The following is a 131,493-nucleotide window of genomic DNA, read 5'->3' on the forward strand; positions in this document are numbered from 1 at the left end:
CTTGGTAACAATTGATGGATTTGTCAGCCACAAAGTCACAATCGGAGTTGAATAAAATTCCAGAGTTCTGTCAAGCATCAGGGCTCACGCTCATTGCCTACCCTGATTGGCGTATCTCCACTTCCCAGCCGGGCGGAATCTTATCAGCTCCCTTTGGTGACACATGGACGGCAGTTGTATCCATGTAAGGGTCTGCACTCCCACCACAGGTTATAATAAGCCTTACAAGATAACATGGGCTACGTATAAAACCCACCCCGGCATCAAGCCTTTGCCGGGAGTCCACGCGGGATCACACAGACATGGTAAGTTAGGAATTCAGAAAAAGACAAGATTCAGTCATGATTTTAATGTTATGGATGATGTAGGCAAGCAAGAAAGCGTCCAATAAGAGACAGAGAGGAGCGCAGAAGTCTTGCTCCAATGTCTTCTCCATGTTTGAGCAGTCCCAGATACAAGAGTTCAAGGAGGTAAGGCATTCAACAAAGAGAACGCATCAGGAGGATTCCGTTGTTGTTTTCTGTTGTAGGCGTTTGGCTGCATCGACCAGGACAGAGATGGTGTGATTAAGAAACAAGACCTGAAGGAGACTTATGCACAATTGGGTAGGTTTTGCTTCAATACTTGTATTTCACAAATGTTCTAAATTTCCATCCATCCATCATCCATCCATCCATCCATCCATCCATCCATCCATCCAACCGTCCGTCCGTCCGTCCGTCCGTCCGTCCGTCCGTCCGTCCGTCCGTCCGTCCGTCCGTCCGTCCGTCCGTCCATCCATCCATCCATCCATCCATCCATCCATCCATCCATCCATCCATCCATCCATCCATCCATCCATCCATTTTCATGACCGCTTATTCCTCACAAGGGTGCGAACGTTCTAAACTTACAACAACAAAAATGCACTCAAACTACCACCACCACAAGCAACATTAACATGCAGCATAGCTAGCAGTCTTAAGATTAAAAAAAAAATAGACAAAGATTTTATAGCACAAAACCAAACAAACAAACAAACAAACAAACAAACAAACAAACAAACAAACAAACAAACAAACAAACAAAGACCCTTAAAACTGCTGGGTCAAGAATAACTCAATTTTGGGTAAATAAATAAATAAATAAATAAATAAATAAATAATTAAGTAAATGCGAAAACGCTGTTTTGGGGTTATTTTACCTGAAAATCGATGGTTTTGTTAAAAAACAAAAAACAAAAAAAAAAAACAGAAAGATTGGTCAAATTGAACCAAGCAGAGGGTTGGTCCAATTTTTTTTATTTATTTATTTTTTCTTATCAAAATGTGATTATTTTTGACCCAGTATCTTTAAGGGTGTACACTGCACTACTTACTATAACAAGTGTTTATGTTATTATTATTATTTATTTATTTTTTACTGAGAAAATGAACTGGCTCATTAAAAAGAAATTATATCAAGCTATTTTTTTAATGATTTGTGTCCACTTTTTCTATAAAGCTGCTGAATGCAGCAAATTTAACTTCCAATTGCTACTGCCGCCTGTGGCCGAAAAATGAAACTGCACACTCCCTTCTTCACGTACACAATGCGCACAAGATGTCACATCTGCACACAGAGATCGGGAAATTCCAACCCTAATCAATTCTGTAAACGATTGGTCAGAGGCCACAAGAATAGCTAAAGTGTTAATCTACTAATTAGAAGATGTCTGTCATAAATGGTCACATTAAAAGGCTCTAAAAATATTTTTGGGCAAATTGTTACATATAAAGCAGCTTTTGTAAAACACACAGTGCATAGCAAAAATCCAAACTAGAAATTTAATGAAAAAGACATTGTAGACGTTACAAAAAAACAAACAAACAGCAACATTGATTTTATTTGATTTTTTTCCCCCTAAATTCAGAAACTAATTGCAATAATTATATTTGCTATTTCAATGTATTATGGGCGCATGAATAATTGGGGTTAGGGGTCGTCTCCACGTGACCACTAAACAGCGCAGATCAAGACTATAGTGCACTATTGTGCCACAGGGAATGAGTTTCTTTGATTGAACATGATTGTATAAGTCAACTCTGACCAGTTCTGCAACTATTTGTTATTTGAACGTGTTTGTATGCGTCAGGAAAGCTCAACGTGAAGGAAGAGGAGCTGGATGAGATGTTGAATGAGGGCAAGGGACCAATCAATTTCACTGTCTTTTTGTCCCTGTTTGGTGAGAAACTCAACGGTGAGAACTGAATTTGGCAAGTTGAATCATTTCAACGATGCCAGATTGTGATTTTTTTAGAGTTTTGTCTGCAGGGACGGATCCAGAAGACACCATCCTCGCTGCCTTTAAGCTCTTTGATCCCAACGCGACAGGTTTTGTCAACAAAGAAGAGTAAGTTCTGACATTGAACTGACTCAACATGTCTACTTTGAATTCAAGTTCTTTTCTCATTCGTTACTTTCTCCATCTGGTGCAGATTTCGACGACTATTGCTGAACCAGGCGGATAAATTCACCCCAGAGGAGGTCGGCTCACGTTCTTTCAACCTTCTAAATATCTATTCACACTGTGACCCTTTAGTCATGTTGTTTCTGGCTTGACTTTAAAGGTAGATCAGGCCTTTGCGTTGGCTCCCATCGACCCAACAGGGAACATCGACTACAAGTCCCTCTGCTACATCATCACACACGGGGACGAGAAGGAAGAGTCCTGAATGAGACTCACTGTTTGGAACAACGTATGAAATAGCTGGAATAAATACTGTTACTATGTACTGTCCATGGCTGTTCACAATCGGGTCAGTCTTTTCCTTAGTACAGGAAGTCATTGTGATTTTTCAGTAAGGATTCAAATAACTTTGTCACACCAGCACGCAAAGACATCCCAGATATCGCTCAAAAAGTCCACAAATGGGACCTATAAAATAAAACAGGATAAAATATGAACTGGAATTAGGATCTTGTTATGGCAACATAGAAATCAAATTAAACAACAACAAAATAATAATGATGATGATGATGATGATGATGATGATGATGATGATGATGATGATAATAATAATAATAATAATAATAATAATAATAATAATAATAATAATAATAATAATAATAATATATTTTTGTTCTATAGAGTAAGAAAGAAATAGCCCAAAGAAAGAAATATACCAACAGGCAAATAAAAGTTAAATAAATTTCCAATTAAAAAAATTTATTTGAATTGGCTTTTGTTATCCATATTCATGGATTTTTTTTTTTTTATTGGATGGTATCTTATGGTAAATGACGCTTCATTTATATATAGCACATAGGGAAAAAAAACAAACAGGTACGTTTGTGTAGTTTTTTTTTTAAATAATGTATAAATAAATAAATAAATATTATATATATATATATATATATATATATATATATATATATATATATTAGGGGTGTGAATTGCCTAGTACCTGACGATTCGATTCGTATCACGATTCACAGGTCACGATTCGATTCGATACCGATTAATCCCGATACGAATTTATAAGTCGATTGTTGTGATTTTTTTTCATTAAAATTTAGAAAATACTAATCAGTAAGCTTGTAGAGAGTAAGATTTATATGAAAATGTATTATTTATTTATCTGAAATTTCAGTCTTATAGAGGTTGTAATCTGTTTCATGTTTGAACAGCATTAAAATAAAATATTAAGGCTTAATGTTCCGTTCATATAACATTCTTCCATGCTCAAGGTGTGAATCCTAACCCGAAGTCAGACGTTTTGTTGAATATTTTTCCATTAAAAATGGAAATTTAAAAATCGATTCACACACACACACAAAAAAAAAAAAAAAAGGCAATGATGATAAGACTACCGAATGAACAATTCTGAGCTCTTAAAAAAAATAAAAAATAAAAATCGATTTTATATATATATATATATATATATATATATATATATATATATATATATATATATATATACATTTATATATTTACAGTATATATATATATATATATATATATATATATATATATTTATATATTTACAGTATATATATATATATATACATATATGAACTTAAGCAAAATTTATTCTGCCATTTTAAAAAGCCTCTGTAAATTTGCTAAAATAATAATGAATAAATAAAAGGAAATGGGGGTATATTAAATTTAATCACCTAGACAGAAAGTATAGTCAAGTAATCTTGTCCAAAAACACATTTTATAAAAATAATTATTCTTTGCTAAAATAATAATAAATAAAATTGTGTTATATTAAATTTAATCACCTAGATAGAAAGTTTAGTCAAGTAATCTTGTCCAAAAACATTCTACAAAATATTTTTTTTTCATAAAGTATAATGCATAGGACAGTACATACAGGCCAGCAAAAAAAAAAAGGCTTTATTACTGTTATCTATTTAGTGTCATTTCTTCCATCCCTGTTGGAGATGTTGGTCACCATGACAACACACATATTTGGCCCATCCTCATTTTCATTCTGTATAACAGATCCCATTCTACAGACGTCCCCAAAGTCACCCCAATTCCACTGCCAAGGCCCCTTAAAAGCGCCCCTGCCCGTTGCCATGGATACGCCAACAAACCCCTCACATGAACTCAAAAAGCCCATTTATTTGTTGCTCACTCAGGGGGAAAAAAAAAAAAAAAAAGAACACAGGCGGCGTTTGAAATTCTACACCACAAAAAATGGACCGCTGCTGGTCTGCATCCAAATGAGCGTAAGTCCAATTCCCACGTGTTCAGTGTGCAGGTCCCGCGGGTCGAGATGCCGATTGCATCTGGAGCGTCGGGTCGAGTGGACGTGGGCTCGCCGGATGGAGCGAGGACGGCGGCCAAGTATGACAGGAACTGCGACTCGTATCTGCAACGGTGGGAAGGTTCCTGTCAACTTGTATTGAATTGATAGTTTCCGATTCTTGGACAATTTAGTCTTCGATGAACCTATTAGCATGCATGTTTATTTTATATGGAAGGGGCATCCATCATCATAACACCAGTCATTGTTATTATCATTACATTACAGGTATCTGGAAAAGAAGAAGAAAAACAAAAGCAACTTAACAGAGGTAAGGGATGCCTTCCAGTAAAAGCTATTTTTTTCTTCAAAGATAATACTTAACTGCTGCCGTTTCAGGACACTGAAGGCAGTGCCGATCATTCAAGTGCGTGCTCTTCTGTCAGATCAACATGCATCTTACCCAACATTCTACCCGACGTGACTTCATTTGGTTTTCAGGTCACGACAGTGAAGAACAACACAAGACGGACGACATAGAGGACAAAATACGCAGCCAAGCACCCGTTGCACTTGCACTTTCACTTGCACAGCCGACCAAAAAGTCCCACTTTTGTGTTGTACTTTAAACGCCTCACAACTTGTGTCCATCACAGTTATTGTAAAGTTGGGTGCCATTTACGTATTTACGTGCCATACAATTTTGTTTCAGCTTTGCATGAGTCCATGTGTGACGTCAAATACGAGCTTTTTAGAAATGGCATGATTTCCTGGTGCCACATTAAAACGGGTGTATGATCTATGTATATTGCATTGTTTTGCTGTGTGTACATTTTTGTTCCCCATCCTTTTTCTTGAGCGCATGTGCAACATGTAAACTCCACACAGGAAAGCTAGAACTGATTGTTGAACCGAGAACTTTAGAGTTACTAACCATTAGGGCACCGTGCTGCTAAATTTATGTCATGTTAAGGGAATAAATCTCGGCCAATTGCAGCATGGAGACATTTGTAAACTGTATAAAAAAAAAACTAAAAAAAAACTAAAATGTGTCACCAGGAATCCGGTGTTTGCATCCAACAGCTTCTCTGTATTCAATCTGTTACATTCAACATCACGTCAATCAAGATTATAGCAATATCAAAATAGCAGCAACACATTCGCTATTCGTCTCCTCAAAGTTCACTATTGCACTTGTGCGAGACGCAGATTGTGAAAGCGGGTCCATCCAGCCCGTTGGTGAGGAAACGAGTTTCAAGTAAAGCAGCCGTCCAGTCCCGGCGCCGTCTTCTCAGTCGCTGTTACCGCTGCTGTCGTCGCCCACCACCATGTTGCTGTACTGCTTCTGCTGCTCCTCCTTGAACGACTCCTTCACCTTCGCTCGCTTCAGGCCTCCGTCCCTGTCAAGATTTTTTTCCTTAGATTACCCCATCGAGTAATCTCATTTAAAAATGTTTGGCGTCATTTAGAAAACAAAATGTGCATAAGCGACACAGGTATTATTGTTGTCCACTTGGGGTCGCCATTTTCAACAAATGACATATTTAACGTTCTTTGCTGCTGAATAGAAACACCAAATACAAGTTGGATCTTACCACTGCAGGTCCACGAGTCCTCCCTGGTGAGCGATGGCTGACTTGACTCTGTTGGCAAACTGAACGGCATCTTCCCCAACCTGCATGCCAGTTTGGAATCAATGTCTCAGTCTAATGCCATGTGTGTTGGGGTGTGTGTGTGCGTGCATGCGTGTGTGTGACACGCAGCAACACGTTGCACAGACCTGTTGATGCATGGCGGGTAGATACCAAACATTGCAGACGAGAGCCCAGCTGGTCATCATCCTCAGCAGGTAGCTCACCATACTGTACTTGGAACTATTCCAGAAGGCATCTCCAAACTTGGGGTCATACTGGGGGAAACAAAAAGAAAAAGATGGAAATGGGAAAATAAGTGCATAAGATAATTACATTATTATAGTAACAACAAAGCAAAATATATATAAACACTGTAAAAATCCATTTTTTTTTAATTATGTAGAAACAAATATAAAAATGGAACATGAAATAAAAAACCTGAAATCAAATACAAACAATACAAAGAAAATGTATGCATTGTATATAAATATATCTAGAAACAAAACATTAAGAAAACAAGTCAATGTGGAAACGTAATTTTTTTATATATAGAAAGACTGTATAAAAACAAAAACAAAACAAATGAAATCTAAAAATATGTAATTGCATAATTATATTAAAAAAACTAAGCAAAATATAATTAAACAAATTAGATAAAGAAAAATGAAAATACCTCAAGTCAAATAACAATAGTAATTTTGTGTGTGCAATCATACATAAAAAGAATAAATAAATATATAAACAGAATTACAGAGTATATCTAAAAATATATAAATATTAATAGAAAAAATAGCGACAAACATAATCAAAATAATATAATTAAATATGTATAAATATGTACAAACAAAATAAATATACAAAATAAAAATGCAACTAAATACGTATAACGTATTTATATAGCAAGAAATACATAAAAACCTAGAAATGTACAGAAAACAATAAAATACTGAATAAATAGGGATGTGCGAGTACTGATGCCAGGTATTGGTATCGGGCCGATACCCTGCCTTATGTCAAGGTATCAGTACTTGCAACAGCAGGCGATACCAGTAACAGTTGCCCTCTTGTGGCTGTTTTAAGTTAACTAGAAATTAGAAATGACAAGAATAGACAATTGCCATTAAATTTATTGGCAAGCTTTATGTATCAAAAGCATGAGTCGTACTGGTAATTTGTATTGGTGACTACTCAAGAGTTGAGTACTCGGACTGTTATCGGGCTGAACAATAATTAGTATCGAACATCCCGAGAAATAAAGTACGATGATGAATTCTTATGACCTGAAAACAGAAGTACAAAAGGAGTGTGTGAGTGGAATACCTTTATGGCAACGGGGTAAATTGTGGCTCCAATTTCAAAACTCCCCTTCTTGAACATCATGACCGACGTGTTGTTGACGCACGTTCCTATGGACACCAAACATCAACGGCACCCAAAAATGAGACAGGAGCGAATGTGTATGCGTGTGGTCCAAAACCACATCATGTACTCTTGTGCCCGTCATCACACAGAGATGAAATAACAACCTTCGCTGACACCACCGAGACAAACATCACACCGGTGTTTCAACTTGCCTTCTGGAAATATCAATATGGGGAGCTTTGTCTTGTCATTCACGTGATCTTTCAACCTGAAAGCAAACACAAAACGTTCATGGAAACCACTGCCAGTTACATCTCAGGAAAATATTTTTAAAACTAGTTCTGTTTTTAAGTATTTTTACTTTCTGCAAATAAATGCCATTATTCTCAAAGTGTGGTACGAGTACCACTAGGCTCCCACTAGTGGTACGCGACTCAATGACTGCTCAAGTAGACTTTAGTCGCATCTAACTTATAGGTTCGCTACATGCACATTTAATATTTAACAAGTGTTTCTTTTAAAGTTTTGGGTCAAAAGTAGGTCAATGAAGTCATTTTACTCTCAGACAAAGCGATGACAAGCACAGAAGGTCAAATATGCGCAACTGACCTCTTGGTCACCAGATGGCGATCTTTCATCTCGGCTCGTTCGAACCACACGTGAGGACAGGATCGTACCATGGCCCGCTGGATCACCCCCATGAGACCTCCGTGCACCTGGCCCACCTAACACACATGGTTTGATTTTCAAACTTAAAATGTTACATATGACTCCTAGAGCAAATGGGTTGCGAGCTAGCTTCAGGCTCAAGCTAGCATTGTGTGCTAATGTCAGTTTATTAGCTTATAACTGTGTTGCTGTTATGTGTTAACATGAAGGGATTTTTTTTGGCCAGGCGGCAAGTGCAATGTGTTGTAAATGTAGCATTTTAGACATATTGCTGCTCCCCATGAGATACTTTGCTTTTGTAGCATTAGCAGCATGTTTACAATACATTTGGGTGACATACAAACACAAACAAATCCTACTTTATCATTTTGGCCATTGCTCTTAAAAAAAAAAAAATCACACCATTAAATCATATTTTTGCTTTACTTCTATGATAAGTTAAGGCCATTCTATTTTCTTAAAACAGTATTTTGTCAAAATTATGTGTTAACTTTGAGACGTATTAATTGCATTTGTTAAATGAGTCCAATACTTTTTCTTGCTAACAAAAGCTTGACTAAAAGTATCACATATGAATGACTAATGTGTGACAAAACTAATAAGCATTTTTGACCAAAAGACTGAAACTAAGATGGCTGCCAAAACACACACAGACTCTACAATCAAACTGCAGAGACATTTTGTGCTCTGTCATCCAAAACAGAAGCACACAAGTACTGCCTTTCCATAACATTCGAAAAACGTGCATCAGGTTCATTTAAGATTCTAAATTGTCCATAAATGTGAATGTGGAGTTCAAACCTAAAAAGAAAAAGCTCTATAGAATATGGCTGGATGGATGGATGAAGGATGGACGTATCCAAAGATGGACGGACAGATGGATGTGTATTCCCCGTCCTACCATGGCATAGCAGGCGTCATTGCAGAGTATCACGATGTCAATGGGGGAAGTGTGATTGGCCACACAGATGCCTCCTTTTTGGGGTATATTTTCCCTGATGTTCCAAAAGGAGAGCGTGTAAGTAAGACAAATAAAAGAACCCATTTGCATCATTTTGTCTCGGTCTGGCTCGCCTGTTGTGATAGCGGATGGCGGCGGACAGGCCTCGGGCACAGATCCTGTAGCACATGACGTGCACCCACTCGCTGAGCCAGAACTTCATCCTGACGACAAACACGGAGTCTTGAAAACCGCAGTGGTCAACTTGAAAAAGTCAACTGGAGTGTGGTTTGTGGCTACCTCCAGTTGGGGAGCAGCCCCACTGCAGATGTCCCGATGACCAGCCAGGTGAGACCAATGCAGGCCAGAGTTATCCTGAGGAGAGACGTTTTCAGTATTTAGCAACATAAACACAGACTACCTATGGAAGAGTTGTTATATGCTAGTGAATATGCTTCCCATCCCACTAAGGACTGCCTAAGTTCCCCCAGGTTTACAAATAATTTCAAACTCCAACCAAAGAGACACATTTAAGAAAACAAAAACAAAATCATGTATGTGTACCTGAGAGGTGCGAGAATGCAGTATCGGACAAAAATGCCAAGTCCATAGACGAGAGTCAGCCTCAAGCTGATGTACTGGAAGTCATTGTTTGTGCGGGTCAGAAGGTTCCAAGAGACCAGCTCTTCTGAAGTGAACCGCTGGGTCACCTTCAATCCAAAATTGAATTCAAAATTGAACTATAAGTGCTACTAAATGATATAAAATAAGGTCATGTGTCGTACCTCGTCCTCCACAATGCTCTCAACTCCTCTGCGGGTGAAATAGAAACAGTCGCTAAGCGTAAAATCGCCGCCCACTGAAGGTTTGGGGCGACTTCGTCTTAGTTCCTCCAACTCTTTCTCCATGGAGCCATCTTCCCTCTGGATAAGAGCTGACACACACACAAACATGCAAAACGCATGACATAAGACATTTGCAGACCGCCCAGATTTCAGTGTCATGTCGACCCAACATATCGTGCATGTGGTGAGCAAATGTGATGGTCCACTTAAAAGAGTTCATCACAACAGTTGATCTGCTTTCAACTGATAGCACAGAGGGCAAAATCCACGATTACAGATAACGGCATATATTCAAATATCCAATCACAGTTGCACAAATGTACAATTACTGGTGCATTACTACCTCTTAAGCACACATGCTTTTTTTTATTGACTGAAGCCTGGATTATGTAATGATAAATGTAACAGTGACACATTTTGCAAACACTGACTGGATGCTGACTTAGCTTGTTTATTTCGTTATAAGGGGGTGGGGAACCTAAAACATGCAGGCCAGAAACTGAGCTGCCATGCAGGTCTAAAAAGTAACAAACACTTTAAGAAGACCACTTTTGTGAGAAATAGATTTGACATAAAAATATGACTTGATTCTTGTATTTTAAAATCTGAAAAATGTATAACTTCTTTCCTCGCAATATTTTAGATATAACTTCAAACTTGAGGTGCTATTTTAGTTTTCTTTTCAGCGTGGCCCGAATACTCCTCCACATTGGAAGATTTGAAATTAGCCCTGATTAGAAAATGGTTCCCCCAAATCTTACTGCGAAGGCTCTACCACACCACGCATATAACGGCACTGAGCAACAGCATCTTGTGGGATAGCTCCCTCAGCAACTTGACCCTGTGGCCAGTCATAAACGCACACGGCAAGAAAACACATTCATTGCTACATCTTGTTTTTTTTGTGGTCTTTCGTTGCAGCATGCTTTGCCTGGTTTGAACTGCATGAGGAAATGACACGTTGCAGCATGTCTGTCACTACACTTACATATTTCACAATAGAGCTATCTATCTATCTATCTATCTATCTATCTATCCATCCATCTAGAACATCTGTAGTCCAAATACCAGGTTTATGTGATATTTGTGGGGGGGGGGGCGACTAAGATACACAATTTCAACACTTTTCAACCATTAATGTGACCTATAACCTGTGCAACTCAATTGATTCATTTCCCCAAGAAGGGACGTAAACATGCGCAAGAAGTGGAAACTGGTTACTACTTAATACTCCGAGTTATAAGAGGATGTGAACATTTATGCAACCACATCATAAAGTTGTTAATTTTTACTGCTCCTCTCCGAAAGATATTTATACATTTTCAGTACAATTGTACACCTTATATCTTTCTTTTTTTTTTCTTTTTTAACATCGGAAATAACATGTGAAAAGGGGTGTGTACACTTTTTATATGCGTCATTTGTACGTACCACTGGATGCAGAGGTTTTTAGTGTACGTTCTTCTGTGCTTGCCTTCTGTAACTTCAATGTGGCCCACTAATAGAAGAAAACAAATATTATTAATATGAAGTTTTTATTCAATCCATCCATTTTATTTCGTCTATATAATTTATAGTCCTCATCAAGTTTGTGGGTAAAGTGGAACCTATTCAAGCTAACAATGGGCAAAAGATGGGCTCCACCCTGGACTGGTCATCAGCCAATCAAGGGGCATGTAGAAAAACAACTATTCACACTCACATTCACAATTAACGTGCAGGTTTTTGAAAACAGCCCATGCAAACTCCACAGAGGAAAACTGGAGCCTGCATTTGAAGTAGTGTACCTCCAGTGTTTTGACCAGGATGTCCATGTAGGTCTCAGAGATGCCCAGCGAAAATCCAAACATGGCAGGAATCATGATGAGGCTGATGATGAGGCACAGCCAGATCCTCCCAGCCCAAACCACCACAGCCCAGAAGTCCTCCATCTCCAATTTTCCTTTTTATAGGCTGTCAGAAATAATCACACTCAATGTCAGTGATTCCCATCCACCATCACACAATTTTCACTTCATTGGTCAGAAAATTATTATTTATTTTCGACAAATAAAGCGTCATTGTTCATCTATCTATGCAAGCGATTTATAGAGGCGGGCAGAACAATGAAATGCTCTTCCACTAGCTGGAAGAAGGTAAATAAAACTGTTTAGAATATTATTATTATTCTATCTGTGTCTTGAAGTAATTTTCCGTTTTTTTTGTTTTTTTTTACTTAGTGTGAGTACTTTTGCCACCTCTACATGACAGCGTCATTCATTCAGTGTAGACCAGCAAAAAAGGGGCGGGGTGTAATTACAGAATTAAATACAAATCAACTTTTTATATTCACGACGGATAAAAACAGAATTTTTATGAATAAAACCTCTGCCTCGTCTTTTTATTTTTAACTTCTGCCTTAATGTACCACTGAATTTTAATTTTGGTCACGAAAAGGTGCACTTGGGAAATCAAATAGGTCATTTTTAAGGTGGTGCTTGGTTTAAAAAAAAAAAAAAAAAAAAAAGCAGACGAAGCTTTTGTGACATTTTGGTGGTGTGATTTTTCCAATGTTAAATGTCGGTTCAACAAAAGTTTGGATTAGGAAACACTGCTCTTTCCACTTAAATCACAACTTGTGCTGTTCTGTACTCGATCGAGACAGCTTCGTTCCAAGACAAGCCGTGCAATCACTTTTAAACCAGCAAAACACGCAAGCTTTCTCCAAACAATTTGTTAATATATTGCACAGGCACCATATTTGCATTGTTTCCTACCTCGGCTTGTGCCCTGTGGTAAAAAGCGTCATTATTTCGGAAAGGTGCAGTTGCTCGGCTCGGCTTGCTTGGCCCACTCAAGAAGACAAGACTGCACCACACGCTAAGCGCACTAGCCACGCCTACTTCACGAACTTGTGTACCAAAGTTCAACGAGTTGCGTTCAAGGGCGTCAGCAGCGCCTCGACTGATGTTTTATTGGTGTTTCAAAAAACATCTAAATAAAACTCATTTATTAGGACCAAGCCGAGATATCACCCCAGAATGAAACTTGTATTGTTTTATCTAAATGTTTTGGGGGTCTGTTTATTTGTAAGACCCGATACTTCTAATCATCTTTAACGCCAAAGTTAAATATAAAAATTCAGATTTTTGGGAGCACATGATTTTCAATTAAAACAACCTTATATAAACAATCTAAAACGATAGAAATGAAGATAAAATGAATGGCAGCGAAAAGTACAGGGAATAGACATTCTTGTTTAATTTTGTCAAACAATAATACAGAATAATACTAGGCTACATGAGATTTAGAACCAAAAAACAGAAATGCTCAACTAGAAACGTTGTTTATAAAGCACTTTAACAACAACCCCAGCTGTAACAAAGTGCGCTGCACATAAGATCAGATCAACAAAGCATAATAAATAAAATATAATAATATATTGTGGAGATAGTTAACTGCCGGGACGAGGAGACGAAGGCGAATCATGTCACTTTTCTCTCAACTCATAAACCGACTTGTAAAAAAACGAAACAAAAAAAACCCCGACTTGTTTTCATAGAAAGTAACAAGTTACTGCAACTACTCCAACCTTTTGACATCTATTATCATTACTTTGAACCAATAAGTCATACTCCCACTGCTTCCTTAATTAAAAGCACAAGTCCCTGGTGACAGTCTATCCCATGTGAATAATAATAATAATAATAATAATAATAATAATAATAATAATAATAATAATAATAATACAAGTAAATATGAATATTTTTTTTCTAATTTAAAATATACAACAAGAGCTCCCTTCACAATGGCATTTGATATACAGTTTTGTTTTATTCCCTGTAGTTGCACACGCCGCGGACGTCAACATTACTCGATGCAGTGGCTTATGGGAAACAACTCTGTACGTCTATGACGCCGCCATTTAGGAGCGGTATTTGTGGCGGTTTGTCTTCAGTGTCACTACAGTATTTCTGAACAAAATAACGGTATGCCTCAGTACTGTGCTGCGTTGAAATGCGTGAACAGGCGTTCGGCGGAGACAAAAGCCAAGGGAATCACATTCCATAAGTGAGTAAGCAAGTACGTGCACTGTTGAGCGCAGAGCAACTCGAAGAATGTGACTTGACTTGTCAAATTACTGAAGTCTGTACGCATGTGCAAAGTGAGTTAACGCTAGTATCCCTGTAGACTTTGTTTTCGTTTACAGTGTGCGGTGTTTTTTATTTTTATTTTTTTACTAATAACTATTTAAAAACAAACAAACAAAAAACACAGCCATATTACACTTATGCAGTGTTTTTTCCTAATAGCTGTTTAAAATCAAACAAACAAAAAACACTCAGATTACAGTATGCCGTGTTGTTTTCCTAATAACTGTTCAAAAACAAGCAAACAAAAAAAAAACACCCAGATTACATTGGAAGTTCCAACACGGTTACCGTTGTCAGATGGACCACTGTTTGCGGAAATACGTAATGAAGATAAAGCGGAAGTAAACTACGTCAAAACCGGCGCCATCTTTCCCCGGGCAAAACGGGCTTAATCAACGCGAACGTGGTTATTTCAGCAGCGTGGATTTCCTAACAAATACCGAATAACGCTTTTACAAACCTGACTCAATGGATGGACTGAAACGAAAATGCCCGACTCGTGTGCAGCATGGGGATGTACAAATCGTCGCACAGCGCAAAGCAAATCTCAGGGAATTACCTTCCACAGGTGAGACTGACCGAACGAGCCATCACGCTCAAATATGAAGCAGAAAATAGCGTGTCACTCACGTTAGAATACCAATCGCTGAACAGCGAAAAGCGGTGCTTTATAAGCACTTAATTTGTCATATTTGCAGGTTTCCAAAAGAGAAGACATTGAGGAGGCACTGGGAAGCGGCATCAAGGATGAAAGGTTTCTCCGCCACCAGGTCATCAGTCCTGTGCAGCGAACACTTCAAACCAGAGGACATTGACGCCACGGGCCAGACTGTCAGGATTCGGGAAGGAGCCAGACCGTCTGTCTTCAGCTTTAATTCTCGTTTCCAAAAAGTGGGTCTTGAAGAGTTTAGACTTGGTGGGAATTTATAATAATCGATGGACATTCTTGACTTTTATGTTGCTTGGAATATTTGCACAGGTGTGCTCTTGTGGTGGTGGAACGGATTGTGTACTGCAGAGCTGATGTTTGATAGCAGGCTAGCCATTATATTTTTCTAGGTTCTGTCGCCGGATTCCAACCAAACATTTAATACATAGGCCAGACCTATCAGTGAAAACATGTCTTCCACAAAAGTGATGATTGAAGTTTGTCTACTAGTTGACAGCCAGCTCACATGTTCTGAGTTTTTTTTGTTTTTTGTTTTTGAAGGAAATGGAAAAAAGGTTTTTGCCAATGTTATAGTTCAAATCAGCTGCAGTAAATTACTTTCTGTCTATTACTATAGCACCGATTGTTTACAAATATGAAACAGACGTTTTACGACCTGCATTTTTTTTTTTTTAAATCTCCTCATCAGCAAGTGTTTACTAGAAGAACACAAACCTCCAAGAAAGCCCGAGAGTCAGTGGCATCTGTTGCTTCCAAAGATGTGCCACTGATTAAATCACCACCGGCATCGGTGCCTCCTCCTGATGTAAGTACGATATTTTTTAAACACAAACACATGGTTGAAATGCTAGCGAGCATCATATGACAGTCACGCTCGACGTCTGTGTCATTGGCTTTACCCGCTTTCTGAAGCACATCTCATTTACATGCATAAGTGTGAAAATCTTTATGAGGCAATACTGCACATAACATCAGTGATGGAACGTAATTTGTTCTTTGATGGTTTGTTTGAGCTTTGAGTAGAGCCTGGTGATATGGCTTTAAAATAAAATCTTACATTTTTTCCCCATAAAATTCCGATTTACCATTTAAAAAAACAAACAAACAAAAACACAACGGTAGATCCAAATTTCTGTGGAAACAGAGGCACATTTCCAAAAGGAAATATGTCATTTTCAAATGTGCATCTATCTACCTGTTGTGAAGTACTTGAAAGCAGCTTAAGTTACCTTTTCACTAGTGTAAATTTCAAACGCAGGCCTGAGAAGCCTGTTCTGCTTTATTTCAAATTTCAAAATACAATTTGTACTGAAACGTAGGCCTGACATGTTTGGCCAGTTTACTGGATTTTTAGGTAAGTTCTTGGTGTTCTTTGTATTTAAATGTGAACTGTTAGATGTGTTTAAAAAGCACATTTTATTTGTGTTTTTGTGAGTACATTTATTAATAATGTTAATGCATTGTAGTTCATCTAGGATCAAAACGGTGTAATTTATGGTATTGACAGATATTTTGTTAATGGAAACACAGTAAAATTGTACTGTATTTGCAAAACTACAAATAAATGTGAAAAGGAAATGAGGTCCAGTCCTTTGTCCCGAGAGATCCCTTGCAACCGGACCCCTCCGAATTTTGATTGAAGATTGCTATTCTAGGACCACTGCTATGCACTGCCTGCGTCGCTCCCCGATCTAAAGGCCCGACTGATGGCGGCCTTAGCGAGGGTGGAGAGTCTGGAGCACGAGCTGAGGAACATGAAGGACAGAGAACGTCGAGCCAAGAACACAGTGTTTGGTCTTTTGGAGGATTTGAGGGACAAGAACATCATCAACGAAGAGCTCAGAGAGAAGCTGGATTCATACTCGGGTGAAGTGACAAATGATGGTGTTTTTTCCATCTTTTGTTTGGCCTCCTAGAATGGATTTGGTCACTGCACATTTCAAGTGACACACATGCAAAATGGCTGTGTTTGAATTCCAGGTCTTCCAGTTCACCTGCTGTCCAAACAGAGCAACGACTACACTAAAGACCAGCGGGACTTTGCCCTCACTCTCCACTTACATGATCCAAAAGCTTACAACTATCTGAGAAAGTCTCTCCATCTCCAATTACCACACCCGCACACTCTTCAAAGGTATTTAAAGTCCACTTTGAGAAACTCCTTTAAATAAATAAATATAAAATAGGAACTTTTCCTTTGCCAAAAAAAGGTGGATGAGCTCTGGAGATTTCAAGCCTGGACAGGATTCAATATCGGAAAGACGTTCCAAAAAAGAGGCTGAGGATGAATGTGAGACCGCTGTTAACCCAGAGACCGACATTCTGCACAACCCTCTTGCTCAAAATATAATAGTATGTCTAAAAGATGCTCCCCTATCACAAAACCGCACAGAAGTATCATAAACTTGCAGTGTTTTATTTTGTTTTTGTTTACAAGATGGACCTCTAAAATGTACATAGACTGTTAATAAGATTATAAATGTTAAGTGCAGTTTCTTATTTGTTGGATTTTTGTACCACTTAATTAAAGTGAATCTTTATTTTTAAGAACTCATGCCTTAGCGTTTGCTTTTGAACACATTTTCAGGTGGTTACAAATGTAAAAAACAAAACTAAAGCCGTAAAAGTCAAATTCCTAAAAGCTTGTGCCAGTTGAAGTTCAACCAATTTGGTGTTTCCTGCCACTTAACTCATTCATTCACTCTCAGCCGTTTTCATTGAACACCCTTCGCTCCAACTGTTTTACTGGATTTTGACTGATTTTGCCAGGTCCACAGAATATTCTGTCCTATTGATATAAAAGCAAAGAACCTAACCAAAAGAAAGATTAGAGTCTCTTCTTTCATCAGGAAAAAAAGTATATTTGTATCTAGGGGTGTGAATTGCCTCGTACCTGACGATTCGATTCGTATCACGATTCACAGGTCACGATTCGATTCGATACCGATTAATCCCGATACGAATTTATAAGTCGATTGTTGCGATTTTTTTTCATTCAAATTTAGAAAATACAAATCAGTAAGCTTGTAGAGTGTAAGATTTATATGAAAATGTATTATTTATTTATCTGAAATTTCAGTCTTATAGAGGTTGTAATCTGTTTCATGTTTAAACAGCATTAAAATAAAATATTAAGGCTTAATGTTCCGTTCATATAACATTCTTCCATGCTTAAGGTGTGAATCCTAAAAAAAAAAAAAAAAAAAAAAAATCGATTTTGCCTATTATTGAATCGATTCGAGAATCGCGCGATGTAGTATCGCGATATATCGCCGAATCGATTTTTTTTTTAACACCCCTATTTGTATCTGTTTCTGTTTTGCAGTAATTAGCATCAGAATACAGCTAAGTTTCATCATTATTCACAAATCAGTTTGAAACATTGGGAAAAAGAGCTTGTTGCAACAGGGCTGATCTCTTTACTCTGCTGCCACCTGTTGGCCGTTTTTTTGTAATAACTACCACTGCTTTAAGCGATGTCTTAATGTCAGAATCTGTTATCAAAGCCTTGTGTATGCGCTAGCATTAAAAAACAAACAAACGTATAAATACGTTTTTTGGGAGTGCAGGACAAAGTATTAAAAAAAAAACATTTATACGAATGCCATTCTGCAAATATACTGGAATACACTGTATAGAGTCGCTGCAAACTACAACCATTTTAATAACCATACTATCGAATTAATACCTCGTTAACAGCTTTTAAACTGAGCATTATTGCCTTTTGTAAAGACAATGCGATTGTGCAGCTGTACCTATTGTTGCGGCCCATGAGCTTGCCTCATCATTCGAAGGCCTTGCCTCAGGAAGTGCTGACCTCGATCATGAAATGGCCCAAAGCACCCAGACGTGTTACTCACCACAAAACAGGGTTGATGAGGAATGCGGTCGCAAGCTCCTTGCGGAGGGGGCGAAAGCCTCTCTGTCCCACCTAAGACGAACAAAAGCTCCCGATTATTTTCCAGGTTCAGACATTTCACAGTCTGCTGCACATTACTGTAACAGGGGGCTTTGTGGGGGGCCGTTTGAGTAATGTCTGTAGGAGTGATAGAGTTGTTCAATAAGAATATTTCAAAGCACTGTTTATTATTGAGGGTTGTAGTTTGAAGTGGTGCAACTACACTGTATCATTGACTCATTTTACATCTGATTATGTCGAGCTTATTGGATGTTATTGCTCTTGTTGAGTGCTGGATTTGTTGTTTGTCATTGTTTATGGGGAGGAAGGAAGAGGTCAAGAGATGAAGTCAAGAAGGTTTGTATTTGTAATTTACAATCGGCGATGCTGCCCCAACACTTTACTTCAGCACCCTAAGCTGCTTTGTTACAGAAAATAAGCAACAATCCCACTTTCATTAGTTTCCCCTCAGATGAAACACCACAGCAAGTGGAATGAGCAAACATTAGTCAAGAAATGCAGTTCATCCCCAAATAAACTTAAATGTTGCATGTGTTTGTGCTGAATTTATCTGTTGTTTGACATTTCCTTGGGGGAAGATGCAGTTTATGCTTTCATATTGTCAGAAATAAGATATGGGGGAACAGTAGAGGTCCATTTATGTCCTGGGTACGATCTATATACTCATGGTGCATATTATTGGACCTCAATATTTATTTATTTTATTTTTTTTTAAATACATTTTCCATGATAATTAGTAATGAAATGATGAAAGAGTTGTCACCTCAAGTAAAGGTACAGGGTGCAAAGTGCACTTATTTTGACTTATTCTTGTGTATTTATTAGTTTTGAAATCATTTTAAATTAATTAAATAATACAATACATGAATAATACAATGATATTAAAAGCCAAAATCAGACACAGTCATAGACGATTTAAAAATAAGAATGTATAAAATATAAAACAACCCAAGCTGTCTACAAAATAAAAACATTCCATTTTATTTAATTAAAAATTATCCTTTTTTGTTTGTTTTTTTCTTTCTACTACTTTTTCTGGGTAATTTCAAAACATCACGAAAAGCCTACTAGAACATCTGATCTTAATTTGGGATTAGGTACTTTAAGTGCTGGCATGTGTGTGCTGACTCCCATTTAACATGAGTTTGAATGTGATTGGTAAACTGAGCAGTCGACTTATATTGACTTAATTTTGTGTATTTGTTAGTTTTTTTTATTTTTTATAATTTTTAATTAAATAATACAATACAGGGCACGGTAGTCGAGTGGTTAGCACGTCCGCTTCCCAGTTCTGAGGTCTCCGGTTCGAGTCCAGGCTCGGACCTTCCTGGGTGGAGTTTGCATGTTCTCCCCGTGCCCGCGTGGGTCTTCTCCGGGTACTCCGGTCTCCTGCCACATTCCAACGACATGATGGCAGGTTAATTGGGCGCTCTGAATTGTCCCTAGGTGTGTGTGTGTGAATGTGGATGGTTGTTCGTCTCTGTGTGCCCTGCGATTGGTTGGCAACCAGTCCAGGGTGTCCCCCGCCTACTGCCCAGAGCCAGCTGAGATAGGCGCCAGCAGCCCCCGCGACCCTTGTGAGGAATAAGCGGTCAAGAAAATGGATGGATGGATAATACAATACATAAATAATACAATATTAAAATCCAAAATCATACACATAGACTATATAAAAATAGTAAGAATAATGTTTATGTATAAAATAAACAACCCAAGCTGTCTTCAAAATCAAAACATCCCATTTTATTTAATTATAAATATTCCGTTTTTTTCTTTCTACTACTTTTTTCTGGGTAATTTCAAAACGTCACGAAAAGCCTACTAGAACGTCTGAACTTAATTTGGAGTTAGGTACTTTAAATGCTGGCAGGTGTGTGCTGACTCTAGTTTAACATGAGTTTGAATGTGATTGGTTAACTGTGAACACAGCCACGTCAGTAAAAAGGGTGTGAACATTTGTGCAACCACATTATTTCAGTTGGTTATTTTTACTTCCATGGTTTAACACTGACATATGGATAAGTGATGCATTATTTGGTGCTAATTTATTATTATTATTAATTGAGTGAATGGGTGTGCAGCTGTAAAAGTAGTGCTAGCAATAAGCGTCATGCTGCGTAGCTGTGAGTTTGAGGATCATACATCTGCAAGTTGAGGCAGGGTTGGACTTGGAGCCCATGAACCAGATGGAGCCTGTTGCTCCATCTCCACATTGCTCCTCCGAGAAGGAAAGCAGACACCGGCTCTAGTAGAAGAACACTCCTCCGTCCCTCCCTCTCTCCCTCCCTCCTCACCAGAGCCTCAGCTTTCTCCTTCCCCGTGCAGCCTCGCTGGGTTCCCCCGATGAGGCAGGACGCACTCCTCCTCCTGAGAACGTCCTTGTCATGAGACAGTCAGTATAGCCGCCCCCGTGGACTGCTTTTTCCACAGCTTGGAGTTTGGTTCCATGAAATAATGCCATGGTTGCAAGAGTGCACGGTTCTTCTGCTTCTGCTTCTGCTGCTGCAGCACTTTGTTTTCTCCCTGGCAGGCGACCATGAAGACTTGAACTTCCATCTATTTGCAGGACAAGGTCAGTGTGCTGCTCATTCACACCTCAACTCAATATGCATTTAAGTAAGCCTGTGCTCAGTGAGCACTGACTGCCTGAGGGGCAGGGGAAGATGCTGCCCCACTAAATCCAGGTGTTTTGCCTTGAAGCTGTTTTTCATATTAATACAGAGTAGTGATTTAATCCTGCCCATTTGATGAAATAACACCTGAGGTAGTAGTCATTTCCTTCTGCTGTATTTGGAAGTCTAGAATGTTCTTCAAGGAGCTACCGGGTAACACTTCAAAACATAAACAACAAATATGTCTGACGACCACCATATCTTTACCAACTAGACTAAGTGCAAATTCTGGAGAAATTGCGTGGGAATGCTGAAAGCAAATTGAGAGATAAATTACGAAATTATAACCTCCTGGTTACTGGACAATGCGCTTTACCAACTGTGCCAGTGGGCGTGGAAAGTGATACTTAGAAAAAGATTAATGACTGTCCCATTGAAAATGAATGAGGGAAAAGTTGATATTAAATGTAATGTGGATATCAGACACTATATACCACGGGAGGCGTGAATTTTTGAAGCGAGTTGAAATTTGAGCAATGTAAATTGGAAGTACTATGTATTAGTTGTTAGGCGACAAAAAAGTGTGGAGAATAAAAATCACAATAACATATGTGTGAATCATTCCCACAATTAATTCAAAATCTATTGCGACATACCCACGTGTGTTAAAACCAATAAATGCAAAAATACAGTAAGTAACCGTATTGTTATAGCACTGTATCTTGTATTTGCCAGACTAGAATACAGTGCATCTGGGTTATCATTATAAAGTAGCTACAGTATTACACTCTTAAAGAGAAAGTCAACCTTAAACATTTCTTGACAATAATATGTTATATGTGACCTCATGAGTCTAAATGTGACATTCTGATTAATATTACATTTGTGGAATATGAGTTATGCAGTAAAATCTAGCCGTTTTTACTCATCTTTGCGGCGGCCATTTTGCCACTTGCTGTCGACTGAAGATGACACCACAGTTTCTCGGCTCAGGCAATGACCAATCACAGATGACCTGTTCTCTGAAGTTGAGCTATGATTGGCTGTTACATGAGACCTGAGCAACTGTGATGTCATTTTCACGTGACAGCAAGTGGCAAAATGGCCGCCTTCTGACAATGATAAAATTGCTAATGTGTCCATGCAAATGTGAGACAAGATTTTTTTTTTTTTTCCATACTAATAATCATCTCTTATATGACACTTATCTAGGTGTTGCGCCTCAGCCAGGGTCCGTCATCCATCCAGTGAGAACCAACGCTGACGGAGAGTTCATCTCCCACTCTCTGTCTCACCACTTCAAGAATGGGCGAGTCAGGCGAGACCTTAGTGCGGTGGGGCCGGTCTACTACAAGCTCAACTACACCGGACGCGCTTTGATACTCAACTTGACGGAAAACCATCAGCTGCTTTCGAGCGACTACGTCCTGGAGAGGCGCAACGGCAGTGCTGACCGGACGGAAAGTCGGCGGATGCCTGCGGGGTCGTCCTGCCACCTTCTCGGCACCGTGGAGGCCTCGGGGGTGAAAGGGACCGCTGCCATCAGCGCATGTAATGGACTGGTAAGGATGCACTACATCGTAGTTCTTGGAGAGACTTAGCTACCGTTATATATTTTTGGCCGGCAAATGAAAGTCATGCTAGCTATGTTAGCACATCTGCCTCGCAGTTAAATGGATGGATGGCCGTTCAGTTGTTTTTTGTTGTTGTCGTTCACGGTATTTTCACATGTTTTGTGTTCTCCTCAGAAGAGAGGTAGTATTGGCCTTAGTTCTCTCTTATGAGGTAAAGGCTCCAAATTTCATCTGACAGTGTCTTGTCTGTTAGTTTGCCCTTCAAAGACTTCCCGACACTGTTTGCAGAGCGGACGCTCTGCAGACTCGCTGACGACTGCTGTTGCTGCTCCTCATCAGCTGACCATGAGACCCTTTCCTGTCTTTTTGGTCTCGCTTGACCCGTCTTACGTCGATGTCACTCAAGCCTGTAATACTGTTTGTTGTCCCCTGAATAATGGCTTCAGTTGGAGCATGTTTTCTAAATTTGGAGAGCTAAGGTTGACACAAGGAGGTGTACGTTATAGGGTCATGCGTCCATCCTTCTGTTCTGTTCAAGAGAGAGTTCGGATTTTTTGACATGAATCTCTATTTCATCCTCACCTCCAGTGTGTGCAATCATCACTGACTTACCCCTGACAGCGTTCTGTGACACGAGTTCTGGTCCGGTGTTGGACAAGAGAAAAATAGTCCAGCAAGTTGGCTGGGGTCACCTAAATAAAGCGTTTTTCTTCTAAAAACAATTTGTGTTCATTTCCATACAAAATTCCCTTCGGAAAAAAAAGTCAGACGCAATTACCGCCGGGCACTATTTTTCTGTTCGTTCGTATCACTGCGCAGCGCCCCGCATGCAGCTGATAGACGCGCACTAATCTACAAGTTGTTTGTCTTTTCGAAGGCGGAAGCCGCGCGGATCAGCTGTCTGCAGCGCGTCGATCAGCTATCTACAAAGCGACGCGCAGTGATACAAACGAACAGAAAAATAGTGCCCAGTGGTTATGGCATCTGACTTTTTTTCAGAAAGGAGTTTAGTGATGCAAATGTATCACTCTTTTGAACACAATTTTTTTTTTTTTTTTTTTAGAAGAAAAACACTTTTATTTCCGTGACCCCAGCCAACTTGCTGGACTATTTTCCTCTCCAACACCGGACCAGAACTCGTGTCACAGAACGCTGTCAGGGGTAAGTCAGTGCTGATCGCACACACTGGAGGTGGGGATGAAATAGAGATTCATGTTAAAAAATAAAAAATCCGAACTAACCCTTTAATGTTATTTGTACTTCTTTTTGACCTGCGTCAAGGTGAAGTCAAGTAAAAAATACATTCTACGCACCTCCACTCTTCTAAATACAGTATGGAATATGAATTAAGCAGCAAAATCCGCCCATTTTTATCCATCTCAGAGCGCGGTCATTTTGCCACCTGCTGTCGACTGAAAATTACATCACAGTGCCTAAGGACTCAGGTAACGACCTTCACCTGTTTTCTGGGTTTTGTCATGTGACGTTTACAAGAACTTAGGCACTGTGATGTCATGTTCAGTCGACAACAAATGGCTGTACAAGGCAAAATGGCCGCCCCTGAGATGGCAATGCAACAGCTGTGTAATCTCACGTCATAGTGTTGAATCAGCTTGACCAATGAGCGACAATTAGAAATAGTACCAAGGATGTGACTGGATGACCCATTTCGTTCTGTTTTGGCATATTTGATTGTGTACGGCAACAAGTGTTCTGCTGCGTTAGCGGGGCTTACGTTGTCTCTCCCTGCCGAGCCTCACTTGTTACATTTGACTGCCGAGCCAGATTAATGACAGCCTGTCCCACTGCGGCGTTATTTACAACTGACCCACTTTAGGCCCTCCCCGGTAGTCCAGTCCAGATATGTGTCACTCAAACTTCATATCTTGATGGAATTCTAGTGTTTTTTGTGTTGTCTGTTTTTTTTTTGTTGTTTTTTTTAATTCCGCCTCCTCCAAACTCCAGGGAATCCATTCAGATTTATTATCCAGCATTTATGCTGTGGTAGAAGGTTTACAGTTGTTAAAAAACCTCACAGAGTCCACTTTATAGGCAGATGTAGGGTGGAAACATTTCCAGCTGTGGCCTCAGCAACCAAAAGTAACACTGCTTTGACTTAAGTGTGGCACACACATCCCAATATTTAACATCTTAAATGATTTTTAAAATGTCAGATACCCCGCACATGAACTCAAGTGAAAAACAAAAACAAAAAAATCACCAACAAAGCAGAAAGTACACCACGCATATAACGTTATCTCCCCGAAAATTGTTATTCTTCTTCTCCAAACCGAATGCATGTTGCAGTACCAAGACTGACCTGTGAGAGGCAGCACGAACATGGTGCCTGCTGAAAAATAAAAAGAAGAAATAGAAGAAGCTAGGCTAACCGTTACATTTTCAGGTAGCTACAGTAATTTACTACAATAATGTGGTTTAAACTTCTTTTTTTTTTCTTTTTTTTTTTTTTTAACTTTGACTTTATTCATGTCAAGTATTACAGCTGCATATTTACCACCATGAGGGCAACATGAAGTTTACCATAAAACATGAGAGAGACTCATAGCTAAAGTTTAGCAGTAAAATTTAAATAACTGAAATGCTCAAATTCAGCTTGATTGTCGAGTTGTGTATCCCACAATGATTTATTAGGCAATTATTTAAGAGTTTTTCAGCTTTAGCACAAAGACATATCAATTTGTGATGCTAGACAGCTTTTTGATCAATGAAATGTAGGAGTCTCATAGACACAGATGTTGTCTCTTTCCCATTCGAAGAAGACAAAGTCACATTTGCTCCAAGAGCCCGTGTGTGAATAAGGCATAACTGCTGGGTGGAAATAGTTGAGATTCAAGATTCTCCTTTTCCTAAGATATTCTTTGTCAAAACTTTCCATTCCCTGAGGCACACCGCTTAACAAGAACAAACAAGTTCAGACCTATTATAGATTTTTTTTGTCTTCTGACACGAAGATAAATGAGAATAGTTTTTGACCCTACAGAAAGGAATTCTCCCTAATGGTCCCCTCACCTTTCAGTAATAGCCGTCCTCTTGGGAGAAAGTTGAAAGGTGGTCATTGTATAATGAACAACCCACTCCCCTTTACTTGTTTCCCCACTAATAAGTCCGAAAAGGTCACCAACAGTAGATACTTTATACCGGTTGCGCTCCAACCCACAGAAGCAGGAAAGCGCCGTAAAGCAGTTCCACATGGCCGTTGTATTTACAACACAGACCCATGTTATGGTAACCTCCCGTGGTCCTGGTACCTCATACAGAAAGCACACTTCCTCCAGGTTACAGGGATTCAGAAGCTGGTCTCATACTTTTCTCATGGAAGGTAAGAGTAGACGTACTGATTCAACTCCTGTACTGAAACATAATTGTTACTGCAAGTTATATACAATACATGGTTAAAATATTGCTTCGCCCATCCGACTAACTAACAGGTCTGAAGTTGGGGGTTTGAATCCTGGCTTTTGCCTTCCTGTGTGAAGCTGGCAAATTTTCCCTTGTGTGCAGTTTCTAGCGATACTCTGACTTCCTCCCACATTCCATATGTTTCTTGAATGAACTAAAGACTAAATTGTCCGTAGATGTGAATGTGAGTGTGAAATAGTCCTTGTTTGTCTGTGTTTGCACTGTGATTGCCTGCCAACCAGTTCTGAGTGTAGTAAAGTGTACCCACCTCTCGCTCAACGTCAGCTTCAGAAAATGGATGGGTGGATTTATACAATACCCATTTTGATAACACGACACACTCCCATTTATTACCTTACACACGACCCATAAATCACATTACTGTGCATGTTTCAAGTTGTTTAAGAACTACAGTAGCAAAGTTGGCTTGGCATTAATCCTGTTGAAATGTGTTCCCGTAACCTTGCTGAAGTCGTGAAGTAACAAAAAAGGTTTCCATGATATATATCAAGCAATCAATTGGCACTAGTACCCAACTGTGTTACTGAAAAAAACTGTTTAAAAAGTAACAAGCTTATTTTGACAAAGGGATAGTAAGTAGGCCTATGGATATCTGTTTTCAGGGAGTCATCAGAAAACCAGATACTCAAGTACAGAGAGGTCCCTACCTGAAAAATCTACTTAAAGTCCTTGTAAAGTGAAATTAAATGTGCCTTGTAAATTTGACACAACACAGAGAAGATTAACAAATCTGAATGACTAATAAAATCAACACGTATACTGTATAGTAAAATGAGGCTTGAAAAACATGTCAAATCAGGCTTTTCTTCCATCTTTGAACACTAGGAATTAGCTGAAACCGCCCTTGGTCAGCTGTCAATTAAATGCTGCTAGTGCGACCTGAAAAATCGATACTACTTCATCTAGCTAGCATCTTTCTTGTGCCTACATATCTCTCAATCATTGAGCCATGAAAATTCAACCTTACAGCTTCCGTTGGCTGTAAATATATAACTCAGGGAGCTAACGTCCAGCTAGCTTACAAGCTAGCTGCTAACTTGGGTTTAGTAAAAATAACTAAGTCGCAATTTTGCCAAATAACCACTGACATGAACAAAAACGCTCAAGTTCTTAAATTGTGAATGTGAGAGGACTTTGTTTAACTCTGAATTGCACAATTGCACCTTTTAGCACACCAAAAATCTGGAAAAGTGAAAAAAATACATAGAACTGTCAGTTTCAATTATCTTCAAACATGTACAGTGTAATGTATTTTGAAACAAATCTTTGAATTCACTATACAGTATATAAAAATATTTGCACAATGTTACTACCCGCCATTGGCGTGTGCATGTGGTCATTTGCGGAACTCGGGTAGAATAAATAAAAGGGCGCGCAAGCCCAGACGTACATTCGCTTTGCAGATCATATGAATCACGCAGAGCAACGCATGTTTGGAGGGGGCCTCCCTGCGACATTCCTATCCGACACATCTGCATGCACTCCACCACCTGCTTTGCTCGTTGCAAGTTATAAACTGCACGTATGACACGGAGGTATGACAGCAGCAAAATACCAAGAAACATGCAAGGTGCACTTTTTCCTCCAGCATATTGCGTTTTTGTCTTTTGAGCTTTTTCTGCTAACGTGAGAACATGCTGACAATAATAAAAATAAAAAAAAAAGTGTGAGAGCAGTGAAATGGTCTGCGAGTTGTGCACAAAAGCCTCTGGGAAACGGCCGTCACTTCACTGGGGAGGTATCAGCTTACATGCTTTGTGGATGAGTCCATCAACACTTGTAGCCAAAGGCCATTCTCCAAAGGTTTTCCACCCTATTTAATTTCTTCTCACTTTGGGTGGGGACGCCAAATAAAAGGCAACTCCGTACAGTGGAACCGCCAACATCGAATTCGAGTTCTCACTTCCAAAAAATGTTTTCCATCGTTTTTATATATTTAAATAAGAAATAATGAAATCCTGTTCTGAATCTTATGCATTTAATTCAGTGATTCTATCACATGCCACAAGAGGGGGGCCCAGGCCCTGTACCACTAGTGATACGCGTACCAAAGTTTGTGAATAAGCTCTATGGGATAGGCAGCCGCATAATCACTATTATTGTATTAGGAATCCTGTGATGTATGAAAGTTTGACTAATCATGTCTTGACATCGTTGAGAGAAAAAAAATTCTGACTCGTGTTTTTTATTTATTTATTTATTTTTTAACACCCATTTTACAAAGTTCAGTGTAGAACTGTCAAAATTAATCGACAAGTAATTAATTGTCAAATTAATCGACTATTTTAATATTCGAGTAATTGTTTGGAGCCATTTTTTTTTTTAAACCATGTGATTTCAGCATATCAACAGTTAATTGTTCACTGATTTCTGTAGTTCTTCATGAAAGAAGACTGATTAACTTCTGTGTTTAATCAAAATAAGACATTTGCAAACATCTGTTTTTACTTTGAAAAACAATGACCAAACCAGTAATATAGTACATCAATCCCCCCCCCCCCTTTTTTTCTTTTCTTTTTTTTTAAACAACTATACGAATACGAGGTACAAAATAAACACCAGTCATGGGTTAATAAACAGTAGTAGAGTCGGGGGTTGTGCTTTTGAATACATTTGAATGCAAAATTAAAATGAATCTGATTAATCGATTCTTAAAAAATAAATAAATAGTCAATAGCAACAGCACTAGTTCAGTGTAACAGGTGGGTTAACAAATTCCAAAAGGGGCTCCGCATATGAACTCCGTGAACCAACCCCCCATCCTAAAGGAAAAATGATATCCAGTGCACAATGTTGAATGATCATGTTTGGGGATTTTTTTTTCTCCCCCCCCCACTCTTACAAAAGTGGTCAGGATGACCTAGAAATTGGAACTGTGCATAATCGGAGCAGCAGGATGCGGCACATGGCCTGATTTTTCACAGCTGCTTTTGGCTCCTCGCACACTGACTGGAGAAACCGATGCAGATGCAAGAATCGGCAAAACTGCATTGTCTGACAGTGTCAATCAAAAGTGAGAATGACTCTTGTTGTAAAGGCTGCATTGTTGCTACAACAGTTCTATTGGATCACGTTATATGCTTTCATTCAGCATTATTTGTCTGCCTTTCATACAAGCGGCTTTAAAGACAGGGAGGAGTTCATCTCTGAACAGTCCAGGCTTGTTTGGGACGCCACACACAAACGCAGATACCTGAACGTCCACACACAATTAAGTTTAATGAAGAGCGCCTTCAGCCCAGGCCAGAGGTGAACAAGATTCCCAAGACAAATTGTCAAGTACACCCCTAAAGAAAAATAGCCACAATCTTCTTTTGTGTGTCCGAAATACTTTGTATGTCTGTAAGGCGCATCTATGAACTTTTGTGTGTGTGGGGGGGGGGGGGGGGGGGGGAAGAAAAAAAAAGGAAAGCGCTTGAACACCAGTAAGAACTTGCTTGGCATACTTGGCAAGATGTTTCTTTATTGCAGACATAATGTGCCCGCGGGGAAAGAAGGAGAAAGGGAGGGATGTCTAATAGCTCACCTGATGAATAATGATAAAACTGACTTTTTTTTTTTTTTGCTGGCGCTTTGAGGCAGCGTCTAACTTCTTGTAAAATATGCATCATGTAACCAAGTGTCAAGAAGACTGCAAAAAAAAAAAAAAAAAAAAATCAAATTACCCTTAATCACGTCAGCCTCATTGCACATGCATTTTTTTCCCCCAACAGAGAGGCTTCTTCTCCCTGCCCGAGGGACACTTTTTCATCGAGCCGCTCCCTAAATCTCCAAGTGATCCTGCAGGTTCCCCAGAACCACACATCATCTTCCCGAGGGTTGCCACGGTAACGCACAGGGAAAAACGTAGCGTCGAGGGCAGACAGACACCCAGCCCGTGCGGAGTAACAGGTATTTGTCACATTTCACAATTTTTTTCACTTATCTACAGAGGACAATTAGGGCCATAGTAAAAAGGAAAATTAATATTATGCTATAGAAGAATAAAGTCATAAGATAGTTGCAACAAAAATGAATACACCACTGAGTGAAAGTGGGGGAATAGTGGGCTTAAATAAACGAAAATACATTTATTAAAGTAAACAAATACTTTTCAGACCAATGAAGTGGAGTTGGATCATTTTCCACAGTACACCTGATGAGCTCCATTGGCACACTACACTGTGTGTATGTGGCACATGGATACATTACCAAAAAGTGTTTTTTTTGGTTTTTTTTTTTATGAAGTACCTCTGTATGTACAGTTGTGTGAATTGTTTAATTTTATATATGTATATATATATATATATATATATATATATTCATATTCATATTCATAATTTTATGAGGATAAAAGCTCTTATGAGCATGGAATTGTGACTAATTTTCCTGTTCATTGTAATTTTGCAATTTTCTTGGTTTATAATTTCTCTTTTCACTGTGGCACTTGTACTTAACTCATTTGCTCCCAAAAAACATATAAGCACGTTCTAGTTTAAATATTGCCATGTTCCCAAAAATGTATTTATTATTATTATTATTATTATTATTATTATTATTTATTTTATTTCATTTTATTTTATTTTATTTTAAATACTCGAGCATACAGAAGGCTTTATTGCAGCTTCTGACCTGAAGAGGTCGCTTAAAGCAATGGTAGTTATTACAAAAATGGCCAGCAAGTGGCAGCAGAGTATAAGAGATCAGCCAGGGCCATGTTGCAACAAGCTTTTTTTGCCTGTGTTTTCAACAAGTTTGTGAATAATGATTAAACTTAGCTATATTCTAATGCTAATTGCTGCAAAATGGAAACAGATACAAATAGGCTTTTTTTCTGATGAAAGAAGAGACTCCAATCTTTCTTTTGGTAGGTTCCATATTTTTATAGCAATAGAACACAATATTCTGTGGTCCTTGCAGAAAGTCAGTTAATAGAACATGCAAAGGAGTAGAGCAGTTTCATTCCCAATACTTTTTCCCCATATATTTGTTTCCTCTTACTATTCCAATGCTATTGTTTTTTTATACATACCAGAGGTATAAAATGTCTACACACCCCTGTTATATCACAACAATCTGGAATTTGAACAGGGATGTCCAATCATTTTCCCATCTTTGCCTCAGATGGCGACTCTGCGCAGCTGGAGATGGAGAGGGAGGAGTGGGAGAGGGAGCACGGTCCGACGCAGACCCGTTCCCGGCGTTCGGTCAGCAGGGAGCGCTGGGTGGAGACCATGGTGGTGGCCGATTCCAAGCTCATCGAATATCACGGCAGCGATAATGTGGAGTCCTACATCTTCACCATCATGAACATGGTGAGATTTGACAAAGTTCATATGTCACTTTTTCATATTCTTCTTCTTTTTAAAGATGGGGAGTGAGTACACACTCTAATTTGAAAACTGAAGAAATGACACTTTGCTACACTATGAACTAGTCAGTGTACAGCTTTTATACTGTAAATTTACAGTCCCATCAAAAACGCAACACACAGCCATTAATGATTGGCAGCAAAAGTGACTACACCCTTATGTAAAAATTTCCAAATTGGGTCCCATTAGCTATTCTCTCTCCCCTGTGTCATGTGACTCGTTAGTGTTACAAGGTCCAGGTATGAATGGAGGCCAGGAAGGTTACATTTGGTGTTTTTATTCAAACACTCTCATCACCGAAGTTCAATGAGACTTGTTGTTCATTATCGGATTGAATGCCCATCAACTTTTATTTGGATGTCCCACAAGTTGAATGATTGATTGAGCTCGAACTGATCACGTAATGAACATTTTCAGAAATAGTCAGATAACAAAAGCGCTACCCGGTTATTTGATCAATTTTTCACTTGATAGCAGGCAGCCTTGTTACTGAACTATTTTTAAGTTTTCAATCACATTTCTGCTTGAAATGTATGTCGGCAAGGTGGCGGGTATCTTCCACGACGCTAGCATTGGGAACGCTATCCACGTCCTCTTGGTTCGTCTGATTCTACTACAAGGAGAAGAGGTAAAGACTTTTTAAATCTCATTTATTTTCCCGGTATGTAATTTGAATTAGGGACATATTGATCGACTATTGTGAATGAATTAATTCATAACGCATCCAAACCTGTTTTGATGTCATATACTGCTCACCAGAATAGCTGGCGGTAGCAATTTAAGCGGTTGTTTTAATGATATTTCTGAACACACAGAAAGACCTAAAGATCGTCCACCATGCAGACACCACTCTGTCCAGCTTCTGTGCCTGGCAGAAGAATTTAAATCCACAGAGTGACACACACCCCGCCCATCATGACCTGGCTGTGTTGGTCACCAGGCAAGGAATGCACACATGGTTTGAGAATGTTGGTCGTAAGAGTCAAATGTTTCTTGTCTTGTGTTTGGACTCCCAGGAAGGACATCTGCGCAGGAATGAACCAACCTTGCGAGACCTTAGGCCTGTCTCACCTCTCTGGGATGTGCCAACCGCACCGCAGCTGCAACATCAACGAGGATTCGGGCTTGCCGGTGGCATTCACGATTGCCCACGAGATGGGTCATAGGTGCGTGCGTGTGTGGATGTGTGGGTGGGCGTGGCCATAGTTCAGGCCATTTGAAGGACTATGAGGCCATAACGTTGCGTTGTGGTTGTCCCAGTTTGAAGGCTCCTTCAAATGCAGCCTTCTTTTCCTACTTGTTGAGGATACTTTCGTTCGCAGCCACCCGTATCCCATAATTGGGTCCGTTCTAAACGAGAGAATATTCTCTATATTAAACTCCACAGAACCCTGAAATGGCCTTTTAGTTGTGTCAAAATAAAAGGACCAATCACGTTCAAACTCATTAAAATGGGAGTCAACAAACACCTGCCACCATTAACCCAAAAGATAGTTAAGCTGTTTTTGTAAGATTTTCCTGACATTCCTGTAGCCACATCTTACAGCAATCAGACTCAAATTAATTTCCAAGGAATTAAATATACAGTGGAACTTACACAGTGAAGGCAGTCGTCACAGTGGAGAAAATATGGCACAACAGTGACATCATCTCATGACATCATCTCACATTTTAGGTCCCTCCAAACTTGATGAAAAGAAAACTTGTCATTGATGTTATAAGAGGCCGACAGCAACGTTGATTTTAATTTGACCATAACTACTTGGCCATACAGTTATTTGGAATTAAAGTGTGTTTCATATCACACAGAAGTTCTCATCACCAAAAGTGAAACAGAATCATTATTTTGGGACTGTTTTTTGTTGTTGTTTTTCCCCCCCCCCTTACAGCTGGATTTGGAGTATGAGCAGTTCCAATTAGCACAAAATATTCACAAGAGAGGGGGAAAAAAAGTCAGGAAAAGCCTACAAGAAAAGCTGAACTCAACCTGGGGTTAATCAGATGCACTTTAATGGTGGCAGGAATGTAATGTCTGCAATGTAAATGTGAACTTTACACTGCTGAAAATTGTTCAATGAATCAAGATTCCCTTTAATAGACACAAATACCTAATACTGTCTGTATCTAATAAGGCATTTGTCAGAGAATAGAAAATAAAACGAAGTGAACTTGGATTGAAATGAGCAGCTTACGTCTGACTGCGTACAGTACGAGCGCATGAAAAGAATTCCCATAAAAGTGCAGTTATTGTCGGCTATGCTTGAGCGCAGCTTTGGAATCCATCACGACGGCCAAGGGAACGACTGCGAGGTGGGAGGGAGGCACCCCTTCATCATGTCCAGACAGCTGATGTACGACAGCTCGCCTCTCACTTGGTCGTCCTGCTCCAAGGACTACATCACACGCTTCCTCGAGTGAGCCCCCGTTCATATTCAGCCTTCGCGCCTATTATTCTCTTTTCATGCAAGCTCAACTGACAGGTGTCCGATTCAAGAGTTAGCATCTTTTTAGGTCCTTCGGGGATTATTGTGCTCTGTCCCAACTATTGAAGTCCAATAAAACAATATTTTTCCACACTTTTTTTTCACCCCATGAATCATATAAAGCTTGTTGACATCATATTGTCCTCTTTGTCAGTCGTGGATGGGGTTTCTGTCTGGACGATCGTCCTTCCAAAAGAGACCTTACCACCCCTTTGGCACGCCTTGGCATTCGCTACACAACGCACCACCAGTGTCAGCTGCAGTACGGGCCCAACGCCACCTACTGCCACGAGGTGGATGTAAGTAACCACAATGAGATCAACTATACTCGACAATATATCCAGCGCAGTTCAAAATCGATATTTAAAAAGATGACAAAAAGCATGAACAGTTGAAATAAAATACTAATGTGTGCAGATTGCTGGAGATTTGACTTGGGTCACTCTGACCAACTAATGAAAAAAAACAAAACAAAAAGCTACATTATTGTGGGCCAGCCAGGTGAAATCTGATTGGTTAAATAAACAGTCCCATTGCTAATGTAGTTACACAGGCTAGCAATTTTGTCTCATTTTGCCAGAGTTCTCAGCCATTTTGTTTGGATTTTTTTTTTTTCTCGAAGATATTTTGACAGTAGCCTTTTTATTTGACCATTTATGACTGACAAATTTTGTAATTAGTAGATTAACACTTTAACTGTTCACAACAGGTACTCCTGCAAGCCTCTGGCCAATAGTTTACACACTGGATTCGGGTTTGAATTTCTCACCCTCTGCGGATGTGGCTTGCGAGTTGTGTATGTGCAGTTTAATATGTTGTCATTAGGTGGCAGTAACGATTTGAAATAGAATATTCTAGTTCAGTAACTTTAACTGGCCTGGCACTGCGTGTTGCGACTATATTCTGACACGGCACATGCGCTTTTTTACTATTAAAAATTTACGCATTAAAATGACATGGCGGCACATTGATATTTCTCTGAATAATATTTTCCAGTAACTTGTTCTATAAATGCAGTTCAGTGCCTCTGATCGTCTTAAGCAATCAAAGTAGGCCTTGAAGGTCCTGACCACACACCACTGAGTCTAATTGCTGCTGATTTATGTCAATATTTAGAACATTTGCCAAATTCTTTGGTGCTCGGTGAATGGCTCCTGTCGCTCCAAACTGGATTCGCCGATTGACGGAACTCGTTGTGGACCAGAGAAGGTCGGCGTGCAAACACCTTCAGGATGTTGCTGGCTTGTATTTGTCCCCTTATAAGCAAGTGTCATGTGCTTTCACCTCAGTGGTGTATCTCTGGAGAGTGTGTGATTGTGGGCAAGCTGCCTGAGACGGTGAATGGAGGCTGGGGTCAATGGACTACTTGGTCTCATTGCTCCAGGACTTGCGGGACTGGAGTTCAGTCAGCGGAGAGAGAATGTGACAACCCCAAGTAAGATGTTATTTTACACCTAATCCTAATTTGCACACTATGAAATAATCGGACTCTTCCCTCAGGCCGGAGTTTGGGGGGAAGTACTGCACGGGAGAGAGGAAGCGCTATCGGACGTGTAACACCAGACCATGCCAGAAGGAAAGCCCCACCTTTAGAGAGATGCTGTGCAGCGAGTTTGACACTGTGCCCTACCACAATGAGCTCTACAAGTGGATTCCTGTGGCGAACCCCTGTGAGTACTCAGACAGGACCCCACACAGGTTTTACAAGTAGTTGTGTAGGGCATGTGGTATGGAGGACCAAAAATAGCAAAATAACAAATAAATAAATAAATGAATAACGGATCTAAAAAATATAATTAAAAAATTAAATACAAAATATATATAAATGGAATTAAAAACATCATATATATATATATATATATATATATATATATATATATATATAGTAAAAATAAAAATAAAAAAATGATTCAAACAAATAGTTATAAAAAAATGGAAATAAACACAAAAATAAATATATAAATGGATTTAAATTGTAATCAATAAATAAAAAGGCTCTGCTCTCGTATTTATTTCATGCTGCAAACACTTAGGACCACCCCCTCATTTGAATAATATTTCATGCTCAGAGTCTGCAGCATGAAATAAATGACCAGAGCGTTTTTGTTTATTAACATTGAATTCTATTTATATATATATTTTTTTTACATTTATTTCCACATTAATTTTTACATTTATTTTTTTAATCTCATTTTTAATTTTTGTGTATATTATATCTAAAATATTTTTATTAATTCAATGTATTTATGTTTTTACATTTAATACTTAAGTTGTATTTTCTATAACCGTTTTTATTTTCACTTTATTTATGTGTTATTTTAATTTTGGCATTTTTGGTCCTTCATAAATGTGTGTGTCTTCCAGTAGGGGGCAGGCAGCATTTACAATGTAATAACCACAGCTTTAACTTGAATTTCTGAACAGACCATGACCCTCTTCAGTGGTAGTAACCACTAATTCACTGTGATGCCCACTTTTGCCTCTATGTTCATGAAACAAAATGTACAATGAATTTCCCCAATCTCCTTGCAGTAAACCCCTGCGAACTCCACTGCCGGCCCGACACGGAGTATTTTTCGGAGAAGATGCTCGACACGGTGACCGACGGAACGCCGTGCTTCATGAACAACAGCTCCAGGAACATCTGTGTCAACGGAGTGTGCAAGGTAGTGTGGCTGGGTAAGAGACTCAGAGAGACTGGGGAGGTATAGCGAATTAGGAAACACCTTGCAAACTATTCACAGAGTGTTTCTCAGACTTCTTTACTGTTCTGTGATGAGCCTTTGGTTACATTTATACACGTGTTTTGTCCTAAGGAGGTGGGCTGTGACTATGGCATCGACTCCAACGCAGTAGAGGATCGTTGCGGTGTGTGTTTGGGTGACGGCACAAGCTGCAAGACGGTGTACAAGTCGTTTGAGGAGGGGGAGGGCTTCGGTGAGTTCAATGCATAGCATACCTCAACATGTGGACTGGATTTATTCACGTCAATTCAGTCTTACAGGTCAAGGGCTAAACTCTCAAGTTGTATTTTCCCCTAGAAGGCAGTTATAGATAACACCTCATCATATAACATTTCCAGTATTCACATTAATTTTTTTGTGAGCAGCCTTTGTTGAAAAGCTTTCACTGGACCTGAAAGGTCATTGTATTGCTTTAAAGCTCAGCAAGATGGATTTATGAATTAACACACCTGTGATCTGTTTAGATTGTGCAGCTGTTTTGTCCTGCTCTCCTTGTCTGGGGCCGTGTGTGTATTTTCCGTAAAACTAACAAGTGTAACTCACCATCCGCACTTAGCAAAGATTGCTTTAAAGATAAAAAGGCCCTAAAAGGATAAAGAATGTCCCTCGTGCCCACGTTCTCTCCTCCTCTCTTGTTGGGCATAGCATCCTTCCCAGATAACTAGCCAGATGTGTAACACTTCAAAAGGCCTAGAGCTAAGCGCAAAGACCCCCACCGCCCCCGCCTCGACTGCACAAACACAGACACACACACCTTCCCACAAACATCATTAAACTCCACAGAGAACTCTCCCAGTTGCTTGCCCCTCCGCCATTCACAGACAATAAAAAGCAGAGACAGGGCAGTGCCCCCCACGCCGAACACACACATGCCAACCAGCCCCACAGACTGAGCCCCCGCCCTCTATTAAAGATCAGAGAGAAGCTGTGGTAGTCTGGATGTGCGTGCACCAGCAGCCATGGTGGGCCATCCATTACCTCGCCGTGACTCCGACTCCCCTCCCTCCCGTTTCTCACAGGGTACGTGGACGTGGGGGTGATACCTGAGGGGGCCCGGGACATCCTGGTGAAGGAAACTGAGGAGGCAGGTAACTTCCTGGCTCTGAGGCGACAGGGCTCGGAGGACTACTTTCTCAACGGCAACTACATCATCCAGTGGAATGGGGAGTACCAGGCCGGTGGGACCACCTTCTACTACGAACGTAGAGGGAACATGGAGAACCTCACCGCGCCTGGGCCCACCACAGAGCCAGTCGTGCTCCAGGTATGCTCATTCCAAAGAAGTGTGTCAAGGCAAATGTGTGTATAGAAAATAGATGGAGATATAGAAGAGCTAACCTTTTAACAAGCTTTGCACCAGTTTTGTTAGGTAAACTGACTAAAAGTCCATACCTGTTTCTTTGCCTCATTGTCAATGCGATTGTCCAGTTGCTGTTTCAGGAGAAGAACCCTGGCCTCAAGTACGAGTACACTATAAGGAAGAGCAAAGAGACAGGAAATGAGGTCATCAAACCGATTTACAGATGGAGGCATGGTGCATGGACAGACTGCAGCACCACCTGTGGACTAGGTCAGTCCTGTGTTTATAAGAAAAAGTTTTATGTTACATAGGCATCAACTGTTACAATTCAAATCGTCGTGCAAGTACACAGAGAGTCAATGTTTATGCCACAGTACCATAGAAATGCACAGATTTCCAAAAACAGCTTGGTGAAAAATAACCCAAACTTGGGTCAAAAAGAGAGTGACCCAAATTTTTGGGTTATTCATTTAGGCCCATGACGCAGGATTCAGAGTTTTTGCACATTTGCGACCCCTCTGGCGAAACGCGGAATGGACGCCAGCAACGCGCACAGCCAGGATCATGAGCATGCATGACGTCATGGTCAGAGCAAAAGTTAGTTTCCGGCCCGACCGCGCCAACATTATTTCACTTTAACTGAAAATAAGGGCAACAGTCATTGTGCCACAGTAGTGCCCATTATAGAAATCTTAAAACATGTGCAGGTGAAAAATATGGTTATTTTAACACTCCAATTTGAGTCCCAAGTTGCATCATGCCCCTTTAAATTAATGGGGGTTGCGTTGTACAAAAATGACCCAAAAAATTGGGTTGTTTTTTCGGGTTATTCATTTGACCCAACTTTTTGGGTTATTCATGTATCCGTTGTCAGGTTATTCATTTGACCCAAAGAGTTGGGTCAAATGAATAACCAAAAATTGGGTTGTTTTTTTCAGGTTATTCGTGTATCCATCGTCAAGTTATTCATTTGACCCAGATAGTTGGGTCAAACGAATAACCAAAAATTGGTTAGTTTTCAGGTTATTCATTTGACATCGTCAGGTTATCATTTGACCCAAACAGGTGAATCAAATGAATAACCGAAAATTGGGCTGTTTTTTCAGGTTTTTGGGTTATTCACATAACCGTCGTCAGGTTATACATTTGACCCAAAGAGTTGGTTCAAATGAATAATCCAAAATTGTGTTGTTGTTTTTAAGGAGGCGTTTGAGCCAACTTTTTGGGTTATTCATTTTACCCAGAAATCTGGGTCAACCGAATAACCTACAAAACAACCCCTTTTTTTTTCTCCTTTTAGTCATTTTTGTACAAAACAACCCAATTCATTTCACCCAAGATGTTGGGTGAGTCACTTTTTGGCCCAAGTTGTGTTATTTTTGACTCAACTGTTAGAGTGCTGTATGATAGCAGCGATTAGATCTTGATCAAGATCTGGTATCTGTTGTGGATCTACAGTGCATGTAATTTTAGATCCAGGCATGCATCCTAGAGACTCTGTGATACACTGTGGCCTTAGTGCAGGTATGCGCTCTCTTGGTGCTCATCTTTGGTTTTGTTCTGCTCTGCTAACATGTAAGTAGGAGGATTGTGGTTTATTTTTATGGGCTTAAATGTGATCAGACCATATAACCTCCTGTCTGTAGGTGAACAGCACCAGCCTGTACGCTGCTTTGAGATGGACGTAGGCGTTGTGGACGAGTCTTTGTGTGACCCAGAGATCCGTCCAGAAGACAGACACCGCAAGTGTAAGAACATGGACTGCCCTGCCAGGTTTGTCCTCCTGATTGGTGTCATCCCTCAGCAACCTTTTCACCGCTGAGTTTCCCTTCGTCCGCAGGTGGTGGGTCGGAGGCTGGCAGCAGTGCACGGCCGCCTGTGGATCGGAAGGTTTGCGGAAGCGCACGGTGCTCTGCGTCCGCACAGTTTCCGGTGAGGAGAGGGTGCTTCATCCTGTGGAGTGCAAGCAGCTGCTTAAACCCAAACCTGTTGTGCCATGCAATAGAGATGTGCCCTGTGGCCAAGACTGGCTTGTTGGACTCTGGGAAGAAGTGAGTCGTACTTCCCTCCCCGTCCAACGTCTTTCTACCGTATCATAATCAGTCTACTGTCTTCTCTCCAGTGTCCAGTGACATGCGGAGGAGGTGTCCGATCCCGCAATGTGACGTGTGCATTAGCGCCCCCAAAAACCTGTGACTTCGCTACCAAACCACGCACCAGATCCCTGTGCGCTCTGCAAAGCTGCCCCAGTTCGAGTCTTCACCGACAACCTGGGCCTCCTCCAAAATACCGCCGCATTTACCCGCCAAAGAAACACCCTGCTAAGCCTTCCTCCCCCACCGGCACTCCTACGAGTACCTCAGCCACAGCTACAACTACAACTACTATTCCGTCATTAACCTCTAAAATTCCATCCCTTGATTATTATGATGTCAATATTGCAAAGAAGACAAATGAAAGAGGGGAAAATCCAAGTGAGGAAAATACCGAATCAGATGAGCGAGTGGACAGCGAGGACGGAAGCACACCTGATGTTTTGATGAACGTTCCTGGTTATGACTACATCACAGAAGAAAGGACACGAGAGAGTGAGGCTATCATTGACCTGGACGTCAGTACGACTTGGTTCAGAGATCCTCTTAAATCAACCACGCCGGTGCCGCATGTAATCATCACACCCACTTTACAAACAAGTGGTCCTGGCTTGCACACAACCACAGAAGCCACCACATCCTCCTCCTTCGCCCCACACGCTACTGCCGCGATCAGTCATCACAGCACTCCTCGCGTCACCCCATACGGCGCCCGGATGCACAACGGTCCTCTAACTACTCCCATGTTGAAGTCACGTTCGGTTCCACCCAAAACCGGCTTCCACACAACACATGCTCCCTCTGCAAGGCTCAGCACTGCATCGTGGCCTCTGACCACAATAAAGGTTATTAAAACAAAGAAGCCTGCTGTGACACCCAAGAAAAGTGTCACTGCCAAAAAAAACACTACCCGGTCCAAAGAGAACCGCTCCAAGGGCCAGAGTCAACCACCGCCCCACCGCACCCCGGGCCAAAGAGAGCCAGTCAACATGGATGTGTTCTGGCTTGTAGGAAACTGGAGTGAGGTGGGTGAAGAGATTTAGGACCATCATACATCATCCCAGTAAAGTGCTATGCCAGAATTTAAAAATGTCACAATGTTAGAGGCCTTTAACAACACATCTTCTTGTTCTCATGCCGACCACAATCCATTAATATTATTTTGAGGTTTTATTATTATTTATTATCGTATTAAATGGGTTGTAAAACTTACTTTGCTCCTTCAGCAGTTTTACAAACACAGAAAAGGGGTAATTTTGTTTTTCTTGCGTTAGGCTTAAGCTCGTAACATTTGTGATGCTAACAAAATTGATTTCGCATCAGGGTTCGTTCAAAATTTCCTTGCGACAAGAAAAAAACATTAAAACTGTTTATTGAACCATTAAAACACATTTGAGATACGGGCTTTAGGGTGTGTTGGGTGATAGCTTCTATATGTCAAAGAAATTAGAATTAGAAAGAATTATCTTTTATATTGTGTTGGTTGTCTTCCCACCTTCATTAAAAAATAATAACATCTATTTTAAAAAGTGCTTCTCCGACCAGTTGATTTGGTACAAAAGGCGAGGTCACACCCTGAACTGGTCACCGGCTATTTGTAGTACAAATGGTCTGAATGTGTGAATTTGGGTGTCAATTGTCAACCTGGTCAAGGTGGTTCTTTCAAAACGACAAAATTCTGGTACTGTTAAACCGTACCAAGTTAAACCAATAGTCAAACAGATTCATCAAAGGATAAAAATAAATAGCCCACACATGCTAATGCTACTTCCGCCAGTTGCTATACTTTAGCACTGGACACTGCAGTATTACATAATCCGCAGTCTACATTTTGCTGATGGGAGACTTGTTTTTCTCCATTGTTGTTGTTTATTAGCGTGTCTCATTCCAACTGATGCGTTCAATGCAGCGTGATTCCCGCAGTTTTATGAGAGACTATTTTGTGGAAAACCAACTGCCACAAAACAGAACAGCCAAACTGCGCTGATCCTGTGTAGTGGAAAATTGGCATAACGTTTGCTGGTATGAATATAACATCCATGTGTACCACTAAATGCCATAGGATTTAAAAATGATTTATGTTTAGAGAAATGTAGTTGTAAAGTTACGAGAATATTATTTAAAGAAAAGTAAGTAAGGGGCCCTGGCCCCTAGTTTGAGAACGACTCCTCTCGTTACGGATAAAAGGTATGGAAAGTGGATGCACAGATTCATTTACCAAATCTGTTACCTGAGCATTCAACCGAGACTTCTTCGTTTCCCACTCCAGTGCTCAACCACATGTGGAATCGGTGCAGTTTGGAGAAAGGTCACATGCAGTTCCCAGAAGGACGAGGACTGTGCCAGCACCAAGAAACCTGAGCCTGCTCGTACTTGTCATCTTCAGCCATGTGCTACCTGGCAAAGTGGTAGCTGGAGCAAGGTAACATCCACCAGGACTTGAATCCCATACTTGTCTGTGTATAAGACCTACGATATTGTCCACAGTGTCCAGAGAACTGTGCAGTGGTGGGAAAGCGGTACCGGGATGTCCAGTGTGTCGATTCCCAGAATCACCGTCCTCTTAGGCCGTTCCACTGTCAGGCGGTGTCCAGCAAACCCGTCAGTACTTTGACTTGCCCCCACAAGGCCTGTGTGGACTGGAGCGTGTCACCTTGGGGACCGGTATGGATATTTGCTGTATTAATGCAGCCTGCTCAATACAAAAAGTCATGAATATGTCTGTCTGCCTTAGTGCTCTGGAAGCTGTGGAGAGGGAATGCGCGAGCGGTTGGTGTACTGTCCAGTGCCTCATGGTTGCGGTGCTACACCGAGGCCAAACAGCACAGAGTCATGCAGTTTGAAACCTTGCACCAACTGGAGGACAGAAGACTGGGAGCAGGTCTGTGATAGTCGATAAATGATCATTTACAAGCAGTGGTGGGAAGGACAAATACTAGTTTGTGACTATACTCTGTCAGAAACTTGTACTTTGCTTGAATAACGTACTGAATTGAGGATGACTTTTTACTTTTATTCCCTACATTTGAAAAGCGATATACTTTTTACTCCTTACTTTGTCTGGCTCAATTGATTTTTGGGGTTGTGGCTAAAATGGTGGTTAGTGTTGCACTTCGGTGTATAAAAAGTTGGGCACCTTCCTTCACATCATTGGTTATCCAGCACAAGTTATTACTAATTGGCTCATTTCTACCACTATAGCGTGCAGATCGCTAGCTAGCTATGCCTACACCCTGAAAATGTATCTTACCCGGATACCACAATTTACATCACAGCTCTGACACTTGTAAATTCCCAAGAAAGGAAGCCGCTGCCCATCTGCAGGCCAAGAGGAGCCCTAGGAGACTGTTAGCAATAACTTTGCGTGCAAGCTAACTGTTAGCTTGTGCCCAGTGCGACAAACTGAAGTGCACCGGAGGCTTTTAAAAAGTTCTATTTTCGCAGCTCCAACATGTGGAAAGTGCCAGCATAAGAAAGATACTAGACAAAGTAACCTTTTCTTTTTTTTTTTTTTTTTGCGGGGATTCGTTTCATACAATCAGAAGTGTTTCTTCAGTTATGCTAATTTTTTTTATTACACAATCACAATGCTAACAACTTCCCAGAGTCCAACAACCCAGTCCAAACAATGCTATCACCACACTAGCGCTAGCTAGCTCTTAACAACATGACATGATAGGATTGTGTTTTTTTTCTTCTTCTTCCTAGTTGGCTTCGAGCCCTACGTTAATAAAAGAGTGAAACAATTTGGAGTGCGGAGATTTTTGTTTGTGGCAAGTCCTCTAAACAAGTATTGTATATAATTGACTGTAATTTTTTTTTACTTTTGCACGTAAAGTAGCCTGTACTTATTTACGTAAATATTTGTACTTTTACCTAGGCACTGAGTGTGAGTACTTTCTCTACCTCTGACTGTAACGAGGACTTAAGGAAGTTACTGGTTGTAAAAGTGTATGTTTTGACTTTACAGTGCTCCGTGAGCTGCGGAGGAGGTCAGCAGCAGCGTGACATCATCTGCGTGAATGTCGACGATTCTGGTGTCATGCCAGACAGCCTGTGCGAGAAGATGCCCAAACCAGAAGCGCTCAGGAAGTGTAATACGCAGGAATGCCGGACCACTACAGGTTTGTCACACAACTCTTGATTTTCCACTCCTTGGACTTCAAATAAGCCTCTTTCCTTATTTGTCAGGCCCAGTTTGCAAGAAGAACACGATGTCCTCTCGCTTCTGCGACAAACTGAAGCTGTTGGGACGATGCTCTCTCAGGTCGGTGCAAAAACAATGTTGTAGCACCTGCAAGTCATAGACGAGTACCCCCTATCTCGCTGTGCCTCCTCCTCCTACTGCAGCTACATACTGTACTTCATGACTACACATGAAACATGGAACGTTTGACATGCACTGGAACCTTTTAAAGTCCAACACAGTCGGTATATGGAACGCTGGTCGGCCTCCAGTTTGAGCGGATTTAGAATGGATTTTCCTATAAGAAATGATGGAAATAGAAATGATTTCAATAACATGATCTTACTTCTGTAACCTAAGGTAACAAGTAAGCAAGAGGTCACGCGGAGTGGTCCCGCTATGAGTGTACCCACGATGTACGAACTCAAATTATTGACTCCTCGTCAGTCATGCTTTCTATCTCTAATGGGTTGTTTTTTTCTCATGCACAGTGGTTTCTTAACTCATATTATAGTTGTTGTTGTTGTTTTTTTTTTTTTTTTTTCTGTCAGGTTATACTGACAGTTTTAAAAATATGACAGTTTTATTGCAAACTTCCACTTTAAAGATAAAATGTGAAAAATACCCTTTAATAAAAAATAACTGCATATTATTATTATAATTATTATTATTATTATTATTATTGGTGATGTCACAACATAGCCAAAGAAAATACATAACTCCCAAATTCCCAATAGTGTGACCGATAAAACCTTTTGGACTTTAGAGGTTCCACTGTATTTTTATTTAGAATACTAGTAAATAATAATTGCAGTTGTGTAAATCAAGGTACACACGTAGCGATTTTTAACATCTTAACCAATTTCTAAGTTGTGACAAGGAAACAAGCATGTGTACTTAGTGCTCTACAGTGTGTGGTTTACTTGAGATGAGCAACACAACACACGTAACCAAATCGCCATCTGAACTGGTTGTTGAGCACAGCACACACGTATGGCTTTGTCCTTTTGAAATCGTGAACAATTGAATAGGCTTACTATTTATGATTGTTAGCCCTTACAGTTTTGACTGGGAATTAAAAATCACTCTGAACACAGCTGACACCACTGGATAATCGCTCAGGATAATCTTTTACGGACATGCAAAAATTCAAATTTTAAATGTGCTTCAAGGGAAATTAACCTTAAACATTTCTCGACAATAATATGTTATATGTGACCTCCCTAGTCTAAACATGATATTCTGATTAATATTACATTTGTGGAATATAAATTATGAAGCAAAATCCAGCCGTTTTTATCCATCTCAGGGGGTGGCCATTTTGCCACTTGCTGTCAAATGAAGATAACATCACAGTTGCTCACACAGGCAACACAAACACAGCTTACCTGTTTTCTGAAGCTGAGCTGTGATTGGTTGTTATCTGAGACCTGAGCAACTGTGATGTCATTTTCACTCAGCAAGTGACAAAATGGCTGCCTTCTGATATTGGTAAAAACTGCTGGATTTTGCTGCCTAACTCATATTCCAAGTCATGGAATATTAATCAGAATTCTGTTTTTTAGACTGGTGGGGCTCCATAGAACTTTTTTTTTTTTTGGGGGGGGGGGTGACTTCCTCTTTAATGATGTATTGTTGAGTGGCATCATCAAGAGTGAAATGTTTTCGGTGCAGATGCCGCAATTCAAGAGTGCCTGATAAATTAACCGACGTGTGTATACCTACTTTTAGGAACATTCTGTCCATCAAAGGTGCTTCATTATGTGCAAAATTCATGTTCTATTTGAAGCTGGTGCAAGCAGAATGTATATAATATTTTTTTTACCTCTTTTTTTATATATACTGTTAATAGCAGTAATATGCTTATTTAGTATATTATCCTTAATTATGCTCGTCAATGTTGCATTGGCACTGTGTGGGGGGGAAAAAGGTTTCAACTGTACTTCTGTTACGTGACCTGCAGAACTCTGTAGTTGAACTGCGGTGCTATTTTGGCGTGAAAGTGACCAATTACAAAGAGGCGTTGCAGGTCATCCCTCTCAGGTCCCTCAAAGGGTGGCTACTGTGTTTGTATGATCTTGTACATACCAAAGTCAAGCATGTGGTTCCATAGCAATAAATGTGACCCTTAAAGACCCTGATGTTTTGTGATGTCTTTTCCTTGGAAGGCAACTGTTGCCTAATATGCTGCAAGATGCATAACAACAACCTGAGCAGCGCTGAGGTCAGGTTCAGGGATCAGTTTCCTCTGGCCCACATTTTGTCTCCTTGGTTCCTTTTGCGTTGGACTGCAGGACACGGAATGACACACCACCTCGTATGGCCCTACTGCTGTCATTCAAGACAGATGCCGACAGTTAGTCAGCAGTAATGGAAGGAGTAACGCAATGCCAGGTCAATGTGGAGCATGGAGTCCTCCAAACAAACAGTGATCGTGTATGTATGTTACCATGATGAAGCAAAAGGCACCTATCTGCATTACCTAACACCAGCTTTTGTTTTGTTATGTCACCAAGTGTTGCGTCACCTGACCATGATTGCACAATGGGGGGTTGAATAATTAAAGATTTTTTTTTTTAAGTTGACTATGCTATATGTAAACTGACGTCAGTGTCGTAAATAGAGCATTTAATGGCGTCATAACAATGTCAACCACAATCTTTTTTTTTTTTTATACTGCTTGAGAAATTTTCCTGCATACGTTAAATTTAGTGCTCTACATCAGTTGACAAATCATTTTGCAATAACAAAAATAAGAGCTACATAATGTCCCACATCGTATTACCCGAACTACATGAAACAGGTGAAATTTACATTACATTTTAGCATGCTCACTGTTACCTTGTAGAAGCGCATTGTGGTAAGTCATATTTCCACTATTCTAGCATCTATACGGCTGTGTAGTATTCTGACGTCAGTGTCGTAAATAGAGAATTTAATGGTGTCATAACAATGTCAACCGCAATTTTTTTTATGCACTGCTTTAGAATTTTTCCTGCATAGGTTCAATTTAGTGCTCTCCATCAGCTGACAACTTATTTTACAATAAGAAAAATGAGAGGTACAAAATGTTCTACATGAAACAAGAAAGGTGTAATTTACATTACATACCTGACTAACTGAAGCACAACTCAGGGGAATTTAAATGTTGTTTAGCTGTCATTGCTGAATGTTTCTTATTGAGTTCTATACTCTAACTGGGGAGGGTAGAGGGGGTCATTCAGTTGTCACTAAGAAGGTTAGCTCAAATTAAGCTGTTTTGATGAAAAAAAAATAATATATCACCAATAATCAAAGAAAGAGATATGGTCCCCTGTTGAGATCTCAAGTACTATTAAAAATTCTAAACCCCATAAAACATGACATATAATTGCAACGCTGAGTCACGTGCAGCGATTGGTTATTGGTAAAAGTGTATTCAATAAAGCTTGAATCCTACTCTAATCAGAGCTAGTCAAACTTAATGGCATTAGCCCATTATGTAACTTGCAGACGTAAACACGTATGATAGCGGCAATACGGTGGAAGGTTTACATAAAACAGTAACTTCGACAGCAACTTCCATTTAGTGCAAGCGATTTGGGCAGATTTACAACAAACCATGGAAAGATGTCGAAAAGAGGTCAAATAATATGGAGGAAAATGTAGAAACAGGATTAAAAGCTGGAAATTTAGTAGCCTACTCTATTCAAGTCAAATGCAGTTGAACTGTTTGAAATTATTCGGAAAACTACGCCTATAGTCGCACAAAATGACATCAGTTCATCGTGCGAGACTTCACTTCAACAAGTATTGGATTACATTGCGATGCACTTTTCGTTAGAGTTTTTGTGGCTTGTTTGTGACACTCATTCCAAAAGGATTAGTATGATCAAGGGATGTTGAGAGGAAGAATATGTACGGAATGTTTAATGAGCTAAGTGGATGAATGTTATAGATAAATTGTTGTAATGAATGAGTGTAATATGTATTCAACAACAGAAATACTTGATGTGTTTAAAGTTTTGTGGTATTGAAGCAAAACGCATGTCTCTAGTAATGTGTCTATTTGCAGACTTTGTAATAATATTGTAGCTAACTGCGTAAATCAGCACGTCATCAATCGATAGACCAAGATGCTGCACAAGCCAGAGGAAGGCCAAGCAAGTGCTGATGACTTGATCCAGTGTCTGACCTGTAAGTAAATTCCTTTGTCCTGTGGAAGCTGACACTCAGCAGCACGCTGTGATGTAAGCCCGTCCAGATAACGTGACAAACATCCAATGATCATTGTAAAGCGGGAAACTGCACCCTTGTATTGTAGGTTACCAGACACCCCAACAACATAACCCAACGGCCAGGGACACATTAAATATTTACATATGATGACTGACAGAAAATAAGGCAGCTAGTCAAGATACAGGAAAGCTTATTGTATCTCCTATTTGTGACTCCATTGGCCTACCCAATGACGAATGAGCACACTATTTTGTGCTCTTTTTCTTTCTACTTTGTGGCACAATTGTAAGCAGAGAGGTAGCTAGCGTTAGCCACCAGTTACTAGCTGGCTGGCTTGACAGCTAACTGCAGTGTTGAGAAAGCACTGCATAATGATAACATTTTCAAGATGATGCAGAAAGAGTTGCCATAGCGAGTGTTGGAAGACAGTTAACAGCGGGTCAGCTGGTAGCTGATCAATGTAAGGTAGGCCCAACGAAAGATAAAGAGTCAATATAACCAACTCCAGGGCAACCATAAGTTTCACACTCCTGCTATAATGTGTCGCTAAGTTGATTCACCACAATAAAAATCTCAAGAAGAAGAGTTTGGAACCAGTCACTAAGCTAACAGTTAGCCTAGTTGCTTCTAGTTCTTCTTACTCTGAATATGACATCATGTTGCCTTTCACAGGTCAGGCTTGGTACTGCGACAAACATCTGGTTGAGAGAGACTTGCAACAGAGACGCAGACGTTGACGTCATACGTTCCAAAATGGGTGTTAGCGCAGCCATTTTGGCAGCATTGAAACGTGTCTGCCACTTTGAGTAAACGGCAAATGCCCCCACTTTAACAATGATTGACAGCTGTTGTGGACCAGCTGCCACAACGAGAAGAGGCAAAAAAAAAACTGGATCAAGCATTCTCCAGGCCATCAAAAGTGGAACCAATGCGAAGCCAATGGATCATAGCAGCCATAACAAGGGTGAACAACAAGACGGAGGATTTGGGATCACCCTCATTGCTTCACTTCATATCAGGTGAGTCAATTACTGAATCAGTTTGTCGTGTAGATGTAGCTCGATTGTATAGTTATGAAATGAAGGCGAAAGACGTGGGGGAAATAATCTGTTTTGTTTGTTTGTGCTGCTACAGTTGCTAATGTACCTAAATAACACTCCCAAGACTTGCATGAAACTGCTAACTTCAATTAAAAAATAAATAAATACAAAAATTTAAAAAATACCAGTGATTGTCACATCCACCGAAATTTGTTCTCCGCATTTGACCCATCCCCTGAGGGAGCGGTGAGCAGCAAGGGGCCGCGCTCGGTTATCATTTGGTGATGGTATTTTGATCACACATAAAAGGGAAATAAATCCGGATTGTAAAGTCTTTGTATGATCAAATTTGTAAGCACTCGCCACTGTAGCAGCGTTGCCGAGTTGGGGAAAAAAAAAACTCTCCTAACACTTCATCGGCAAAGGTAATATCATCCAACCTCTCCACCTTGCGGATGTATATCATGTCCTTTTCATCGAAGTGAGTGTCAATGCTCTTGGGCGGAAAGTTGACAGATAAACGCTAGTTTTATCTCTCCTCATCACTGTAGTCCATTAACGCGACGCCGCTTCTTTCCTGCCACAGTGGGCATGTTCAGAGAAATAGTCACGTGACGTCTGGATCTCTATTATCGGTGGAGATATCGCACACACATGGCGATTATTTTCCTCGTCATATGTGAGGTCTCTCATGTTTGAAATAGATCAGTTATCACTGTGTGTGTAGCCGGCTTTACACCTTTCTTTTACTTTTCTTTAAGCAACATCCAAGCAGAATGTAACACAAATATGCCCGGAACATGTGCACGCTTTGGAGCAAAAGGTCCAGCGTGGTGGCTCTCATCTGGACCCCATCAGGTTGCATGTCCCCAGGCGCTCAGACTGGCATCCCTGTACCAGATCTGCTCCTTTATTAAAGCCTCAGCCTCCTGTGACCCAGCACACACAGAGCGGGCCCCGGGGTACGCTCACACATGGTTCCCATAGGTCACTTGGCTTGTTTGCGACTCGTGCGTTTGATTCTCTCGCAGACCACATGTGGATTGGGAGTCGAAGAAACACGGCGCAAGGGGCTTTTCCCCAACAAACATCTGCTTAATGATAGCGTACGCAGGGGAGGGGCTAACACTTCGAGGTTGACTGAGACACACGACTGGAACAGGGTGAATTTCCATGCTTGAACTCTGGTGTTGTACACCGTGTTCAGCACACAGAAGTCAATCCCTCATTCCCCTGCGAGCAAGATTTTTTTTCACTTGCAATCCGTCTTGCCAAATGCTCTTTAAAATCTAAAGAAAAAAAATGCATAATGTCAATAGTACTGGCAATGGTGAAGACCTCCTCTGAACACAGATAACATAATGTATGTAACGTAATACCAACATATTAGTGATTAAGCCTTAATCAGGACGATACATGCTGCTGCCTCCTGGCCATGTCACCCATGCAAAAGAAAATCTCATCCATCCATCCATTTTCTTGATCGCTTATTCCTCATAAGTGTCGCGGGGGTTCCAAATATAATGTTCCAAAATATAATTTATGCATAAAGTACAAAAGAGTCACTGACTCACTGTTATCAACAATAGCTTTAATATTCTGATATACGAACAACACTCCTGGTAATTGGAACACTGTCAAATCAAATCTGTACTCTGATGTTTAAATATCCGGTATTCAACTTTTCATTGCCTTTTTATATCATATTTTGGACAATAACTTAAGAGCGGCAGCCTGTAGGCCTGGATCAGGAGATCATTTATTGCCTTTTTTTTTTTTTTTTTTTTTGGAACTTTGAAATGCAACTGAGGAAGCTCCGTCTATAAAGAAACACTAAATGCTGAAGCTGACTTGAGACCATCTCTAGACCCTGCAAATCTCACTTATATTGCCTTTAGGAGGACAACACACGTGTGCTTATGTGGAGAAGAATTTGCTCCTTGGCCTCTCGAGAAATCCTGTAAAGCGTGTGAGACTGTTAACGTCTTTGCGAGGCCTTCATCCCTGAGACGACATCACTACCGTCTATGAACAAAAACCAACAAGCGTTTTCCTAAAATTGAGTATTAATATTGTGTTATGAATTTGAGAAAGTGAGGTGAAAACATAATGAAATAAATACATTGAATTGAGTTTTGGTTATCATTGAAAGATAAACAAGATTCTAGATTTTTGCTGCAACCAAAATCGATATTTTGCCTGCTACGCTTCCACCACGGTGATGGTGGTTATCACAGTGGGAAGGGACGCTGCAAAGGAAGCGCTGATAAGATTGCTTTGTTTGCATCCCCAGATAAAAAACACGGCATGATCAGTTTAGACCAGACCGCCACTCTGGCCGTAGATCGTTGATGGACATTAAAATGGTCAGTAAAAAGCAGGACTTAATGGCGGGAAAGTGAGCAACAGACCAGACGTGGACATTAAAGACGTGAGGATCAGCGCAAATTAGATAAGAGTGCCAGCACAGGTTCGGTTTATCGCACTGCTTGGGTTAAAAATGTCAGTTTGCAGCTGATTTACGTCAGCAAGGTCAATGGCCTGAAAACGTAAACAAACATTCACTGACATTCAATTCAAACAATTATTGAGTTGTGTTTTTGCACTGGGCTTCCCCTTCTATCTTCAAACAAAATTGAATCTATCTTAAAAAAAAAATGTCCCACATAAACTGCACAGCATAGCAGTTTTCTCCTAGATGACAGGTGTCAACCTCATTTTACGGCATTCTATTTGAAAGCTTGCCACCATTTTCCTTGATTCCAGTTCAAAACGAATTATCCAATCCTAAAATTCATACTAATCAAATGAACTGGCAATTATGTACACGTACATGCAATTCCCATATAAAACACCGAATGAAAAGACAAAGTAAGTCGTTTATGTTTTTGGTTCCCTTCCTAACTTAACCGTGAACTTAACCATTGTACTTGTTCTACCCGCAGCCAGCCTGGATCCGCCTGTGTGTGCTTTTCCATTACACTTATTATTACACTTATCCTCCGACCTTGTGCTAGAAGACAAGCCGCGGAGGGCCATCACGTAACTGTTATATGATTGGCTGATAGATGTAGGCAGTGCCAGGCCTTTCTAGAGCTTGATATGGAAAACATTTAGAAACGGTCCTTCTCAATTAGGGCCATTTGGTGTGATTCTCGGGGGTGACCACAGAAATTATGTTTTTGCCGTACTAAAATAAAGTGTAATTGCACATGTACTACAGTAGGTGGCTGTGGCGCTCTCATTGTCAGGGAATGTGCAAGAATTATTAGCTCCTCTGCAGAGGTGTACTTACAACAATTTTATTGACAAATTATACTATTTATAGTTGCGTCACGAGTTATGGGCGGGGTCTTCTTCCTGGGTGGGGAAGGTGTCACACAAAATAAAGAAACATTGGATAAGATGCATAGCAAAACATGATTTTTGGGGAACCAATAAACCCCATAGTATACATTTGTGGTTTCATTGTTATAACTGGCCTGCCGAGGCTAACTGTAACTATGATGGTGTACTTTTTCAAATAGCTGATCAATTACCATTCTTTATGACATTTTCCAAGTTTCTCACTCCTCTTGGTTGATGACTTAGGATACATTTTTTGCACTCCTCTCTAGTCTAGACTTAAATGCTTTAATTCTAAATGTTTATTAGATGGCTGAAAAGACCAGACAAGTAGCTGATGAGTATGAGAGGAAGTCACATGTCTGGATCAATGAAACCGGGGAGCTTCATTGCATTAAAAATAAAGCGCCTTGAGGCCAAGAGAGTGTTCAGATGGCTGTGATAAACAAGTTGCTCGGCTGCAAGTAGCAATATTGACTTACCCTGATTCATTTGGTAGGACTTTCTCGAAAATGTTTCTATAAAATGCCCCATTCGTTATCAAGAAGAGCATGTATGGTGTATTTTATGGCAAATGGTCAGATTATATTTAAGAAAAATTCTCCTTTAAAAAAAAAAAAAAAAAAAACATTGAGCATGGCCCCAAATGTTTTAGATACAGTATATCGATACACACATAATATCTAACTGGTCATAAGATTTCTTGTTTGAATAGCCTTAAAATGAATAAATAAATACATAAATAAAAGTACAATAGAGCCATTTGATCTTCATTATTACTGATTCTCACAAATTAGATGTTAACTAACATTAGCATAAACTGAGGAAAGCTGCGCCTGTACATTTCATTGCATACTATACACGTTTAACTGCGACAAATAACGCAGTGTTGACGTCAGCCCTCTTCTTGTTTTTATGTGCTAGTTTCCGATTGTTTTCATGACAATAAATCTAATGATAATTGCCGAAGCATGGCATTCAGATAAAACTGTTCCGCTAAACATACTTGCACTCTTGTAACTGACCAAAGAATTACAACAAACACCAATCCGATCCTTGCAGATCTATTTTCACTGTCATTTCGCCGGCCAACAATCTCAAAAGTTAGAGTATCATGAATGTGGGCAAGGAGACACACGCACACACACTTAGTCCACTTGCTCCCATATGTGAGGGAGGGAGGGCTCAAGTAACCACACAGTCTGACGGCTATGTGCAACACACTCATTTTTTAGTGATCGGCCTCCAGGTGAGGACTTGGCACCAGGATTCCACACATCAAAGACTTGACAAAGAGGTGGAGGAAGTCTCAAGTGTGCCCCACTAGACCACTGCCTCAGTGCCTTGAGCACCTTTGGTGCTGTGTGGTCATTTTTGGGACATCAAGAAGAGAGACAGCAGGAAGAGATGAGGAGGGAGAGACCGATACAAGTCGAATGGATTATCTGACACCCGCTTACATTTTTGGGGGGTGTTCTCAGAGCAAACTCGACCAAGGCTTGACTGCACATGAGGAGTCTGGTTGGAAGACTTCCACCGGGATATCTACAAACTTTTTTGCCTAATTATAGCTTCCTGCCTGGAAGTAGGACCCACAGGACGGCAACCAAGGGAACACTTTTGCAGTACATACTGAATGAGAAACACCAAGATAAGAAGCAGGTTTCTTACTGGAACAGGCATTAAAGTAGACCCTTTTGTTCCTTGTAACTTGGACTGCAGACTCTCCGATGAAAAAGTAGAGAACTCATAGGAATACCGGCTGGAGACTCAGTGAGCAGTTTTTAAGTCAAACATAAGACAGAGGGGAAATCGGAGGATTTCATACAGGTGCTACATAATTTGGGTTCTGCAGGGGGGAAGATCTGAGCCGGCGCGGACTGCGGAGGGCTCCCCTCCCTGCCCTCCCAGCCTATCTGCACCCCCAAGCAGCATGTCCAAGGCTCTGAGGCTGCCTCGAGTCCTCCATAGAGCACACTACCATGATCAGATGTGCTGCTGGAGGGAGTAAGGCTGCCTTGTCCTGCTCCAGGACTGACTTTGGGGCTCATTCCTCCTCATGGTCTCTGCCTCTCCTGCTAGCCCTGGTAGCTCTAGTCATCTCCCTTCCTGGAACAGCCTGCCATCAGCTCAGGAGAGACAGACTGAGGCTCACCATACCGCGGAGCCACAGGGTTCCCCTGAACATTTCAGAAAGCGAGGGTGTCTACAAGCCCGGGGCCACTGGGGGCCCTCCGGGTCGGACTGGGGGACCGCAGGGTAGGCATGTGCGCAGTTACAACCATCTCCAAGGGGACATACGGAGGAGGAAGCTCTTCTCTTTCCAGAAGTTTTTCCTGAGGATCGACAAGAACGGAAGGGTCAACGGAACGAAGAGCAAGGATGACCCTCTCAGTAAGTAATCAACATAGGAATCAAACCTTAAGAAAAAGAAACCGTAAGAAATACTGTGTAGGTATGCATGTGACCAGAAAAATGACATTCAGTGACTTCGATGCTTTCAACGGTCTCAGAGGAAACCCGATTCTAAGATGAAGCATTCCCGATGGTTTAGTTTCAAACTAGGCATCCAACAGTATCTGTCCTGTCCAAACACTCAGCAAAGAGTTGGTAGCTCTCAGATGGCTTTAAAAGGAGCATAGGCAGATAACCCGGCCATTATCAGGCAGTCTTCACAGCCCAGAGTAAACGCTGATAACAACCACTGAGCAACAAGGATGTTAACCCCAATGATGCTTCTATAATCTTCCCGCCTCTCCGTGTCTCCCAGTTGAGTAAATTACATGCCCCAGTCAGAGTCATTTGGTTTCAGGAGAAAATGTAAAGCAATTACACATATCGTCGTCGTCGATAAGCATTCTTCTCACTGAGTTACATGTATGTGCCTATCAGACTGCCGGCCACTCACATGCTCCAGTGGCCGACAACGACACATGTGCTTGCCGACGACCCGCTCACATCTTCTGCTCACATGCTTTTTTCCCCCCTCCTGTTTTCTCCCTCCCAACCCTGAGAGTGTGTGTGGAACCTTTTAATGTTCCCCCGGGAAAGCTAAACCAAACTTTCAATCAAAGCGAGCAACAACGTCAGGGGAGATTTTTGTTTTGACAAGGTCATGACAGAAGCAACTTTATTTACCGGCCGTATTAAACGCTGATGCCTTTACGGCCATACTTGTTAGACGTTTCTTTTAAGTTGTAAAACTGACACGCATGGTGTACAGGCGACTGACTCTGTTATATTAGTTGTGTGGAAATGCACCTTAAACTTTATGGGCATACGGGAGCTGATTTATCCTTCTGTCGGCCTACAGCTTCTCACTTTCAAGAGTGTATGTGTCACCTTTTTCAAAAGTCAGAGGGAATTAGCATGGCCTTCGCATCAGGGAGGGCCTTTGCATCGGGGAGAGCCAATGGGACGAGATGGAGGTACAAGTTCATGAATGGCACGGCTGATCATTGTGGTCACATCAAAGCCGAGTGTCCTCCACATCAATGAGGCTGCCATCAAAAAGCTCTCTCCTGAGGGGGTCCGGGGACACTGTGTGGATTTTGTGCTCTTGTATCAGGTTCACACGGTAAAGGACACCACACAACAGCAAGCTTCAGTCTTTCCTCCCTGGGGCCAGACATGATCCCAGGTCTGATGTCTTTTGTAGATTCCGCACAGATCCCTTGAAGTGACAAAATATCCTGTTTTTGTTCTATGAGTGGTCGAACAGCCTTGCCCATCCCGAGCATGGAAACCTAAGGTCAACTTGTCCGCACAGTTCAAATATGACGTAGATTTATTAAAGTGATGGATGTGAAAGCGCTGGTTTTGGGTGCTGCCTGTGCACCCAGCTCAGTGTCTCTTAAAGGGCCAGTATCGACCCCCACAGATTTATGAGGACGCCAGCACAAAACTGTCCCACATGGCTTTCTAACCTGCTGGGAGCATGTGTTATGGTTAGATATAGAGCACGCTTCTTTGCTAAGTACCTATCTGCATAAGCATGTGGTTATTAAAATACACCCTGGCTGAGTATTTTTTGTTGTTGTTGTTATAGATAACTTGCAAGGCAATGATATAAGACTTTAACTTCCCTGCCTGCACAAGCCTGTCAACAAGCGGGCATATTCGTGAAGGAGTGTGTAGATGCCGTGTGCACTGAGATGCCTGTGGACATGGTGGGTTTGTGCAAGTGTGTTTTTCGTCGCACACATTCGTCTTCTTTAATCAGAGCCGTGGCCTTTTTGCATGGGAAAAACAGATGGAGCTCTGATGCAGGAAAAGAGAGATGTATATCTTTTTGTTGAAATGAGGAAGAGGATTGATATCCCCTCTGTGTAAATACGCCCGGTGTGGTACTTTTTAAGGACTATTAGGACATATCCAGACTTCCCCCTCAGCATGAGAATGAGACGTTATTTTGTGCTAGCTGTGAAGATTAAATGTTTAAACAAAAAACAACAACAAAAGGTATGACTAAAGGGTGAGGAAGGATAGCAAATCAAGCTGCAAAGTGCATGACGTTTCGTATCTTTTGGAAAAATACTTAACCGTACATTCCGCAACTAACGCACCATTTGCAGTTGTTGAGCGTATCCAAGCCACACGTTACCTGAGCTATGTTGCTACATTTCTCCAACTGTTTCATTTGTTCGCATAACACAGGTGTTTTATTTACCTTTTATGTGCTCGTTTTCATTAAGCTGACATTTTTGCCAAAACTGTTAACGGTATCATTGGAGCTGATCTTATTACTGGGCCTGAATTGTTTTGTTAAACAACTTTTAATATACCATTTAAAGGTCCTGATGTAAGACATTTTAGGTTACAAATGACATGAGCGGAACTGCGTTGAAAATTCAAACAATAACAAGATAAGCTTTGGCTTATGCCTGGAAAGAATACATTCATGCAACAATTGTGACGCAGATCAATCATTCTGAGCGATTCCAAAAATATTGGCCAATGTCATTGCAACAGTTTGGAATTGCCTGGAGAAAGAAACCACTGGTGTCCAGGGGGCCCCTCGTTTACGAAGGTTTTGACATCCATGGTTTCAGCATTATGATTGGACATCAAGGAACTAGTTTGTACAGTGGAGTAAGAATACATCATTACATGACATAAGAAGGCACGCTTATGTGCTTAAAACTCTTTGACTGCCAGGCGTTATAAAAACAAAACAAAAAAATCCACAGTGCCAGCCGCTTTTGAGCATTTTAACTCATCTTTCAAGACAAAAAGAATATTGTTTGCCTTTACTACATATACAATGTGGCTACGAAATGAAAGATCGCATTCCATTCATTGGAATTTTACTAATCATCATGAAACGTCTTTGGCAGTCAAAGAGTTAATGTTTGTCATTAGATTGTTTTTTATATTTGTGATATAGCTCTTGTATTAAACCTCATCAAATTGTGCAGGTGTACTCAATGTTGAGCAATGAGCATACACGAGCACATTGATGCGTGTGCGTGCGAGCCAGTGTATATACAAGCTGTCTCGCCCCTGCCTCCGGTGGCTGACTTTGATCAGTGATCATTACAGCCTTTTCTAATCCTCACTCCACCCCCAGTCTCACTGTCATGGCTCCACTGTCCTCCTCTGTTCTCTTGCTTTTCATCCCTGCCATGTTTACAGAGCAGCCAGACCGGGCCATAGATTGTCTTACATCCTCACTTCATCCCAGACACCTGATCTCCACACAGAAACCAGCTCCTCTCAGATCTTCAATGGCCGTTGTGTCACAGTCCCCGCCGCTGCCTTGCCGCTTCAGACCTCATCGCCCTGAGGTGCCACTGTTTGAACTAGAAACTGATACAGTCACGACCTCGCGGACAAGGAGAGAAGCCACCGTGCTTTTAAGGGAGGGATTGTTCTTTTGGGACACACCTGCATGCTTCCACTGTCCACTCCAGGACACAGCTTCCAGCATCAGATCCGGAACAGGGTGTAGTAGGGACTAGAGTGGAAGCGAGCGCCATACAAACAGTGATCGGACAGAAGAGTGGCGCTGATCAAAGGGTGCCGTCCCCTTCACCGTGATGGGTGTCTCCACATGCAAGGGTGCAGCGGCTCAAGGAATTAGTCAAGTGTGGGAGGCAGTCACGACATCAAACAAATCACGGGAACTCCAAACAGCCACTTCCCGAGCACATTACATTGATTGGCGTTTGTTTCCTGTTGCCCAACCATAACCACCAGTTCAACCAGAATCCGTTAACACTGTCTTCACATTACCCTAAGGAGCCCGTTACACCAGTGATACCCAACTTTTATCAGCTCAGGTCCTCTACCACAGGCATGTGCGGGATCTTAACTGTTCCGAGGATTGCGCTATTCTGTACGGAGAGGTTGGATGTTGCTAACGTGGCATGGTTTTAGCCCCACGTCCCCCGCAAAAATCAGGAAAACTGAAAAAGTTTCACAATTGAGTACTAAATAGTTCTCAGTCTTTGCACATTTTTAGCAATTATCTTCAATCATGTCTAATCTCTTAAGAAACAAATCTCTGAATTCACTTTACAAGGTCTTTAAGCACAATGTTCCAATTTTACTAGCTGGTGTCAACCTACCCAAAAATTGTTAATTTACTTTTCATCCCCTAAAGTTCCTCCCTACATGCTCATTGTTGGCTCTGCTCACACACACTTGTCTCATTCTCTGCCAGCAGAGAATGAGACAAGTAGTTGTTGTGGTCAAAGGACACATTGGGAAGTTATATCTCTCTGACCTCTTGTAGAAAGACCACGTAGCTGGGGTATAAATTAGCCCCACTAACATTCGTTGAGAACCTTGAATTATTTGCGTAAAGACTTAGAAACCTGACCATGCAAACAGAATCAAACAAGCTGGAAAATTTACTTTATTTAGAGTAGGACCAAATAGACTCAATTTAGATTAAAATTTACATAATTTACTGTGTAGTTTTGTTGATATGCAGGGAAAAAAAAAAAAGACTCATTAGAAGCTAATATGGCGCAGGTGACAGACAATGTGCATTGTCCTCTTCTGTTATCTGCAGCAGGATAACATTGACAGCATTTACATCCTCTGCCGTCTGAGGTTTGTCTTTGTAGGCCGGAGAGGGAATTCCCATATGTTTCCATGGCAGCATTCTGAACGGGGACGCTTATGAATAAAATGCTCTTGTTGCTGTATTGCAGGTATTCTGGAAATTACATCGGTGGACGTGGGAGTGGTGGCTATCAAAGGGCTGAACAGCAACTACTATCTGGCAATCAGCAGAAAGGGGGAGCTGTATGGAGCGGTGAGTATGCTGGTCAGAGGTCCCATCTAGATCCTTTTGGACACATCATCCTGAACTTATCAAAAAAGATCTTATCTGTTAATTCCCTGCAGTTACATTTCGTCAAGTGTGCATACAGGAAACTGAAGAGAGCTTCAAATTGGATCACAACTAAAGCGAACTCCGAGGTCAAGCACAATCAGATTTTAAACTGTTCTCTCACTGGCAATAATGGAGAGTTAGTATAGTACGTGGCTTGACTTCCATGCAGACAGCATAGGCTCACCCGTGACTAGAAAACCTTTTTGCGTGCAACATTTTAACATAATTCTTGAAAGTCATAGCTACAAGTGCAGAAACAAATTAGCCATTTTAAATATTATATTCTGTCTTAATTTTTTTCAACAATCAATGTATAATTCACAGAGCTTTACAGGGATTCTTTTTCCACACAGACTATTGTTACTGCAGACCCACACACGTACCACTCCTCGTAGGAATAAATTGGCGCAATGGCGGCAAGCCAGGAGGAAAGAGTCTATAAAAGACAGAGAATGCCCAAACTTGGGGCTCCTCTCAAACTTAAAAAAGAAGAAAACAAAGCGCAATTTGTCTACTGCAAAGGAGAACTTGCATACGGTATAACAGCACGTCTACAATCGCCAAAACAAGGTAGTGTAGATATTCACTCATTTACGGTGATATAGCCTACAACACTAATTAGAATGTATTGTAACGCCCCCACAAACAATCAAGCATCAACACAGCCGTCGGTGCACTTTCATTTGCATTTTTGACAAGAAGCATGTAATATGTTCATACACAAGTTCTATGGATAGTCTAAGCTAACAACCAACAACTTTCATTTGCCGATGCAAATGTCACTAACCAGGCCAGGCCCCGCCTTTTAAAGCCACAAACATTCAAAGTCTTGCATACATCTGTTTAGATGTTGACCCCAGTGATCGAAAACAATATCTGCATCTCACATACACACTTTAGTTTTGATGTTGAACATTGCAAAATCAATTTTGATGCAATTACTTGATTAATCGGTGGAATGCTTGGTTTTTAAAATATTCAATATAATAATAATGAAGGCGTAATGAAAAGTTAAGTTGCAGGTACGTCTTTTTTTTTTTTTTTTTTTCCCCCTCCAAACATTCTTATTGACACAATAATGAAAGCTGGCTTGATTAATTCTCTCTTCTGATGTTCTTCTGATGTAGAGGCGACTCCTTTTAAATAAGTGCTGCAAAAACTTGAGTTCTGAAATGAATTATTTAATGTTCTGCTTAATGACAGTTCAAAGTTTGGGTTTTTGGAGTGTATTTTCCCAGAAATTGTCAACATTAGGGGTGTTTAACTGTATATTAAGAGTAGTTGCGTGGACAAACCTTATAGATTTGCACATGAAACTGTCTTATACGAGGAATTGACACATGGTGGTGTCTCATGATTTTTCTAGAGGGAGTTTGGCATTGACTGCACCCTGAAGGAGCGCATCGAGGAAAACGGCTACAACACATATGCGTCAGCCGAGTGGAAGAACAAGAAGCGGCAGATGTTTGTGGGTCTCAACATCCACGGGAGGCCCGTGCGAGGGAAGAGAACGCGCAGGAAAAACACGGCCACCCATTTCCTTCCAATCATGGCGTGAGCCCATCGTCAGATGTTTTGGAAAAAGGACAAAATGCAGCACTGGCAAAGAGAGGCATTCTCTCCTGAAGGTGAAGACTCTCACTAGGAAATCTTAGAAATAAGGCACTAACACTGACAAAGAACTGAGACTGTGTACTTTATTTGAGAGGAGAGTGTGTACTGTATGTGTTTCTTGTGGCACAGGATGCAATATTTATCTTATTTCTGTGCCAAACAGGAGCTAAATGGCAAATATAAACATGACTTTCCCAGCTAATAAGCAAGTGTAGATGCAGACAAATGGGTGATCTAATATGTCCTGTTTATCATTAAACACTAGAGAACAACAACAAAGAAAATGTTCAATTACTTAACGCCTGTGTTTTGTCTGCACTGTACTGATTTATTTATTTTGTGATTATTTAACTGGAGGGGAACACGATGTGAGCATTCCTTGGCATTCTTTACTTTTTTTTTTTATAGGATCTCTATCAAGTGGAAATAAAATACAGTTTTTCTCCTCTGCATCCCATCTGTTGTGTTCACCCCACACTCTTGACTTGTGAGTGTTCAGGTCACGGTATGTGAGTCCTTATCTGCATGGCTGACAAGGCAACCATTAATGTCTGAAGGCTGGCTAATCCATGTGGCAACCATTGCTTCTAATGATTATCTCCCAAACCGAGCGGAAACATAAAGACAAGACAGGAGGGAGGGAGTCAACGATAAACTGATACAGTTTGTAGATGTAGGCAGAATTGACTGATGGTGAATATTGACACTGAAGCACCGGCTGAAAATATGAATTTAGAAAAACCTGAAGACTCACCCTGGCCTTGAATGCTTTCTGGTTGCTGAGACGTACACACAAGAAACGAGCAACATGACCTACGTCTGACCACCCACTTCCCTCAGTCATTATGCACAAGCGTGCTAATCAGTGACAGATGCCTTGATGCCAGACCAAAAGAGTGCAGGGAGAACTTAACGCCACAAGCTTCCGGGCCTTGTATCCTGTTATCCTGTCCCGATGAATATCTATCTTGGCGAAGCTATGGAACTCTGGGAAGGTATAGAGGAGTAGTCTCAACTGTTGTTACTCAGGGACGCACATTGCCCTCATGGTTAGTTAGATAGATAGATAGATAGATAGATAGATAGACAGACTTTAGTCATCAGAAAGTAAAAGTACTCTTACTTGAGTGTAATTTTTGGCGAACTCGACCCAGTTCTGGTGATAGCGTATTCTTGCACTGTACAAACAAGTTAATTGCACACTGATCTCAAAATGTCATACGTTGGTTCCGTTGTAAACTGAAGACCTCTAGTAATTTCTTAATTACTTCCAATTCCATTCACTGTTTTATTCCAAATGACTTAACATGGTGACTGAAGGAATAAGAAATACTGCTGTGCAGTGGAATGGTATTTATTTACTGTATCAGTGCAATGTAGGCAGTAAATTCAAGATAATTTACTGAATACATGTTCACAGGGGGCAGGAGGGGGAGCGGGGTGGGGGGGGGGGGGTTCTTTTAACTCCCTAAATGACATTAAACCACTGAGTAGCCTTGAATTTTCTTTAATTCATTCCAAATGACTCTTGATACTGTATAATGAGGCACCAGGGAAATAACCTAAATGGAGCTAATGAAAAACGGCCTTTTAGGGAACGCGGTCCATCAGCAGAGACACTTGTGCCCGAACCCCCTCCTCCACCATTATCACCAATGTCGTTTGTCATCATGTGCACTCCCCAGACACTTGAAAGTGTTCAAACTTCCTCCGGGACGCTGGCATATGGGGGACAGCAATAAGAGAAAATAGCTGCTGCAATCTTTTATCAAAGTAGGTCCTTGCATTTTGGCGCGGGAATTCACTGTGGCATAATGCGATCCAGCTTTGGGAAACAAGTGGAAAATGGCTGGAGGCTGAAAACAACTAATGAATACTTACACTGAGTCTGGTGCAACACATGTTTGTAGTGGGCCGCTACCGAATGAGCGCCGGGTGGGAGAGATGCTTCAGAATATATTCTGTGGGGCAAATGTTTGCTCGGTTACATAACAAAGAACGTCACATAGAAAACTCTTCAATGTCATAAGGTTTTCTGCATAGACACTATTTAAGCACTTATTCCACCCATAGTTAGTAGTGTTGTTCCGATACCATTTTTGGCCCCCGATACCTATAACCAGCTTTGCAGTACCGGCCGATACTGATACCATACAGATACTTAAGGTTTTTTTTTTCCTCAACATGAAAAAGCTGTCCTGCTGTTGGTTCAGAGCATTCAAGGGCCAATAGGATATCTTAGATGGGCATGCAGTGAACATGTCGCATACCAGTGAATGTTGTGCACGAGCAAAACACAAGATGCTGCATCCAAAATCCTATATTAGCGTTGGAATTACTGCGATTGGCTGGCAACCAGTCCAGGGTGTATCCCGCCTCCTGCCCAGAGCCAGCTGAGGGAGGCGCCAGCACCCCCCGCGACCCTTGTGAGGAATAAGCGGTCAAGAAAACGGATGGATGGATAGCGTTGGAATTAATGGTATCGGCATGTTACTTGTGAGTACTCACCAATACCGATACCAGTGTTTTAATGCAGTATCGGTAGCTCTGCCGATACCAGTATCGGTATCGGAACAACAGGAAGGACCATAATTAACAATGAGGTCTCTGAGAGGTCAATTTCATAATCCGTTTGCAGGCTTACTCTAACATTGTGTCCAAATCCCAATGCGGTACACACATACAGTATAGTCTAGCCATTTAAAAAAAAAATAGTGATCACAGTCTTATTTTTATGGCAAAACCCTGGCTTTTGTAAATTCCACCTTACTTTCAGACATATTTTTACTGAGCTTCCACTCCACACCACCAGATGACGACAACTCACCATCTAATATTAAAACAACAACGGGTTTGTTGTCAGGAAGTGGGCCAAAAAGTTAATAATGGTCGAAACGCCAACTAACCGAGGGAAGAAGTAGCACGTTAAAACAACCAGGATCTGTTCGGAAAAACGGACTTTCCTCCTTGCCTGTAGATGTTTTCTTCTGAGGGTTAAAACTGAAAAAGGAAGCCGGACATGAACGAGAATTTTAACAGAGCTCCCGGAGCAGGGAGAAGCCGAAATCTTCCAGCAGACGCCACACTCCCGAGTACAGGTTGGGACAGCGACAGTCGCGTAACATTTTTCAACCAAAGGGAACCTTTGAGACAGCCTCGAACATACCCAGCTCCCGGGGACAGCCACATTAGCACGGCCACTGAAAATGGCGCTGCAGGTGGCGGCGGTGGTAAGGAGCTACATACAGATGGCTAACGCTAGTTAGCCTTTGGCTTTCATATTTGAATCCATGTTCTTGCACCTGTTTTGTTACACTACCGTAGGCCAACATGCGTTACTGTTATTTAAACACATGCCACTTAAGTATTCACTTCACTTAAAGGCAAACGACTTTCGCCACGTCCAAATGTGAAAGTGTCATCACGAGCGAGCCAAAAATAACTCCGAATGGAGCTAATTTAGCATTTAGCATTTTATGTCGTGTCGTAGGTGATGACGTAGGTTCAAATTAAAAGCACACGTTTGCTAATATCTATAATTAATGTTTAAGCACCTCTCAAAGATGACTTATCAAGTAAATCCCACACAGAACGATAATAACTCTGTGGCAGTTTGTGTTGTGGTCAGGTGACCAGTGTTGCAAAATCACTGTCAGTCCAACATAGTCCAAAATCCGCTATGTTTTGTACAAAAATGCAATTGTGCCTTTTCCGTAGGCTGTGCCACATCTTAAAAAAAAAAAAAAAAAATCACCAGAAAGGTTAAATATTTTTTTTTCACTCATCAGTGCAGAAACATATGATGTGTGTCAGGAAAGTTCCAGGACTGGAGTGGAGTTACAAAAGACATATTTCAAACTCAAACTGCATTTTTTTTTCCCCTCTTAAGTGTGAGCCAAGCGATCAACTGGCACATCTACAAAGAGATCCTGTGGCGTTTACTTCGTTCATTTAGTAAGAAGGAAGCCTGAGCATCATATGGTTCCTTACCTAGAAGAACATGGCCACCTGCCTATTCTTTTGATTTATGTGGAATGAATGGAATGAATTAAACTAATTTCTCAAAGCACTTGTGAAAAATAATAAATAACATCTTCCAACTTGCGCCAACTTCCTCTTAAATATATATTTTTCTTAACAGATAATGTAAAAATTATATTAATTATTATTAATTAATATAATATAATTATATTATTAATAATATATAAAATAATGTTTCCTCTTGGAGGGGAAAAAATGTACCATTTGTCAAAGCAATGTACTGGTATATAACCACAATTCTTAATTAAATTTCAAATGTTTAACAATTTAGCACAAAATGAGCCTGAGGAGTCAGGCGACTACGGCAAAATATTTGCAGCTTGGAAGCATGTCTCTTGGGTCAAAAGTTTCCAACATTACGATAAATTGCTGCCTTTACAAATGGGCAGTTTGGCCATTATGTTTTGCATGAATGCCTTCATGATGGCTTTCTACAAGGCTGTTTTCATGTCATATGGAGCACAATGTGAAAACGATTCCATGGTTGATTTGTGAGGAACATAAGACATATGACTTATTATTAAAAAAACAAAAACAAAAAAAACTGGCTTAAGATTACTTGTGTTGGTAATTGACATTATATAAGTAAGATTTACTATAAAAGCTAGTACAAGAGATCGAGTTTTACTCAGTTGTGTCACCAATCTCCCATCTTCTACTTCCAGACAGTAAACGACAGAGTGTAGGCCAGAACAGTGTAAATGCCAACGGTCCTTCTGTGTCCATGGGGTGTAATAATTTGGATTCCTTGGTCGAGTCGTCCAAGCTCTCTGCCAGTGCTCCAGAGTTTTTCCCGACTGCTGTGTACCAAAATGACGTAAGTAGCATGATCAGGCCATTATTTATTTATGTTTTCTTTTAAAACACTGTCAAAATTCACTCATGTTTTCTTGCCTTTCCTTATTAAGGTCCAGACTTTTTATGAGGACAATGATGAGACTTTCAACGCTCCGTCCTTGGCCGACATGGTGCGGGACTTCCTTTGCCACCTGAGCTCCTCACCTGGAATGTTTGAGTCAGATGTTGAACACATAACAAGCGTCCTTAATTCTTACGTTACTACAGTGGAATTGTTGGCAGAGCTGGTGGACCTGATCTACACAGAGGTATGGCTGTTCATGCCTGGTATAGCTCTATTTTGTCTTTAACCTTATATTAGGTGTCTGCATGCTCATGAGCTACCGGTAGATTGCATATATTAGATTTTTCTCTAGATAACACCGATCTAAATTCTCGTCACAATAATATTGCAGGCTATGCACAATTTAAGCATGTGGCATTTTGTGTTTTTTAAAGTGGTCCACTGCTCTAGTGAACTGTAAACATTTGGCGCAGTTAAATGTGTACCCAAAATTTCTTGTGATTTCATGTAGGGCTGTGCAATTAACTGAAATTCAATTACAATTTCAATTATTATACTCCACAATTACAAAATTAGCATAATAAAGAGATTATTAATACTAATTTTAAGTTGTTTGTGTTGTTTAAATTTTTACATTTTCACCTTTTTATTTTATTTTAAAATAACACATTTAATAATTTAGTTTCCTCCAAAAGGAACTTGGATAATTAGTGTTTCAAAGAATTTTATTTGTCTTAATATTTTTTATATTTGATTTGAACATTTTCTTTTGTTGTTGTACCCCCCCCCCCCCCAAAAAAAAAAAAATAATTAATGAGCATCCTAATCGTGATTTCAATTATTACCATTAGAATCATAATTAATATTTTCTTCATAATCAAGCAGCCCTAATTTCATGTCCTCTTCATTGCAGTCCACCGCCATTCCCAACTTCGCTTACACGGGCGCACGACTTTGTAACTACCTGTCGCATCATCTCAACCTCAGCCCACCCAGTGGTAACTTTCGTCAGCTGCTCCTGCGAAAGTAAAATAAAATTCACTTCTACGATACAGTCCCCGGTAGTTAACAGTTCCCCCCCCCCCCCCCCATACAACAACAGCATTGCATTGTGTGTTGCAGGTGTCAAAAAGAATTTGAGCAGAGAGATGAGGCTGTACAAGGAGACACTGGCACACAAAAGAAGTTCCATGCGTTCGCACTGTTTCTTGGAGAGCTCTATCTTCATCTGGAGGTAAGAAGTCGTAATTCAGTTAAAAGGTTCTAATCTCGTGAAATTTTTAATTATTATTTTTTAATAGTGTATGTGCCATGCGATTAACTAGTCAACAGACTGTGTGTAACGGTGTTTCATTCTTTTTGTTTAGTTAAAGAGTGGCAAAGGAACCTTGACTCGAGCTCATATTCTTCTGCTCGCGTTGAAGGACCTCTTGAACACTCTGCTCTCCAGTCCTGTGGATGCAAACATCATCTGTGCTATCAAATTGCTCAAGGTTCAAATGCTTTAATGACTTACTCACTTTTTTTTGCACGATTGAATTTATCAGCAGTCGGCAAATATAATGATTTATTTTTTTTCCTCCACTTTTTCAAGCTGACAGGTTCCGCCTTGGACGATGCTTGGAAAGAAAGGGGAGACCCGTTCATGGAAGAGCTGATCCAGAGGATAGAAACTATTGTACTGGATGCCACATGTAGTAGGTGTGTTTGTAAGCAGCTCAATATGTGGTTTCAATGGATGCAGCACCAGATAGCGGAGCAGCATTATGAAAGTCTACTTTCCGCCTCAGGGATGTCCGACAAATGCTTCTGAAGCTAGTAGAGCTGAGGTCCAGTGACTGGGGAAGAGTGTGCGCTGCAGTGACCAGCAACGCTACGCCCGACAATGACCCCAACTACTTCATGGTGAGTGTGACATGTACTGGACTGCTCCTCTTTTATTCGTTAATTATGTCTGCTTTTTCCGACAGAATGAGCCCACCTTCTACACAGAGGACGGAACTCCTTTTACAGCAGCAGACCCAGGTAAAAATGTGGCATATCATATTTCCTATGTACAAGTAAGCGATAAGTAAATCTCTGCTAAGTGGGAATATGTTGCTTTCACAGAATATGCTGAGAAATACCAGGAAATCATGGAACGGCAAGACTACTTCTGTGATGTTGGTGGGGAAAATGAAACTGAAAATGATGAGTAAGTACATGTATCCCATTTTTTTAAATGCATAGGTGGGACAGGTTATTCTTAGATCAGGTAAAAGGAAGAAAATCTGTTTAAAATGTTGATGTAAAATAGTTCATTTTAATAAAATAATTCCTCCATGTTTAAATTAGAGCTGTCAAACGATTCAATTTTTAAATCAGATTAATCACAACTTAGAATTTTGATTAATCACGATTAATTGCTTAATTAAAATTTATTTATTTATTTTTTTGCCCGCTAAATTTGAGGAGCACCTGTTAATTCTTTCAACATTTAATGTTATGAGAACTTTAACATGTTTTGATCCACTCAACCCACTAATCCTTTTTCTAATCAGATAATTACTTGCATAATTTAAAATGGAAAAAAAATGATGGAAAATATTCTGAATGTCAAACGCAAACATTTATTAAATGCTTTACTTTAATGCATGTAATTGTGTTTAATACTCGAAACACAACCTGTGCTACCTTTAACATAAGCATCCGCTCTCAGCTAAAGGATCATTTGCGGTCAAAATTAATAGTGTGATTAACCTGTTAATTAGGGGTGTGAATTGCCTAGTACCTGACGATTCGATTCGTATCACGATTCACAGGTCACGATTCGATTCGATACCGATTAATCCCGATACGAATGGTCACGATTCGATACCGATTAATCCCGATACGAATTTATAAGTCGATTGTTGCGATTTTTTTCCATTCAAATTTAGAAAATACTATCAGTAAATTTGTACATGTACACTGTAAGATTTGTATGAATATATTTATCTAAAACTTGAGGCTTATAACCGTGAGCCACTGTACATAAACAGTTTGCAATCTGTTTCACATTTGAACAGCATTAAAATAAAAATATTAAGGCTTAATGTGCCGTTCATATAACATTCTTCCATGCTCAAGGTGTGAATCCTAAAAAAAAAAAAAAAAAAAAAAAAAAAAAAAAAAAAAAAAAAATCGATTCTGCCGATTATTGAATCGATTCGAGAATCGCGCGATGTAGTATCGCGATATATCGCCGAATCGATTTTTTTTTAACACCCCTACTGTTAATACATGATTAATGTGATTTTTTTTTTTTTTTTTTTTGTGATTAATTAAACGCTTTTTAAATTGTATCATGTGTAATTAAATCACTATTAATCAATTTAATAAAATATATAAATAATAAATGTTGATACACGTATGTTTATTTTACTAAGATTTATTATTAAAAAAAAATAAAAATAAAATATGAATAAATAAATAAACACATTTTACTGATCAATTCTTGGGTACAAAGACTGTACAAGATAATGCCAATTCTCAGCAGGCCTTTTCCCAAAACGTTGTCGGCTGTATGTGGCTTGTTGGCTGTAGTTTGCCGATTTGCGACTTCGACCTTCCAATCCTAGCGTCACCGGAAGCACGCAGCTCATAAGAGGCTTGTCGTAGAAGTCAAAATGCAATTGGATTGGCTTGGGAGTGCCTGTGTGTTATGTTTATTTAACCTTATCCACAACAAGACCACGTGCATCCGTAAAAATTCTGAGAAAACCAAAATGTTTCCTTTTGTGTTCACAGATACGACTTTGACGATGAGATGGATCCCGAGATCGAAGAAGCCTTTGAGAATTTCTGTTTAGAGTCAGAGAGGAAACGACAGCAATGACACCAAGGGCCACTCCAAGTACTTTGCCGTCAAGTTGTGAAGCAAAACAAGCTACTGTCTCATAGCCTTCAAATATTATTTGACTGTAAACAATAAGCGTTTTGACAAAGCTGTTTATAGATGCCCATCTGACACTTTGTGTCCAGTCAGAGTAGATTAGACAAGGCTAAACAAACTCAAAAAAAAAAAAAGTTGAGGTATTTACATATATCTTCTTGGTTCCTGGACACTTTCATTGTTTGTTTGTTTTTCCCAGAAGTATTTTTATTTTTTTTTAAGCCTTCTTGAAAGTAGTTTAAGCCCAAAGTAACCACAAAGAGGGACACAGAGTGCAGTGGCGTTTGTTTTTCTCAGAATTATTCTCAATTTCTTCAATGTGCATAAGTCTACAGTAGGTGAGCATCAGAAATCTGTAAGTATGTACGTTAAAAAGAAAGGGGGAAAAAAATCCTGAATGTAGGCAACAGTCGGTGGCTCAAGTCCACTGACTGCATTAAGTATTCGTTGTCATCTGAGACTCAGACTGACTGTTAGAAATCCAGAGAGGCTGTATAAAAGAATGTTGTTTTATATAGTGTGCACATATTTATAGTATTGTTTGCCTGCAATAAAAATCTTTATAATGTGACATTGTGTTACTTCTGTTTGTGTATATAGCTTGTTGTGGTAAATGTATTTTTTATGTAAATTTATAGCTAGTGTTTGTGTTTTGAAACCTCTACTATTATTTGTAAACTTTGTGAAGGTTTGTTCCACTCCACTTGATTCTGCTAAAGTCTTGCCATGATGTTCATATCTACAGTCTGAAATTCAGCGCATAACATCTGTAATGCATGATTATCTGTTATGGCAGATGGCACCCCTTTCTCATACAGTAAATCAAGATTGTTGACCTTTTCTGCCCAGCTGTCTTATCAACAGCACTTGGTATTTGATTAAAACATTCCTGAACAGAATACACAACCGCTTCCTCCTGTAATAACTGTTTGTCACGTTCTTTGTTACCATCTTTGAGCTCCAAATAGCCTTCAAAATGAGCTTCAGTGCACCCAATCAAATTGTAAACATCACAGTCTCCCAAAACTTGTTTTTCTTTTGCGCTTATTGCCGTTTGAATTTGTAGTTAGGGGCAGATTATTGTGGTTTTCTCTTATTGAAATTTTATAATATAGTATGTACAATATCCTATTTGTTCTGTACAATTATGACTGCATTGTTTAACGGAATCTTAAACATCAGGCAGATGTTATCTCTTTCAGATGGAGAGCTCCAGAGTAAGAATTCAGCCAGTCCAGCTTGAAAGTGGTTTCAAAGGCGCCCTCTGTTGGCAATTGGGTGCAACATATTGTCTCTAAATTCGCTTGAGGTGAGTTGAAGTTCAGACTCTGCACATTAATTTATTTATTTTAAAACACGTGTGAAAATAGGATGTCTGGCTTCCCATTATCAGCCATGGGAAGACTAGACTGACTGTTGGGAAATATGTAGAGTATACATTTATTACTAGGGCCATTAGGGATCAAATTTAAGATTACCTCTCATGTACGCTACCGAACAGCATGCATTAACATATGATAGATGTTCTTAAAAACTGCTTCAAACATCAAAGCGTATGTAGGGATGGAAGAATGTTGATTTGTTGTGATTGTATTGTATTGGTGTTAATGTTTTATGTTATGTTTGATTTTTTGTCTTTCTGTAAAGCGCTTTGTGACAGTTCAGGCTGTTTGAAAGCGCTATATAAATAAACTTGAGTTGAGTTGAGTTGAGTAATGTGCATGAGTGTTCCAGTAGTGTATATGAGCAAAAAAAATAAATAAATGTAGCTGTATGAAAGTGTTTCAGTAGTGTGGAGAGGTAATCCTGAATTATGTCCTCATATGCATGTATAATGTTTTATGCATAATGTTCTCTGCATGTTGACATCCTTAATGTGCAGTCTGAGTCATAAGGCCCTTTGAGCGTGCTCTTTTGTGGGTGCACAATGAGAGAAAAGACTCACACGGGTCAGCAAATGAGTGCTAAAGAGGGATTAGCTCAGTGTTGCAATCCATTCATCCAGAATTCCTAAAGTCTGTGTGCGTGTGTGCTTTTTGAATTGTGGCTGCAAAACTCTTGAATGAAATTCAGTGGAATGAATGAAAATGTCCAAAATATCTGGGCTAATCAAACATCAACAGGAGCTGTACCGTACGGCTACAAACAGGAAGTTTACATAAACTTTAAATAGAACAAAAATCCTGGGGGAAAATAGGATAGCTAGTGACTCTTTTGTTAAAGACCAGTAATATAAAACTTTTTTTTTGAGACTATATAAGGGTTAAGTGAGAAATGAACTGCTTGATATGAATGAACCAATCAACAACTAAGGGACAAAGTCTGCTGGGGGGAGGAAAAAAAAAAAAAAAGTCAAGACTGATGAGTCATTGGGGAGTTTTAATGACTTGCCTACATTGTTGCGTTATGTGGGACCCACGTAGCAAATTTGAAACACTAATTGTGAGTCAACATCTTTGGATAAATTACTCTATGTTTATGACACCTATTGTACATTTATACAACGCTGTACATCCGCCAAGAAAACCCCCGACATTCACAGGAAGCTATGGAAGAACAAACAAATACTGCACTTCCTGAGGAAGTTGAAACAGAGCCAGTGTTCATTATATAGGGACACAGTTGTACATCTACTGGAAGTAATGGGAAAAAGAAGACTGACTCAAGCATTTTGTCATTCATGAATCTGGAACAAGAGAGTCAAAAGGGACCAAAGCAATGGGCATGTGTGACTTTAGTGTTGCTATGGCTATTTGGTTTGTAAAGAAGTGGCATTGGTAGTGTAGTAGTCCACAAAGCTGACTTAGTGTAAGCTGCGGGATCAATTTCCAGTCCCTCATCTTGAGACTACACCTGTACTTTTTAGGCCCAAGAAAGATCATACCTTGAAGTCCATTTTGGACCGCAAGGGTCGGACTGGACCACTATTGTATATATTTGTAAAATGACGACAAATGATCTTAGCATGTCTGAGTAGTTCACCACATGGTTTACACTCCATTCATAGTGTACAAAAAGAGCAGGTGCTTGTATATGTCTCCTCGATGGCGCATCATGACTTGGGCTGAATCATGAACAGGAGTTTTGTTTGTTCTGTGTACTCTCTGCCTCCCCCGAGACTTTTACAAGCGTGGACACTTATCTGAGACAGGCTGCTGACTAACTTACGCTTCATCCTCCTGCTTCAAGGTTTGGGTGCGTTTCTCGTAAAAAGATAACATATTAATGTCTTCTGACGTTCAGCCACCCTACATGTTTTATGTCTAATGATAGTGTTGTAAAATTGATTTTAGTCAACCGTTGTATATGCTCAGACTTCTTCAACAGTGACAATCTGAGTCAGCAAAGTCTGACGAAGACTTAAGCCCCTCCCTCTCACACAACATAGCAAAAATTCATGTGTATCACAGTCTTTTTGGTCAATTCCCAAACGTCATCTCATTTTTGCTCAGTCAAGTTCAACCTCCCCATCAACAAGTAACTAGTCTTGCTATTATGGCCCTAAGAAGCCGCATCTTTCAAATGCCACATGCCCAGTCCATAACAAAGACTTTTTTGTTAAAACTCCATAATGTCTGAATTTTGATGATGTCATCAGGGTTGCTTCACCCAGAACACGTCAGGGGGAAACTCAGCAACTCTGAAAAGTCTTCCTCAAATGTTGCATTCAATGTGTAGAATGTGACGTTTGTGGACATGATTATGAAATCGAGGTGGCCAATGAGCAACTTTCCTGTTTTCAACTGAAATATTCTTATGGAAATGTATACACTCACTGCATGAGACACCTCATTGCAGATCCTGTAATATGATTGACATCATTGAGTTAACGTAATTGCTTATATCATGTTTAAACAGTTTTGTAAAACAAGTGTCTAGCTGACTGCATTTAACTTTTGTGTTGGTTCAATAAAGTACTATTGCAGATAGAGAAATTCTATTTTATTTATTTTTATTTTTATTTATTTTTTATTTAGATGCAAATATATGTAGACTCCCTACAGACCAAACTCTTTTTGGTCACTTGCATTTTGCTTTTGATCTACAAAATTAAAAATTAATAATAATAATAATAATAATACAATAAAACTACGTATACAGTATTTAGTCCAAATCTATGCCCCTACAAACTACAACTATTAAAAGTAAACTTGAGAAATACCAAAAAAGTAAATGTTTTGTAAGCTCTTGTTTCGGATCTCAAAACTGTCTGTTAAGCAGACGTGCCTATGTTGTGACCGAATTGTGTATTTTATTTATTTATTTTTTTAATCTCAACTATTTAAAAAAATAAATAAATAATACAGATCATTTACAGGCTGTAGTTATATTAACATGCATTGTAGCTGTTTCCTAACTTGCTTCCTTTTCCTCCTAGTTCAGGCATCAGGGGCACGTACATCGCTGAGTCAAAGTTACCACAGACACAACATACGCACACGCAGGAAGAAGAAGCGCAGGTTCTTAACGTGCGTCAGTGCCTGCTAATCACCGAGCCGAGCCTCTGCTGCGGCTGCATTGAGGCGCTTCCGTCAAATGGAATAAAGTTGACCATGGAGTACTTCGTCGTCTGCTTTGTGTTCATTGTCATTAGTGAGTACTGAACAATTTTTCTCCTTGAATTTATCTCCTCTGGGATGCGCATGCTCCGAAGTCTCTGCCCTATGCGTAGCCTATATGTTCCCTTACAATCGTATAATGTTATCCTTTTTTTTTGCTTATAAATGGGCTGCAGCAGATAAGGCGATTAATGCATCACATTTCCGATTATACGTCAGCGTTACGAAATGACATTCTTGTATCCGCAGTGTAGCAAATAAAACGTGATTTTAAAAAGTGATGTACAAGTTAGTTAGTGTTGGGGGTAAACGGGCGTGGTTGTGCTGGTGAACGTTCACATTCCTAACCTCTTGTGCCTGTGTGGACTTGTGTGGCTGTGATAGAGTCCATGTCCTGCAGGGGCAAGTTCACAACTTCATATTGATGCACTTCCTACTGTTTATGGAGGAGCAACACAATTTTGCTCCTTTGTGGGCACACGATATGCAGTAGAACCTCACATTTGTTGTCAAGCTTCTTGTTTTGTGTTGCCACCTTGAGTCAAAGCTCACTGCTTGCATTATTGATTAAGCTCCTAAACAACTTCTTTGCTTGATACTGAGGCATTTTGTCCCGTTCACATTTGCAGGATTTTCTTTAAATCATTTACAATATGTAATATTTGACACCTGCATTTTCTGTTGTGCTTATCCACATTATGGTGACATACAAACCACCGTTCACAAATATAGACAATATAGAGTAGGGGCCACCCTTAAAAAAAAAAAAAAAAAAAAAAAAAAAAAAAAACTTAATGCAAATGGATATACTACTGTGATACACGCTTCTTAATAATAATAATAATAATAATAATAATAATAATAAAATGTGCTCAAATTACCTGTAATAATTTTATTGTTACTAATAATCGGTGATATTCATTTATGTAAACACTGGTCACGTGCAGGATTTCACATAATTATGAAACAGGTAAGTATTAATATGTAATACATGGGGGGAAGAGGTGCGTTACTTTGTGCCGGTGGGCAACAAGGAGGTGACCCTTGATTTATAATCTTCAATAATCAAACACGTACTCTTGAAATGTCGAGGGAAATCAGGGTACTTGGACAAATACATGTAAGTACTGGGAAAACACGCAAACTCCAACCAGGATTCAAACCAAGATCAAAGAACTGTGAGGCAGACATCTCCACCACAAAAAAAAGCTTCCATTTGGTGTTTGCCTTAAATGAGCTTGCAGTTTAAAAAAAAGCAAGGTAAATCTCATAAATGATAAAAGTGGGCCTATTATATTGTACGAGAGGTTGGAAATGGCACCATCTTAGTATTACTGTAAATACCGATTTGTTTATTCATGTGTCTTCCACTAGCTGACAGAATCTACCTCTCGCACTCTTTCAACGTGGGCACTGCGGGGGCTAAGATTTTCAGCGGTTCGCCTATCGAGGAGTTTGGCTACACGGTCCAACAGGCTGCCAACCATGAGGGCAAATGGTAACAATCATTCACAGGTTTTCTTCAATGACCCGTCATTACTTCCTCATGCTTTCAGACGTTGCTAAATGTGTTAGTGTTGTTGGGAATGTTGAGGACTTCAGTATGAGATTAGTCCTCACCATACACTGATTCATCGTCTAGAGGAGTGAGTTGTTTGCTTTTACCGAGCTTTGAGTGTTCAGCGTCTGAGAAAGCTGACCCGAATACAGCTTATACTTCTTAGGTGATGTTTTTTTTTTTTTTTTGACAAAGTAAGCCTAATTTTATTTGCCCACAACACTGTGACAAGCAACAATGAGATAAATGTTTTTGTCTATATAGGCTTCTGGTTGGTGCTCCTTGGAGTGGTTATACTCAAAACAGGAAGGGAGATTTGTACAAGTGTCCGGTGTCAGGGTCCAGAACCAGCTGCGACAAGCTCAGCCTTGGAGGTGAGGTGTGGCTTCTTGCTCTAACCTTTGAGCCTCACCTGTTGCTGCTCTCTCAGCAAATACAATGTGTGTCATTCTAAAATCCCTTTTCAAATATCCCCACAGATTCCATCAATATTCCAGATGTGACAAACGTCAACGTCAACATGTCTCTGGGCATGACCCTGACCCGTATGCCTGCGGTCAATGGTCTGATGGTACATATCCATCCATCTGTCTGTCTATCAATTGACAATATTGTGAAGGCGATACTGTGCATTTAAAAAGAAGAAATACATTTGTGGTAGGAATGTGGATGCAAACAGAGGGACAGGAAGGAGACTGAACAGGCCGATTAAAAATAAAAGGATGTGTTGGTATCTCACGCTCTTCTGGACACAATAGGAAGTGGGTGAAAGGAGGATGCTGAAAAAAATATCTCACCACTTACATGAGACAGTGGCTGGCATTATTAGCAGTCAACAACGTACAGATGTAACATTGTTTTTAATGTTGCATTCAGTTCTTTGTTCTATATTAATATAGTGCATTTTTATTGTTTCCCCTTGTATACAAGTGCATCACAATTAATACTTCGATTCAAAAAAGTGAAACTCATTATTTAGATTTTACTACACACAGCGCCTTAGTATATATTATGTATAAAGTGTTTTTATTTTTTAGATGTAATTTTGAGGATTAGAGTTTACAGCTAGAGAAAACCCCAAATTTATCTAAAAAAAAAGTGATGTATTAAACAATCAAAATTATTTTTAATACAGAAATTAATTGGCCAACTAAAATGTATTTCCATGTTGTGTGTTTAAATTAATTTCTATGAAAGCATGCCGTTTTTATCCACGACAATAATGATAAATTAATCAGGTATAGTTTAAAGTGTAGATATTGTTTTTGTGGTAAAAAAAAAATATTTTTGCTCAGCTTTCCAAAAAAATGAACATTTGTATGTAATACCTAAACTTCTGAACAATAGTGTTAACTGTACAGTGTACCCCTGCATACTTATGGTTCGACATCCACAGAATGGAAGTAAAAACAAAAATAAAAATAAATAAATAAAAAAAAAATAATCTCCAATATTTTGGAGATTAAAATATTTTTTCATATTTTAAAAATGTTTTCATTTTGGATTTTTGTTCCCCCCATTTTCTCCGTTTTTTGATGGAAAATACATAATGAATGATAGTTGTTTTTTTTTAAGTTAAAAAAAGAAAAAAAGAAAAAGAAAAAACGCTTTTCAATGGGCATCAATTATATATGCAGCTGGCAGGGGTGTATACAAACTATACATATTTATATACAACTGATAGTTTTCATGGACATGTGACCCCAAACCTAGGAAGCATATATTTATATTTATATTTATATTTATATTTATATTTATATTTATATTTATATTTATATTTATATTTATATTTATATTTATATTTACATTATTTTTTATATTTATATTTATGCCCTGCGAGTGGCTGGCGACCAGTTCAGAGTGTAAACCACCTACTGGCCATAGCCAGCTGAGATAGGCTCCAGGAACCCCTGCGACCCTTGTGAGGAGTAAGCGGTTCAGAAAATGGATGGATGGATATTTATATTTATATTTATTTATTTCCGGCATCTCACACTTTACCCTACGACTCAAGTGCCTCCCGTAAAATAGAAAATTGTTCAAAAGGAAACTTTTTCTTCCATCTTACAGGTATGTGGTCCCCTTTGGGCACAAAAGTGTGGTGATCAAAACTACTACCCTGGAATATGCTCAAGACTGAGCCCCCTTTTTCAGCCTCAACCTGCCTTCGCTCCTGCTGTACAGAGTGAGTGCCTCTAAAACAACTGTTATCAACATACACTGCATATAATACTGTATAGTATACCACCTAATCATACTCAGCGTCAGTTGTGTGAGGCTGTTTAGTTTAGATGTTGTTTATCCTCGTCTCCAGCTTGCGGAGGGCCGATGGACATTGTGATCGTACTGGACGGCTCCAACAGCATCTATCCCTGGCCCCCAATGACGGATTTCATTAAGAAACTCTTACCATCTCTTGAAATCGGACCTCAAAACACGCAGGTGACACCATGTTTAGAATCTTTTTTTTGCGGATGTTAAATGGAAAAACAATCATCATCTCATCATCGCAATGCGTGTTTGTGTGTGGCCAGGTCAGTGTCATTCAGTATGCCGTCCAGCCCAAGGTTGAATTCACGCTCAACCAGTATAGAACCAGAGATGAGTTGCTGAATGCAGCATCCAACCTCAAACAAATGGAAGGTTCCTTGACCAATACGTTCCATGCCATTCAATATGCCAGGTTAGTCTTGTAGTATGACCTTCTTCTGTGCACATATACACATTTAATTGTTTATCCATGTGTGTGTTTTCCCCTGAAGTCAGTGGGGTTTTAATCCAACCTACGGTGGCCGGCCGGGTGCTTCAAAAGTCATGGTGGTGGTCACCGATGGCGAGTCCCATGATTATGCCATCAGAGATTCAGTCATCGCTGAATGTGAAAAGCAAGGAATCACACGCTTCGGTATCGCTGTAAGTTGCAAGTTGTCATGTTTCCTCTGACACAAGAGCGCTAATGAGGAGCAGTCAACAGCCAGGATTTTTTTTTTTTAGGGACATTACGAAGTAGCCAAACATTTTAAAAAAAGAAAAAAAAAAGGAGACCCTCATTACAAAAGTTCTGGGTCACGAACTATTCAAGTCAAATTCAGGCCTGTTTTTTTGTTGTTGTTTTTTTGTATTTAATCAAAGCGTAAAATGTAACCAGGCAAAAAGCATGTAATATTTCACAAACACAAACAACTCTGATTATTTTCCAAATTGTACTGTAAGATATTAAACTATGAGGTAACTAAGCAGTGTAATCGGCACGTAAATTAATCTTCATGGCTGACCAGTTTGTTCTGCGCTGAACCAGCAACCAAATCAACAGTTTTTAACAAAACAGGCCAGTTCAATTCAGTTCAATTCTCTTTTTTTCTTTAAAAAATAAAAAAAAAACATTCAGACTTTCAATTTTGAGGCGACATAATGCTGAACAGCTCCCGCAGAGTGAGAAAGGGGTGGAGTTTTACACTTCTTTGACAATTGTAATGTCAAAAAGTTATCATGAGCTGTTTTTAACATTTTAAATTGGTTAATAATTTCCAAAAATAACAGACTGTGAGGGGACAGACCGATAGTGTAGCTTCCTGAAGAAATATGAAATTGACCATTTTTGGACTTATGGGTTTTGTTTTGTTTTGTTTTTTCCACTTTTACTCCACTATCTGTGTAAGCTTCAGTTTTTAAGTGTTTTGTTTTCCTGATGTTAGTCAACTCGCTGGCCACTCACACACTGAACTATTTTCTCCTTTTCTCCCTAGGTGCTGGGTTATTACACCAGAAACAACATCGACACTGAAAACCTCATCAAAGAAATCAAATCCATCGCCAGCTTGCCCACAGCAAATTACTTTTTTAACGTGTCCGAAGAGGCGGCCCTGTCCAACATCGCTGGAACGCTGGGCAATCGCATCTTCAACATAGAAGGTGCATATTATTTCTCGTGTTGTCATTTACTCAGCACGTCACGTTTGATTCTTATCCAGGCAGGTCTCGACATGTCCGCTCATCTTTTCATTCTTTTCTGTTTGTGTTCACTAAAGGTACAGGAAAGGGGGGCGACAATTTCAAGATGGAGATGTCGCAGGTGGGCTTTAGCGCTGACTACTCCAGCAAAAAGGTACATCAATACTTTCGTTTGATAATTTCCCAGGTAAAAAAAAAAAAGAAGAAGCTTGTCTCCATCTGCTAAAGCCAATCTGTGGCTGGGTTTTCCTTCTGGACCTGGATTTCCCCAACGCTGCTTGGAATTGTAAAATGTTATAAACAGCAATCATGTTAACCATAAATACACCTGTAAAATTATATTTTTCAGTTGTCCTGGAGCAAAACTTCAAAAACTCTACCTAGCAACAGATGATGTGAAGGAAAAATAATAGTCATCTTTGTTTGCTTTGTAAAATCATAAAAATGTTGGGTCTCTCTCGTGTTATTAGTTGACATGATTAATTGGCTTGATTAATAGTTTTAATTTCAATTTTAGATGGCAGAAAAATACTTGGGATAGTCTTTTTTTTTTTTTTTACATTAATGGATATGTTGTACAGCACTTGTTTTCACAATGAAACGTTAAATGTAACAAATACCATAGTTGACGTCAAAATAGTCTTCTTTTAAGACAATAAACTAGTTGAGAGTAGGGGTTAATCATATTATTCAATGAATTGCATTTGCTACCTAACGTGCACATTTAAAGTTTGAAGTCAACTAATCACTAATCACTTGTTTTTGGCATCTCATCTTCGATTTGGCCACTTTACAGAGTACTTCCGACTTCCACGTCGCTAGCTTATAACCAGTGTTGTTATAGTTGTGTATTTTTCATTATAGTTTAGATTTTATTTCGTTTTGACATTTTTTTCCCCCAAATTCAATTAGCTTTAATTAGTTTTTAGAATAGAATTATTATTAGTTTTTATTAGTTTTAGTTTTTGTTGAAAATGCTTAGTTTTAGTTCAGTTGTTATTACTTTTAGTTTTATTTATTTATTTATTTATTTATTTATTTATTTATTTATTTATTTATTTATTTTAATATAATCTTATTTGTTAAGTGCAAGTTTTTTTTAAAGGTCACAATAAGTATTGTTCATTATTCAAAAAAAGATCAAATGTATTAACTTACTCACAATACGATATCGCTACAAGTTATAACGAACGCTCTTTGGAGCAGCTGAATGTCCAATCAACAAGTTAACACTGTCTTCATACATTTGCGTGGGTTCAAGAGTACAAACTTATGCTGGTTGTAGATGAAAATAGCGGTTAACCTGGCCAGCTTTGGCTATTCCAGTTGCCTCATCTTGAAATATTCATACCAGCTGGACCACAGGACATTGTGCCTCAATTGCTTCGAGATCCAATTAGTCAACAATCAACTTAATACAATTGACATACATAACAGCTACAATGAAATAAATAAAATAAATATACTGTAGCAGTAAAAAAAAAAAAAAAAAAAAAAAAAATGCTTCACAGCTTTTTGTTCAATTTGCTTTTAAAGGACATGATGATGCTGGGAGCGGTGGGTGCCTATGGTTGGGCTGGGACTGTCGTCCACCAAACGGGCTCAAAAGTGGACGTTCTCCCGGAGTCAGCCTTTGAGGGAACACTTCAAGATAGAAATCACAGCTCGTTACTGGGTATTGAATATTGCATCATATATCATCATGATGACTAGCCACAACATACAGCATACTTCAAGTACTTGATGTTTTACCTGACTTATTGCAGGTTACTCTGTCTGCATGCTGAGTGACGGCACGACAGAATATTTTGTGGCTGGTGCGCCTCGCTCCAACCACTCCGGACAAGTAATCGTCTACAGCTTCAACTCTCGGAAGCAATTCACCATCATCGATTCGGAACGAGGAAAGCAGGTACTCCGACCATCCAGAATCCGGAAAATGCCGTTGATCAGTTTGAAGCAGACAGTAGTGAGCAGCGGAGGCATTTGCGTTGTAGATCGGAGCTTATTTTGGCGGCGTCCTGTGTTCATTGGATGTGGACAAAGATGGGGTGACGGACCTGCTGCTGGTTGGCGCGCCCATGTTTATGAGCGAGCAGAAGAGAGAGCAAGGCCGTGTTTACCTCTTCACGGTCACCAAGGTAACAACGTTCAGCCATTTATCCATTTTCTACTGTTTACTACTTATCCTGTTCAGGGGTTATAAGGGCAATATTTGTACTCAATGGCCATTTTTTTTAAATGGTCCAGGATGAGCTAAGATTAATTAAAAAAAAATAACAATAATAACAAATAAATAAATAAAGTAAAATTATGTAATATTCTGTTAGTTTTAAAAATAAAATAATGAATTAGTTTCATGTTAACGTTTAACAATTAATTAACCAATTGCTTAATACAAGTTTTTAAATGTTAACAGTTTATTTCAAATACTTTTTTAACTGATATTGTCTTCTCTTTTTGTTCTTTTTTTTTTTTACAAAAAATAAAATTAACCAACTATTTAATACAATAAAAAATAAAACTGCCATTTAAATGATCATATATTAAATATTGTACATTTTCTATATCAATTATTGTTATGTTAACATAGTAATAAATATTATTATATGATTGATGGATGGATGGATGGATGGATGGATGGATGGATGGAAATGTTTGTTCATCTGTATGGGGACCATCCCAGGGCTGTGGCAGCTGGCCAATAGAGGGCGCTAAGCTGCCACCATGCCACTTATAATGTCTTATCTGTGAATAAGATGAAATAAAAATGAAATGATAAAATGGAAATGTAGACAGTATCTGTTTTTAGATGAGCAAGATAATTATCATTCGGTTATCTGAATTGTTTGATTTGTGACCTGCAGTAGATCTCTTCAAGAGACTGTTAGCATCACTTCTCATCCGGGTTATTTTCTGTGTTCTTATCTGAAGGGTATCCTGAATGAACAAGGATTCCTCATCGGCTCTCCTCCCACTGAGAACGCGCGTTTCGGGATGGCCATGTCGGCAATCCCCGACCTGGACCTCGACGGTTACAATGATGTTGTTGTTGGAGCGCCCCTAGAGGACAAAGGGAGAGGTGTCGTCTACGTCTACAATGGCAGGAAGAAGACATTAGACAAGCAGTTCTCACAGGTACAGACATGTTCTTGTAGGGTGATAAACGATGGATGCAAATTCCAATCCATGACTCGTTTCCTCTTTTCCCAGAAAATTTACGGCTCGAAAATGGACCCTCAAGTGAAGTTTTTTGGGAGGTCCCTCGATAGCTACAAGGACTTGAATGATGACACTCTCACTGACATCTCAGTGGGTGCATATGGAAAAGTGGTCCAGCTTTGGTGAGACACAGTTAACAACTTTAATAAATAAATGAATAAAAGTTGTTTGACAAAAAATGACAACCAAGCCAGGGTGTACTTTACAACCGGTAAAGTCGCTCACACAAAAAGTCAGCTGGCAATCACCCCCTGTCGAAAATAGATGAACGGATGAAGCTCATGTTTTTTTTTAATCGTCCTCCAGGTCCCGAGGTGTGGCCACGCTCGCAGCCACTGCTTCCTTCAAACCTGAGAAGATCAACATTTTCAGCAAACCTTGTGACGTTAGTGGACGCAAGATGTCATGTTTCGACACCAAACTCTGTTTCAACCCAACCTTTAGACCCCAAAATCCTGTTGGTCCCATTGGTAATTCAAATGAACTTTATTTTATTTTCAACTACATAGTGTAATGGTGAACTCGAAATTGTGTTCTTCCTTTGTAGATATCACCTACACATTGACTCTGGACGCCGATTTGCAGGCTTCTCGTGTGACCTCCAGAGGGCTCTTCATGAAAAACAATGAACGTCTGCTTACAGAGAACACCAAAATATCATCTACAGTACAGTGTCAAGATTTCCAAGTCTACGTACAGGTGTCTAGTTTCTATACTGCTTATTCTGTTGAAGCTCCCGGGAAGCTGGAGACTATCACAGCTGACCTTGAGCAAGGGCAAACGATAACCTGGAATGGTCGCCTCTCAGTCACTGGGCATACATAGAGACAAACATCCAAATACACTTACATTTACGCCATCATCCAATGGAAACTAGACTCACATTATAGTTTAATGGCGGTTTTTGGCATGTGCGTGTTGTGAGGTCGCACAGGGCAGCATTGCTAGGGAAGCAACTTGCTACCTCAACGCTTTTTTTTTTTTTTTTATTGTGTAGAAGCATAACTGTTAAACATTGTCGTGTGTGTTTGCGCCCCCTTGTGGCCATCTGTAGGAGTTCTAGGAGATATGCGTCCCACTAGTTAACTATTACAGATGGACAAGGAAAAGCAAATGTAATGTTTTTTGTTTTTCTTAGTTTTTTTTAACAGTTTTGAGCCTTGATGGGGTTTTGTTTTTCTTAGATATATTGATACTAAAGAAAAGTAGACTGTAAGGTCATGGACAGCAAATATAAATGAGACCTAAAACTTGTGCTCAGTACAAACTTGTTGGACTGAAATGATCACCTTGTATGTTTATTTTTCTATTAGGAAACACCAGATTTTGTCAATTCAGTCAGTTTGAAGGTGGAAATAGAGCAGCAGAACGCCAACGCTAACCCAGTCCTTGACATCTTCTCACCAACCGCCTGGGAGTTTTTCGTAAGTTGACTTTTTTTTTTCTTTCTTTTTTTTTTTTTTTTCTTTGAGGCTCCAGAGTTAATAGTTATTTTGCAGACATATAACCTGATGATTACGGTCTTCAAGGACCTGAATGAGTCACATAAGTGCTCACCTTTTACAACATATTCACTTTTGCAATACAGGAAGTTTTTAATCTTTTGCCACTCAAACATTGATACGCGCAGTATTAAAGCAGTGGTTCCTGACCAGGAAAACCTCAAATTTTATTTATACAGTATATTAAAAAATAAAAATAAAAAAAAATGTTTGTTGGTTGCACTGCGTGTTTTTGTTTTTTTTTCCCCACCTTAGCTCAATTAAAATTGGGAAGCACTGTATGTAGAGAAATATGACATTTGAGTGATAAAGAATTAACCTGTTTCAGATCCCCTTCACTAAAGACTGTGGCTCGGATGAGGTGTGTGTCAGTGATCTGGTGCTGAGTGTGACGACTGACACAAAGGGGTCCAGGTGAGGTTGACTTAACTGGAGGAGGCATACAGCATATTGTGCGTTTATCTTATCATATCTTTACAACGCCAATGACCTGACTCAGTTTTAAGAATGGTTTGTGTAAATGTTTAACTATAAGGGTTGCTTAATACTTAACCCATAAAACCACAACTTGTCTAGGCGTTGTCTATTTGATGTTTATAGTGTTTAGCGTTCGGCCATAACAATGAAACAATGAAAATTGTCTCACATTCTTGATTATTCAATAAATTATTTCAAAATTTATTAAATGGGTTAACCTGTCTAGTATGTCCCCATGTTTTTTGTTTGTTTTTTTTTTCAAAACCACAGTCACATTTTAAAATTATTACTTTTTTCAAATTATTTTTTTAAATAATATTGCATGGCCCAAAATAGTTTGTCAATTACAATTTTGACATGTTTACGTCTCTGGATGCATTGTCCTTAATTAACATTGGAAAATTGCTGATCAAATAATTAATTGACCATTGTTGATTTATGGGGAAAAAATGTGTTTTGATTGCCAAAATGCACAATTTGAATGGCTTTGATTGCATCCCATAATGTGAGCTTACTGTATGTGTTACAGCTCAGCTCCTTTTCTGGTCAGCTCCAATAAGCGGGAGCTGTCCTTCGAGGTCACCGTGAAGAACAAAAAAGAAAATGCTTATAACACTCAAGTGTTGGCCACACATTCGGGCAACCTCTTCTACTCCTCTGTATTTCCTCCTGTAAGTAGTAACTATGTATTTTTTTCTATATTATTATTATTATTATTATTATTATTATTATTATTATTATATTTCCATAGAAACGGCGTGTGAATGTTGAAACGTTGATGCTGAAATGAAATAATGTAGAATTTATTGAAATTTTTGGAGCTGGAGAACGTGCCAACTAAGAACTTTTTTTCTTCAATGCATTCCGTCCTAATTTAGCGAGCACTGATTATATGCTATCAGGTGGTATGCTAACTTTTGCAAAACAACAAACTGAATAGAAAAAAATCCGATTCTGATTGGTGTTTTACATCTGTCCATGTAATCTATCTGGTACTTTGCTCACATAATATATATGAACCTACATATATTAAGTGTGGAAGGGTTAGGAAAATTATAGATTGCCTCTATTAATTTGGGAATGTTGTCTTGGGAAATATGGAATTGCAGGAAAAGTGGTCATTTGGAGACTGTACTTCCGGGAAAATGGGAAATTGGGTACTGTTGAAAATTACTTCCCAATATGTAAAAATGTGATTTGGGGTAAAAGTGGCAATTTTTGGAATTGGAAAATGAATGAGCCAAATAATTTGACACTGTAATCGTTTGAATTGGTTAAGAAATGTAACGGTACAATTATATGGACTGAATCTTTTACAGACAGAAGGAGTGAAATGCACCTCAACGCAAGAGCAAACTATCGTTTGTCAAGTGGGATACCCGGCCTTGAAGAAAGACCAAATGGTGAGTGCAATACAACTGAACTCAGCTCTTTCTTTTCTCTTCCACGTGTGCTAGTTTGCTGAAACTGTCTTGTTTCTTCTCAGATGAAATTTCAGCTCAATTTCGAATACAACCTCAATCAGCCGCTGAATCGGGCAAAGGTCAAGTTTGAGGCTAAAAGGTAAACTATTGGCAATATTGACTAGGAAAAATAATATTGCTCTGTTCTTATTTGACAATAAATCAATCCCTCTGTGATGTTTGTCCTTTGCTGCTTTCCAGTGATAGTAAAGAGCAGGTACCCGCAGACAATAAAGTGGACATGTCCATTCCTCTTCAATATGATGCAGGCATTGTTTTATCCAGGTGAAGTTTTTTATTATTATTATTATTATCATTATTATTATTATTATTATTATTATTATTATTATTATAAACTTATTTAAAAAAAAAAAAACAGTAGGTGGGCCTCCCACTACTTAGATTACAAAACACTTCTTCAATTATTATTATTATTTTTTTTGCAACAGTTTTATAAATATCATATACAACGCAAAATATCAATGAGTAATTATAAAAAAGCTCTAATAACACATAATAGAACATCATAATTGGAAACTCATTGCTGGGCACAATTGGGCACTCATTAGGCCATAAAATAATTGACTAATGCCAGTCAAGGCTCACTCATTTGTTTGAATCACAAGGTAGGGACTCGTGGTCAGCACGAACAGGAAGTTCGACAGATGCCCACTATCGAAATGATTTTAAAAGCCACGAATGGGAACGATACCAGGTATCAGGCCGATAACGGCCTTATTTTTTAGGCATCGGGTACTCATGGAGGCTGCATATATTATATATATGGTATATGGTATATATATTATATATATACCAACCGTCCAGCAATACCTAAAGCGAAGAAAAATCTGACATTAAGTCCTCCGCGCCAATAGTTGGCGCTATACTGCGGCAAATTGACATATCAGTGACTCATCATCAGAAAGAAAGGTTTTATTTATTGTGTTAAATGAAATACTAAGGACATTTGAACCATGCACATACATAACTAAAAAAATGTATTTCCTGTTTTATTTTTTGCAGGAAGTCAAACATCAACTTCTATGTTGCAAATTCAACCACTGCACCTGAAACAAGGGTGAAAACATTGGATGACATTGGACCCGAATTTAACTTCACTGTGAAGGTAAAATAATGAAATACAACACATTCGAACATTCCTAATGTGACTTTTTCAAGGCATAAATCCACTTGAACTTGGTTCATTTCAAAGGTTTCAACAGGAAACTTTCCAGTCAGCCTCCTCTACCTGACCATCTCCCTACCAATGAGCACCAAGGGAGGAAACCCGCTCCTGTATCTCACCAGTGTGGACACGCAAGTCGTGAGTCGTCACATATATTAATGGTGAGGGCCATTAACAGCTGCCTGTTGCTGTAATAGAACGCCAATTACTTTTTGAGCAGGGCGGTTCTGTCAGCTGTGATTCCGGCAGCCTGGTGGACCCACTGAAGATCGGTGTCAAGGACCACCAAGCTTCCTTCACCGAGGAAAGTCTCAGAGGAATCGAGAAGCTGGTTGGTCGCTTCACAGAACGTCATAATTGAACTCATGTGACACCCTTTATTGTGCTTTTACTTAGTATTGGCTGACATGTTGCTTGTTTCATTTCCAGGATTGTCAGAGTGCAAAGTGCGAGCGGATCAAATGTCTCCTCAAAGACGCTGAAGTTAAGAGGGACTACTATGTGAAAGTTAAAACAAGGATTTGGAGTGGCACATTTATTACGGTATTCACCTTAATGAGGTCATGTTGTACCAACTTGGTGGTCATTTTAAAGCTCACCATATGTGTCTGTTTTAGGCGGCCTATCAGACCACGGAGTTGATCTCCACAGTTGAGGTCGAGAGCTCCAACCCCGACTTATTCATCATCCGCCTCAAGGAGCTACCGGTAAAGTCACATGGCATCAGGTTCATGAATTCAAGAGGGACATCATGTATGGAAGACTTTTTGACCTGATGTCTTAACAGGTGGTGGTCACAGTGAGTAAACCAGGAGCGACGGGCGACGTTCCGGTGGGAGTGATTGTTGGCAGCGTGATTGGTGGACTGGTGCTGCTGGGCCTGGCTGTTGCTCTGCTGTGGAAGGTCAGCTCATGTCCACATTTCAGAATATCTCTTGACCAGTAACAGGAATAGACTGGAGCTCTCTGTTTTCCAAAAGATTGGTAATCGCTTAGTTAGTTAGTTAGTTAGTTAGTTAGTTAGTTAGTTAGTTAGTTAGTTAGTGATTATCTAGTTGGATGATCGGTCAGTACATTAGTCAGAAAGCTAGTTTGTCAGTCAGCTAGTAGGCACTCATTCAACCAATATGTTAGTTAGTTAGTTAGTTAGTTAGTTAGTTAGTTAGTTAGTTAGTTAGTTAGTTAGTTAGTTGCTGAGTGCTTGTCTGGTTGGATGATCAGTCGGTCAATTAGTCAGAAAGCTAGTTGATTAGACAGTCTGTTAATTAGTTTGTCAGTCAGCCAGTAGTCACTCATTCAACCAATATGTTAGTTAGTTAGTTAGTTAGTTAGTTAGTTAGTTAGTGATTATCTAGTTGGATGATCGGTCAGTACGTTAGTCAGAAAGCTAGTTGTCAGTCAGCTAGTAGGCACTCATTCAACCGATGTGTTAGTTAGTTAGTTAGTTAGTTAGTTAGTTAGTTAGTTAGTTAGTTAGTTGCTGAGTGCTTGTCTGGTTGGATGATCAGTCGGTGAATTAGTCAGAAAGCTAGTTGATTAGACAGTCTGTTAATTAGTTTGTCAGTCAGCCAGTAGTCACTCATTCAACCAATGTGTTAGTTAGTTAGTTGGTTGGTTGGTTGGTTGGTTGGTTGGTTGGTTAGTTAGTAGACAGTTGGTCTGTTGGTTAGACAGATGCTTGGTTGCTTGGTTGGTTGGTTAGTTGGTTGGTTGGCTGGCTGGCTGGCTGGCTGGCTAGCTAGCTAGCTGGTCAATTAGACCATCAGCCAGTTAATTAGATTGTTTTGTCTTTTTGCTGCTCATTTGACCGGTTGGTTGGTTGGTTGGTTGGTTGGTCATATATAATTTAGTCAGTTGGTCATTCAGGTCAATTCATTAGTCACTGAGTTAGACACTATTCCCTGGTGACTAGTTTGTTGGTTGGCTAGATGATCAGCCGCTTAGTTAGTAACTTAGTTACTGAATTAGGCATTCTTTTTTTTCCAGTTCTTTCGTTAGTTACAGACTCAGTAAGTTTATCAGTCTGTCTGTCAGTGAGTTTTTCAGTCCGTCGGCTTGTTATTCAGTCAGTCAGTTAATCCATTAATCTTTTTGCTAGTTATTCCGTCAGTTAGTAAGCAAGCATCATCAAATCATGGCGCAATTGAGCTATTTATTCACACTGGATTTGTGCCCTACAAATGATGGCGTAAGCAGTCATAAAATGCTCTCTCTCCCCAATCCAGTTCATGCTTTTCTACTGCCATCTAGTGGATGTATATCAAATTGACAGTCAGTGACATTCACTGTGTGCATTTTTTCCTCTAGTTTGGATTTTTCAAAAGGAAATACCAGCAGCTGCAAAAAGAAGCAGACGAGGATGGGGTGTTGTGAGCTGCCACCACGTCAAACAGGTCACGTCTTCATTCTCCACTGGATGTCCGTCCAGTGTGCTTACTGGTACTTCTCAAGTGTGTTGACCAACAAAAGCTCTCGCTCTCCTCCTGTTTGGTCCTTTTACACAAGTCATTTGGATATGTGAAGAGACTTCTATCCCCCGTTGAACAATTGAAAAAGAAAAACAAGATCATTCATTCCTTTTTGTACCCCATAAATTTAACACTGGTGTTTTGTTTTGTAACCAAAAAAAAAAAAAAAACTTGCACAACACCATCATGGATCTACTGTACCCTAGATATATATTTTTTTTTGGAGCACACAAACGGTGGTGCGCTGTGTGCATAAACTACTGGCATGACTGATACTCAGGGCTTTTTGTAAATTGTGGTGGGGCCGCATGGTGAAATAGCTTGGTGTTCGAATCTCTGCAAATGTTTTCTTTTTTCCAACATTACAAAAATATGCATGTTAGGTTAATTGAAAAATCGAACTTGTCCATAGGTGTGAATGTGAATGGTTTTATGTAGCCAACTGGTCCCCTCCCAAGAAGCACCACCCTGTGCGGCTGCACACGTTGCACATGTCAAAAATCTGCCATGGATGCAGTGTTGGTACAATTCCCATTCAGTGATGGTGCGTGTGTGAGTGTAAATGGCTGTTTGTCAAATGACGGCAAGCACTATAGACATGGATGGATGGATGGATGGATGGATGGATAATTATTGTAAGATAGAGCATGTTGTTTCTTTTCTGTATATATTTTTATTGTATATACTGTATGAAATAATGGCTACAGTTTTGTAGTTGAATGGTTTAAAAGGTTGTGTCAATGAGTGACATTTTTTTACGTTTGTTTATTTTATTTTGTTTTGTTTATTTTAAAACTGGATGGTCTTGAATAGGCACCAAGCAATGGTCCAATGCTTACAACACTATCAAATGTAAAAATGACCAAAAGTAATCTTAACTCTATATAACTGTCTTTTTTTTTTCTTTTTTTTTTTTTTTGTAACGTTTGTGTCCCAAGCTCAAACTGGTTTGTCACAAGGCGGCACAAGTGTGTATTAGCACACTTTCACCACAAGAGAGCAGCAAATATCTAAATTACTGATTGACATTCCTCAGCGGTTTTCCATGGGCCAGTTTGACTTTTTTTTTCTTCTTTGTCAATGACAAATTAAGACACACTTATGACTATATTTTGACTTACCTTTTCTTCTTATTTAAGAAAAATTAAACCACAGCCCACTGCTTTTACTCATTGATCTCAATAACATAAGTTTTAACTATCAATGTTTTGAGTGAACTGTCCTTTTAGAATGTGTGTTTTTGTTTTTATGGAGAATTTTGTATTATATATATCTTAAGGAATCTGCTTGTACATCACAGTTCTGTATATGTGGACATTGTTGATAAAAAAAAAAAAAGACAGGTACAGCCACAATGGTACAATGTAAATCTCAAATAATTCACATTGTCCAGCATTAGTTTACCTTTGATTGCACTTTGTCTTTATTTATTTATTTTTTTAGTGGTGGCTGTTTTCTTTTGTGTTGTGGAATGGATTTGAATGTTTCCCAGACGACTTAATTTGGATTTAATCTGGAGTGCGGCATGAATTTTATTAATGGGCGCCTACTAAACACAAAGTGTTTTTATTGTTGTACAAGCAAGCTGCAAAGAAGTGAATAAATGTCTCCCACTTGGCATCAACAGTCATGCTCATTTGATTGGCGCTGTCAGAGATGTTTTCATTCATTTCCAAGTTAACCATTGTGGTTGTAAAACTACACTGCATCATAAAGACAGCTGCTAATAATTATACCTTACAATCTCAGAGTGCTGCAAACTACGCCCACGGTTAATAAGCATATGGTGAAATTAATACCTGTCGTGGCAATCAAAACTGAGCATTAATTATCTTGTAGTTTCCTTCCAACTAACCCTTCTGCAGCTTTTCTCATCTGGAGGCCAAATGTTGCTTGAATGAAAAGCTGATGAAGCATCACACACATGCACAAACGCATACACGCCTCCTGATTGACATTCAAATGAATGATTAATTGCCATGCACAGGGAATTTGCACAAGTCAAACTGGCACTTAATACAGTTGCACTGCGTTAAGCTTTCAAAGAGGCAGCTTTGTTTTATTGTGCAGTTTTACAATTTAACATTTGCATTGATCTAAAAGTGGGTTTTACCGCATGTTGGTAAAGGATAATGCGTTTTATTAGGGTGGTCCCAATAAATCACACATTCTAATCACTCATTTTTGTGTTAGACTCACTTGGCATTGGAGGAGAATTGTGCAATTAGTTTGATAACAATTTTCAGTTTAGCAATGATTTCATGAAAAAATCTTTTCAAGTGTTTACATTTTCCAAATGGACATCAACGTTCTTAGGAAATCACAATGTCTGATCACTGGTGAGCTATTTTTAGCACTGGCCTGCAGGCTACTCATGTGGTCCCATGCATGTGAATGCACATATTCATGACCCCTGATTTTTGTTTGAGAAAAAAAAAAAAAAAAGCCACTTGAAGTCGCAGCGCAATTATTATTATTTTTTTTTATGAATGATGCAATATGAATGAATTAATCAATGAGCTATATTTGACTACATGTTTGTGGTGTTGTTGAAAAAGATGGGATCACCGGGGAGAGAATATTGGGGGGGGGGGTTGCTCTCGGATTGTCTAGCCAGCCGCCAGATCGTATCGTCACCTCTCGGCGGAGTCTGCTTGGGAAAAAAAAAAAAAAAAAAAAAAAAAGAGTCGCTCCTCTTCCACTATGACAAAACTCCTGCAGAAGAGGTCGCACAAGGACTTCTGAAAGGCACAAACTTTGCCGCGCCGTGTGTACACGCGCGTGTATGAGCTCGTGTTGTATGTGTGTGAGCTCCATTCAGTGAAACGTAACACCCGGCTCCTCTGTCTGAAGCCCCTTCGGAAACAGGTTTGATTATATTTAAAATCCTGACCCGGGAGAGAAACCCAAACAACTGTCTGTACTAATTTTAGACGCATGCGCGCCTGTGGGGGACCTGCACATATTATTGGTGCATGGAGGTGGTGATTCTATCGCAAGATTTACACATTTGTTTGCAGTTGGTGGGGTGGGGGGGATATCAGTTACCGCCATAGAAGCCCTTTTAAATGGATGGACAGATGTCCAATAACAATGCAGAAAAGCACCTTGAGACATGGAAGAAATTATTATTATTATTATTATTATTATTATTATTATTATTATTATTATCATTATTTATGAATTTATTAGTAAAATAATAGTTAAAATAATAATAATAATACAATTATTGCTTCCATAATTTCTCTTTTTTGGTGCAGGAGAAAGTTACATGTCACCTGACTGCATGGAACGAAATAACTTTGGTAAGAGAAGAAGAAGAAGAAGAAAAAAAAACATCTCCCCACCCCCACGGCAAAAAGGAGACCGCCCACCAGAGACAGTCAACCCGAGACCCCTTATAGATTTAAAAAGAGAGGCTGCATTCTCAGACTGACACTTATTCAACAGTGCTACCTTAAGCAGATTACTTTTTTTTTTCTTTTTTTTTTTGCGCTGCCTCGCAGGGTCAAAACAGGCGCTTTCGTGTTGCTGCCGCTTCTTCTTCTTCTCCTTCTTCTTCTTCTCCTCCTCCTTCTCCTCTCTTTCCACTTTGCCTTCTTTCTCCATCATGTTTGGGATGCTGAAAGATCACCTCCAGCCGGGCTTTTTCTTCTTCTTCGTGTGGTTCTGCCACCTCATGGAGCATCAGAAAGTTCAAGGTAAGGCATTCTCATCTTTGATCAACTTTTATTTCTTCCTCTCAACCCACACACACATTCATCTGGAGTGCACGGGCAACTTTTGTACATTTTTGGGGGGGGTTTCGTGAGGTGAAATAGTGCGCAAAACAGGTGCCGTTTGAAGTGAGATGACAAGTTTTCTGTTGTTTGGAGTAAGTTGTGGCAAATTTGAGAAGGATTTGTTTCTATGTTTTTGTTTTTATTGCAAATGTTTTGGCTTGAATGAAGCCACCTACGCATGAGTCCGATTGTGCTAAACATTTGGTGTAGAAAGAAAAGCGTGTTCGGCGCGTCATTGCGCGCCGCTGCTGCTTATTAGTGCTGCATGTCTAGACACTCCGCGGCTGTGGGAATTAGGAGCACCCTCTTTTTTTGGTGCTCACATTGTACGCGCTGTCACTCACGCGCACAGGAGCGAGTGCTGAAATAGCTTGGGGGGGTTTGCTTGTGTCAACTTTTCATTTGCGATGTATTTTTGTTTGGTGTCGTTTCCAGCTGGTAACTGCTGGTTGCAGCAGGGCAAGAACGGCCGCTGCCAGGTGCTCTACATGCCCGGGATGAGCAGGGAGGAGTGCTGCAGGAGCGGGAGACTGGGCACGTCCTGGACCGAGGAGGACGTCCCCAACAGCACGCTGTTCAGGTGGATGATCTTCAACGGCGGAGCCCCCAATTGCATACCTTGCAAAGGTGGAGGTGCACTCAATTTCCCTTGGTTTGCACATTATTACGCATGCGTATTTTCTCCTTTAAAGCCGTGCGTAATCGTTGGCGCGCCAGTTGTAACCGACTTGGTTTCGCTTCCCTCTGCACACCCCCGCTGCGTAATAGAGTCGTGCGATAATGTGGACTGCGGGCCGGGCAAGAGGTGCAAGATGAACAGGAGGAGTAAGCCGCGGTGCGTTTGCGCGCCAGACTGCTCCAACGTCACGTGGAAGGGACCCGTGTGCGGCTCGGACGGGAAGACCTACAAGGACGAGTGCGCGCTGCTCAAGGCCAAATGCAAAGCGCACCCCGACCTGGACGTGCAGTACCAAGGAAAATGCAAAAGTCAGTCCCTTTCTATCTGTCTGTCTCTCTGTCTGTCTGTGGATTTCTCTCTCATCTCACTACCTCGTCTCTTTCGGGCAGAATCTTTGCATCTTCAAAACCATTATTTTTCAGGGGAAAAAAGAAAACAACAAACAAAAAACTTTGCATATATTTGGAGTTGTACTGTATCGTTAAAGTTTTCAAGCTATTTTCATCACATTATGGGTTGTTGCTGTTTTTCTTGGATCACTTTGGTACATTTTTCGAAATTCGCACCACAGTAGGTGTATTTTTCGAAACAATTTCGTACAAATGGCAAAACGTCACGGATTACTTGCAAAAGTCATGAATGTCTTGCTCAGAATTCTTCGTTCATCTCTCAAAAGTGAAAGTCAGTCATTGGGCATGTCATCAGAATGACGTCTTTGTGTCATTCTGTGCAAATTAATAAGACTTAATCATGTTATTAGAGCTGTCAAAAGTAATCAATTAATCAACAAGTAATCGATTATCAAAGTAATCAACAACTACTTTTAATAAAAAATAAAATAATAGTATTGTTAATAGCCATTTTTTAATTTAAAATTGTCCAAATCCACTGATTTCAGGATATCAAAAGTAATTGTTTACTGATTTCTGTCATTCTTCATGAAAGAAGATTTTCTTCTGTCTTTAATCAAAATAAGACATTTGCAAACATCTGTTTTTACTTTGGAAAACAATGACCGAAGCTGTAACACAGTACAACATCATCAGAAATCATTGGAAAAAAATGCGTTTGTAATACACTTTAATGAAAAATTAAAATTAATCCGATTAGTCGATTAATCAATTGAATAATCAATAGATTAATCGATTCTAAAAATATTGACAGCACTAAAATATATGTACTTTGTGCTAACGTTGTGATGAGCATTATTCTAAATTGTAAGTGACACATGCAGTGGTCCCCAACCACTGGTCCACGGCCCAATACCGGTCCCTGTTTCGTATTGGGCCGCACAGGTGGATTTATTTATTTATTTTTTAAATTTTCTTTCTTTTTTTTTTTTTTTTTTTTTTTTTAACCAGGAAGAACACGCCTTTTTTTTTTCACGATTATCGCATGCATGGATGTGCCAAAGCAAAGCAAAGCAACTTGTTCAAAGAAATAAAAAAAAAACTGCTTTTTTGATGCGCACAAGCGACACACTTATGTTCAAAACTAACAAGTAGTTTTGACATTTTCAATTCTAACCCTAGAAATGCACCGAAGAAACTGAGAGAAACTGTAATTTCGAAAAACAAACTCATCATAAGGAACGACTAATTTGTGAAAAAATATCAAATTGACCAAATTTGGACTTGGAAGGTTTTCGCCCGACAGCATTGATTGTCTTGTTATTGGATTGTGTTGTAACGCTCCTCCATCGTGCAGAAACGTGCCGTGACGTGCTGTGCCCGGGCAGCTCCACCTGCGTGGTGGACCAGACCAACAACGCCTACTGTGTGACGTGCAATCGGATCTGCCCCGAGGTGACGTCTCCCGAGCAGTACCTGTGCGGCAACGACGGCATCATTTACGCCAGCGCCTGCCACCTGAGGCGGGCCACCTGCCTCCTGGGCCGCTCCATCGGGGTGGCCTACGAGGGCAAATGCATCAGTAAGTAACACCCCCACCACTGCACCCCTTCCACACATACTTCACCTCAAACGAGAGTGTTGCTGCCAACATTCCGTGGTGAGTGTTTGCTCAAGAAATGATGGACGCTTGATTATTTCCTGATGTTGGCAACATTTCTCCTGATGGGGGAGTAGAAAGGAACAGCAAATCGTAGTGCAGGAGTGAGCCAAGTCCATCAAATAGAAATACTCCCATACTTTTTTTTTTTTTTTTTTTTTTTTTTTAAAGTTATCTGTACTTTATTTGAGGATCAATTTTTGCAACAAATTTTTACTTTTACACTGAATTTATATACACATTGACTTTTCTACTGCATTTTAAACAATATTTTTTGTTTTTAATACTGTACTTACTTACTGTATATTAACATATAAAATACAGCAAAAAGTAATGAAAAAATTATTTCTATATACTACAGATTTCTGCAATGTAGTGGATACAAAAGCTGGTGGGGATTTAGATGTTCAGAAAAGGGACAGTTGTGACGTAGAGGAACGTGGACCAGGGAGCTTTAGTGACAATAATGGAGAAGCTTAGCTCTGCAATTTGTTTAGTAATTTATCAAAATGTGCATCGCCCAATGGTGTCTTGAGATTTGTTGACCCAATTTGGAGAGTTTTTTTTTCTTCTTCTTTTTTAGATACAATTTACAAGCGAATTACACTTTGTGTTTCTCAAACGACCACATCACTTTGCTTTTAAGTCCGCTAGTTTAAAGGGGAGTTAACCTTAAACATTTCTTGACGATAATATGTTACATGTAAACGCACTACTCTAAACATGACATTCTGATTAATATTACATTTGTGGAATATGAGTTATGAAGCAAAATCCAGCCGTTTTTATCCATCTCCGGGGACGGCCATTTTGCCACTTGCTGTCGACTGAAGATGACATCACAGATGCTCAGGGCTCAGGCAACGACCAATCACAGCTCACCTCTTTTCTGAAGCTGGGCTGTGATTGGTTGTTACCTGAGCAACTGTGATGTCATTTTTCACTCGACAGTAACAAGTGGCAAAATGGCCGCCTTCTGATATTGATAAAACCTGGTGGATTTTGCTGCTTAACTCATATTCCACCAACATTATATTAACGAGAATATCGTATTTAGACTAGTGGGACGTATAAATGTCAAGATTTTTTCTTTTTCATTTCCTCTTTAATGCTAACACAAGGGACAACAACATGTCATCTATTTGGTGGTGTCATAACAGTCTATGTATAATAATAATACTTGCAGGCTATTTCTTAATGACACTTCCATTCATTTAAATTAACTATTACTTCACTAACAATGTCGAATCATCAATTCTACTTTTGCCAGTCTTTTCCCCTCATAAGTGTCTGTACTTTAACTATATAGTGTGAGTATTTCTGCCCCTTCTGGTCAGGTGCGGGTTTGCATTAATAGAAGATCACGTGTGAAAACAAATCACATCAAACAGAAACGGCTCCCAAACCGTACATATCACTCTTTCCCCAACCCCCTCGCCTGTTCTCTGCGCCCCCCAGAGGCCAAGTCGTGCGAGGACATCCAGTGCGGCGGTGGCAAGAAGTGTCTGTGGGACGCCCGCATGAGCCGAGGACGCTGCTCACTGTGCGAAGAAACGTGTCCGGAGAGCCGGACGGACGAGGCGGTGTGCGCCAGCGACAACACCACCTACCCTAGCGAATGCGCCATGAAGCAGGCCGCCTGCTCCGAGGGGGTGCTGCTGGAGGTCAAGCACTCGGGATCTTGCAACTGTAAGTAACATACGACAACACGGCCATAAAAAGAAACACCCCCCTCCCATGTCCAAGGTAAAAAGACAATATTCCACATTGCTAAAAAAGACCCCCATGCCCCTTCCCTTCCTTTCTTTTCCTTTCCCTGAATTCCCACCCCAGACACACCACCAAGTACAGCTTTCGCAAGGAGAACGGACTTGGAACGGAACGGACTTGCATGATGTTGTCTTTTTTTTTTTCTTTTTTTTTTATTCCCCAATGTAATTCCTCTGCAAAGCATTGTAACAGAGAGACTAATTCAACGCGAGTGACGTGGGCGTTTGCAGTGGAACAATCGTCATATGTAAATATCCACATGTATGTGATGTGTGCCGGAGTATATTTTGCCTTAAATCTCATTCAGCCGAGCAACTAATGGAGCGATTCCGTCATACGCGCCTGTAACTATAAGTAAGGGTGGGCATTTGGAATACATTTCACAAATACAGGCGATTTAGCTAGCCTCTGAATGTTCTGAACTCCTATTTCCATGCTGGTAGAATAATGGTTGTTGTTTTTTTTTTAAGTGTCTTTTTGTTTTTGTTTGTTTTCATGGAAACGCATAATGGAGGCTTAGCGTTTTTTTGCTTTTTTTGATGATTTTTTTTTTGGTTTGTTTAAATGATTTACAAATATAGGTTCTTTGTGCCCCCACTAGCCTAAACGCATCATTCTGATTAATAATTGCATTTGTGGAATATGAATTAAGCAGCAAAATCCACCCATTTTTATCCATCTAAGGGGCAGCCATTTTGCTACGTCCTGTCGACTGAAAATGACATCACAGTTGCTCAGGACTCAGGTAACGACCAATCACTGTTCACCTGCTTTGTGAATTTGACATCATGTGATATTCACAAGAGCCGTGATTGGTCGTTACCCTAGCCCTGAGCAACTGTGATGTCATTTTTAGTCCAGAGCAAGTGGCAAAATGGCCGCCCCCTGTCGTCCCTTGCCTACGGTGCTGGTTGGCATGGGTTCGCCTCCTCGCCTGGGAGGCCATGTAAGTTTGTGTACTGTTTGTGTGAGTGAAAAAAATAAAAAATAAATAATGGCCACCCCTGAGAAGGATATAAACAGGTGGATTTTGCTGCTTAATTTATATGCCACAAACAAAATATTAACCAGAATACTGTTTTTAGACTAATGGTGCTGCATAAAAGATGTCATTTTAGAGAACATTTGTTAAAAAAAAAAAAAAAATTCCCATACATTTCAATGGCCGTCAATTCTATGTGGAGTTTCGCTATTTTGATATTGGTCCATATCACCTCCACTGTAGCTCGGACTAGTCGCATTCACACTCACACCTATGGACAATTTTGAGTCTTCAATGAACATGCACGTTTTTAGAATGTGCAATGACTACGAACTATTCATATAGAGCACTCTATTGTCATAAATTGTCAAAACGCAAGTTGTCTCAACAACCAATGAAGCCAATCATATTTTATTATAATGCCCATCCATAGTTGTAAATTCCCCAATTCACTTTACTAGTATATTTGTGTGTTCTTGTTTGAGTTTATGTATAAATATGTTTTATTTCGCTCAGCTGTAAATCAATCATTTCCACTGTCTCTTGTGAATATGCCCCCACTAACCCTTTTCACGATATTCACGTGACGGTGATTGTAACATTGGTGTCGTGAAAGGTCAAGACGAACGGCGCATTTGAACCTTGATAATCGCGTGTAGACTACCTATCTATCTGGAGAGCAGACAGCGTTTGTCGGGGGCGGGGGGGTTGCTGGAGGTTAAAGCGGTTGTTGAAATTGAGCAAGAGCCCTGAAGGAAGTATCACATTTACATTCCATGTTGCTCCGCTCAAAAGAATGTCTCATTGTTAGGTTCTCGTGCTATGACACCCGAGGGACCAACTTTACGATCACCTCATGGGTTGAATATTTCTCAATGTGATATTTGACATAGGAAGCTCACCCACATCCTGTTTTCATCATTTAAAAAACAAAAAAACAAAACAAAAAAAAAACTTTTATTGTCTTTGCTGTTTTCCACTGAATGTGATCTCATATCCGAATGTTTGGATTGACGAGGGACTGCCATTTTTTTTTGTAATACTGTCAGCCTTGCTTTGTTGTATTTTTTTTTGTTTTTTTGCATTGTGTGTCCAAAATGTAAAAAACAAAACAAAAAAAAGTCAAAAGAAAAGGAAATACCTCAAAGTTGTGTTGCTGATGTTTGAGCTGTTCGAAGCAACAAACAGAGCAGAAAAGCTGCATTTCTTTCACAAATCCACCCCGATCCACTGGACCCCGGACCCTCTGAGCCCCCCCCCCCCTCCCTTCTTTCTTCAACCCCCTGACCAGCCATTTGTAGACCTTATGACTCACTAGTGATGTCTTGTGGTCGGCATTCATACAACAGCTATATTCCTTCATATAGCCATCAGAGAAGAGCAGGAGGAGGATGAGGACGATGAAGACTACAAGGCCTATGTCCGTTTATCTTCTATACTGGATGGATAGCCACTCAATCGACACCCCACCCCACATGACCACCCCCTTCCAATCACGCCAGTCCCAAGGAACCATGTCCATACTGTACATGACGTGTATGCTTATTTATTTTTAAACAAAAAGGAAGTATACATATAGTCCAGTCTGCTTAGATGTTTATTTATACTTTTTTTTTTTGTTGTGTTTTCTTATTTATACATTTACAATGTCAGGCTTACGATCTACCACTCATTTTCTCCCTTTTTTTTGTTGTTGTTGTTGAGCTTTTTACTTTTCTTTGTTTATTATCATGAAGAAATATATTTGTCCAAAGAGAAACAGTGTTATTTATTTGTCACGTTACCATGTAAGTATAAGTCCTCGACAAATGCTGTAAATTGCATTCCGCTTTCATTCAGCTGTAAAAAGACAAAAGAAAGAACGAAAGAAAAAGAAAATCTGCTTGTTACTGTCAAATCTCTATCACAGATGTTTATGTCACACCTACGTAAATGCATGTTCAGGCTGTGTGTTTATTTATTGGGAATATATCACCTTGTTTTTATGTACAGATGTGTTTTTGGTTTGTTTACAGATCATAATAATAACTGACCAAAGGGAGCCTCTCAATGGTTTTTCCTGAACAAATGAAACACAGCAGTAATTAAAAATGGAAGAGAGAAAAAAAAAGAGCCATTCAATTTTTCTTTTCCTGTTTTTCAGTTCACTTTTAGGCCTTCAGCTTTGTTAGCGTTCTACGATAGCATTTATAGTGTCGCATTAGAACAATAAGAAAAAAAAAAAGGTACGTTTGGGATGATACTTGATGACTTTGGAAACAATGTGCCATTAACATTTGTGCGCTGTTGTCTTTTCCCTATGCCAATGTTGCTCTCGCAGAGCTACGATGGGATTAACGCGTATTTTACTGCAGTATTCAACACAATATCACATTTCGACACTCTGTTTCTTTTCTCTTTTTTTCCTGTAATTGCATTTTTATTTTCAAGCATCAGCAAGAGAAATACAAAATTCTGTTATGAATATATAGTTTTGTATTTTTTATGTAAATGTCATATGTACATACAAAATGTTTGAGGGTATTTGTACAGATATGAAGAGTAAAACAATAAAAGTTTTTTTTCCTTATACATTTTCCTGACTGTTGTCTTGTGTATCTGACTAAAAATGGCAAAATTAAATGGAGAGTACATATAATATGTTCAGTACTTTGGAAAAGTCCATCATTTGATTCGCTGTTTTAGCCTCTGCCAGGGCTAAACTGTTAATAACAACATCATTGTGCATATTTATCAATAGTGTAAAGTCAGGCCTGCACTATCGGAAGCACTGACGCATTTACAACTTAAAGTGTAATCATACTTAGAATGTGTCTGTGCTACATTATAGGGTATATGTTAAAACTGAATGCCATGAAAAAGGTACATAATATAAACAAAGTGATTTGTCATTATAGGTCATTTTTAATGTTTGTGTCATCCTGTTATATCACCATGGCATCTATTTATTCCTGTAGGATGTTAATTATGCAAACCCCCCACCCCTGCAACCCTTGTGAGGAATAAGCGGTCAAGACAATGGATGGATGGATGTTTACATATGATTGGCAAACAGAGTAACTAATATAACAAAAACAAAACCCCATAAAAGTGTACAAATCAAATGATAATTTCCTGTTTTTTCCCTCAAAATCATACAAAAAAACAAAACACAACAATAACCTGTCCATTTATCAAATGTATGTTCTAAAAAAACATTTCACCAAATTCCGGAATGCCCAATATAATAGACATTATTTTATTTATTCTATTCACTTTTCATTCGTACTTGCGTACATGTCCAAGTCAGTACTTTTATGTATTTTGATTTTGCTCAAGTAAAAGGGCTCTACCACATCTGGACTTCCTTCACCATAACATCGTTTTAGAGCAATTGGTTGCATGGATTTTGTAAATATCTGGAAGTGATGACTCGTTTAAAGGGCTGTGGAAAAAAAAATCTCCGTCTTGTGCAACATGTACATGTCTGGATTTGAATGGGTCGCTCTAGGCTGCCACACTTTTTCGCGTTCTTGACTGTTTTGTCCCTCCGTGGCTGCCGTATGTGCTTGTTGACAACAAACATGGCGACCTCAATGTCACTTGTGGGACTGGGACGTCTTTCTTTGATAAACGCGACTTCTAAAGCGTTCCTGAACCCCCTCAGGTAGATATAACCTAATTTGTGTGGTCCTTCGACGTGGGTTTGCGCGGCCGTGGAATGAATTCGGAACAAATGCGACTTCTAAGAGCTAGAGAAAGAGAACGTAGCACGCAGTCTGTGTGGCTAGTTTGCCACCGGCTAAAAGTACACTTCAGATGCGTTTATGCCCTATAAAAAAAAAGAAGACTTAATAAGTGGAAGGTAAACGTACGTATTAACCATTTAAATGATTGTGTCAAGGCTTAAAAAACATTAAAAACAAAGAAATGTCTTAACGTCCTTTAAAACACTCAGCTCGACAGCTAGTAAGTAGTAGCCAATGCTACCTCAGCTGGAATCGAAAATTAAAGTTGCTCAACAGTTTCACCTATTGAAATGTTTTTGTCATGACTGGAAAAAGAAAACAAACCCCAGTAAGTCTAGAGGAAGGTAGCGTAGCCAAAAATTGTACTAGTAAGTAAATTGTAGTAGTAAGTAAGATAAGTAAATGGTTACGAACAAACAGAGGAGCTAACTACAGTCTGCTGTACCACAATCAAGTAGTGAATCTCCATAATGCCAAGGAAATGGCTTGTTGACAACTTGACAGCCGAAGATGTGAAGTTTTTAACTGTATCGTATGCTTTAATTTATCACCATATCATGCACAGCTCTATCTGTTGTGCATTTGGTACTATTATCTAATTTATTCCAGGATGCCCAGTAACATCAGGCTAAGGGGCTTCAATGAAAACTGGCCTTTTAGGTAGCAATTACATTATCTGTTAAAATGTTAACTAATGTACACAGTAGTAGATTGTTTCTGTTCAGTTGAAAAGTTTTTGTAGTCTGCCGTGTTGCAGGTTGAGCTAGTCAAACAATAACACAAGCGGTAATGGATACAAAGTAGCAAGCTGAATGTAACAGAGTAAAAGTAGCATTTCAGCTCATCAAAAATACTTGGTCCGCAAAAACTAATTGATTAAAATTGATTATTAAAAGGGTTGGCAACAAATTTAATTAACAATTTGTTGTGTTGTTCAATTATTACGTTAGTCTCCCTCCTGAGCTGCCTAAGTCCCTCCCGGATGACCGAGATTCTCATCCTATCAGAATGGCATTAATACAGTATGAATCCTATTTCACAGAGTAGGAAGAATATATGCTTGTGACTTATGAGTATCATTGTATTGTATGTCATTATCGGACCATGTTTTTCCAAATCCGTACATTATCGGCACCGACACTACAGAGGGCAAAGCGGTGGAGTGTCTTTGTGATTGTTCAAAAGAATGGCGCTGTGGATGCGCATTGCACATTGACAAAGAGCTACACTGTCGGTCCTCGTCGGACAGTTGACCACAGTTGACACGAAGCACGTCCTGTCATTAGGATGAGAGCCACACTCGGCCAGAAATTCACCAGACAGAAGTAATAGTTGGCGGGGAGGGGAGGGGGTTCCCACTTTGTTGCTTCATTTTCCGCGATAGTCTGACTTGCGTAATTGTCACTTTTGCCGCTTGTCATGTATTTTATGATTTGATTTTCTCCGTGTGTAATGCGTATCTAATGATTTTAGGTTTACAAGCACATCCGCACAAAGGCTGGCAGAGGGAGCTGGACGAGACACACAGCTTATCACAGTTGATGAGAAACTAGTAAGGACTCCCTTCTTGTTACAACGTGACGCGCAAATTGATGCTTGTCTCATGCGCTGCTTTCCAACTACACAATGCTTTTATCAGAGGCCAGAACAATTACGCTTTTGTGGAAGAAAATGTTACAAACCCTTCTAGTCGTCTGCCAAATTGACCCTGGAATCAGTCAAATTGGAAACTGTGTGAAATTCTGGCAAGCACTATAATTATGATACAGTGATTTGCGCTGATGGGAGACATAAGGTAAGGTGAAATGATAAAATGACTATTACAAAATATTTCAAAAAAATATGAAACTTGTGATTTCAATAATATTCATTACCTTAAAAGCTGCAATCTTCTAAACCACCTGCGAAAAGTGGCATTTATTTTTATAATTTACCAGTAAGGAATGCAGACAACCGGAGGGTAATTCCATCCATCCATCCATCCATCCATCCATCCATCCATCCATCCATCCATCCATCCATCCATCCATCCATCCATCCATCCATCCATCCATGGGGTGAGAGGTGGAGTAAATCTTGGCCTGGTCGCCAATCAATTGCTTCATAGAACCAAACAACTATTCATACATTTAGGCAATCTTCTTGTCCACAGTCTGCATTGAACTTTTAATGTGTAGGTTTTTGGAATATGGGATGATGCAAACCAGGAGAAAACCCACACAACCACAGGAGAAAATCCAAATTCCTCACAAGAGACCACGAGCCAAGCTCCAAACTCAGTTTGATGTGGCTGCTTTGTGAATACACTGTAAATGAATATGGACCGAATGTAGCTTTTGTTTTATGATCCACTTTGGGCCTTGTATGTTGAACTTGCAGTCTTCACATTCCGAATCTTCTGAATTTATTACTCATGAACTTGCTCATATTGTTCAGCTTAATTTAATCTTGTAAAAACATCCCACATAATGAGTCTTTAGGGGGTTTGTTCATACTTTTCATATGAAGTAGCGCAGTTGTTTTTGAACCTCACACCAATATAAGTGAAAACAAAAGTAGTGTTGTTCTGATACCGATTTTTGCCTCACGATACTGATTCCGATACCCAGCTTTGCAGTATCAGCTTATGCTGATACCATACCGATACCTAAGGTTTTTTTTTTCTCAACATGAAAAAGCTGCCCTACCATTGGTTTAGAGCATTCAAGGGCCAATAGGATGTCTTAGATCAGCATGCAGTGAACATGTCACATATCAGTGAATGTTGTGCACAAGCAAGACACGAGATGCTGCATCTAAAGTCCTATATTAGCCTTGGAATTAATGGTATCGGCATGTTACTTGTTAGTAGTCACAGATACCGATACCACTGTTTTAGTGCAGTATCGGGGCCTCTGCTGATACCAGTAACGGTATCGGAACAACACTAAACAAAAGCAGATTCTTTGAAATGCAATGGAACCACAAAAGCCACAAGAGATGTCAGAGACCAGTTAGATAGTTTTTATTTTTTTGGCTTTTTAATTTTTTTTGGCAATACCTGATCCATAAAATGCAGACAAAAGGAAGAAAATACACTTGCAGTTATGTGAAGTATGTGGAGTCTAGCCCTGGGCAAAATTCAACAATTTCAGAATTCAATTCAATGGATGAATATGAATTTGAATATGATTGGCAGGAAGTGAATTCAATGCAATTCAGACAAACTCATTCTCATTGTGTATGTCACTAGTGTGCTTCAAACAAAACAGCCATTTTAAATTGTTTGATAAAGCAAGGAAATGTATGTATGGCGAAAAAAGTGCTGTTCTACTATCATAGCAAACTTTTATTTTTTCTTACAATTAATTTTTGTTTTAATTTTAATGGTCTGTTTATCCAGACTCCAGAGACGTGCTGGGAATAAAATTCGGCCCGAGAAAATATTCATAAATGGTGGGAGACGGACGACATGCGCCGAATCCTATTTGTCGATGCGGATTTATTTGGGTGGGGACACTGGCCGACAATTTAATTCAATTCAATAAAATTCTGAATTTTACCCATATCCCACTGAGGGAGCAAACGTTTTCAAAGGTAGTGAATGTTGATTTCTCGTCAGAGTTTGTCTGGTTCGTTCAAGATCACAACATTCTCTAAACATTCTCTAAACGTTAAACTAATGTTTTAATGTTTTTTCTTTCGCAAGGAATTTTTTTAACATGTTCAACAGGCAAAAAGAGACCAAACCAAACACTAAACTTTATTTGTTCGCATTATTGCTCTAAATGACAATATTTATATTTAGAATTGTCATTAATTTATAGAATTAAAAAAATGGTTTACACAAATGTACCGATAGAAAGCAAAATGAGAGAAACTGATCATTGGTGATCAATCAATGGTGTATATTTCCATTGTTTCTTTAAAAAAATAAAAAATAAAAATCAAATTGGTTTTGAACAAATCCGAGGTGGACAATTGTCTGGGAGCAGATTATGCTGGACCTTAAGAGTTCCTACTGCTAAAGCCATGAAAAGACAAGTGAGATCGGAGATAATAAATAGGGAGTTTGGTAAGAATGAGGGAGTCTGTTGTGGGCCTGTTTTGGGGTTTGCTAGGTTGGGGGTGGGGGGCTCGGTTCTGTGTGTGGGCAGCGTCACTGTGCTTTTGTCCCGCACCAAAGCTGACCATACTGGCAGACAAACCTTTGGCTGGGTGGAGTGTCTGTCTCTGTCCTCTCAGTGGGGGCTACTGAGAGGAACAGCGGACAGGAGGGGAAAAAAAGGGCCTCAAAAATGAGGAGGGGGTGGCGGTGAAAGAAAAGAAGCTTGGAAAAAGTTTGTGAGACACCCTGAGACTCGCGAAAAAAGAAAGAAAAAAAAAGACAGTGGCCACTTCAGTGTTGTCGCCCACAGAGGACCCTTTGTGGCCCGCTGTTACTGGTGAGGGCGGGAAGAACTCCAACACTTGCTCAAACGGGCCCAAAAAGAGAGGCCCTCAGCTGTTTACAGTACAGTGGTCCCCATCTCACATGGGAGATGCTAATGGGAGCACTCTCCCTTTTGGGCATTCAGACTATGTCAGCACGCTAGTCATTCATCCGAACGTCAATAAGTGCGAATTGCTTTCTGGTTAGACCAATCAAACAAAGGTCTCAGTCCGCCGAGAGGTTATGTCGGGTTTGCATGCGGCCTCCCTCCCGAGCAGCCCGAGGAGAAAGTGCTGTGTCGTGGTGCCAACATTTTTGAATAACCTCATTTAGATGAGCTTGCATATTGGCCGCGGCAAAACGATCTTTTGATATAGCGCCAAAAAGTCTTGTCTGAATCTTTGGGTGACATTCAGTATCTTGCCCATCGATCCCATCTGTCCCAAACAAAACAGTGCTTACAGGAACTTGCATCCGCAGTTTGTGCATTGCTCATCTCCATTACAGATGGATCGGGAGGTTTGAGGGGTGGGGGGTGGCTGGATGAGTCTCCTGGAGCTCAGGATTTTTCTCGAGCTTAGAAAGAATACTGAGATAAATAAACCAATTATTTCCTGGATGTTGTAAGCCTAGAAAGCTTATGTCGTTAGAGTATTAATAAAACAGAAAAGTCTGGTATTCTATATGAAGCATCAAAATTGTGAAATCTTTTTGTAGATGTCCCCTTCCCATCTCCATGTTTTGTTGGCAGTTCAAACTGTATTGTCACTCGCCAATGAAAGACATGTCCACTATAGACACATCAGTAACATTCTTAACTGTTGCGGGGAAAAAATATACCATAAGATTTATTGGATAGCAACTAACATTCATTTCGCAATTAATAAAAAAACAAGTATTTCCTAGAAGCCATTCATATCCAGAGGAAACAAATTTAAATAGTTTTCTTTCTATCATTGAAATAAACGTTAATGCAAATGGACTAAAAAAAAAAAAAACCTACAGAATGACAATAACTACCCTTAATACTTACCATTTTGAGCAATTTAAAAAAAAAAAGTTTGACATGTCTCTGCCACATTGTCAAAAAAGCGCCTCAATTGAGACCCTGCCAAAAAGAAGAAAGGGGGGGGGGGGGGGGGGGGGGGCTGCGTGATGGAGCCCCAGTGCCCAGAGCTGTTCCCTAGACTGCCCATGCCGACCTGCTTTTGTTTGTAATTACTGTTTGATTAAGCATGCTGGGCAGCTCCCAGCGTCCGGCTGGCAGGCCACTGATACACAGCTTTACACGGAATGTCTGCGACCTCCCTCACTCGTGGCCCAGCCTTCTGCTTTGCTTTCTCGCCCTTTGGCAGAGATCGTTTACGCCGCTAGTCCCGGAAAGTACGTAAAATAAGCGATAATCCAATGCCAATATGTCTGAGTATCTATGTTGAATTTAGCTGAGGGCAAGCACGCTTCCTCTCTCCACATAAAGACAACACCATCATCTTAAAGTGCTTGTGAAGCCTTGTTATAGAGTTCTCTTAAGGCACTTGGGTTTTACAAGGGAGAGGAGAGGTTATTGGTGAGTGGGGAATTGAGAGGGGAAGCAAAGAAAAGACATATGCTGAAGCATGGATCTTGGCCCGTTTAATGCTTAGCACGGTGAGTCTTCTAACTGGGAAATATTTACTTTCTTGTACATTTAGAGGAGTCTTTCCTGGACATCTAATGTCCCATCTGAGCAAAAGATTTGTGGTTCAAACTCTGTGGGGTGTTCAGTCCAAAGGGTTCATGATGTCTAATTCAGCCCTAAACTGAAAACAGAATGCAAAATGTCAGATTGTCTATCAAGGTGATTGCTGCAAAGACACAGGCTACATTCATAAGCCCCCACAATTGTTTCAGATTCCTTTATAGTTGTGTGGCAACACCGCCAATGGAGCCAGCAGTAGAACTGCAATGTTCGCAGATAACGTCTAACTGAACTGATCTGATTGTGAGAAAACCAAACCACATCTTTCTTGGCGCCAAGTCCGTGCCGTCTTGTTATGAAATACATGAAAGCTCCAAGATGCGTCCAATTATCATCGTCCTAATTGTGTCACAACCAATCACGCTTTTGCTTAGTTCGTATGGCGTAGGGAAGTTTTGGACAGCGTTGTTATTACTTCTGCCAACGAGGCTATGTTCTCATCGGTGCAAGTTAGGCTGTCAGCAGCTTCTCAAAAACTATCCAAAAGATGTAGTGGGTCGGTGGTTTATGTAACCTCATTGCTCTGAATTATGTACACCATAACCCTCTAAATCAGGACCTCTGCCTTTACAAAGATGGAAGTGGAAACTACAAATAGAATGGCCCTCAATACGGATTAGTTTCAATGTTTTGTTGGCATTAATAGTACATACTAAGTCAACAAACGCGTGGAAGGTTATCTACCCGGAGTTATCGTTAGCCTTTGACTAAAAACAACAATGGAGAGTATTAGCTTAGTGCAGATGTAGTAGTTTCTGGTAATTTTGAAGGAATTCAACTGGTCTTGTGGTGTTCCACAAAGTTTGATCCAGCACAGACATTTTTCGTAGTTGTTTAGGGAAGGGAATAAACCGGACAGTGTTTCTCTTACACAAGCCGTGACTACAGCAGGACGCCGGTTAGTTGATCGGGATAATGGCTATCACTCTTATTATACAAGCCGTAACTTCAGCGTTTAACTATTTTTATTGGATTTTTTTTTCTTGGCTTTGGATAACCACATCATAGGGAGCTGCATTGCTTTGTTTGCCCATAGCAACATGCACATGCCGACGCAGACGTGATGTCTTGCGTCTTGATTGGTTTACTAGGTCACGCGGGCGTGGTTTACAGTAAGGTCAATTGCTCAGCCATGGCTAGAGCACAAACCTTGAAGTTCAGTTCAGATTTAAATCATCATTCCCATTTCTGTACAACTTGGTACTTAACCATTCATAATGTAGTTTTTATTAAGAATAGGAACAAAATGTTTACCTTTTACTACCATTTCCATGACATTTCGTGGAAATTAAAAGGTTTTTGTGTGATCCTGCTATCTAGACAGTGGACACAACCTCTGAGGTTAGGCAGAGATAAAAATGAACATGATAATCAATCCTAACTGAGCATTAGTGGTTGGACAAAAAGTCCTTTTGTTTCATTATTGAATCAATTAACTAATACCATTAGCCAGTGAGTAGACATTCTCACCATGGTCGTTGTAGTAAAAGCTGCTGTTATTCAAACAGGAACTTGTTGTCATACTAACAATACAACATAAAACTAAAATCAAATGAGTTTCCTTGCCCAGGGAAGAGACAGAATCACTATAAAACGCAAACTGCTCGCAGGCGGGCTATATTTAGCCCAAGCAGTTTAAGTCGGCAGCACAGGGGTGTATATTCTCTAAGCCTGTCTAGCCTCAGACACCGAGCACGTTCGCGACAGCAGACCCAACCCCACCTCCCATCCCCTCGCTCCCACCCTAGACACAAACTCAAGTGTGTTTTGTCTGGACGCTCTCTCGAAAGGCACGTGAAATAAAAAATGTCAGCTGTGTCTGCGGATGTCGGATGTCATTGAAGGGCGTCAGACAAGTGGCTTTATTCTGCAACATCCAGTAAATAGGACTTCATTCATTAGCACTCTCTTCCATAGAGACTAAGCCTCTTAAGAGGAGTCCTTAGCTCTGTCAGTGTTGAGCTATTTTATAGGCACTTTCCAAATGTTGTTGGCAGAGTGAATCAAAAGCTTGCATGCTACTTGTGTTTACTCCGATGGACACAGTATGTTTATAATATGGACACTGTCTGATTTCATGTGAAACCACATATTTTGTCCCCCTCCTGGCTCCTTGTTGTAGTTGTACCATTAAACAACTGGACGGACTGAGTAGACTAATCCACCAAAGAGTAATGTATCACTGTTGAGATTTGTTGGAAGACTCCAGACTACAGACAGGCAGGATAAATGAGTGACAAATTCTAATAGCTGGTTCCATTTCAGATCGTGTTTCAGGTATTTCAGACTCATGAAGCTGTCATTCCAAACACATTTTCGTTGGCGCTTCAAACTGTGCTAACAACAATGTGTCAACAGTGTTTTTTATTGATTGCAGTCCAGTGTTTGTTGTTTGTTGTTTGTCCAGTTGTTCTCGATCTGCGCTATTTTAGTAAAGATGGAGGCTTCAAAGTCATTTTAGCATAAACTCTCAACATCTGTCCAAAAGAACACTCGAACCAAGCATGTATAGGGTGCAACACAGCAGACATGATAGCCACAAAGGCCCATTCGGTCTTTTCTATCCTGATGGTATGCGTAATGTGAGATTCAAGATGACCCTCGCGCCAGCTGCTTCTTGTTCTCTTGGCCACGACCACTCCCATACACGAGCAAGCAACCTGAGATTTGTTTCGACGTACAAATCAGTAATTGGCAAACTTTTTACACTTCAAAGATGTTGCGAAGGTGGGAACCGGCAGAGGTTGTTGAGTGAGGGTCTGGGTCTGGGTGCTGCCTGGACACCGGGGCGGGGGGTGGGGTTAAGGGTGATGTGTTTGGGCTTTCAACACATGCTGACTCAACATGATTCAGCTCCACTGACCCTCCGACCTCTCCGGGCTGCCGACCTGCAGCTTTGCCATACGGATGTTTGTGCTACGATAGCCTGACCGTATGACCGACGTGTCATAGTTGTCATGGCGTCTGCTGTCGAGTGAGACATTTTGTCAAACAATCAGGGTCCATCGGTCAGACACTCAATCAATTATTTTAGTTGTCACATTAGAATGAACTGAATTCCTTTATTTACAGGTAGCACAAATAATCGCTCATAATTTGACTCTAGAATAAGAAAAATTGTTCCACTTGTGGGCATCTCATCTTTTTAAATTTGTAATTGTCAAGTGTAAAAAGATGTAGCACTGTCAAATTAATGAATTACTCGACAATCAATTATCAAATTAATCAACAACTATTTTAATAATCGAGTAATCATTTGGAGACATTTTTTTATTTTATTTTAAGATGGTCCAAATCCTCTGATTTCAGCATATCAACAGTAATTGTTCACTGATTTCTGTTGTCCTTCATGAATTTCCTAAATCCTAAAGCGCCTGCCAAAACACGTCTCTATAACCTATGGGTGACTTTAGAGTCACCCCCGAAAACCTAAAGTTTTTCTGGAAATTCAACAATATTGTCAATGCCTACTAAAAATAATTGCTATCTCAGCTCCTGAAGCAGATAATTCCAAAAAATTCAGGGCTTACACCTGTGAACTTACACCTATAAAATAACCACCAGTGACTGGTTAATAAACAGTAATAAGGGGGGCAAAATGGTTCTTTTAATACACTTTAATGCAAAATTAAAATAATCAGATTAATCGATTGAATAATCGATAGATTGATTCTAAAAATATTCAATAGTGACACCACTAAAAACATGTAGCCACTTATAAATATAAAAATATTTACTGAATATACAGTATGTTCAAGTGCTAAAGAAAAAGCAACCATGAAAATAGTAGCTGAGGTCTACTATGCTAACGTTTTGCACGTCCACCTCTTGGCGTCGTTATACGCAGATGATTTTCTAATAATTGAGCCGTCAAGAAACAACACAAACAGATGTGAATTTTCTTTTTATGGTTTGTTTTAGGACTAAAATAATCCTCTTCTCCTCAATAGCCGCGAGGGGAGTATCAAGTGTTCGAGCGAGAAAAGCGGGGCTAAGCGAACCAACAGCAACGGACTCGCCGCTCCCAGCTCTTGGCGACGCTCCGCCAAAACTCCGTGAGGTCTTTCGGTATTAGCTGCTAGTCCTTATCCCCCACGCGTTTTCTACCTTCATCCAACTTGGCTGCTCATGATCTCAGATGAATTGTCTAGTGCGTTTTCTTGGATGTTGTTAGTCAGAAATATTTTCAAGGCACTTTTATTTCCATTTACTTTTGCCACAAAAAATCCTTAAAATGTACCCTACTTTTTTTTTTTTTTTAAATAGATCTGCAAATGAAATCAGCAAGAATGTTGAGAGCAGATATCACTGAGGAGGCAAAAGTAGGTTTGAATTTCCACTGTAGAATCTGTGGGAAATGCATTGCAGGAAATGTGAACAATCTTGAGTAAATCATTCAAACAATATGGACATGATGTTGGCTGGAAGAAAGTTTGTGTCTGTCCCACATACACAGCCGCGCTTTTTTGAGCCTTACTAAGCTTCCTTAGCTGTGCCTTGATATTTTTTTTTTCTTTTTGGAAACAACTCTAAAAGTCTGACAGTCATGGTCATTAATGGCAGATTGAACGTAACCAATCAGGATTAAAGGAGGGGAGGTCATCCAAGTGCAAAATAACAAAATGCTCTAAGTGGACAGGAAGTCAGACTTAGCTTGAAATGCCAAAATAGGGCCAAAGATCTTTGATTTCGTGGTTACTTTGAGCATTAAAAAAAATCTCATATGATATTTTGCTTCAACCTGCAGTTCAGATATACATTCTCACAGTATATTTACGCAGCCATATTGTGCTTGTTATCATGTGCATGCGGCGTTTCTGCAGGTCCCAGTCAGCGCATTACGGGTACCGTCTTTTAGCATTGTGGCGGCCCCACCGCGACAAGCCCCCCCCCTGTGCTCTTTATTTGGCATGCGGCCCGGAGGTGTCACAAATACCGATACGCTTTCACGTGACGGAGACTTTAGCGCCGGCGCCCCCCTGCTCTTAAGCTCTGCATTCTGTCTGCGCAGCCAGGTATTGTCGGGGCCCGTGAAGGCCCTGTGAATAGTGTCAAACTTGATAGTTCTCATTTTTGCTTCCTGTACGTGGCAGAAGAAAAAGTGCCCACCGTGCGGGTTTTTCCTTTTGTGAAGGCTGCTGCCTAGTCCTCCTGGGAACACATCGCATTCCAGCCACAATCGTTCCCTTTGTGAATCGCAGTATTGTGGCCCACAGTCTGCCGGGTCCGATCACCTCGTGAGTGCTCGGTCTCATGTATACGGACCCACGGTCCAAGTCTAGACTCCTACTTGTGCTTACAGTGGCCCATAATGAGCTAAGTGTGTTTCCAGTGCCTTTGTTTTGACACATCCTAGCGCCTTCATCAAGGACCTTTGAGTGAGATGTGATTCAAGCACCACTCAATCCGGATGAATCACTCACCGTACTACTTCTCTTACGTCTGGATGGTGAAATCGGAGTGTCGAGTGTTCATACTAATGCTGCTGGACATAACATATACATGTTATCTTGTCGAGTGAATGTAAAGAAAATGCATTTTACGTTTCTGTGTCAAAAGTAGGGGTGTCAAAATTAGTGCGTTAATTTAAAGTTCCTTTAAAGCCACTATTTTTTCTTTAACGTGATTAATGACCGTCTCTTACTTGGAAAGCCTGTACTGGGGGAAATTCTAGTCGCAACGCAGCAGATACATCCACGTCAAAATTTAGCAGTATTTAATAATAATGTATATGTTTTGGGAGACTGGGGTCAATTTGTATTTTACATTATTAAAAATGCAGAATTTAATGTTACTTTATGTAAAGATTAGATAGCTCTTAATATGATGAAAAGAAAAATGCACTGATCTGTCACCGTCTTACAAATGCAATTATGCCATCTAGCGGCAGAAAAATGACCAACACAAATCAATATCAAACTCTGTTTTTACAGTACAGTACATCTATTTAATTTTGACTCATTTTTATGAATTATGGAATTACTGTATCAATGGTTAAAAGATGCAGCCATATTTCTATTAATTTAACCCTTTCCCCCCACTTTTATGTAAAGAAGAGTATGAAAGCAGAAAAAAATGCACATTTTATTGTACATTTAGAACAGATGTAAAATTTGTTAAGTATTGATGTCAAGCAATTAATCACGATTAAAACTTGTAATCGCCTAACACCCCAAGTCAAAACATTTTTTGGTGTGAATGGCGAGAATCAAACATTCTCACAGTAATGATGTTGTTCAGTACATTCCTGATTGAAACATACGGTATATTACGGTATTTTACGTATTATAAGTCGGTTGGGAGAATAAGTCGCATCAGGCGAAAAATGCATCATGAAGAAGAAAAAAAAAAAAAAAAAAGCAGGTCGTTCCAGAATCTAAGTCACATTTTTGGGAGGACATTTATTTGAATTGTCCGATGCTGAGAATCAAGTCTTGGTTTGGTCTCTTGGATCTTTCTGTTATCAACATCCAATTGCTACTTAAATCCAGCCGACGGCAACGTTTCCAAACATGTTTGGCTTTCTTCAGCAGCTTCCTACTTGCAAAGGAAAACAGCGTCGTCTTAATTTAGTTGCACTCTCACACTGTCTTGGGTGTTGTTGTGTCATCAGCCATCCGCCGCTCTCCCTTCGGGTGAAGAGAACATGTTTTTCTCTTCTCGGCGACACGCAGGAATTGTTAAGGTTAAGTAGATGGGGCAGACGGAAATAATTACCAAGCACTTGTGAATTCTTCTCCCCCTTTTTGTCCCTCCTTTCCTCTTCACAATCCTTTCAATGTGCAGATCTTGTTTATAATTACATTGAGTCACAGCACGGCCAAAGATGTTTCGTCGTTTAGCAGTTGGACCTGTCATTTATTTATAAGGCTTAAATAGCGTTGGAAGCTCTTTTGCTGCAGCATAGACGGGCTTTTGTGGGGAGTTCATGCAAAGCGACCCCGCCACCCCCCGCCTTCCTCCTCTCTACGAATCAAGCGGCGGATGACAGACAATGATGAAAATTTGATTCTTTCAAGTTGTAATGGGCATTGAAACGTGTAAAATACTTCAATTGAAAGGGAAGGCCTCCAGTCTTGGGTGGCTGCTGCCGGCGCGATGGGAGGTTCGTCTGGGGTTTGTCGCCCGCTTCCCATCGCTTGTTTGCTAATTCGGGCAAGAATTGGACCCCATCTTTAATATAGCTTGAAGGGGAACCAGTTGCTCCGGAATATACATCTCCACCAACCACCCGAACTATTCCATCTTCTTGTTACAGTGGCCTACTTTCTCTTGGTGGGAAATAGGGCTGTCTTGTGACTATCAAATAATTTTAGAATCGATTATTCCATCGGTGAATCAAATTCTTTATATGGGGGGAGATTAATAGGGAGGCTAATAAAATGAAAAGCCTGCACTGGCTTTGAACGATTACTGCACTCTTGATTAATAAAACTAAAAAAAAGGGTTGTCTCTGAATTTCATAATTCATTAGTTGTCGATTTCATCCATTAATTTTGACACCTCTAGTGTAAATATATCACCACAATCATCAGGCTTTTACTGACATGTTTGCAGTGGGACACCATAGGAACCCCCCCATTCTTTACCACAGACTTTTTGTCCTTGTAACTTTTACTTCCACAATGAGTATTAATGATTTTGGCAGAGATGGCAAATCCCAATCCAGAAAGTAAAACTGTGCCACATTTTGGCTTTAGCCTCAGGTGCTAGCTAGCTAGCTCCCTTTCTAGCTCCGTGGTGCTTGTTTACCTGCTAGGGAGCTAGCTAGCTTTCTAGCTAGCATCAGGTGCTAAACCAAACTCGCAGGGTTTTTACTTTCTGGACCTGTATTTGCTACTTCTGGATTTTGGTGAAAAAAGGTCTATCTGGGACTCGGGTCACTGGCCTGTGCGGAGGCACCTGTAGGCTTTTGTCTTATATTTAAAAGAACTGAATCCATCCCAAAAGGCTGAAGGTAACTTGAGTTTCTGGACAGCTGTGGGAAAGATATATCTTTATGAAATGTTGACATTTACATTGCCTTTAAATATATGTTCAAATCAGAATCAATAAAACGTTTTTAGTGTATAGTATAAAAGTGGACATAAATATTGGCTCATGCATGGAAAGACTGCGTAATTCAAAAGATATAGTCTGCTCTCTGGCATGGAGAGCACATTGGCGTTTTCGAGCACCTGCAACTCAACCCCCTCCCTCGCAAATCTTTCATTCTCAAATGTTGGGGGGGGGGGAGACATCATTTAACAAATCGAATGGAACATCCTGGAAGAGCGCAGTTTGAGTTGATTGCCAGATAACGTAGCATCTGAAGCAGATGTTCACCTCAGTTCACCTTACCAACTGCGTGTGACTCGACATAGTCATACCGGAGCTTCATTAAAGGTCGTTTGTGCCTCTTGTTTGTACTCCCAGGACATCACTCCTGTGACAGGGGTGCCGGAGGAGCACGTGAAAACGCGCAAAGTTCACATCTTCGTGCCCGCCAAAACCGCCATGCAGTCGGGCGTGAACAGCACCAAGAAGTGGAAGATGGACTTTGACACCAGGGAACGTTGGGAGAACCCGCTGATGGGCTGGGCCTCAAGGTACGAAACCGCTCGGTAACGACGCTCGTCAAACACGTTTTACGTACAAGGTTCTTGATTGACTTTTTTTAGTTTTGTTTTGCAGTGCTGATCCCTTATCCAACATGGTGTTGTCTTTCTCCTCCAAGGAAGACGCCATTGCTTTTGCGGAGAAAAACGGTAATTATGTTTCAGCCTTTTAAGCAAATTGGGTTTGTTCATTCACGATGGAAGTCAACTATTCTGTAGGGATATTGGCCTCTGACTTTTTTCCCCCCAAATTTAAACACCAATAAAGCTGGTATCTCACTAAGTGGCAAATGCTTGCAAATGTAATTGTTTTTTTCCCCCTTTTTTTTGTTCAGGGTTTGTAAAATGTTGCACAGTTTTTCTTGTCACAAAGAAGTTTTGAACATGTTCAGGCAATGTTTTACTGTCTTTGTGAATATCCTTTGAGAAATAGAGAACTTTTGAGAATTATGAACCCACTCGCTAGAAACGCAACATTTTCAAGCATTCACCACTCAGTGAGCTACCAACATGTGTTCGATTTAAAACTTAAGGGAAATTTATTTATTTATTTATTTAAAATTTCAATTAACTCTCTTCACTTGTTTTTGTTAGAAGTGAAAGTTAAATATTTCGGTATTGTTATAAATTGGAAAACTATATTCACTTAGAAAACTTTAGGGAGCGATTTACTTGTCTCGGCCCTGGAAAAAAAACGTATTGGTGGTTTATCACTACAATTCTGTGTTAATTTTCTCATGTCTTTAATTCATGCATGAGATAATGTCACAATATTACAATTGATACGCATTGTGTACTGTTTTGGAAGCAAGATAGTTTCATTTAAAAAAAGTTATCAGTCATAGTGGAGAGTGGGACGATAATAGTCCACTCAAAGTTTTGTTGTGTTTGAGTATCCTTATTGGATCAAACACCCTCCATCAGGTCTGGAACATAGCAGAGAAACAAGAAAGATGTTTACCATAGTATTTGTAAGCATATAGAGTGAATACAGGCTGACTTTTTAAGTTAAACAATACAAATTTTCTCCTCAAATAGCCCTAACGATCACACGGACGGCTTCAAATACACATTCAGATATAAAGATTGGAAATAATTGCATCCAAAGTGCGAACGAGTGGATTAGAACTGCAAGTTCAAACAGGCCTCAGCGCATCTGGGAAAAGTTTGTTGAAAAGACGTCCGTCCTGTGTTTACGACTGGGTGACAACAGCCAGCTCGCCGATGTCCGCCCGGCGCCTTCGCCGCAGTTGGAAGCGGTCCAAGGCGAGCATACGCGACGTCCTCGCCGACCAGTCACTCACGCTGATGTTTGCCCTCCAGGTTGGAGCTACGACGTCACCGACAAACGGAGCCCAAAGCCTCGCTCCAAATCCTACGGAGCCAACTTCTCTTGGGATAAGAGGAGCAGAAGGTCCGCTAAGTAAACTCGTTCGGCATCTGTTAGTCGCCGTGACCTCCCGTTGCCCCGCCCGCAGCGGACTTGTACAATTACTGTCAATAAAAGCTTCATCACACGTTGAAAACCAAAACCTTGCCGTCATTATCGCTTTCATTTTTCAAACATTCACCTCATTACCGACTTCCTAATATTTTGCACTTGATTCATGAAGTGTGAGGAGGCCGAGGAGGAACAGATTAGATTAGTACAATCACAACCTGTTTAAACGCTGGGATAAATATATGTGTTGGCTAAAGCTGCTGCGTTTTCCTGGGCGACATTTTCTTTCCATCTGCTTTTGGAGTTTTCTTTCCATAGATGATGGTTAAACCCTCAAGAAAACATGATGAATTCTTGCTGTTACTCACAAGCTTCAAAAATTGTCGATCTTTTTTTTTTTTTTTTTTTTTTTTTTTTTTTTTTTTTTTTTTTTTTTTTACATTTTTTGTCATTTATTCCACGAACTGCGTCACACATTCTGTTTATACTAAACATACTGGTGCGCCGCATAGCCACGCACAGACGAATAACAAAAATCGTAGCAAACGCATTTCCGCAGTAAGGTGGCGACCGGTTTGAAAGAGGGGCTCGACGCTTGGCGGCGGACTCGCTCCCGGAGCTCGTTTGCGGCCTTTGTGTTCAGTAAACAGTGGTGTTACTCTGCCGCCCGGTCCCACTCTGCGTGACTGCGCTGGCGTTCGCATACCAGCCGTGGGTGCCTAATTGCTATAAGCCTTCGTTAATTAACGCACTGCATTGCAAATCTTTCACAGCCTTGTGCTCGCTATTTATGTTGTTCTGTCGCCGGGCGCATCAAAGGCACCGATCTGATACGAGTGTAATGGTCCGATGGGGTCGGTGGGCCGTGAATGATGGCCGAAAAAAAAAAAAAAAGTCTCTTCGTAAAAGTTGAAAGCATCATAAGTGCACGAATGTATGCGCAATGAGAGCAGGAATTGTACAACATCCTCATTATGATCGGCTGCTGTTCAACAGAAGATTCAATGTGCACTCATGGCAGAAATGGAATTATGTATAGTGGACTCATTAGAAGACAAACGTTTGAAGGAAAATGGCTGTCGTCAAAATGGCAAAAGTGGCACACTGTGTATACTTGTTTCAAGAAAAGACTGGTCAAAGTTCAGGTTTAACTCCTGTAAATAAATAAATAAATAAAATACAGACTCTTGAGATATACATACATAGGCCTACGGACAAATGTGTTATTGCTCAATGAAACCAGGTTGAAGTTTTTGGCCTTGATCTAAAAAAAAAAAATAAAAATCTTCAGGCAGAAAGGAAAAACTGTCTGGAAAAGCCTACTTGAACAGCCGAAGTTTATGTGGAATTATTCAGAGGCAGTTAAAATGGTTCTCATTTAGCATGAGTTTGAAAGTGATTGCTCCATTTTGAATATATCCACAGCTTGTGCACACTTGCAACCACATTATAGTTTATTTCTAAAAAAAAAATAAAATAAAAAAATAAAATCCACAGCTACCCTAAATGAACAACATTGGTAATTATATGAAAACATTTAGAACTTAATCTATGAATATTGTTCACATTTACTGTTTTACAAAAGCATGTTATTATTTCTTACAATATCTCGTTGTTTTTGATGTGTTAGGTTACAGACTCAACTTTGAGTATAAATGTGTTTGATATATATTTAAGAACTGTACACTAAATTGAAAACAAAAACTGTAATTTAGTCTGAAATTAATCTAATTGAATTATTGTTTTAGTCCTAAACAATTTGTCCAGTCCAAGTATCAACATGTGTTGTGAAAAAGCACGACTGTTAACTGGAGTGAAACATTTTAGTTTAACCTTTGACCTCAGCTGCTGTACTTCACTGAGTGCATTCTGATTGATAATGTTTCCATGTACAGTAAAGACAAAAATGCTACTGACTGCATTGTCCTTACTAAGCTAAATACAAACTGTATTAAAAGAATTTGCTTTTCATGTGAATCACTTTGACAACTTCTTGACATTTTTGTTGGCTGCAGTGGGCCAGGATCAGGAAATTAACCACTTTAAATATTGACACATCCACACAAAACAGCTCATAACTTTATTGACAAAGGCGTACAACAAAATACTACTACAAAATAAAGCTTAGCATTCTCAGCTGCCACACAAGTGTAACAAAATAAATAAATACACATCACGTCAACATTGAAAAACAAATCTTAGACTGATGACCCACTCTGAGAGACTTCATGTTCTTGAGTAGCTGCTACTGCTGCTAGCTGACATATTTGCAGTTACTAAAATAGGAGCTTTTACACATCCTTAATGGTTAGCTAGCGATTGATCTTTTGGATAAAGCAATTCAAATAGAAAATAATCAGAAGCTGTACAACTTACGTGTATTTCAGTCAATTGGAAGCAGTAGAAAGTATCTGGCACGCTGCTTGATTCCAAGCATCTTTAAACTCGGTTTAGATGGCGCGACGTGCCCCTCTTTTTTTGGGCCCAGGGTTAGGGGAAGGCCCTCTCCTGGGACCGAAGGCATCCGCTGCATTACACACTCATGTTCCGCCATTTATCCGCCTGTGCCGCTTTCCCATTCACACCAATATCAGGTTGGATGGGAACCCGCACACACCTCACCCCCTCCATAGAGATGAAAGATGACCTTTTTAAGAATACAGTCAACTCAGAAGACGTTTCAGAACCACCAATACGCGAAAATCAGCAAGATAGAAAGACCTTATACACATTTGCACACTTCACTCACTGTCACTTCCATTTGAAATTTGCTGTAAAAATGATGTACAAAACAAAATAGAATTAAATATTGCATTTTTAAACACCAAAATGTTCTGGCACGTCATCTAATTTAGTCTAATGAAAGCTTAATGCTAACCTATAATGTGAAGATGAGCTAACATAAATAAATTCGCATATATGTTTTGATAATGTATAATGTGTCAAAAAACTGTTTCCTTAATACATACACAGTAGCAACACATAAAAATGTTGCATAAAATAATACAAGCATATTTTCACTACTTAAACCTCGTATTTAGCTAATTTCATATTTTTGCACAAAGTGATACGATTGGTCACTCCCCACTTGGTGTGTTATTTAAAGATAAGTGTTGAAAATTGCTTGAGAGTAAATGGACTTCCTTGCACTGCAGAAGCCTTGCAGCATTATGTTGCCTCAAGATTAAAATCATCAATAATTTGTGAAAATAGGTTAGAAACATTCGTGTGGGATTAGTCACTTGTGAGCCATTGCGGGAAGTCAGTTTTTTTTTTTTTTTTTTTTTTTTTTTTTTTTTTTTTTTTTTTTAATAGCATCACTCATCTATCTTAGACCTTTGAAATCGTTTGTAAAGATAACCTAACCACAAAATAAATAAATACAAAATCCGACCATGGACACGGATGAGCTGAGAGCGCTCAAGACTCTTAATGAATAGCTATAGCCACATTTCTCTGTTATACTGCCCCCAGGTGGCCAAGGTTAATTTTGAATGATTATTTGATTGCAACTACTGTAGCACTGAATTAAGTACAATTTGTGAAATGATGACTTCGAAATGTGCGATATAGCGAGGCTTGACTGAAGGCGACCCGTTAGCATGTTGCCCTTGCTGAGCCTCCCAAACGTCGTTTATGCGCTCGTCAAATGACATGCGAGTCTGGAAAAGTCATCCATTGAGCGTGCGGGGCGCGGCACGGAGCGCAAGGGAGGGGAAAAAGTTCACTCCGCCGCCGTTTGAAGGCGATGCGAGTTGGCAGGGCAGGAGAGGCTGGAAGATGAATGCGGCCTCTGACAGCCTTTCCGCCGCTTGCGCTTCTCTTGGGTGGGCCCGATTGGTCTTGGATGTCACTTTTGCTACTTAATCTTGTGTATGTGAAGCAGGCGCGGCGGGAGGGGGCCGAGAGGTGGAGCGCGGCGTCCGAGACGCGCACTGGCGCTGCCGTAAATGCGCTATTCGGTTTGGGTTAGTGGAGGAGCTCGCTTCTTAACTTTGAAGATGTGATGCAAATCCAGGTTTAGGGCTGTCCTATCAAAAAAATTTTTAAATCGATTATCCTGTCGATTATTCCGTCAAATAATCACCCCTCCACTTCCATTATTTTTTTATTTTTGAGTCAATATAACTACTCATTATTTATAATCTTTGTACATACGCATTATTAAACACCAACAAAATTAGCCTATGCTAATCGGCTAGCAATAGCGTTGAATATTAGCGTGCTAGCGATTCAAATTTAAGGTAAACAAACACTTAACCACCATTTCGCTTACACATGCATCATTATATCTAGATGAGTTGAATTGAGTGGCTATAACTAATATCTTCTGTGCATTAGCATTATTAAACACCAGAACAGCCTATGCTAAACAGTTAGCTATCGCAATTAGCATTAGCACGCTAACACTAAGGTAACTAACCATTTACGCTGCCTTCACGTGCGAGTTCTGTTCATGTGCTTTTGTTGTACCAAGAATAATAATAATAATAATAATAATAATAAAACGCACTGACGTCTTTGCTCATAAAACTGAACAATTTTGGGAAATTTGGAAAACTTGGGTATCAAAAATAAATTCCGAGTTGTCCAGTGGAAAATGTGGTGGCATTCAAGTGCAATTTTCTACTCGACACGTTATTATTATAATTATTTACCATAATTTCAATACCACATGAAGGCAGCATAAATTCACAGTAGATTATTATTCTGATTGAAGAAAAATAATAGATTACAATTCATTTGGTAATAATTGAAATCACAATTAGGACAATTTGTTTTCTTTTTTGGTACAACACAAGAAAATGTTTGAACATGTAAAAAAAAAAAATATTACGACAAATGAATTTCTTTGAATCAAGTTCCTTTTGGACCAAACATGATTTATTAAATTAGTTATTTTAAAATAAAAAAGGTGCAAATATACAAACGTAAACAACTCAAAATGAGTAAATAATGTTTTATTTTTGTTTACGATTATGCTAATTTTGTAATTCTGGAGTATAATAATTGAAATTGTAATAGAATTTCGAATAATTGCACAGCTCACATTATTATATCAAAATTACACATGTAATAGTGTCTTTACTCATTTTGACTTGGGACTTGACGGCAAAGAATTGAGACTTAGAAAACAATGACATACTCCCAACCTCTGTCTCTTAGCAACAATAATCTCAATCAGTAACTTCTTGTCTGTTGCGTGCGTTTGCAAAAAATGTCCGTGTAGAAACATGGACAGCGGCGCAAACACGGGTCGAGCCGACCTCCGATGCAGACATTTTCAGTTGACCCATATTTAAAGTCAACTTATCCAACTTGATTGACTTTTTACTCAGCTCTTTAACAGGAAAATTTAAAAAAACATTTTGGATTCAGATTTCCAAAATTGATTTGATTCAGTTCACAAGAGCCCAATTTGAGTGCTGGTTAAGAATCTCCATTTCTTTCCTTCTCGGGTCTTTGTGCCGTTAATCCCATTAGGATGTTTAGACTCCGTCCTGAGCACAACAGTAAACACGTGATCATCATGTGATCAAAACACCGGAGACATTTCGTCATGATCACGCACGCACACATGAGCAACACGTGTGCGTTTGATGGCTTTAACACACCTTGACCTTGAATGTTTTACTTATGAGACGTCTTCTTGGAGCCTTCCACATTTTTTTTTGTTTTGTTTTCCTTCTTCAGCCAAGCTAAACTGGTGTCTTCCATGACCCGTGTGACCTTTAACCCTAATCTCCAACCACCTTTAACCGCTATTTCTGGACGCGGCTCCCGGCTTATAAAGCTGACTCACGGCCGCCTCCGCTTCTCGTTTTCGACTTTGCAGTCGGTCGCCGGCGAGCGTACGGAACGCAGGTGTTCTTTCTCCGCATGCTCCGCCGTTTTGTTTTTTCCTCTCGTTTGTATTGTGGAGACGTGCAAGCTGCCCACAGTGTGTCGTCAGCCATAAACAGTTTGGATTCCATGAGCTAATCCACCTAACGGCGTTTGGCAAAAGCGACGGCGGAGCAGTTACGGCTTAATATTAGCTCGTTATGAAAAATCACAGGAGGGCTTGTTAAAAATGTCACGTTTTTTTTAAAATCTTTTTAAAAAAACAACATTTTCATGTAATTGAAAGCAGGTGTGCTCGTGGTCGGCACTTGTGCCTCTCAGTTCCCAAGTTCCCGGGTTCGAATCTCAACTCTGGCCTTCCTGTGGGGAGTTTGCATGACTCGAATACAAATGGTGTCAATTGTTTCTTTTAAAAGAGCTGTCAAGCTATTCATTGCCAACCATTTGCAATTTACTGTCAAAGTAAACAAAACAAAGAGAATTCTTCTTTGTGTATTTAATAGAACCACATCGCTTATGCTACTAGCTAATAATGCTAACGCTAAATAGCATTTATGCTGTGACCGTGCTATACCCCCTTTAGTTTTAAGCAATTGACAGACAATATAACAGTAATCATATATTCTTTATCCTCTGCAAAGATTAGATGACCCTAATGAAGAGCATGGTAACAAAAAATTCTAATACATGCATATGAATTGTTTCATAAACAGCTTATTTTACAATATTTTATTTTTTCATCATAAAAAAAGAAAACCTTTATAATGGTGAATAATATAATTTTATTGACATATTTGTCAATAAATAATAACTAATAAAAACCCTCAAATAGATGCATGTTAGCTTTGGCGCATGACTATATGTCAAAAATAGTTTTTGTAACGCTCAAGAGATGCCCGGTATTCTCTGCAGTTAAGTAAATGGAGCTTTTGATGAGTTCACTGCTCTTCCTTTGTTTGGTGGCTTGTAAAAAGTCACAGTCTGGTAGGCAGCAGCAGGACGGGGACTCCCGAGTCTAGACGGCCATGTTAGGGTCACGCTCATAAAAGCCTCCCCCCGCCTCCCCTCCCACTCGACTCGGACACAAAATCACCTGCCCACGTGCTGCTGGGCCTCATCCACTCTCCTTGCGTCTGACGGGGCAAAATCAAATACGGGATGTTAAGTGATTTTTTATTTTTTTATTTTTTTTTATCCTTGGAGTGTTTTGACGGGTTTGAATTTGTGTGACGTGTCCTCTGGGCATCATGGTGCATTAGTGGTTAGCATGCCTGCCTCACAGTTTTGGGGTTCAAACCTTGGCTTGGTTTTCATCATCAATTGTCCACAGGTGTGAAGATGAGTGCGAATGGGATCGACTCCGAATGAGAGCATGTGGTATGGATGATGTTGGCGTCCATTTTGTAGACGCCATTAATTGACCTTTTGAAGGAATGCGCCGACCTCACTTTGACGGACGTTTGCTTTTAGCGACGGATGGGTGCAAGGTGATAGCTGGGAAGTGGGGCGTTGGGGGGGGTCGGGAGATAAACGGCCGTGCCCCCCCGTGCCTCAGACAACAAAGAAAGTGAGTGATGTTTGTCTGAAAAGCAAGAGGGTCGCTCTCCCTGCTCTTGTTTTGATGTGGCGGGGGGTTAAAGGGGGGCGGGCCCACCTGGGATGCAGGTCTCCATCAGCACCCGGACCACGTGCAGAGGAAGAGAAACAGCGCGCACACACATTTAGACAGCAGGACAAACAACGCGAATGACAAGCCAGGCGGGAAAAAAAACACCACGAGGCGTTCAAGTGGCTCGGATAAACGCACACCGCAGGGGGCGCTTGTTCGCCGTGCTGATGGAGTTTGAATGTGTGCATGAGGTTTTCCTTACAAAAAAACAAAAAACAAAACTTAGTTTGGTTGAGTACTAGGCAAGAAGATTTTGGTGCACTGCAAATCAGGATAAGAAGTGCAGACAGAGGACTTGATATATACTTTTTTTTTTTTTTTGTCAAGATTCCCAAAGTATTCTCTAAAATCTCCAAGAACAAGAAAGCAGCCTGCGGACTGACAGACACTTTTTTTTTTGGGGGGGGGGGTACTCTACAATAAAAAAAATGGTACAATCTTGTCAGCTGACTGTGATCCAGGAAGTAGTCTGTTAACTAACTAACTAACTAACTAACACACAGGTTTGTCTAAATCCCACAATCAAGTGGTACAATTATGTCACCTGACTGCGATCCAGGAATTAGCTTAACTAAAACACAATTTTTAATGTCATCCCACAATCAAAACTGATCCGAGTGTCACCTGATCGTGATCCCCAAAGTAGACTAACTAACTAACTAACTAACTAACTAGCATTTTAAAAAACCCACAATCAAAAGTGGTCTGAACATGTCACCTGACCGTGATCCCCAAAGTAAACTAACTAACTAACTAACAATTTTTAAAATCCCACAATCAAAAGTTTTCCAAATGTATCATCTGACCGTGAGCCCCAAAGTAAACTAACTAACTAACTAACAATTTTTAAAATCCCACAATCAAAAGTTTTCCAAATGTATCATCTGACCGTGAGCCCCAAAGTAAACTAACTAACTAACTAACAATTTTTAAAATCCCACAATCAAAAGTTTTCCAAATGTATCATCTGACCGTGAGCCCCAAAGTAGACTAACAAACAAACAATTTTTAAAATCCCACAATCAAAAGTGGTCCGAACATGTCACCTGACCGTGATCCCCAAAGTAAACTAACTAACTAACTAACTAACTAACTAACTAACCATTTTTAAAATCCCACAATCAAAAGTGTTCCGAATGTATCATCTGACTGTGAGCCCCAACGTAGACAAACAAACAAACAATTTTTAAAATCCTACAATCAAAAGTGGTCCGAACATGTCACCTGACCGTGATCCCCAAGTAGTCAACTAACTAACTAACTAACTAACTGTGGATCATATATGACTTTAATTCCACTTTTACCAAAGTCTAATCGTGTACATGTGTTGCTAGTATTAATAATTCAGTCATGGAGCTGATCAATGCGACACACCGCCATCATTTTAGCTGTCATCTCAATGCAGCAATGTCGTCGATGAGCATACATCTCATTTCTCCAAACAATTGACCCTCCTCGCTCCCCTGCTGTTCTCCTCCACAAGATCTTTGTTGGTAGGACAGAGGCGCGCAACAAGGTAGCAAATCAAGACGTTAAATTTGGCCACCAAATTTTTTTACACAGGCCCCTTCCTGATCTGTCAGCTGACCGTGTTCCAGGAAGTAGCTTGCTAACTAACACAGCGTGGAATGATGCTCCCATCCCACCCATTCCTATTTTAGTCACGATGCGTTGGCTAAAAGATTATCCTGAGCGATTATCCTGTGGTGTGCCAAGAGTGACATCCATCGTAAATATTGAAAATGCGTGTACTTGCAGACTTTGACACGGAAGTGTGATATGTTGTAAAATAAATGAGTTTGCATTTTTAAACGTAACAAGTCCCGCGTACACGGATGAGTGCTGATGAATGGTTAATCTCCGCCTTTGACTCGTTAAGTGCCGACTGTTGGTTCAAAATGTCAAGCGGTTCGACACACCAAATAAGGTGCAAGGCTGTACACAAAAAGCCTCCCGAGACAGATATGACTTGTGTGAAGCAGTTCAAAGGTCAACTCGTTAAGAGTCAATCAGACATTAATGACTTTTACAGCTCAGAGCGGCGAGATCGCACAAAGATCACTCAGAGGACAGGAAGCCTCTGTAGAGCTCGAACCCAAGCACAAGATGCACGCGTCAATACTTTGGTCAATACAGTGTAAGTGACGAATAACCCTCACTGTGAGGGTCCTGGGAACAGGGGTACGAGGCCCAGATGGGTGTCAGGGTAACATCTGCTATCAGCACAAACACTCTTGATGGAAGAAGACAGGGAAGATAGCGGGTAGGCATTCTTCGCCGGGTTTAAGAAAACACGCCTGCTTGTGTTTGTCTTGTAAACACACGTGACAAACTCACAGGGTTCACTGAGGGGAGTGTTTACAGGACAGAAAAAAAAATCTAAATTCAAATCAATCCAGCAGAACCTGTGGGTGAAAAGGATAAATCCTTAATAGGCGGAGAAGCCACTTCTCAGGGGACAGACCATTTTGACATGGTTTACCTGTTTTCTGAGTATGGTCATGTGATGTTGACAAACTGAGCTGTGATTGGTTGTTACCTGAGCCCTGAGTAAACTACGAGTTGATTTTTAGTGAACAGCAGATGGCAAAATGGCCGCTCCCAAAGATTGATAAAAACGGCTGGATTTTGCTGTTTAATTCACGTTACACAATCACAATATTCATCATGTTTTGGCTTCTTATGTGCAATAGAAAAGTCAGATGTCACAAAATGGAGAAATCCTGGCCTCTTCATTGCAACGCGTTTGCCCAAAATGGCGGCGCAAAAAAAAAAAAGAAGAAAAAAAAAAAGAGGACAGCGTCTTCCCGAGGTCCTGTCCTGCGCAGCAGACTGAAGAGAAGCACGTCTGGCCCAGAGGCACACACTGGAAAACAGGATCAAAGGGTCGCCGCGGCAACCTGCGTGACACACATTGTGCTCACCACCAGGAGCTCACGGAGTAGATTTATCGCCACTCGCTTACGAGCTCGAATGTCCACACCTTGGCTTCATACTGACCGCTTGGCCTAAGTCCTACAAAGTCCTTTGAGGGACATATTGAATTTTGTTTATTTATTTTATTTTATGGATTAGTTGGCAATTGGAGGACACTTTCTACGCATCCACAAAATACACAAACATGTAAGCTACTCTTGAGTAGCACACATGCTAACAACTAGCACCTATGTGGTGGTGGAGTCTTCATCTTCACATGACACATGATACTGTAAATGGCTAATGGATGCAATTTGGACATTTTCACCTTGGGGTGTACTCACTTTTGTTGCTGCTGTTTACACATTATTGTCTGTGTTGACCTATTTTGAGTTTATTTTGACTTTCCATTGAACGGAATGAATAGCACTTACATATTTGTTTTCAGATATCAGTTGTTTAAATTCTAACGCCCCCCCACGTAGATG

General features: G+C 39.9%; 10 protein-coding genes and 1 long non-coding RNA gene across 18 annotated transcripts; 9 read left to right on the forward strand and 2 right to left on the reverse strand.

Annotated features, from left to right (window-relative positions):
- Nucleotides 1-291: 291 nt before the first annotated feature.
- Nucleotides 292-2,693, forward strand: myl7 (myosin, light chain 7, regulatory). The gene is made up of 7 exons (XM_077521473.1): nucleotides 292-305; nucleotides 369-470; nucleotides 530-605; nucleotides 2,114-2,218; nucleotides 2,293-2,371; nucleotides 2,457-2,505; nucleotides 2,589-2,693. The coding sequence occupies exons 1-7, from the start codon at nucleotides 303-305 to the stop codon at nucleotides 2,691-2,693; spliced, it is 519 nt and encodes a 172-aa protein (XP_077377599.1). The 5' UTR covers nucleotides 292-302.
- Nucleotides 2,694-4,597: 1,904 nt separating this feature from the next.
- LOC144018535 (uncharacterized) lies at nucleotides 4,598-5,699 on the forward strand. 2 transcript variants are annotated; one of them, XR_013283459.1, is made up of 4 exons: nucleotides 4,598-4,860; nucleotides 5,007-5,049; nucleotides 5,118-5,145; nucleotides 5,220-5,699. XR_013283459.1 is itself a non-coding variant. In XM_077520762.1 (4 exons), the coding sequence occupies exons 1-4, from the start codon at nucleotides 4,749-4,751 to the stop codon at nucleotides 5,345-5,347; spliced, it is 303 nt and encodes a 100-aa protein (XP_077376888.1). In that variant the 5' UTR covers nucleotides 4,598-4,748; the 3' UTR covers nucleotides 5,348-5,699. The 2 variants fall into 2 exon arrangements, 1 of the variants encoding a protein (XP_077376888.1); XM_077520762.1 differs by having other exon boundaries at nucleotides 4,598-4,852.
- Nucleotides 4,908-15,821, reverse strand: agpat9l (1-acylglycerol-3-phosphate O-acyltransferase 9, like). Of its 2 annotated transcripts, none has more exons than XM_077520759.1 (14): nucleotides 15,686-15,821; nucleotides 11,956-12,121; nucleotides 11,600-11,666; nucleotides 10,109-10,257; nucleotides 9,888-10,033; nucleotides 9,624-9,698; nucleotides 9,458-9,547; nucleotides 9,285-9,378; nucleotides 8,324-8,439; nucleotides 7,927-7,982; nucleotides 7,673-7,758; nucleotides 6,499-6,627; nucleotides 6,314-6,393; nucleotides 4,908-6,118 (listed from the first exon to the last, which is right to left on the reverse strand). In XM_077520759.1, the coding sequence occupies exons 2-14, from the start codon at nucleotides 12,097-12,099 to the stop codon at nucleotides 6,010-6,012; spliced, it is 1,341 nt and encodes a 446-aa protein (XP_077376885.1). In that variant the 5' UTR covers nucleotides 12,100-12,121; nucleotides 15,686-15,821; the 3' UTR covers nucleotides 4,908-6,009. The 2 variants fall into 2 exon arrangements, with proteins under 2 accessions (XP_077376885.1, XP_077376884.1); XM_077520758.1 differs by lacking the exon at nucleotides 15,686-15,821 and adding an exon at nucleotides 12,925-13,079.
- On the forward strand, nucleotides 14,051-17,521 carry LOC144018534 (THAP domain-containing protein 6-like). 2 transcript variants are annotated; one of them, XM_077520761.1, is made up of 6 exons: nucleotides 14,051-14,218; nucleotides 15,000-15,192; nucleotides 15,660-15,776; nucleotides 16,627-16,837; nucleotides 16,952-17,105; nucleotides 17,182-17,521. In XM_077520761.1, exons 1-6 carry the CDS (start codon nucleotides 14,139-14,141, stop codon nucleotides 17,372-17,374), a joined length of 948 nt encoding a protein of 315 aa, XP_077376887.1. In that variant the 5' UTR covers nucleotides 14,051-14,138; the 3' UTR covers nucleotides 17,375-17,521. The 2 variants fall into 2 exon arrangements, with proteins under 2 accessions (XP_077376887.1, XP_077376886.1); XM_077520760.1 differs by lacking the exon at nucleotides 14,051-14,218 and adding an exon at nucleotides 14,239-14,869.
- Nucleotides 17,522-21,084: 3,563 nt separating this feature from the next.
- Nucleotides 21,085-46,022, forward strand: adamts12 (ADAM metallopeptidase with thrombospondin type 1 motif, 12). The gene is made up of 24 exons (XM_077520764.1): nucleotides 21,085-21,462; nucleotides 22,715-23,064; nucleotides 30,231-30,408; nucleotides 31,621-31,811; nucleotides 32,413-32,496; nucleotides 32,684-32,808; nucleotides 32,885-33,034; nucleotides 34,139-34,282; nucleotides 34,506-34,650; nucleotides 35,468-35,560; nucleotides 35,641-35,786; nucleotides 35,852-36,021; nucleotides 36,884-37,017; nucleotides 37,168-37,288; nucleotides 38,115-38,359; nucleotides 38,524-38,665; nucleotides 40,042-40,168; nucleotides 40,236-40,446; nucleotides 40,518-41,513; nucleotides 42,758-42,910; nucleotides 42,976-43,152; nucleotides 43,223-43,369; nucleotides 44,459-44,612; nucleotides 44,680-46,022. The coding sequence occupies exons 1-24, from the start codon at nucleotides 21,345-21,347 to the stop codon at nucleotides 44,793-44,795; spliced, it is 4,617 nt and encodes a 1,538-aa protein (XP_077376890.1). The 5' UTR covers nucleotides 21,085-21,344; the 3' UTR covers nucleotides 44,796-46,022.
- Nucleotides 38,551-65,684, reverse strand: LOC144018537 (uncharacterized). The gene is made up of 3 exons (XR_013283460.1): nucleotides 65,064-65,684; nucleotides 64,118-64,197; nucleotides 38,551-38,566 (listed from the first exon to the last, which is right to left on the reverse strand). It is a non-coding gene; the product is annotated as an uncharacterized LOC144018537 (long non-coding RNA).
- LOC144019276 (fibroblast growth factor 10-like) lies at nucleotides 55,260-62,686 on the forward strand. Its single transcript, XM_077522233.1, has 3 exons — nucleotides 55,260-55,671; nucleotides 60,438-60,541; nucleotides 61,989-62,686. Exons 1-3 carry the CDS (start codon nucleotides 55,260-55,262, stop codon nucleotides 62,178-62,180), a joined length of 708 nt encoding a protein of 235 aa, XP_077378359.1. The 3' UTR covers nucleotides 62,181-62,686.
- paip1 (poly(A) binding protein interacting protein 1) lies at nucleotides 65,069-71,623 on the forward strand. 2 transcript variants are annotated; one of them, XM_077520757.1, is made up of 11 exons: nucleotides 65,069-65,334; nucleotides 66,943-67,094; nucleotides 67,186-67,383; nucleotides 68,053-68,165; nucleotides 68,262-68,373; nucleotides 68,507-68,632; nucleotides 68,734-68,840; nucleotides 68,930-69,044; nucleotides 69,110-69,164; nucleotides 69,249-69,333; nucleotides 70,908-71,623. In XM_077520757.1, exons 1-11 carry the CDS (start codon nucleotides 65,256-65,258, stop codon nucleotides 70,993-70,995), a joined length of 1,230 nt encoding a protein of 409 aa, XP_077376883.1. In that variant the 5' UTR covers nucleotides 65,069-65,255; the 3' UTR covers nucleotides 70,996-71,623. The 2 variants fall into 2 exon arrangements, with proteins under 2 accessions (XP_077376883.1, XP_077376882.1); XM_077520756.1 differs by having other exon boundaries at nucleotides 65,070-65,466.
- Nucleotides 71,624-75,502: 3,879 nt separating this feature from the next.
- Nucleotides 75,503-93,064, forward strand: itga2.2 (integrin, alpha 2 (CD49B, alpha 2 subunit of VLA-2 receptor), tandem duplicate 2). Its single transcript, XM_077522782.1, has 30 exons — nucleotides 75,503-75,645; nucleotides 76,986-77,109; nucleotides 77,434-77,543; nucleotides 77,649-77,740; nucleotides 79,240-79,354; nucleotides 79,484-79,611; nucleotides 79,704-79,852; nucleotides 79,932-80,082; nucleotides 80,916-81,081; nucleotides 81,198-81,274; nucleotides 82,657-82,795; nucleotides 82,887-83,032; nucleotides 83,118-83,261; nucleotides 84,055-84,258; nucleotides 84,334-84,464; nucleotides 84,649-84,812; nucleotides 84,890-85,041; nucleotides 85,656-85,766; nucleotides 86,173-86,258; nucleotides 86,851-86,992; nucleotides 87,641-87,724; nucleotides 87,808-87,884; nucleotides 87,986-88,069; nucleotides 88,808-88,910; nucleotides 88,998-89,108; nucleotides 89,191-89,301; nucleotides 89,400-89,513; nucleotides 89,588-89,677; nucleotides 89,758-89,874; nucleotides 91,278-93,064. The coding sequence occupies exons 1-30, from the start codon at nucleotides 75,606-75,608 to the stop codon at nucleotides 91,341-91,343; spliced, it is 3,528 nt and encodes a 1,175-aa protein (XP_077378908.1). The 5' UTR covers nucleotides 75,503-75,605; the 3' UTR covers nucleotides 91,344-93,064.
- A 1,807-nt stretch (nucleotides 93,065-94,871) lies between these two features.
- On the forward strand, nucleotides 94,872-103,230 carry fsta (follistatin a). 4 transcript variants are annotated; one of them, XM_077522740.1, is made up of 6 exons: nucleotides 94,872-95,139; nucleotides 95,656-95,853; nucleotides 95,989-96,207; nucleotides 97,607-97,831; nucleotides 99,368-99,598; nucleotides 102,029-103,230. In XM_077522740.1, the coding sequence occupies exons 1-6, from the start codon at nucleotides 95,049-95,051 to the stop codon at nucleotides 102,109-102,111; spliced, it is 1,047 nt and encodes a 348-aa protein (XP_077378866.1). In that variant the 5' UTR covers nucleotides 94,872-95,048; the 3' UTR covers nucleotides 102,112-103,230. The 4 variants fall into 4 exon arrangements, with proteins under 4 accessions (XP_077378866.1, XP_077378868.1, XP_077378867.1 ...); XM_077522742.1 differs by lacking the exon at nucleotides 102,029-103,230 and adding an exon at nucleotides 99,743-100,415; XM_077522741.1 differs by having other exon boundaries at nucleotides 94,873-95,139; nucleotides 95,656-95,847.
- A 911-nt stretch (nucleotides 103,231-104,141) lies between these two features.
- ndufs4 (NADH:ubiquinone oxidoreductase subunit S4) lies at nucleotides 104,142-120,667 on the forward strand. Its single transcript, XM_077522256.1, has 5 exons — nucleotides 104,142-104,307; nucleotides 105,863-105,941; nucleotides 118,954-119,126; nucleotides 119,212-119,285; nucleotides 120,459-120,667. The coding sequence occupies exons 1-5, from the start codon at nucleotides 104,204-104,206 to the stop codon at nucleotides 120,560-120,562; spliced, it is 534 nt and encodes a 177-aa protein (XP_077378382.1). The 5' UTR covers nucleotides 104,142-104,203; the 3' UTR covers nucleotides 120,563-120,667.
- The last annotated feature ends 10,826 nt before the right edge of the window (nucleotides 120,668-131,493 follow it).

This window comes from Festucalex cinctus, chromosome 5 (genome assembly GCF_051991245.1).
Source record: "Festucalex cinctus isolate MCC-2025b chromosome 5, RoL_Fcin_1.0, whole genome shotgun sequence".
Taxonomy (NCBI): Eukaryota; Metazoa; Chordata; class Actinopteri; order Syngnathiformes; family Syngnathidae; genus Festucalex; species Festucalex cinctus.

Coding starts and splice junctions, on each gene's coding strand:
- fsta (XM_077522740.1), top strand. CDS start 95,049: ATGTTTGGGATGCTGAAAGATCACCTCCAGCCGGGCTTTTTCTTCTTC. Junction 95,140..95,655: donor GGAGCATCAGAAAGTTCAAG/GTAAGGCATTCT, acceptor TGTCGTTTCCAG/CTGGTAACTGCTGGTTGCAG. Junction 95,854..95,988: donor CATACCTTGCAAAGGTGGAG/GTGCACTCAATT, acceptor GCTGCGTAATAG/AGTCGTGCGATAATGTGGAC.
- LOC144019276 (XM_077522233.1), top strand. CDS start 55,260: ATGATCAGATGTGCTGCTGGAGGGAGTAAGGCTGCCTTGTCCTGCTCC. Junction 55,672..60,437: donor GAGCAAGGATGACCCTCTCA/GTAAGTAATCAA, acceptor GCTGTATTGCAG/GTATTCTGGAAATTACATCG. Junction 60,542..61,988: donor AGGGGGAGCTGTATGGAGCG/GTGAGTATGCTG, acceptor TGATTTTTCTAG/AGGGAGTTTGGCATTGACTG.
- myl7 (XM_077521473.1), top strand. Junction 2,219..2,292: donor GTTTGGTGAGAAACTCAACG/GTGAGAACTGAA, acceptor TTTTGTCTGCAG/GGACGGATCCAGAAGACACC. Junction 2,506..2,588: donor ATAAATTCACCCCAGAGGAG/GTCGGCTCACGT, acceptor TTGACTTTAAAG/GTAGATCAGGCCTTTGCGTT.
- agpat9l (XM_077520759.1), bottom strand. CDS start 12,099: ATGGAGGACTTCTGGGCTGTGGTGGTTTGGGCTGGGAGGATCTGGCTG. Junction 11,667..11,955: donor TCCTGGTCAAAACACTGGAG/GTACACTACTTC, acceptor TTCTTCTATTAG/TGGGCCACATTGAAGTTACA. Junction 6,628..7,672: donor TTTACCCCGTTGCCATAAAG/GTATTCCACTCA, acceptor TGTTTCCCCCAG/TATGACCCCAAGTTTGGAGA.
- paip1 (XM_077520756.1), top strand. CDS start 65,256: ATGAACGAGAATTTTAACAGAGCTCCCGGAGCAGGGAGAAGCCGAAAT. Junction 68,166..68,261: donor CGTCAGCTGCTCCTGCGAAA/GTAAAATAAAAT, acceptor TGTGTGTTGCAG/GTGTCAAAAAGAATTTGAGC. Junction 68,633..68,733: donor GTGCTATCAAATTGCTCAAG/GTTCAAATGCTT, acceptor CACTTTTTCAAG/CTGACAGGTTCCGCCTTGGA.
- LOC144018535 (XM_077520762.1), top strand. CDS start 4,749: ATGCCGATTGCATCTGGAGCGTCGGGTCGAGTGGACGTGGGCTCGCCG. Junction 4,853..5,006: donor TGCGACTCGTATCTGCAACG/GTGGGAAGGTTC, acceptor ATTACATTACAG/GTATCTGGAAAAGAAGAAGA. Junction 5,050..5,117: donor ACAAAAGCAACTTAACAGAG/GTAAGGGATGCC, acceptor CTGCCGTTTCAG/GACACTGAAGGCAGTGCCGA.
- itga2.2 (XM_077522782.1), top strand. CDS start 75,606: ATGGAGTACTTCGTCGTCTGCTTTGTGTTCATTGTCATTA. Junction 89,109..89,190: donor CCAGTGTGGACACGCAAGTC/GTGAGTCGTCAC, acceptor CTTTTTGAGCAG/GGCGGTTCTGTCAGCTGTGA. Junction 89,302..89,399: donor TCAGAGGAATCGAGAAGCTG/GTTGGTCGCTTC, acceptor TTTCATTTCCAG/GATTGTCAGAGTGCAAAGTG.
- adamts12 (XM_077520764.1), top strand. CDS start 21,345: ATGCCATGGTTGCAAGAGTGCACGGTTCTTCTGCTTCTGCTTCTGCTG. Junction 33,035..34,138: donor GCCCACGAGATGGGTCATAG/GTGCGTGCGTGT, acceptor GCTTGAGCGCAG/CTTTGGAATCCATCACGACG. Junction 40,447..40,517: donor TTGTTGGACTCTGGGAAGAA/GTGAGTCGTACT, acceptor TCTTCTCTCCAG/TGTCCAGTGACATGCGGAGG.
- ndufs4 (XM_077522256.1), top strand. CDS start 104,204: ATGTGCTTGTTGACAACAAACATGGCGACCTCAATGTCACTTGTGGGA. Junction 104,308..105,862: donor GCGTTCCTGAACCCCCTCAG/GTAGATATAACC, acceptor TAATGATTTTAG/GTTTACAAGCACATCCGCAC. Junction 119,127..119,211: donor CTGATGGGCTGGGCCTCAAG/GTACGAAACCGC, acceptor TTTGTTTTGCAG/TGCTGATCCCTTATCCAACA.
- LOC144018534 (XM_077520761.1), top strand. CDS start 14,139: ATGCCTCAGTACTGTGCTGCGTTGAAATGCGTGAACAGGCGTTCGGCG. Junction 15,193..15,659: donor TTAATTCTCGTTTCCAAAAA/GTGGGTCTTGAA, acceptor TCTCCTCATCAG/CAAGTGTTTACTAGAAGAAC. Junction 16,838..16,951: donor GAAGCTGGATTCATACTCGG/GTGAAGTGACAA, acceptor TTTGAATTCCAG/GTCTTCCAGTTCACCTGCTG.